Below are 131,300 nucleotides of genomic sequence, written 5' to 3'. Positions count from 1 at the left end.
TCAACACACTGGGGCTGGGTGACCGCCACAGGAATTCATCCATAAACGCAGACAATGGCTGAGGAAGTGCGGGCCTTTCATGTGGCTTGAGGGCCGCATGTGGGGGATCAGAGCCAAGGGGGCCTCCATTCCAGGTCATATTACCACTTGTACCCCTTATGTGTGGCCTCTCATGAGCCCTCTGGTCTCGTTGGCTCTCTCCAAGGGTCCTATGCGGTAGACAAAGCCACAGTTATGATTTCCTCTTAGAGATGCAGAAACTGAAGTGCAGAGAGATTGCAGTGGCTTAAGGGTGCTGCATGAGACTCAGAGCTGACCGGGGGTTAGGGGACTAGGCCAGCTTTGCCCCCAGAGCACGACCTAGCAGTGACTTCACTTCCCAGGGTCTAGCTTCCTCCTTTGCAAAAAGGGGGCTATTGCTTCATTTGAGACACTTCTTGGGTCCAAAGAGGTAGCTTCTTTTTGACAACACTTTGAGAATTATTATGTTTTCTTAAATCACACAGGGACGCCTGGGTGGCTCGGTTGGTTAAGGGTCCGACTCTTGATTTTGGCTCAGGCCATGATCTCACAGTGCATGAGATTGAGCTCCACATCAGGCTCTGCATTGGCCTCTCTGCCTCTCTGTTCCTCCCCACCCACCCCCCAAAATAAATAAATAAGCTTAAAAAAATCATACAGGGGCACCCGAGTGGGTGGCTCAGTTGGTTAAGCTCAGGTCACGGTCTCACGGTTCGTGGGTTTGAGCCCCGCGTGGGGAACCGTAAGATCGTGACCTGAGCTGAAGTCGGACGCTTAACCAACTGAGCCACCCAGGCGCTCCGAAATAAGTATTTTTTAAAAACTGAAAAAAAAAATCATACATAACTTTCTGGCCCCATTATTCAAATGACCTACTGAATCAGTGAATGAATGGAGGCAAAACTAAGGTATATTTGTGGCTGTTCTGAGTGAATGAGCTCCAGCTAACAACAAAATCATTCTCCTAAAATATCCTCTGAGGATCAGAGAGCCATAGAACATTCCACAAGACCAATTATCTGGTTCCTTCTCTTGTGAACCATTTGTGGATTATATTTAAACATTCCCACAACCCTTCTCCATTTGCCAAAGTTGTTAGTAATGTCCATGACGCAGGCCTTGCAGGGTGATGGTGGGGAAAAAGGCCGTCTGCTCAGGTTTCAAGGCAGGTTGGGTTCCTGTTTACGTACAATTTAAACTAAGAGCCAGGCTGTCACTGGGGAAGGTGACAGCACTTCTCTCTTGGGATTTCTATGTTTTGGTTTTTCACTACGAAACTCTCGGGTTGAGAGCATTCGGTTACTAATTTGTATCTAATATCATGGCCGAATGGAGGAGGGAGCATTAGGCCTACGTGTGTGGTAATAGTTGGACGAAAAGAAAACGTGGCATGGCGAGACAAGGCCCAGACGGAAGGAGAGGGCTCAGGGTTTAGTGAACAAGGGCTGCATCCTGTGGCAGATCGGCCCGATTTTCTGGGTTCAAATAAATTAGCTGTATCAGAAGGCCCTTTTGGCTTTCCAAGCTTTTCTCTGTCCGTTTTATTGGAGCTTCGACAAGTCATGTGTCAGCCTACCTGTCTCAAAGTAACCCTGAAGGGAGTGTAAAGGGACTTCGGCGGCCCCGTCAACGCCCCTCTCGGTCGGGCCTGTGTTTACCATTCAAAGGAAATGGCTTTTTCCTGACGACTGTGTGGAGTACAGAGATGTTGCTTCCATTATTTCAGTTTAATTGGGAGCTTCTTAAAACCCTGACAAGCAGAGGACTGAACCCAAGAAATCTGGGAAACTGTGCAAGTTTATATTGTGAATGTTTGTCACCGAAGAAAACTCTGTGTGTGTGTGTGTGTGTGTGTGCGCGTGTGCGTGTGTGTGTGTAATAAATTTAGGGGAGGGGCTCCTGGCTGGCTCCGTGGGTGCAGTGTGTGACTCTTGATCTCCAGGTCATGAGTTCGAGCACTACATAATCCATCATTAGAAAAGGAAATATTTAAAGGGCACCTATGTGGTTCAGTTGGTTGAGCATCCGACTCTTGATTGTGGCTCAGATCATGATCCCGGGGTCGTGGAATCCACGCTCAGCGTGGAGGTGGGTGTGGTGCCTACTTAAAAAAATTAATAAAAATAAATAAATAAAATAAATGTAGGGGAAACTTCAGGCCACTCAAGTGTCTGTCAGCAGAAGCATGGATAAGACAATTGAGGCAAGCCTTACACTAGGACCCTACTGTGTTATAGTGTTCACCAATATAGATGAATCACAGTTACTATCTGCAAAAGAAATGGGACACCTGGAAGAGTACATGCTTCATGTACTTAAAGCATGTACCTTACAATTTCATTTATACGGATTTTTAGGATGGACAGGCTAATCTGTAGTGATAGAAATCAAACTAGTAAGTCATCTCTGTGGTGATGGCGATTATTGAATGTCAAGAGATTCATAGGAATTTTTTGAGACAAAGGTATGGTTTATATGAGTGTATCCAGTTAATCTGTGCATTTCATCGTGTCTGTATTTTATTTAAAATAACTATAAAAATAATAATAAAATACATGAACAAGATTCCTTAAAGATTCAGATATCATATAATATACTTTTTTCTCTTTGCATTTCTATGTTACGTGATAATGAATGCTCAAAAGCCTATTATTAATCATCTACCACAATTCTTTTAATCTTTATGTGTGTTTTAGATCTTCTACTTTGAATGTAGTGAATTGAATGTATTATAAATTCTTACTACTATCAAATACAAAGGAAATTAACGTCGAACTCATCGGAAATGGATGTTAATAAGATGGATAGGTTTTCTCTCTACCTCATGGTTCCTCATCAGTATTATTCCCATTTTTATTTTTATGGATGTAAGCCCTGAAGAGTTTATTTACCTGTGTAAAAGATAGTAATGGAAGAATTTGTTATAGAAAATTATTTAGGGGCGCCTTGGTGGCTCAGTCAGTTAAGTGTCCGATTTTGGCTCAGGTCATGATCTTGTCGTCTGTGCATTCGAGCCCCACATCAGGTTCTGTGCTAACAGCTCAGAGCCTGGAGCTTGCTTCAGATTCTGTGTCTCCTTCTCTCGCTGCCCCTCTGCCACTCAGGTTCTGTCTCTGTCTCTCAAAAATGAATACATGTTAAAAAAACATTCTTTAAAGAAAATTATTTAGATTATTTTCAAGTCATTTGCCAAAAATCACATAGTATCTACTATTAAAGATTATTTGTAATGATCCACCAGCTAACAAACCGGTTGGCCCTCCTTCAATTTTATTGCAAGCAATTAATTAAAACCATTACCATTAAATACATACGTAAATTAGTCAAATAACACGGTGAAGTATTTCTTATCCAATTATTTCCCCACCCTCCTTCTTAATACTCTGTCAGTATTTGAAATCGTTCCTCTGTCCCATGCCCAGAGTATTCTTATACCCCCAGAGTAAGGTGTGATTTTAAGACTTAGAATAGGTGCAAGGCACACCTTTTTTTCCTGTAAAGTATAGGAAATGTAAATGTGGAAGACGTCTCTTTGAAAGACTTGCAATGAATTTTAAAGAGGCCAGTCACCCTGGTATCTTTTTACCGCAACCAGACTAGATTTCTGCTAATTCCATGAATAAGCCTTCCTTTCTCCTGCACGTTTTGTTGTTTCCGGAAGAAACACTCCCTCTTTCACTCTTTAGCTTCTAGTCCTCTTTTCTGGCACGGAGGGCTTCCCTCATCAATATTAGTTATCGTTGCCCTTTGTCACTTTTCCAAAGTACCTGTTTTCGCCTGTTTTGTAACTTCATCACGCGTAGCGTTACTACCGTTTTAGTGATTTGTCTTCACAAGGCTGTGCATCCCATGAGGATGAGAACTGTTTGTTTTGTTCACCATTGTATCCTGGGATCTATACCAGGACCTGGCACTAGTTATGTGCTTAACACGTATTTATGAAATGAATCTAAATGAATGAAGAAGGTAAGGAAAGTACGGTGGAGATCTTTCACCCGTGGTCCACCTTATACTCGGACAATCTCTCTTGGTATCACTACGGCTTTACAATACGGTTTTATACCTGAGGTGGCAATTCTTCCGTCTCAAACACATGCAATTTGGGGGTTTTTATCTTCAGAACTTCTTGCTATGTGTAACTCTTTGTACTTCTAAATACATTTTACAATAAGCTTTTTAGAATCAGCTTGTCTGGTATACACACACACACCCCATGTCACGGAGGGATCTTGACGGCAATTGCTCAAATTTATAGAACTATTGGTGGAAATTTTACATGTTTATCATATCCAGTCAGCCTATAAATGTAATTATTCTTTCCACTTAGCCCTTATTTAACAGAGTTTTAATCAAATTTCATAATTTTGTCCAAGTTCTTGCAAATGTATTTTAGATTTGTTTTCAGATATCTATTATTTCCTTTTATTTTTAAATTTATATATATATATATATATATTTTTTTTTTTTTTTTTTGAGAGAATTGTGTGATGTGAGAACAGCTCTGTCTTTGGTAGCTTTGAAGATGGAGATGGGCCACAAGCCAAAGAATGTCGGTGGCCTCAGATGGAAAAAAAAAAAAAAATTCTCCCCTCACGTCTCCAGAGGGAAGGAATACAGCCTTACTGACACCTGGCTTTTAGCCCAATGAGACCCGGTGACCTCCAGAATAAGATAAAAAATTTATATCATTTATGCCACTGAACTTGTGGTAATTTTATAGATGCAATAAGAAACTGATATAGTATGAATGTAATTTACTTAAAAATATTTTCTAATATTAAACCATCCTTGCATTCCTAGAATAAATCCAACTCGATCATGAATTATTTGATACATTGTTGGATTGGACTTAATAAGAGAATCTATATTCATACATAAAGCAGAAAAGTTTCTGATTGTTCCCTTATTGCCCTCATATCAATGTTATTTTTCTCTGTTAAAGGATGTATAATATTGGGATTATCTGTTTCTTAAAGATTTAAAACTTGTCTGGAGCACCATCTAAGGGTTCCTTGGGCGGGGTTGATTTTAGCTACTTATAAAATTTCTATAACGATTATAGAGCTAGTCAGGATTTCTCTTTAGTCAATGTCTTGATTTGGCTTTCATCCTTAATGGAATGAAATTTCGTAAAACAAAGACTGATCAGCTGGATATGATCAAAGTCAAAGTCTTTTCTCTGTGAAAGACCCTGGTAAGAAGATCAAAAGACAAGCTACACGTTGGGGAAGAAATATTTGCATATCACATATCTAACAAAGAAGTATCTAGAATATATAAAGACCTCCCCAAATCCAAGAGTAAAAACAAAATAAAATAATCCAATTAAAATATGGGCACAAGAGGGGCACCTGGGTGGCTCAGTCGGTTAAGCGTCCGACTTTGGCTCAGGTCATGATCTCACGGTCTGTGAGTTCGAGCCCCGCGTCAGGCTCTGTGCTGACAGCTCAGAGCCTGGAGCCTGTTTCAGATTCTGTCTCCCTCTCTCTCTGCCCCTCCCCTGTTCACGCTCTGTCTCTCTCTGTCTCAAAAATAAATGTTAAAAAAAAATAATAATAAAAATTTAAAATAAAATAAAATAAAATAAAATATGGGCACAAGAGGGGCACCTGGGTGGCTCAGTCGGTTAAGCATCTAACTTTGGCTCAGGTCATGATCTTGCAGTTCGTGGGTTCTAGTCCCTCTGGGCTGACGGCTCAGAGCCTGGGGCCTGCTTCAGATTCTGTGTCTCTCTCTCTCTCTCTGCCCCTCCCCCACTGTGTTCTGTCTCTCTCTGTCTCTCAAAAATGAATAAATGTAAAAAAAAAATTAAAAAGAAAAAGAAGAGTGACCACACCAAATATTACAAGGATGTGGAGAAACTAGACCATTCATTGCTGGTGTGAATGTAAAATGGTACAGCTATGGTAAATAGTTTGGCAGTTTCCAAAAAAAAACCCAAAAAAACAAAAAAAAACAAAACAAAAACAAAAACAAAAACCCCCAAAAAACCAAAAACAACAACAACAAAAAACAACACTCTGTGCAACACTCTGTTCCTCAGCAATTGCACTTTCAGGCATTTATCCCAGAGAAATGAAAGCTTATGTTCACACAACGCCTGCCCATAAAAGTTTATAGCCGTTTTACTCGGTAAATGATAATAAACAGGAAACTACCCAGATGTCCACCAGTGGGTGAAAGGTGAGATAAACTGTGGTACATCCATGTCACGGAATAGAAAGGAACACGTTCCTGATAGAATCAGCAGCCCAAAGTTACATACTGTGCGATTCCATTGATATAACATTCTTGAAACCACAAAGATACAGACATGGAGAAAATATGCGTGGTTATCCGAGGCTAAGGGGAGATGGGAATGGGGGTGGGGGGAAAGGGCCAGGTGGCTGTAAAGAGCCAAATGAGGAACTCTTACAGTGGGTGGAATATTCTGTGTCTTGACTGTATTAATGTCATTACCCTGGCTGTGATATTCTACAGTAGTTTTACAAGATGTTACCATTGAGCAAAATCATACTAAAGTTTCTCAACACTAGTAATAAAGAAAAAATGTAAAAAAAAAAAAAAAGTAGCCCAGTGATAAAAATACATTATACACAAGAGAACCACGAAAAGAATTCCTTTTGACTTCTCATCAGACACAATGAAAGGAAGAGGTCAATGGAATCTTTACAGAACTGAAAGGAAAAAGGAAGTCAACACAGAATTCCATATCTGGCAAAAATAAGTCTTTAATGAAGGCAAAATCAAGACATATTTAGACAAAAGAAAGCAGAGAGAATTTATTGTCAGGCATCTTGCCCTCTAAGAATTGCTCAAGGACATTCTTCAGGCTGGGGAAAAATGAAGGAAAGGTAGAATCATACCAAGAAATTGAAATAGAGAGTGCCGGAAATAGTAAATATGTAGACAGACCTTTTTTCCTCAAGTTTTTACTTGACCGTTTTGAACAGAAATGATAAATGTGTCTTGTGGTGTTGAAAACACATAGAAGATACATGACAAGGGTCCAAATGGCAGGACAGAATGAAATGAAAGCACACCGAGCTTCCTACATGATAAGGGAAATAACGTACTTGTATTTGAAAGTAGACAATATTAAGTGAAAAGTATATATTATAAGCTCTGGAACAACCACTATTTACTTACTAAAAGTAAGTAAGTATAGCTAATGAGCCAAAAGAAAATATAAAATGACAAGATACTAAAAAAAAAAAAAAAAAAACGAGTCCAAAATAAGTCAAAAGAAAAAGATCAAAGAAAAAATGGAATAGAAAACAAAAAGCCAGATGATATAGACTCAAATCCAATCACAGCAATAATTCTATTAAATGGAAGGAGACTAAATGTTCCAATGAAAGGACAGAAATTGCCAGACAAGATAGATAAAAAGTAAGATCCAAATGGACCACAAAATACTCATTTTTTTTAAGCTTATTTAGTTTGAGAGAAAGAGAGTGAGCGAATGGGGGAGGGGCAGAGAGCAAGGGAGAGAGAGCGACCTCAGCCAGCTCCTGACTGTTCAGTGCAGAGCTTGTAACGCGGGGCTCGAACTCACGAACCTTGAGATCATGACCTGAGCTGAAGTCGGACACTTAACTGAGCCACCCAGGCACCCACACAAACTATTTATTTAAGAGACGCATATTCAGTATAAAGACACAGATGGGTTAAAAGGAAAAGGAAGGAAAAAGATAAACCAGGCAAACACTGGTCCTAAGAAAGCTGGCATGGTTAAGCAGTTACTTACTGACAGAGTAGGTAGTATTATTGGAATTACAGAGAAATATTCATAACGATAAAAGGGTCAGTTCATCAAGATGACATAACAATCAAAAATGGTCATGAACTTAATGGCAGAGCTTCAGACAAACTGACAGTTGATAACAGTCAGAGTTTTCAACATCCTTCTTTCAGTAACTACTGGAATCGACAAACAATCAGCAAGGTGGAGAGGACATCTCGAGTTGTCAAGTCACTGGACCTAACTTACATTTAGAGAACATTACCCCCAACACTTGTCGAATCCTCATTCTTTACAGGTACACATAGGACAGTCACCAAGATGGACCGTAGGCTGAACCATAAAATGAGTCTTAAAACATTGAAAGGGACAGACATGAAAAAAATAAGAAGAAGAAAGACCAGAGGAAAGTTTTCACCCCTAGCCTAGAACCCAGGCCAAGACAGAAAAACTCCCTCATTAGTCTTCCTTTGCCAGAAGTTGCATTTTTCTGGTTTATTCTTCTCCTGAGAGTATAGCCCTTCAGGCATCTGTGTGTCTCCCCTGAGACCTTGGTCCCAGATCCTCACCTCATTTAAAAACCTTGTCTTTTGCCTCGTAGGGCAGCAAAATACTAAGCCCCTTGTTACTGAGACTGACAAATGTCCGCCTGTGACCTGGAACTTTTATGCCTTCACATAGTTCTGGTTTCCAACTCTCTTTCCATTCTTGGCCGGCAAGGGTTTCCCTTCCTATTCTGCATGCTCAGCTAGCATTTTGAACATGTTTGTGACATTTTGCTCAGCATTCTATGGGTTTTGTGGCCAGAGGGTTCTCAGATTATCTAGTTTCCATGTTTCTGGAAACTGAAACCGGCCACATAATTCTCTAGTTATTTTATGCACTCAAGTTACCTTGGCCCAATCAAAAGTCCCCTCTTTTAAAGCCAGACAGGCTTGGGTTTGAATTCCAGCCCGGGTACTCGCCGGTTATGTAACTCTTGACCAAGTGATAGAACCTCTCTGCGTGAGTCTAGGGATCTCATAACGCCAGGTTTTCAGGTTTATTGTGAAGATGATCTCTGTTCTCATACAATGCGAGGCGCATGAAATGAAACCTAATGTTATTGTTGTTCATTCACAAAATAGTGTTTGCTCTGTGTAAGGCACACCTGTTAAGGGGTAGGAATAAGAGACAGTAAATATGCAAACAAATAATGTCACAGAAGTTTAAATTCAAGGGCAGCAGGATTCAGAATGCCTGTAGAGGTGGAGTGGGCTATTTTGATGGGCAGTGGCGGATTCCTATTTGATGACCTGATGTTCGATTTACAATCTAAACTCAGGGTGTCTGGATGGCTCAGTCGGTTAAGCATCTGACTTTGGCTCAGGTCATGATCTCACTGTTCTTGAGCTCGAGCCCCGCGTCAGGCTTTGTGCAATAGCTCGGAGCCCGGAGCCTGCTTCCGATTCTGTGTCTCCCTCTCTCTCTGCCCCTCCCCCACTCATGCTCTGTCTCTCTTTCTCTCTCTCTCAAAAATAAACATTAAAAAAATAAATAAAATGTAAATAAACTCAAACATTCTAAAAATTAGATGTGATAGTTGCACAACTCTGAACATTCTAAAAAAAGCACTGAGTTGTACACTTTAAATGGGTAAATTGTATGATGTATGTAAATCATGATCTCAATGAAGCCTTTGTTTCTTTTTTAATCTCAATGAAGAAAAGCGAACCAGGTGAAGAGACAGAAGACGGTTAACGGTTGACGTCTACACCTCCAGGGGGGCCAGACCACGTGGGGCCTTGTGGGCCATGTGGAATAATTGGGATTGTATCCAAACTGCAATGGGGAGCATTAGAAAGAATTTAACTGGAGAAGTGATAATTGGTTTGTGCTTTGTAACAGTCACTGTTCTCTCTGCCCGGCAAGGGAATTTATAGGAGGCCGAAGGTGTAGGCGAGAACAGCAAAGGGTGTGCTCCACAACAGTGCGAATGAAGGTCCTAGATATTCCAGTTGTTAGTGCTCAGTTCCCTACACTCGACCTTGATGATCATATGACATTATTCTGCGAGCAGAGATGTACTGTGTCCCACAGCAGAGGGACCCAGAAGAAGCAGGGGATTTATGCTCCTTCACTACCCACAAAGGAAAAAGATTACTGTAGCGTCCTGAAGTTGACCCTGCCATTGATTGACAGTCCCTTCGATTATTCATATGGGAAGGTTTCTGGATTTTCAGCCTGCCTATCCTGGGCCTCAGTTCACCCATCTTTTCCCATCCCAACCACCTCTGTCTTTCTTCCATTTATGAACTCAGTCAAAATTTGATATCTAGACCCCACAAGTAGGAACACATACGGCAGACATTACTCTATCAATTCTATAAACCAGGCAATGGTGATGCTATATGTAAATAATTAAGAAGCCTGGCCTTTGGAGTCAGACAGAACCCAAAGCGAAAACCCAACTCACATGTTCAGTATGGAAGAACGATCACACGTGTCATCTTAGTGCTATCTGAAGAGACATTAGGTACACCGAAAAATTCACATTTGCAGGAAAATCGAATGACCTTGGAAAATGTCATGTTCCAAGTGAAACAGTAGAGTGTAGAATACCATGCACGCTCTTATCTTGAGAATGTAAGAATATTTGGAAAAAAAAAGTGAAATAAAACATGTCAAAACATTCGTAATTGCAGATTTGGGGTGGTGGAAGCAACCGTGATTTTTCTGTTTATTCTCTTCTCTCTCTTTTTTTGTTTTTATTTTTTCTAATGTACAGAGACTCTTTCAGAGGAATGATAAGAAAAAGATAAGGTCCACGTTAGAAAAACTAGCGAGCTGGTATCCCAGTGTCGGGGAGACAGCTGGTTAGAGCCCCTTACACGCACACTCGACAAGGTGACGGGTGACCTAGACACAAGTGCTACGTTGAAAGGGCTAAAAGGGACATGAGCTCTTCAGGCCATTACCCTGTTTGGTCAGGTTTGTGACGTGTGTATTGGCAACATAGCAAGAACTTCGTGAGGGCCTTCACCTCTGTCAAACCACAAGGAGTGCTGATTTAATACTCTGGTATAACAACAACCACAAAAATTGAAGTCTCTTCAGGAGAACAGGAAAAAGAGGGGAAAGATGGTAAGTAGGTCTGCTTCCCTGCGGAGTGGTTTCTCACTGGTGGCTTCTTACCCACTTTGGTGATTGGTATATACAAACAAACACACAAAGGGTTTTGGGGTAGGGAGCCCACCTGTCCACCTCGCCCGGTGGGCCGATTCCCCATCTTGCATTTGCGGTAGCATGAAGGGGAGGGTCCCCGAGTCTGGGAATCAGATTTCTGTACTGTTTGTGCCTCACGCGGACCGCAGACCGTACGTCTTCTAAAAGGTAGGCGGTCTCTTTGAAATATCCGTGATGGGTACCACTACTAGCAGGCACGGCCAGCCCTCCGAAACTCGAGAAGCAGCGGCAGAGGGGTATGAAATATGCATAATGCCAGCAATTTGGTCTACAAGCATTCAGCACATCATTGTTCTTCAACAGAACTGTTCTGATCGAAACCTTTCGAGTTTTTTGGATTTTTAATTTTTTTTCAGTTGCATTTGTTTATTTATTTTTGGGAGAGGGAGAGAGAGAGTGAGCTAGAGGGCAGAGAGAAAAGGAGAGAGAGAGAGAGAGAGAGAGAGGGAGAGAGAGAGAGAGAGAGAGAGAGAGAGAGAGAGAATCCCAAGCAGGCTCCACCCTGCCAGTGAGGAACCCAATGTGCGACTCAAACTCATGAAACCACGAGACTGTGACCTGAGTTGAAATCAAGAGTTGGATGCTTAACCAACCGACCGAGCCACCCAGGCGCCCCTGTAGTTTTTAGGTCTTAGGATCTAGTATTTCTCCTTTCAAAAAATAACTTTTTTTTTTCAAGCTATTATAGGAAACCACAGTGCATTTAACTGATTTAATGAAATTTAATTCCTTACTTCAAGTTCTAAGAGGAGAAAAGTCTCTTTGAAGGCAATCTTTGCTATGATGGCTTCAAGAAGAACCTAGACTGTAGGGATACTGATGATCATGACTGTGGTTATACACACCCCACTGGCCAAAGTCAACTTCTTTAAGAATGGGAACTATGGCACCTTTAGCTAAAATTTGAGTTTTTCATTAGAGTAAGATCATGCCTGACATTTCATAAAGCTTAAAGGCAAACAAGAATGATTAATCACGTTCATAAATATGCAAACACATTCAAACCATGATATTAAAAAGGTGTATTACCTTTGAGACAAAATGGCAAAACCAGAACTTTTTAATTGCCAAGAATTTACGTAGCAAGTTTATTTATTCAGTAACATAATAAAATAGGGATATTACATTGGCAGAGGTGGACTTAAGGAGCACAAAATATTAGCTTAAAATGGGAAAACAGTGGGATCGTTTTCAGGAGGCTCATAGGAAACTCTCCATTTTTAATGCTACTTTTTCGTAACTAATAGGAGTAATATGCAGCCTTTCTATGATAAACAGCGATCGTGGTACCTGAGTAGTACATGCATTCTATCGCACACTCAGACACTATTCGGGACAGATACTTTTCTAATTACTTAAGTAATGCTTTCCAGCTCATTCAATACTTTGTCTAAGCAGCTTTAAGGCATGTGAAAAAGCAAACGATCATACGTGCTTAAGTATAAAACATTTCGGGAAGCGATGCTCCGAATGTACTCATTCACTTAGAGCACCAACTGCTTCATGTGTAAAACCGGCTTGAAATGATCACCCACCTCTCGTGAGGCTTTCCAACTTCAATAATGGCATTAAAAAATGAGTTCGGGGGTAAATCGCCAATATATTCGGAAACACAGCCCAAACAAAGAGACTGGATTCAAAGACAGAATTCAGAAGTGAGCCAACTATTTTTGTACATTATAGTAACTGGGTCTTCGTTCAAAATTTCAAACACAGGCGATATTAACCATATGTAGGATGCATGACATCCAATCAAAATGGCACTTGAAGGAAGTTGCTGCCTAACCTAAAGGAAAGATGTCACTGCCAGATTCCCGCATGGGGGTTAAATTCTTTACACTAATAAAGTAAGTTTTCAGATTCCCTAACTTTCGATATTTTGGAACCCTTTGTGTTTTCCCTGTAGACATCTCAGACAAGCTGTAAAATTTGTGAGGACACTTACCATCCCACTTGGATTGTAAAATATGTCAATTCTAATACTATATAAGGAAGGCAGATCTGACTCATTTAGTGGGCAAGCCCTACATTCTGAACTATGCAACTCAAACTAGACCCTGTGGCAAATGATTCATTTTCTCAGCAGGTAATTAAGGTTACCTGCAATAAGGCAATTCCCACTTGGCCTTTGGCCGTAGCCTGGGTCTTTAAAACAAGGTTCTAAACTGTAGGTCATGCAAAATGGTATAATTTCCTTAGCAGGCGGTTAAGGAAATCTTCCATAAAGGTGCAAGAGAGAGAATATGGGTTTTAAGAAGGCTCACTGAATTAACGAAGCTCTCCCTCCCTTCCAATCCAGCAAATTCAGTGATCCAAGAAACTGAATTGGAAATAGAAATAATGCATCTGTGAAGTTAAAGGCATAAAATTCCACAATGTTCCTTAGACTTCTCACTCATTTCCAGAACGGGAAGGGATTCGAGATAACAACATTACCTCATTTCTTTAGAGGGAAGTAGGTTTAAAAAGTGTTTACCCTCTTTAAGACTTTTTACAGTGTTGATTAGCACTCATCAGTAAATAAGTGAGACCATTGCATTCATTTGCATATGCAAATTAAGCTGGGAAATCCATAAAAACGTATTTATCACCAGTAAACCAACCAGCACAGCACAACATAAAAGAAAGGGAATATACGTATTCCCTTCATACGTATATTACTTCATATACGTATAAGAACAAAAGCCTTTTAATAAAAAAATCTATCATTTTTATTTCAAAAAAGCTTTCCATTTTAAACATCATCATTACTCAAAAATCACACTGAAAACGCTATCAATAAATGCCTTTACAACTTCAAGTAAATGACTTTCCTTGTGAATATTTGCTTTTAATCATCCTTTTTGTCTGAGGTGCTCTCGTCGTGATTTTCGGGACTGACTTTATTGCTGGCGATCAAGGGAGCTGCCTGGGCTTCTTTTGGTAATGAAAACACATGGCACGTCTGGAGGTCTAAGTAGGTTGTAAATATCTTCGCATATTGTGGATGCTTTAGGGCAAAACTTTTAAATTCCTCTAGAAGAGAGAAAAAAAAAAAAAGCCCCGTAAATAGAGACGCATCTTCTTTTGGCACGATGCCGATTAATATAGGACCTTAATGATAGGATGATCATTGCAAACTCCCGTTACTCGACTCTTAGGAATCATACAGCCACTTTGGAAGACAGTTTTTCCATCATTTAGTAGAGTCGAGGATGTACATAGGCCGTGACCTGTCGATTCTCTTCCGAAGTCTATAACCTAGAGAAATTTGTGCATGGTGTGTTCTGGGAGACATGAATAAGACTGTTCACAGCGACCTTAGTTATGACGGGTGACAGTGCCAACGACCCGAGTCTGTCGGCAGCAGACATGGGGATGCGTAGCATTTTCATGGAACAGAGCAGCTCTACGGCAGAGAAGATAAACAAACAGCTGTGTTGTAGCCATGTGGACGGATCTTAAAGCCATAACGTTGAATGAAAACAGCCAGATACGCAAGAATGCATATTCATATGAGTCCGTTATATGAAGTTCAAAAGCTCGGCCAAAGCTAACACATGATATTTAATGATGGTACTTTGTGGTGAGATGCTAACAAGTAAAGCGAGGTAGAGAGTCCTTTGAACGTCAGGTTAGCTAGACACACGTGGGTGGCTCAGTCCGTTGAGCGTCTCACTCGTGATTTTGGCTCAGGTCATGATCTCATGGTTCGTGAGAACAGACCCCATGTTGGACTTTTAAAGTCAGGTCCGTCATGCCCGCTTTAGGAGAGAGAAAGGGGTTGTCCCTGGGAAGGGGTGCACAAGGGTTTCCTGAAAAGCTCTATTTCTTTTTTTTTTTTTTAAGTTTATTTATTTTGAGAGAGAGAGAGAGAGAGAAGGGAGGAGGGGCAGAGAGACAGGGAGAGAGAGATTCCCCAGCTGACAGCGCAGAGCCCCATGCGGTGCTTGAGCACCTGAACTGTGTGAGATCGTCACCCGAGCCAAAAATAAGAGTCAGACTCTTAGCTGACTGAGTCACCCAGGCTCCCCGAAAAGCTCTATTTCTTGACCTGAACATTGGTAACATAAGTGTTCACTTTACAAAAGCTTGTGATGCTCTATGTTTATGTTTCATTCAATTTTCTCTATTGCTGTTATTTTTTATAATAAAAAAATGCTTAAAAATGCTATTGCTTCTGACTTTTTCTTACTGGCTTTTCAAACGATTTTAACCTTTAATTCTGGTATACAAATTCACAGTCTTGAGAAGCTGAGCCCCGACTTATGATCAATAAAGACAAGTAGAAGGTACAATATATAATCATCCTATCATGAGATCCCTGAGTCATGGGCCTCTTTCTATCTTTGGGGTCTTGGATTTACGAACTGAGGTAGAGGTTTAGAAGGCTAACTAAGTTAACCATCAGAGTTTGCACGTCAAGCCTCCGATAACCTGATGTTTCTGAAGTATAATGCCACCCTCAATTCTGAAGCCCCTCTATCCTCTTCTGTTTGGATGGAGAGAACTTTATTGAGTTTACACAGCAAAAGGAGCCTAGACTTTGAATCAGCTAGCTCTCCAAATAAAAGGATTTTTAACCCCATGTTCTAGTTCTATTTCTTTTTTAAAAATCCTCTGATAACCCAGAGTCTATTTCACAGCACGTTAGACTAACAAACAACTCCTGGAGAAACAAATAGGTCTCAGTGATGAGAAAGCTACCAGACTGAGCCCAAATCATGCTTTGCAACAGCAACATTATTTTGCATTAATAGACCACTTCATGTTTCTGAATCAGGCAAGCTATTAACATGTTCTTTGAATGTTCTTTTTTAACATCCAAAATAAAGGTTCATCTGCAGGAGTCTGTCTCAGTGATGAAGGCACAGGGGACTTAAGTGACTTTTACGGAAAGTAAACAGGAGAGTTGATCTACTGAAACCAAGATCTTTCAAGACTTGTGCTCTATTCAAAAAGTCAAGGTCTCTGTCCTCTTTGGGGATGTCAGTGGCATTAAAAAGTAACTCGTTTCTAGAAGAAGTGCTGTGACCTGGCTAACCCGTGGAATTTGGGCATTAATTTGGCTAATGGAAAACCGAGAAGGAAAATAATTTAAATGGTCACGTTCTGATACATTTCAATAGCTATTCTTTTATAAAATCATACTTAAATGCTTCCAAACATTTTTGCAAAAAAAAGGAAACTGGTATAATATCGGGGAAAGGGAGATACGGTGTGTATTCTAAAAAAGAAAAAGATTAAACACCGAAAAACAAAGCAGATAAAATTATTAAAATTGGCAGGTAAAGTTATGACTACCTAAACAAATCATTTTTGGTATAACTGCCACTGAAATAGTTACTCCAAATAGTTGTTCTGAATTTGGCAGCTCAGTAAGCAGTCTTACTTGTGAAAGGAAAATGGTCAGAGAATGAGTACCCAGGGGGTTTATGACTCATGCATTTTATCTCCGTAGGTACTTCCCATTTTTCCTCCTTCCCTCCCTCCCTCCCTTCCTTCTTTTCTTTCTTCCTTCCTTCCTTCCTTCCTTCCTTCCTTCCTTCCTTCCTTGAACTCAATAGAGTAAGTGCCCTAGGCATTTAATTACCTAACCTAGAATGAAGGGCAGGCAGAATGATAGTAATTAAAAACAGAGAGTAAAAGAAGTTTGTGATCTAATTCCCCCATCCCATGAAAGTTAACAAGCTGAAACTCTCTGCACCATAAGGAAAGAGGCCCTCAAGAGGAATCCCCCTGCAGCCTGCAGGAGAGGCTGGGGGAGGTACGCCAGCCTGACGTGAATGGCACAGCTGAGCCAAGCCAGGGAAGGAGTCACCCGGGCCTCTCCACTCAGCTGTTTCTCAACAACTGTACCGGGAAATAACGCGGAAACCGACGGACCATCCTTCAGCCCTAGGGGACTTGTTTTGATGTGTGGACTCAAGCCATCTGGAGAAAGCTTGGTCACTGATGGATGGACCTGCCATGTGGCCACAGGGTCTTCTTCTGCCGTGAAAGTCCCAGCTTCACAGCGGTGCCATCAACATGTTGGGAGAAAACAAGCCTGCGTGAAAGCTTAGCTAAGCTGCTGACGGTCCTTGTTGGCACCTCAGTCCCCACCGCTCTACTGCGGTTACACCCACTTCAGTTGACTTGCTCAGTTTTGCTCAGCCACGGAGAAGGTGGAAGGGAAAAGACCCTTCCGGGAGGGGCAGCGGATGACAGGTAAGGTAGGGAGGGCAGAGGGCAGGCTCTAAAACCAGACTGTCGTGGCTTTTGAATGCTGGCTCTGACATTCTCTAGCTGATGCCCTTAGGTAACTTAGCTAAATGTTATGCATCTCAATCAAATAATAATTAAGAGTACTGATTAGGGGCGCCTGGGTGGCTCAGTGGGTTGAACGTCTGACTTCGGCTCGGGTCATGATCTCGCGGTCTGTGAGTTCGAGCCCCGAGTCGGGCTCCGTGCTGATGGCTCACAGCCTGGAGCCTGCTTCGGATTCTGTGTCTCCCTCTCTCTCTGCCCCTCCCCTGCTCATGCTCTGTCTCTCTCAATAATAAATAAACATTAAAAAAAATAAAAAAGTAAAAAATAAGAGTACTGATTAAATAGGCCTGCTAATAAATAAAGATTTATTAAAAAATGTTTAGAAGATGTTTAGAAGATGCTTTAGCATCTAAGCCGTCAGTAATTAGCTACTCTTACACCACTACCCCTGTTATTATTACTGTCAACATCATTATTACCGTTATTTCTGTTGTTGATAGAATTAGTGGAGGGACCTCCCGCCCGAGGGTCCATCTGTAGTCAGGGATGGCTCCTGGTAAACTAAAGCAGAAACCAAGCTGCCCACTCACCATACGAAACAGAATCCCCCTGGGCTATTTCCTTGAAGAGACCGGAAACATCCAGGTCGGGCACCCCAAGGGAGGCCTGCAAAATGGTGGAAAACTCTTCCTCTGTGATGAAGCCGTCCTCATCAACATCAAAGAGCTGAAGGAAGAGGAAAATAAAATATAGGAATGAGTGCCGGCAGAACAGAAATGGGATGGAGTAATCCCAGAAAATCTTTAATAATTCAAACCGTTATTGTGCCAGGGGCAAGGGAGATGTACGTGAAGTTAGAATGGTCTCTGCTGCCCGTGTAGCTTGGGCATGGAAAGAGACAGAATTAAAACAGGGGTGACAACAACAGTAAGTACAGAGGACGTGGGAGTCCTGTGGAGAACAAGATGAATCCTACGGGAGAGGTCGGGGGAAGCTTGACCCAGCTGACACGTGAGGTGGGTCTCAGAGCACAAAGGGATATTCCTGGAACATACAAGGATTGGCAGGTGAGTGTCGGGGGCTGGAACCAGGAGACTGACGGACAAGCAGGACTCACGCCATGATGGGTGTGTGACACCTCACCTAACCCTGTGGGATTATGACAGTGGGGGACGCGCTGTGATCATATGTGAATTCAGAACAAGGAGGAAGGATTGGGGTCAGAAGGTTGGAAAGACTAGAGGCGGGAGAGCCAATTAAGTGTGGCGTGGAGGGGGGCCTGGGCGGCTTGGTCAGTCAGTTAAGCCTCGGACCCTCGATTTCGGCTCAGGTCGTGATCTCCCAGTTCGTGAGATGGAGTCTTGCCTCAGGCTCTGCACGGACAGCACAGAGCCTGCTTGGGATTCTCTTTCTCTCCCTCTTTCTCTGCCCCTCCCCTACTTATGCTCGAATGCTCTCTTTCTCTCAAAATAAATAAATAAACTTAAAAAAAAAAAAAGAGTCTGAGGGGGAGGAGTGGGAAGGACAGGAAGGGGCAGGATTTATAAGAAAGCAGGGGCAGGACTGGCATGGCAATCGGGGCCCTCGGGGATGGATGGGAAGGAGTGTGAGTGGGCGGGGGTGTTGTAGCCTGGGCACCTGGGATGAAGTGGGTGCCCTACCAAGAACGGGAGAACAGGGGTCCCCCGAGACCTAGGAGCTGGACCTGGGGGCGTAAAACCTGAGTGGGAGGAGATGAAGCGCCTCAGCTCAGGACCGTGGCGAGGCCTGAGCCGGGAATTCAGCAAAGAGCTGAGACGAGGGGTGTGTCGGAGCTTATCTGCAGGGAACGCACACAGTAAGGCAAAGCCCTGGGACAGCACGAGGGGAAGTACTTTGGAAGAAGCTGCCAGAGAGCTGGAGAACCGGAAATGAAGAGCATGCGACTCAGCCCCAATAGGAGGGAGAACAGCACCAAAGTGAAAAGCGAATGAGCATTTGTTTTTGCAAAGGGTGGCCCGGGGCTCAGCAGTAACTGCCAAGGATCTCGTCACACCCGGCTCCTCACAAGTGCGAGCGCAGCTTCCTTCCCCGGCCTTCCATCCCTAAACAATCCTCAGCGATTCATCTGTCACATTTGGTGCTTTGGTGGCTCTCACTTCTGTGGCAGTTCCCTTCACGTGTCCATACTGGGGGCCTTTACTTCTTCTCCATCTGGCCTCTGTCATCACTACTCCAGACTGCGCCCCTCACTGAAATGTTCAATTTCCCTCAACTACTCATTGCTCCCAGTAGTCTCCCTGCTGCAGAGTAAACCCCACACTCTGGACTCCAGTAGAGAGCTCAGCACCCCGATTTCCTTAGGGAGAGTGGTATCTCCCCACTGCATGGACTACGGTGGGACTCTGAGCCAAAACACCCCGTCTTTCCAGCAAGCACACGCTCTTTACAGCAGGACCAGTTGGACCCTCCCTGGAACGCGACTGAGGACAGAGGACAGAATTGGAGGTGCTCATTCTAACTGGCCTCTGGGGTTGCTGCCTGAGTCCACCCTTGAGCCCCCTCCCCGGCCATATGGTGATTTTTGCAGCCACAGTCCACGCCTGTTTGCTCAGGGCTAGAGAACGCTAGCTAACACTCTATCCCTGAAGGTCGCTGTGATCATGGAATGGGATCAAGGACGGGGAGTTACCTGGGAAGTGCTTCCCAAGTAAAGGATTGGATCCCGTACGTATAAACGGATAGTTCTAAATGAAACATAAAAGTGTGCCAAAATATTTCTTTAAACACCAAACACACCTGGAAAAGGAGGTTGAAAAATAACCACAGGAAAGCATGACCCTTGTCTTACTGGAAAAAGAGTTAATTATAGTTTCAGGTCTTCCTTGCCTGCCTCTGCACCAAACCGAGGTCTAGGCCAGAGAAAAATCTCTCGGCGTCTTTAAAAACAATAATTACTGTGATTGAGGGCCAAATTTTCTACCGGTCTTTCATCGGTGAACCAAAAGTGACCATTTACTCAGCTAAACTTACAATTATGTATGCAGTCCCGAAACAGAAACAGAAATATCTGAATTGGAATCAGTTAGCTACGTGTATAATTTTAGGTTTTATGATGAATAAGTCTGTAAAAGCCAAACGTTTTAAACTTGGAAAAAGTTCTGGCCCTTGCCTTCTGACCATCTGCTAAGCATCAACCACTTGGGTTCTTTATAGGCCTAACAGTTAACTCAGTTTTAACCAATCTGAGATAAAAAGCCGGCTTGGGGACTTTGCCGTTGATGACAGAGCACGTGAACATTCCTGAGGCTTGCCCTGGTGGCCCCTAAAACGTGAGAAAGGACTCTCAGAGGAAGAGAGTCTTTTCTAGACAATAGAGGGGAAAGAAAACCTTGTGGGATGCTCTTCTCAGAAAATCCGGAAGAGAGGGAAGTAGGAGCAGGAACAGGGAAGGTCCTCGGTGGTCGTGGTGGGTGGAAACAGGGAGACCTCCACGAGGCTGAAGGATGAGTCAATACCCACAGCTAGGTACCAAGACAAGCAGGGAGATCAAGTTTTTGTTTTACTTGAGAGCAGACGACACAGCCTTAGAATGGGAAGGGAACATCCTGCATAAATACTCAGCAGATGCAGCACCTTTTATCTCAGAAAAACGAAAAACACTTTGGGAACGTCTTCTTCCAGCTCCTCTTGGGGGCATGCAGGTGATACGTGGGAGTCGGGGTCGTCACAGCTCAAACCTCCACCAGGTTCTGCTGAGCACGGGACCATGTGTGCTGTTTCTCTGCCCCGCCCCCCTTCCCTGATATTGCTGTGAAAGTACACGTGATACCCCAGGAAAACACACAGGGTGGGAACTTGGGACATTTAGCATGACGCTCACCTGACATCCCACAATAAAATAAATTCCATCAGGAAAAGAGCACTTAAAATAGCTCTGACACACAGAAGGAGAAAATGTGAAGATAGAGGAGAACTTTCCGGATGGTGAATTAAGATGACTAGTGGCAGGTGGTGTTTATTTATACACCGCACTTCGGGGCTCCAAAACGGACAGGCTGGAAAGAAAGAATTTTTAAAGCGAATTTGTTAAATTCACCGGCTCTTCAATTTTGATGCTATTAGTTAAGCTTCTCCCAAAGACTTCCTTTTTGCTTAACCGGATGCTTGTGGTTTCTTTAGTCTCAGTGGCAATTGTCTTAATCACATTACCCCCGTGTACACGTCCCAGCAGATCTATAAACTCAGGTAATGGATTCACTGGTTTTCACATAATGCACTTAGAGTCAACACTTGTTCACCAGGCAGACGAAGATGTTTTCAGCGGGGCTGACAGTACCTTAAATGCCATTTGGATGATGTCCTCCGTGTTGGCAGGGTTACACAGGACAGCCAGGCCAATCACATACTCTCGGAAGTCAATGCTGCCATCATGGTTCTGTGAAAGGAGGGGAGAAATCAATTAGGAGAGCCACCAGTTGAATGACCATTAATCACAGGGCAAAGGTGAACTCCAGGTATGTCACACAGCTTGGCATCATCACATGCTGAGCTTACTTGGAAAAAAAGTTCCTACTGAGAGGGAACAGCAGGCCAGTGGCCTGCCCATTCCCAGTTCAGAAGGAAAGAAAATCTATTTCTGCTTAATAAGAAATAGAAACATTTACTCACTGAGGCCATGTAGAGCGGCTCTGGGGCACCTGGCGTGGGTTCTTGAGTGAAGGCCTGATGGAAGCCCCTCTTTGAGGCAGGATCTAGAATCTTGGTGGTGGCCCCGCCATGATGGCCAACACCAACAGGTCACTAGAGAGTGACCAAGGTCACTAAGCAACTCTCTATGTGTAGACAATGGAAAGGAAGGGAAGGGAAGGGAAGGGAAGGGAAGGGAAGGGAAGGGAAGGGAAGGGAAAGGGAAGGGAAAGGGAAGGGAAAGGGAAGGGAAGGGAAAGGGAAGGGAAGGGAAAGGGAAGGGAAGGGAAGGGAAGAGAAAGGGAAGGGAAGGGAAGGGAAAGGGAAGGGAAAGGGAAGGGAAGGGAAAGGGAAGGGAAGGGAAGGGAAAGGGAAGGGAAAGGGAAGGGAAGGGAAAGGGAAGGGAAGGGAAGGGAAGGGAAGGGAAGGGAAGGGAAGGGAAGGAAAGGAAAGGAAAGGAAAGGGCAGACTCAGGCAACAATTGCAGACAGATTCTTTCTTCCTTGCAGGCTTTGTCTGCAATAAGCCAGAAGCAAGTGTGCAAATCTGAGCCACTTCAATGGCCCCATGATGATGTGAGGCCCCAGAAGATCCAGAACTCCGAAGCATCTAGCTACTATGTTACTATCTGTGTACCTCAGGAGGTGTGGCATGGCAATATAAAAGAAGGCATGGATAATTCTAAGCCAGGTTGACTGAGTGCGCTGTTTCTTACACATGAACTACTCGTTTAGACAGGAACGCTGAGGCCGAAGTGGGGAGAAGGAGATTCCGAGAACTGCAAAGAGGCCCCTACGATTATAACCCCAGGGTCTTAGAAGCACTTGGGCGGCACAAAGTCTTCAAGCGATGAATTCCCAGATAAAGCGTGAACTGGTAACAATAGAGCTAGCGTGGTACTTCGCACTTGAACAAATGGTGTTCGGCATCACCAAGAGCGTAAGCTTTACCTGTGACCGAGTATCTACATTTCGACCATGAGGAATTCCTCTAGGGCAAGGATTGCTTTCTCTGTGCGGCACTGTGTTTCCAGTGCTTAGCACACATAGGTAGGCACTAAAAACAGTACTGCTTTTTCTCCTTGACTCTCACCTACTTTAAGTTCACTTTAAAAACTAAAGCGCCTGGTGGCTCAGATGGCGAAGCGTCTGACTCTGGATTTCAGCTCAGGTCACGATCCCACGGTTCATGAGATCAAGCCCCACGTCGGGCTACGTGCTGACAGTGTGGAACCTGCTTGGGATTCTCTCTCTCCCTCTCCCCCTTGCACGCTCTCTCTCTCTCTAAAAAATAAATAAGTAAAAACTTTAAAAACAAATAAATAGAATGAAGTCAGTGCTCTTCACTGGGGTTCCACGGATGAGCTTGGGGAAAGGGGAGGCTGTGAAGCCCCTGAAACGGTGTGCAGTTTGTGTGTGTGCATTTTTCTAGGAAAGAAAATTGCAACTTTTGCCTGCTTCTGGAAGCAACCAGGACTCAAAGGATCAAGAGTCACTTTTAGCATGCTGCTTTATCTTACTGCAGGGTGGGAACTAAAAGGAGAAGCAATTTAACTTCCCTTTCCCATCAGAGAAAATAGAAACAAAGATATTTCAAGACTTCCCTTAAGTAACACGGTTTATTCCGGAGACAAAAACTCAGGTCCTCTGACTTCCATTTTTGTCTGGTTATCTACAAAGGCGATTTCTTCCTTTTCTTGAATCAGTTTGTTTGAAAATAAGTTGACTTAAGAAAATGTATCATTTACATTTGATGAAAAGCACCCGTTTTATTTTTTTTTAATATGAAATTTATTGTCACATGGGTTTCCATACAACACCCAGTGCTCATCCCAACAGGTGCCCTCCTCAATGCCCATCACCCACCCAACCCTCCCTCCCAACCCCCCCCCCCCCCCCCCACCATCAACCCTCAGTTTGTTCTCACTTTTTCAGAGTCTCTTATGGTTTGGCTCCCTCCCTCTCTAACCTTTTTTCTTTTTCTCCTTCCCCTCCTCATGGTCTTCTGTTAAGTTTCTCAGGGTCCACATATGAGTGAAAACATATGGTATCTGTCTTTCTCTGTCTGACTTATTTCACTTAGCATCACACTCTCCAGTTCCATCCACATGGCTACAAAGGGCCAGATTTCATTCTTTCTCATTGCCACATAATATTCCATTGTGTATATAAACCACAATTGCTTTATCCATGCATCAGTTGATGGACATTGAGACTCTGTCTGTCATTTGGCTATTGTTGAAAGTGCTGAAAAGCACCCATTTTAAATGTGCAGTTAAGGTGTTTTGACAAATGCATACACCAGGGTAACCACCACTGCCACAACCAGTATCTATGACATTTTCATCACCCCAGAAATTTTAGAGACGGTAGAGTTTTAAGTGACATCATTTTCTTCTTGGGCCAGCACCAGTTTACTTCCTTATGCACCATGGAGAGCTGCTGTTCATCAGCCTTAGAGGCCGAGCAGAGCAGCTTTCCAAACCGTAGATGCATTATTCAATATAGGCACATTTATTCCGCAGGTGGCTTTCTTGATGAAGCAACACAGGGCCTTGGATAGAAGTTTGGAAAAACGGACAGAAGAATGGTCTGTGGACACTGAAGACGTCATAGATTGTGTGCCTGGGCCTGTGCTTTTAAATTTATGTTGTCTCTCTATTGTGAGGCATCCAATTTTTATCTTTACCACCGAACCCTACGTAAAACACAGGTCAAGTATCAGAACTCATTTTTCGGAGGGACAAAGAGAAATATAAAGGACTCTTCACATTACCACTATTCACAAAACAAGGTAATGTTCTGGACCTCTTCTCCAGGAGTGGTCTTGGCTGACAAAAAGAAGCAGACCCTTGATAAAGGATGTTAAAGCAGACCTTGCTAATCAGACACATGAGAAATTATATGTTAAATTTTCATCGTAGTAGTGTAAGGAGGGGAAAGCAGTGTGGAAATCATTCTTAGGTGTTTTATTATTGGATGAATAAAACGATACATTGTTAAGGTTCCAAATTAAAAAATAATAAGACTTGGAACTGGAAGGAACCTTAGAAATCATCCATTTGACTAATTCAGTTTTACTAATAAAAAAACGAATTCATTTTTACTAATAAAAAAATTGGGAGATTTTGACGTTTAAAAATGTAGATGGCATAATTTCACATGATTTTTAAAAATCACTGAGTATTCTTTTCTCTTTTTAAAAAATATTTATTTATTTATTTATTTATTTATTTATTTATTTATTTATTTTGAGAGAGAAAGAGAGAGAGAGAGAGAGTGCGAGCAGGGGATGGGCAGAGAGAGAATCCCAAGCAGGCTCTGCACCGACGTGGGGCTCTATCCCGCTTCACTTGACATCACAAAACTTGCTATTATCATCAACTACAATTAAAATTTAGGTAACTGGATTCCGAATCATTCAAATTAAAGCAAGTAGTTTAATAAAATAGATTCCAAAAACAAATAATAAAAAAGTGTACGATGAGGGACACTCCTTTCATTTTTTAATTTCAAATCAGTTCCGGGGTAAAGGTTAACCCTCAAATCTGTGGGGTTAATTCTTTAAAAACCTATTGAACTTCTCTGGAAAAATTATACACTTAAAAAAAAAAATCTAGGGTTGAGAATATTTCAGGGCCACATTTCGAAGGAGGAGACCAGCTTTCTGGAAGGAGACCCTAGTCCCTCCGTAATCTGTCCTAATCTGGAGGTCAGGACAGCCCCGAGTAGGAACCACGGATTTGTGCGGATCACTGCAAAAAGAAGGGGTGACCAAGCCTGGACGAAGCTCCAGACGGTGGGCCCCGTCCCTTCCCTGGTGGTCAGCAGGATCAGAAGAGCATGGAAGTGAGGGCTGATGGTCACCGTGACCTCACGGCACCCCAGCGCCCTGCCAGTCCCACCGTCACTCGACACTAGCTTCTAGGACCAGCGGGAAGTTCCAAACCACATGTTCAAACACGGCCCATTTAAAATTGCGGAAGGGACAAATGGTGATTTTCCTGCATCTGATTCTCAGGTATCCGTTCCCTAAAGCTTTTCATAGTTGGATTCGTTCAACACTTTTATTTCTACAGAAGCAGGTATGTTTAACAACATTTGAAGTCCAGCAACATTTAAGGATATGGGTGTCAATACATTTTGAAATGGCAAACCCCCAAGGACAGGACTATATACTCTTTGGTATGTTATCATGGGTACCACCCCTGAAGGTGAGAGATCTTCAATACCATCAAAATAATTTAGAAATGCTTCCATAAAAACAGAACTTACTATGCAGCAGTCAACAGAAAAAGGCCTTGAGTCCTTGAAGATACTCTACAAATCCAAAGGAGTTCTATTATTAAAATACAGTAAATTCTCAGTTTCCCAGAGGATTCTGGGGAGAGGCATTCTGTTGGCTCAAATATTCTTTTTTTTTTTTTTTTTTTTTTATTTTGGGACAGAGAGAGACAGAGCATGAACGGGGGAGGGGCAGAGAGAGAGGGAGACACAGAATCGGAAACAGGCTCCAGGCTCCGAGCCATCAGCCCAGAGCCCGACGCGGGGCTCTAACTCACGGACCGCGAGATCGTGACCTGGCTGAAGTCGGACGCTTAACCGACTGCGCCACTCAGGCGCCCCTTAAATATTCTTATTAAGAGCGTATTTCTACCCACATATGTAATTGTATTACCAATTTTCCAGGAATTAAATTGCTTTAATCCACTTAGCATTAAATGCAGACACTTTTAAGAAGTGATTCTAAAAGCACCTCAAAATCAATAAACATGTTAAATATCAGGACCCTGCAGGTGCATCAGTGAATGTTTTTTAAGGCCCCACTATGGGTTAGTTGCGCAATATTACTGATGGAATTTCTGACTTAAAAAAACAGTTTTTAAAAACACAAGCACTACTACTCAAAAGATATTTTAAGTGACCTTTAAGATGATGTATACATTTTGAACATTCTCAGAGGTTTGCTTTCCTTAGGTACAGAGCGTGTAGTTCTTTTTCCTGCTGCTACAGGTTACAGAATCCAATGATTATATCAAGATAAAGATGTTTTTCAAAATCAAGTGGCAGATTTTGAAATTAAAAAGTGTAGATGGTACAATTTCACTTGCTTTTTTAAAATCGCCAAGTATTCTTTTCTCTTTTTAAAAAACATTTATTGATTTATTTAGTTTGAGAGAGAGAGAGAGAGAGAGAGTGTGAGCAGGGGAGGGGCAGAAAGAGGGAGAGAGAATACTAAGCAGGCTTTGCACTGTCAATGCAAAGCCTGACTCGGGGGTCTGTCCCACAAACCATGAGATCATGACCTGAGCTGGAATCAAGAAATCAGATGTTTAGCCGAGCCACGCAGGCGCCCCACTGGGTATTATTTTCAACTTAAAACATCGATCGTATAGCTTAATGTTAGAAATTGAAAAACAATGGGATGAAATGATATGAATCAAAGACCTCTGTCTTAGGCTATAAGTAGTCTTCCATGTAGAAATGGTAAATTTAAGAAAGTGTATCACATAAATACTCCCTCTTACATTGAAAATGTGCCTTTAGGGGTTCCTGAGTGGCTCAGTAGGTTGAGCACCCGACTTCGGCTCAGGTCATGACCTCACAGTCTGTGAATTCAAGCCCTGTATCGGGCTCTGTGCTGATGGCTCAAAGCCTGGACCCTGCTTCGGATTCTGCGACTCCCTCTCTCTGCCCCTCCCCCCATTCATGCTCTGTCTCTCTCTCTCTCTCTCTCTCTCTCAAAATAAATAAACATTAAGAAAAAAGAACATTTGGGGCACCTGGGTGGCTCAGTCGGTTGAGCGTCCGACTTCAGCTCAGGTCATGATCTCACAGTTCACGAGTTCGAGCCCCGCATCAGGCTCTGTGCTGACAGCTCGGAGCCTGGAGCCTGTTTCAGATTCTGTGTCTCCCTCTCTCTCTGCCCCTTCCCTGCTCATGCTCTTTGTCTCTCTCTCTCTCAAAAATAAATAAACATAAAAAAATTAAAACATCAACTGTTGGATAAAAACTAAGAAATTCAGTTACTTGTGGCTATTGCTTCTGCACAATGCCAAAGTCTGGGGTACTTAAAAAAAATCCAGAGCTTGGATTGGATTTTCCAATGTCTACTCTAGTGACTGGGGTTATCTGTACAAATGTTCTACAAATTCAGAAGAGAAGAGAAGAGAAATGTAAGTAACTGTGGGATGTTCTGCCCTGTGCAGTCGGGAAGAGAATCATAAGGGCAGATAATCCCTTGACCCGTGAGGAGCAAGAAAAATACTTAATACTGCCTCCCACTTGAGGTAACTGTCTTAACTTCCAAAAAATATTTAGAATTAAGTGAGGAAAAAAAAGTGCAGTGCAGTTATGCTGCCCTTTCTACAACCATCACGCAGAAAGGTTAAGTAATAAGCTTAACATTCTGAGACCTTAAAAGGCATCTTGGCGGCTTTCCCCTTTCTTGGTTCTATTCCTACACTCATGCCTAACATCTGAATGGGCGGACTGTAAAATAGGGATCCTGACATTAACGTGGGGTTGCTGGAGGCAGCCTCATTCTGCTATGACCATACCTGGTCTAAGCAGCACACCAGAGCAGGCTTAAGTTACAAAGCTCCCGGCGGAAGGTGGACGTGGCGGTCTCTGTGCTTGGTTCAGGGCAGGATTATACGCCCGTGGCGGTGCATAAATATGATATGATGGTGATGATGGTGAGCAAAGAGGCCAAATGCCGACCTGTCCTAATTTCACCGGGGATTGCTCCCAGGCAGCCGCGGGCTGTTAACAGGGGAGTTACGTCGGGTCTATAGTTAAGCTCTCCTCTAAATGAGTCAACAGAGGAAGGATGAATTTATCTTCAACCTCAGGAGGACCCTCCAAGGTAGCCTTGGAGAGAGGGGGAACGCACGAAAAGCCAGAGAAGCAGGAGGGGTAGAAGCCAATTAAACAGCAGGCGAGGGGACTGAGCGGTTGCCCATGCAGCCCCCGTAGCTGAGTCTACTGGATCCTGCCTGCCCCACCATAATCACCTGAATCAAAATGAAAGAGCCAAACCGAGGGCCACACGCAAGAAAGCACGGCTGCCCTGCCTGACAACCGTGGATGCTTGCTGGAATCATCTGGGGGAGCTTTAAAAGTACTCATCTCTCCAGGGCGCCTGGGTGGCTCAGTCGGTTAAGGGTCCGACTTTAGCTCGGGTCATGGTTCATGGGTTCGAGCCTTGCTACGGGCTCTGTGCTGACAGCTCAGAGCCTGGAGCCTGCTTCGGATGCTGTCTCTCTCTCTCTCTCTTTCTCTGCCCCTTCCCCACTCGTGTTCTGTCTCTCTTTCTCCCTCAAAAATACATAAACATTTAAAAATAATAATAATAATGGTAATAATAATAATATTCATAATAAAAAACCTCATCTCTGGGCCCTACCTCTAGAGATAGATTTTTCTCTAACTCATTTGGAAAGGGAGCCAGATATCAGTATCCGTGAAGAGTTCTCTCTGATTCTGAATTGCAGTCAGGGCTGCGAACCACTATAATAATAATCCTCAGCAATACTTATAAATCTTTACGTATCTCTATATCGCTTTATATTCCAAATAACTGAGGGCAATTTAGGTAAGCTCTACTTCTTGTTTTGTTTTGTTTTTCTTTGCTTACTTCTCTTCCATCTGCAGTTTTCTAAGAGGAGCAAAACAAATATTCCTAGCTCCGAGGCAGGGCAAGACGTGACAAGAGCCAGCCAACATGAACTTGGCATGTCTGATTTTGCATACGTGCGTGTAAGAATGATTAAGAGTGACATTTCGGATTACAGGTCCGCCCTTCATTCTCCAATGCCCTGACCCTCTTTGCAAACACATCAAAACAAGGTTGCCGCATGCTTATTTTACTAGAGAAACAGGAATAAAAGAATTCTGGAATGTTAGAGAGCTACATGTATCTACCCCCCTCCTGTGAAACTGCTTCTTTCCTCATTTCTGAACCTGCTCCTATACAGTTAAATAGGTTTCCAGGAATACATCTTTTTTTTTTTTCTTACATAATGTAAAGAGCAGATGTGAAATGAGAGGAAAACAGATTTTGAACTTTCCTCCTCCTCACCTTTTTAAAGGGAAAACAGATCTCTGGAGGGCTTTTTTGATTTGTTCCGGGAGTTTTTCAAAATTTCACTCTCAATAACAACAAATTTCCTGCTCCTTGGAACTCACTCGCCAAATAAGCGACGGCCTGTTAAAATCTACTCGGCTGGGGCCCTGCCCCGCCCCGCCCCACAGCACACATGCGTATGTCCATATATGTCCGGTACCTCAAAAAGCTGACATACAAACCACTCAGAACATCCTTCACAAAAAAAAAGAAAATCTGTTTTAATGAAGCTGTTTCAAGGGCCGCCCCAGTTCAGAAGCATTCAGGCCGGTGCAAGAGCTCGCAGGAAATGACAGCTGTTGGGCAGGGTATCAGCCTCCGTGCAGGCGGCGCGGCTAGGCTCTTGGCGGTCCGGTCCTCCGGGAGGGCGCTGGCTTCTCGCTGCCCGCTTCAGGAATACATGGTCAGCTGCAGCCATTCTTGGACGGACACCTGAACCAGGCCGCCTGCACCTCTATCCAGAGACTTGAAGGCACGGAACATGGCATCCAGGCGGACCAGGCAGCTGATGAAGTTGTTGAAATCCATGCTTCCATCCTCGTCGGCGTACCGGCGGACGATCATCTGGTAAAGTTGCTCGTTTAGCTGGAAACCTGCTGCCTGGAGAGCCCCTCGCAGCTGAGAACTTCCCAGAGACCCAGAATGGTCCCTGTCATACTGCTTATAAACGCACTGCCATTTCTTGATGTTGTTCCAGAGGTACTTAAATTCTTCGAAGCCCAGCTTGCCGGTCGTGTCACTGTCCATCACAGACACGATGCTCCGGCAGGTGTCAAGACTAAAGCCGTCGGTCTTCAGGTCCTTGTGCTTAGAAAGGACTTTGTTGAGAATATTCATTAGGTCGGTGGCACCCACCTCCATGTCCGGCCCAGCCAGCTGTGCAAACTGTTGCCGAAACCGACGAACTTCCTCACTTTCGTTGGCCTCCACGTTGGTGAAATGCTGCTGAGTGGGAGGGGGTTCTGGGGTGTACTGAGCTGCGGCAGCCTCGCTGATGAAATTCACAATTCCTCCAACTATCCCGCCAATATTTCTTCCTCCTCCGCCTCCTCCTCCTCTTCTCTGACCGCCTCCTCCAAGAAGGCCTCCAAGAGCTTCCCCAAGACCCCGATCAGCCCCTTCCAATAAAGCCTTTGCCAGAAACATGCTTTTGGTTTAACAAGCAAGTGTAAAAGCTGCCGATACCTTGCAGATGGCGTGGAGAGAGCTGAAATGGAGTCTCATTAGCTTATAGGTGGAAGAACTGGCTTTTCTGTACCTGCTAACAGGGCACCACGCCCCATGGTGCTATGTCTCCCCTCCTACTGAATACTTGATTTCCATTAGGTCCTAGCACCTGCCAGTTTTTACAAGCACCTCAGTAAAATATTCGTAAGCTATTGTGTGCATGACGAATTACCAAAAATACTATGTTAAAATGTAATATATTAAAATACATGCGTCTATACATCATTGACTTCTCCACATCTGAAAGATGACCGTGCATTTCCCCAACAGAAGCTAAATGACTCAAAGATGTCAAGCATGTCTTTCCTAAGGAAGATTTGTTGTTAGAGCAGAACGGAATTCTTGATCATCGGGAGGATAGTGCCCTAATCCCTCTCCTTTAGCAAAGATTCCCCAAGTCCAGTGTTCTCAAGAAAAACTTGGAAGAGGGTAGGGGGATTAAGATGCAGGGTCCCTAGGTCCCATCCTCAGAGATTCTGATTCTGTAGCCTGCTGTCGGGCTCATGATGTACATTTTTGGAGTCTTTTCTGAAGTGTAACAGGCATATGTAGCGCTCAGAGAATTTCACACACTGTGCACACCCATATCTTCACAGCCAGATCAAGAGATAGAATATTACCACCCCCGGAGCCTCGTCCCTCCCGAGGGTAACCACTATTCTGATGACGAACACCATCGATCAATCGCTGTACCTTAAATACACGGAGTCAAACAGTACACACCTCTTTGCGCCCCACTATTCTTACTTTTTGTCTCCATGAACTTGACTGTTCTAGGGTACCTCGTGTAAGAGGAATCACATAGGATTTGTCCCTTTGCGACTAGCTTATGTCACCCAGCATGATGCGTTCAAGGTCCATCCGTGTGGTAGCATGTGTCAGAATTTATTTCCTTTTCGAAGCTAAACAATATTCCACTGCATGTACGGAACACATTTTGTTTATCCACTAGTCTGTTGGGAAGCAACCAAAAGGTTGCTTCCACTTTTTGGCTTTTGTGAATAATGTTACGAATGTGGGTGGACACGCATTTCTTCAAGTTCCTGCCTTCAGTTCTTTTGGAATATATACCCAGAAGCAGAACTGTTGGGTCATATGGTAACTCGGTGTCTAATTTTTTGAAGAACCTCCATACTGTTTTCCACAACACTCCTTCCTGCCCTCCCTTCCTTCCAGCCATCCTGACGGGTGGCAGTCGTGATGAGTATGAGGTGCTAACATCTCATTACGGTTTTGATGTGCGTTTCCCTAATGATAATAGACTGTCCTCTCATTTCTGATCTTGGGTCTGGCTTTTGTTGCATTTGGGAGATTTGGTTTGATTTTTTTCAATAAGTATCCAAAGTCAGTCTATGACGAGCAGTCCCGCACAATACTTTGAGAGACCCTATCTTTGATGCTAGCTAGAGAAGGAAGGCACCAGCCCGTCAGAAGTCTCTGGAAGGTCTACCAGTGAACTCTAGGAAAGGTGGCCAGGACATAATAACTAAACCATCACATTGCTTAGCATTTTGGAAATCAATTTCAAATCTGCAAAATGATGGTTAATACCATCTCTCCGCCTATTTCCTAATGACTCAGGGTCGTTTGTTAGGTATCAGGACGTGGGCTCAGTGTTTAGGATCCAGAGGTAAATCCATCAGGACTGCTGTGCTCAAGGATCGAGGACGCCCCCCGAAAACTAGTTGCAATTATAACCTGACATCTATGTTCACATTTCTACTATTAATACTAAACTATTACATCTGCTTATAGTATTCTTTGGTATTTAGGTATCACAGAATTCCTTTGAAAGACAAAATAGTCGCGATGAGTAAAGAAAAATTCAGAGAAGGTAGGCTACTGAGGAAAGGTATGGTGCTGTATTATCAAGCATGGTGGGTGCCCGAAAGGGGTGCGATGAATTCTGCCAAGGAGAGCATTTACCTACACACGAGGTAATGTGCAGGCCTGACGACAGGGCAAGCCAGAGTGCTTCAAACAGACGACGGATGTGAAGGGACAGCGTAGTAAAAATACAGAGGAGCTAACAGGATGCGTGGTCTTTAAGTGACAGACCAACGCGATGACAGTCCCTTGCCCGGCACGACAGGCCATAACGGCAGATCCACAGAACAGACTCAGGCTGGCAAGGGCTTTGAACCGCCAGGTGACAGTCTACCTCTCAGCGGGAACTGCCGAAGCTCGTGTATAAAGTCGAAAGGAGATGAGATGTGAAATTACTTTGTAAGTTTTGCAATTCTAGAATTGAATTATGATTGTTCTAGCCAGTGTCAGGGAGAGAACAGTAGCTGGGGGACACTGCTCTGTTCAGGACATGGGAGCGATGTCTCCTTCTGCCACACCCAGTGGTTTGTGTAAAACACTCCCAACGACTGGTTTTATGACACAGCGACTCCAATAACTGGTCTCATGGGCACAATGAAATGGCCTCTGTGAACACCAAAGGCCGAATGTCTTCCCTAACCACACAGAAGAAAGCACCACAAAAGGACCATCTTCCTTTTAGGGGATCACAGGGCCATCTGGCCTCAGACAGATTTGAATCCATTCACATGAGCTCCTCTCAGAGGAAATTACATGGGCTTTGTTTTTATAATATTGCAAATTAACCTGATAGCAGCCACCGCCACATAAAACACGCCTCCTCAGGCCCGGCTGAAGTGGTTTTCACTGAGGTTTAAATCCAATTCCCCTCCTTTACTTTCCATGAAGATGGAGGGCATTTGGCTACCAGTTTCTCATAAACCATCCTGGAATAAAACACTGCTATTAGATTAACAGGCCTTTTCTTCTCTGGACTATTTAACCCCCCTGAGGCTATTTATTAGAACATTAATAGTAACTTTGGTTGCTGTCTGTGGGAACTCTACCGTCCATATCTGCAGGAAGAAAGAGTAAGGGAAGAAGACACATCTGCTGGCAAATTTAGCCTCCATTTGAGGGGGAAACGCTACCAAACTCAAATCGTAAACAGTAATACGTGAATGCTATTAGCAACATTATTCGTAATGGCCCCAAAGTAGAAACAACCTGAACGTGTACCAACCATTGGTGAATAACCCAAACACAGTATATCCATACACTGGAGGGCTGTTTGGCAACAAAAGAGGACAAATACTGATCCATGCCGTGGCAAGGACGAACTGCGAAAAACATTACGCTAGGTGACAGAAGCGAGACACGTGAGACCATATACTGTATGATTCCAATATATGGAGACGTCCAGAAAGGGCAAATCTGTAGAGACAGAAAGTCTTTCTCCTGGACTAGGTCTAGAATCATACTTTAGGACTCACAACTCAGTAGTGGTTGCCTACGGCTGGGAGACAGCTGGTGACAGGAGCTAACACTTAATGCCACGAGGAGACACAGTGGAAATGTTCCCAAACTGATTTACGGTGATGGGTGCACAACTTGGCAAATTTACTCTAAAAATCACTGAATTGTAGGCTTGAAATGGGTGAATGGTATGATATGCAAAATAATGCCTCAAGAAAGTTATATATACACACACATATATACATATACATATACATATACATATACATATACATATACATATACATATATACATATGTAGGGCCCAACTGTGTCTCAGTAAAACCAGCAAAACAGGCATCAGGCTAGATTTGGTCCATCAGCTGTAGTCTGCTGACCACTGCTCTATTTCCTAAGCTGATGAAAACAAAGCATGTTGGTAAGGTTTAAGGACTGGTTGAGAGACTGTAGTCAGTGCTTAGAGTGCCTACTATTAATTTGTAGGATATCCCACATTTGATTTAAAAAAAATACACACACACACACACACACACACATACATATATGACATACATAAAAAAGTCAACAGCGATGGTTTAAAGTAAAAAGAATACAGACGAGCAGTTCTAGTCTCAGTCCTGCAACTGACCAGCTCTGTAGCCCTGAGCACCATACTTCTTCTTTCTGGCTGGCGGCTTTCTGCGAAATGAGGAAGGTGGGCAGTTTGACAGGAAGGCCCTGCCAGCGCTAGAATTCTAGGAGTCTAGAGTTTCATGTGTCCTGCAGTGGTGACGGTGGTGTCGTTTCTACCTTGCATTTCCTTTCCTTCTCGTGCCCAAGTGTTTTTATGCTACATGTTGACTTCATCTTCCTTTGTCTTGGGTCTGGCTGCACCACTTTTAAGGACATACTTACCCTCACCTCCACTTTGACACACTGTCTGCTTTTCAGAAGTATTCCTGGTGGTGACCCACCAAGCATGGTGCTCCTCCTCCAAAGAGAATGCCGAGATGGGGCTGCTGAACCCAGAAGGACATACAAGCTCCCACTTGCAAGGAATCCTTTCCGTTGGAGGCGGGGCGGGGTGGGGGGTGCTTTCACCTAACTGCACCATGATCTGGACCAGACCTGCCTAATTTATTGATGAAGATGTCATGTTGGATGAAATCAAAAGCCTTTCTAGAGCCCGTATAGATAATATCTATTCCTTCTTCTTTATCATCTTGGACCGTCACTCTGTCATAGGAGGAAATTAAATTGGTCGGACGCAATTTGCTCTTTACAAAGCTCTGTTCTTTACTTCCTGATGCTCACAGAGGAGGCCAGCAATTGCTCGCTTGTGCTAATAAAAAAAAGCTAAGCTTTAACTCATGCAGCCTCCCTTCTGTTTCTTCTGAGCACCTCCTAGGTATACTTGCATTGAGGAGCCAAAAATAAAGTGTATAATTCTCACGCTTGAGTGGATATTCCTAACGGAACAACACTCGGTGAGAGAAAATACTATAATGGATTGAATGGAGCAGCTCAGTCAACCTGAGACGTGAAGAAGGAAATGGCCAGACATACAGGACCACCAAACATTTAGGACAACTTGTATGACTGCACAGGAAGAAGGTTATGGCCTTTTTCTGTTAATTGTGTCATATACGCTATAGGTACATTTCGTATAACAAATCCTGATTAACTGAGATTTAGAATCAACAGGAGTTGTTTAGAATCAACAGGAACTCTGAGAAACTACATTACAAATCAAACCAGAACTGGAAATTTAAAGGATAGAAGACTTCACTGTCGGTGAGTGTTCACCTCTACCACTGTAGAGAGAAAGCAGCCATAGGCAATCCATAGACGGATGGGCATGGCTGTGTCTCAATAAAACTTTATTAAACAAAACAGGCATCAGGCTGGATTTGGTCCATCGGCTGTAGTCTGCTGACTACTGCTCCATTTCCTAAGCTGATGAAAACAAAGCATGTTGGTAAGGTCTAAGGACTGATTGAGAGACTGGAGTCTGTCCTTAGAGTGCCCAATATTAATTTGTAGGATGCCCCACATTTGATTTAAAAGCGATCACTCTGAATCTTTATTCTCATCTCCTCTGTCTGCCTCTTGCTGATACCCTCCCTTGGTGCTACTCGTGTTATTTGTCTTTAGAGATGAGAGAGACTGATTTCGAATTCCTCAGCTATAGATAGTCCAACATGAGCTCATTATCTGTTTTACCAACAACATTGCCTAACAGACCACCACCTGCTAAAATTTAGGTAGGTGGTGATTCTTTCAATTCGGTAAAAAAGTTTTGAAAACCGTCGTGATTTTTCCCCTTTCTGTCCGCCTTCTAACTGGTACTTAGTTCTTCTGGCATTCACTATGTCCTTTGTTGAAATATTGGACAGGAAAAGCGTGTGTGCACTTCAGCTCTTTGACACTCCGGCATTTTTGGCTATTGTAAGCTTCTGTAGATCTTTTATTGCCGTTTCACATTATGTGGAATGAATGCATTCCTTTATCCCGAGTTCTTTCCTGTCTGCCCGGTTCTCGGTATTAGTGCCAGCGTTAAATCACGAGTGCCAACAATAACAAGCATCTCGGCTTGCCCCTTCCTGTCAGACAAGGTGGGGTGCTGCAGCCTGCGGGTTTTCTGCTCACGCTGAGAGTCAGGACCGGGCGCTTGCGCAGCTGACGTGACTGGCCGTAAATAGAGAAACCTTTCTGAGTAGGATGAGGTGAACTTTTCTGTTCCGTTGTACAAGTTGCCCTGAAACTTTGGGACCATATGCCCCGCAAAGCAAAAAGTATTTACCATCTGGCTCTTTACAGGAAAAGTCTGCTGACCCCTGACATACAGCTTCTGCCACCAGTGAGCTTGCATAGTGTTGGAGTGATGGATGCCGACGACATACTAAGCTGAGCGTGTCACGAGATGCGGCGAGGAGACACCGGCCTCGCTACCAGTGAGAGGTAAAGGGCAGATGACATGGCACACTGTCAAGCTAGCAACGAAGGTGAGCTGTGCTGTGGGGGACGTGAGGACTCCGTCTCACAGGTACATCAGAGACTGCTGGTGAGGCGGCGGCACACGGGTCTGCTGGGGATTCCGCGCTGGAGGAAGGCGAAATCGACAACTCCGAGACCCCTTTGTAACTGTAAACACGACGGTGTTCCAATGATTTCTGGTTGAGCCAGTGTGGTTTCCGAATCCCATTAAGTACACTTCAATCCCTTCAAGAGTGCTGGCAAAAAAACCCCTAGTATTGAAAATGGGATTGTGAATATAAAAAATGTTGAGACACCACCATCGTCTCAGCCTTCGACTCTGACTCATCTGGACACCCGACTCATCGGAGGCAGAGTTCAGGGGGCATTCATAAAAATAAAGAAGCTAAATTCGACGCCAAGATGAAAAAGGTCTTTTCTATCTTTCAAAGAGATCAGACCTCTCCGAAGGAAATGATCCTAAACTAGGTAACTCTGGTGCGCTTTGGATCACGAATGCCATGCTTCTGTGGGACCTTACCTGCTGCCACATACATACCTGGGAGTCTGAAGGGACCTGTCAGAGTGTCAACAGGGGGCCGAACCAACAGTGTATTTTTTAGGGACGAAACTGAGACAAAACCATTATTACCAACGATAGCGTTACCAACGATAGCCAAAGTATAGAAAGAGCCCGAATGTCCATTGACTGACAAATGGATAAGGAAGATGTGGTGTATCTATATGCAATGGAATGCTGCTTGGTGAAATCTTGCCATTGGCAACAACACGGATGGAACCACAGTACATTATGCTAAGTGAAATAAGTCAGGCAGAGAAAGACAGATATTGCATGATTTCACTCACATGTGGAATTTAAGAAACACAACAGAATTTAAGAAACACGCAGTAGGGGAAGGGAAGGAAAAACAAAACAAGATAAAAACAGAGAGGGAGGCACACCATAAGAGATTCTTAAATACAGAGAACAAACTGGGGGTTGCTGGAGGGGAGGCGGGTGGGGGGATGGGCTAAGTGGGTAATGGGCATTAAGGAGGACACTTGTTGGGATGAATCACTGGGTTCTACTTCTGAAAGCAATACTACCCTGTATGTTAACGGACTTGAATTTCAATTAAAAACAAAATTACAAAGTTTTTATAGACTAGCCAAGAATGCACATAGAAAGAGTAAGGGAATGTGGGGAGATAGGTCTCTTCCCCCATCCCCCAAATACCAACACAACCACATTAGACTCTGGGAGAGACTGAGAGAGGCTTCGGGCAGCTGTCTGCACTGCAAACATTTCCAGCTGCTGGAAGAGCCACAGGAACACCCCGCCCTTTCTCGTTCCCACCCTTCCTCCCCCTCCCCTCCTCCTCCCCCCCCCCCTGCCCCCCCATGAAACATTGAGTTTAGCAAGATAAGCTACTCTGAGGGAAACAAACTATGGCGTTACTGAACTTCTTGTCTTTCCCCTGGAACATTCCCCAGCTAAATCACTTAGAGAGACTGAGAAAACAAGCCTAGGGTGGGAGTAGCTCACCCGCACAGGGCGTGGCAACAATTGCATAATTCGCCTTCTCAAAACAAAGCAAATCTTCACAGGCACAGACATGCGGATGTGTTAAAGACAAAAAAAAAAAAAAAAAAAAGGAAAGAAAGACAAAGACAGAAAGGGGAGAAAAGAAGGAAAGAGGAAAGGAAGGTCACGGGCGCTAGTCACTAACTCCCCAGACTATTTTGTCTACCTTTGGAAATCAAAAGGAAAGTGCTGGAGAGACCATCTCACTGTCTGCAGCGAAAGCCAAGTCGCACTATACAAAGAAGCGACAAACCCAGTTGTAAGTGATGTGTGAACCCGTGGAAGCGGTCCACGGGGGAATGTGATTGCCCAAACTGGCTGCCAAGACTCACCAGTCTCCTAAGTGCCTGGAGCCCACTGTACCCTCTAGTTCAGAGGGAACCGGCTCACCAGGGGTTATTGTGACCCTTGTGCTGCTCCCTTCCCCACTTCCAACCTGCCCATACTTAACACTGCCAGAGAAACGACGGGGCGGCCTGCAGGGACTATCAGTGATCGACAGCCAGATCCTCATGATCTGTTGTCCTGACGATGGTCAGGTCACTGCTGGCGGTGACAGTTTGACACCTGAAGGGAGGGCCACCTCGACAGATATTGTTTCTAATTTTGATCAAATATCCCGATGAGCACAAGGTCTAAGATGTGCTCGAAACTTCCTCCTTGGTTCCTGCTTCACGGCGCTTCCCATTTCCCCATCTCCTGTCCTCATTTGTACATCCCTGCCATATTCTTTCCTGTCACCATGTTCATATTTATAGAAGCTTCATTTAAAATTACTTGCCTGGTATCTAGAGTCAAAGAGGAGGATGCGACACAAATCCCACAGAAAGACTTGTAACAGTCCAAGCGAGAAGTTCTTCTGTTTTCCCAACTTGCATGGGTGGAGCTGATGACTTACTTCTCCTTTCTCCTAAATCTTCATCATGCTTTCTAGTAGTGCCACTGCAGTGTCAGGGACAGGGAAAGATTACTTGTGTGCCGCAAGCAAGCCAAGGAAAGGGCACTGGGCACTACCCAGAGAAGGTGGCTGAAGTGAGTCACGTTAAAGAATGATGAGTCTTAGAGATCACGGACTAGCTCATTAGGAACGTGCGTGTGCTCTGGGTAAAGGGAAAAAGAAGCCGTGTCCTGGTTGCTGTCATCAGGCTGTCATTTCCTCGTGAAGTATCTTTTCCCAGCGGTCAATAGAGAACGGGGACTTCCGGTGCCAGCCAGGAGGGACTAAGTCCAGTTGAGCCTCCCTCTCCTTCCAATTATAATTAGAAACTCTCATCAAAACACAGAAAGCAACTACCTCTGGACAAGACACCACGGCAGGAGGGTTGGTGAGGAAAGCCACAGCGAAAGAACAAGGAGTGTAAGGAGCAAAGTTGTGGGAGACCGAAGGCAGTATGACGTCATCATTAAATTGTTGAAAGGGAAGAGCTAGCAACTCAGCTCTCTTCACCACGCAAATAGCCTTCAGGAATCCACGTAACATAAAGTCACTCTCAGATAAGGAATAACAAGACCACAGTCCTAGGTATGTACCCAGGTGAAACGAAAGCCTATATTCACCCAAAAACCTATACAGGAATATTCACAGTTTGTATTCTTAATGGCCCCAAATTGGAAACAAACCAAACCCTCCTCAGTTGGGGAACGGATACGCCAAGAATGTTGCGTCCATACAATGGAATACCACTCCGCAAGAAAGGGGAACAAATTACTGATACACACAACAGCACGGCTGAATTTCAGATGCATTATGCCAAAGAAGCCAGACTCAAAAGGATATGTACCCTTCGATTCCATCTATATGGCGTCTAGAAAGGGCAAAGCTGTAGGGTTGGAGTGACTGTTGGGGGTTAAGGGTAGGGCAAGGATTTGACTATAAAAGAATAGCCCCAGGGGATACTTTTTTTGCACCTGTGATATATCTTGAATGGAGTGGTAGTTATATGCCTCGATGCATTTATGAACCCTCGTAAAACTGTAACCAAGAGAGGAAACTTCACTGTCAATTTTATATGTTAAAAAACACATTAAAAATAGAGAACCTGAAACCTTCATACATTTTTCCTAAGGAGACTCCGTGACAATTCAGTTATCTAACTGCGTGTACTGACATATTCATAAGCAGAAAATTGTACCCCCAATACAATGGCTAACAGCCAAGCTTTAATTGAAGCCTTTGTCATAAAATGTTATTTGAAAAGAAAATCTACTTGGTGGTCACACATTTTGGGGGCAGTCCAAAACCTTCAGAACAGAACAGTACCACCCCTGTCATCAATGTATGAATTTTGACATAAATATTTAAGTTCCTGTCAGTTAAAGAGGCCTTGGCAATTTCCATATTACAAACACGGTTTTGTGTGGTCACAATCTTTACTTCTGACTTGGTGTTTAAAATAAATAGATACTATCATAACTGTTGCAACACACACGTGCACGCACACACGCACATCATGATATTACTACTGCTCTCGTTTATTAAGGGGAACAAACAAAATCATGAAATTAAACCACACACTCGGCCTCGCTTCCTCTAACAGCGACCTGCCGAGTTCTTCTAATGCCGTACTGATTTATGCCCCGTGGAGACGGGCAGAGTATGAATGTTAGCAAGTTGAAGATCACGTTTTAACATACCCTGTCAAAGAGTGTGAAGAGTTGTCTCAAGACATCTGAAACAGGCAACTTTAAATACTCTGCAAATTCGTCAATTCCAATTCTTCCTCCTTTGGAACAACAGGCAATGGTTGCGTACTCGTCCAACTGCTTACGAATGCTATCCCAATCTAACCTAAGCAAACAAACAATCAGAGATGCGTGTTGTCAGCCCCTTACAATCCACAAGGACATTTTACGAACATTCGTTTGTCTGAGGGAAAAAATATTGTACATTGTTACATTTGAAAATAAAGATAAAATGGGTATTTTGGGATACTTATGGAACATGTATACAGGTTTCTGAGGGTTTTTTTTTTTTTAATGTTTATTTATTTTTGAGAGAGAGAAAACAAGAGGGGGAAGGGCAGAGAGAGAGAGAGAGAGACAGAGAATCTGAAGCAGGCTCTGGGCTCCAAGCTGTCAGCACAGAGCCTGACACGGGGCTCGAGCCCACAAACCATGGGATCATCATCTGAGCCAAAGTCGGACGCTTAACCGACTAAAGCATCCAGGCGCCCGCTTCTGAGTCTTTTAAAGGATATTGGTAAGACTAATTTCCCCCAAATACCTGTGCGAAAGAAAAGTAACTGAGAAGAGCAATGTGACAGAACAAGAAATGACTCATGAAAAGAAAATAAGAAATCATATTGTAATCCAAATATTACTAATTAAGTCAAAAGTACTTATTGAGTTGTTAAAAAAAAAAATGCCACTGTTAATTTCTAAGGAGCTTCCAGGCTGATAATGAACACACATTTCACAAAATGTTGTGTCAGGGAGATTCATTAGATAGGACACACTTCCTCCGATGTTAGTTATAAAAACACTAAAACACCAGAAAACGTACCGTAGCTTACAGCACATCTGCCTTTGTCTTGTACTATTAAACGGGTGACTTAACACATAACTGCTTTCTTCTGTATCCAATTTCAGTAACTATCTAAACTTTTCAAATTTATACGAATTTTGTAAATATAACATCAAAATGTGTTTGCTATCTAGAAGATATAAATAATACTTGATCTATTATCTTTAAATATTGACCTCTGGGGTGTCTGGGTGGCTCAGTCGGTTAAGTATCCGACTTTGGCTCAGGTCACGATCTTGTGGCTTGTGGGTTTCTGTGCTGACAGCTCAGAGCCTGGAGCCTGCTTCAGATTCTGGGTCTCCCTCTCTGTCTCTCACACTCTGTCCCTCTCTCTCAAAAATAAGTAAGTATCAAAAAAATATTTAAAAAAATAAGTAAATATTGACCTTTAACACAATAACTGGTTCTGCAGCTCCCTCCTACGGAGGATGCCAAGGCCAAGGGAATCAATACATTCTGCAAATCCCTAAAAGGGGTGAAAACAGAGTGAATGGTAGTAAGTGGGAAATGAGGGGTGACAGCTTTCATAGCAGATGGTTCAAATGGGTTGTTCATAAAAGCACAAAGGGGTGTCTTGGCCTTAAAAAAAAAAAGTATGTACCCAGAAGAAAAAGGAGATTGAGGGTAAGTACTTAAAATTCAGTGATGGTCAGAATTGCTTCTCTACAAGTCAATTCATTTTTCACACGAGAAGTTCTGACCGCCGCATGCCAGTCCCATCTAATTACGCCATCCTTGCAAAGGGCAGCGGGGTAGGCTGACTGCTCTGAGACCCTTCTGGGTGGAGGCAGATCTGTGCTGGTCCATATCCACTCTCTCTCAGTCTCCTCTTGTGACCAACATGTCTCTGAGTTAACTGTCCTCGAAAAAACACAACTAGATGAACTAAGCAGGAGAGAAGTTTACAACTCTGCCTTCCTTAATAAACACCATGGAGGTTCGAGAGCCGAGCATTAATGAAACCAGGGAAAATAAGCGTAGAGGAGTTCAGATCTCTTTGGGACACCTTTACCAAAGTGTAGCAATTTAAAGGTATACTTACTTCAATTTCCGGCTAATTTTGGTAAATTCCACCAGCCCAGCTTCCATGGGCAATGTTAGCTGTCCTGCTGAGATCATTAATCTGCAGTCTTCATAAGTGTGGTCTGTTACTGGAATTCCCAAAGCTCTAAACGGCATTTCAAAGCAAACAAATTCAATTTTTTTTTTTTTTTTTTTTTTTAAGAAAGGTAATGATTTTTTCATTAGGCCTGAGCTGGTGAACGAACAACAGTAAACAGGGAAGTATTTACTACTTTTTAAACCAGTAGCTTTGGCTTATTATTGCAAAAGAGACGTATTTCTCTCCTTCTGCACAGACTTCCTGGTTGTTTTGTGTTTTAACTGTGACAGTAGTTGACTTCAGTCTCAGGGAAAGGAATAAGGCTTATGTTCCAGTCCGGTGGAGTCTTTCACCAGCTGTGGACCTTTTGGCTCTTAACCTAAGCCTCGCTCTTGTCATCTGTATATAGGAATAATTACCCTACTTACTCTACAGGGTTATCTATCGTAAAGATGGGCCGAAAATGCCTGTGGGAGTACCATTTGAACAGATACATTTGTCTGTACACAGTGTAAGTGAGTAATCTACCCAAATCGCTAGCCATCTGCGTTTTCCCATCTCTCGAAACTGGAGATGACTTCTTGCTACATAATCTTCTGAAAATACTAAAGAGAACTGATAATAAGCTCAAGATTTCTTCCAAACCTAAACATCCTCCACCCTCGAAGGAGCACATAACCCCTACTAGCTCCCTCCTGCTCAGAGATCTGATAATGAATTAGATTGGAAATATATATATATATATATATATATATATATATATATAATGACTTGAAAAAAAAACTGAGTACTGAGAAGAAAGCCTGGCCAGAACATGAAATAATTTCCTGAAGATTCCTCTTCACAAAACTTTCGTTCACAAATATTCAGTGAGACTCATGAAGTTAGATCTTCAACGGTATTTGGTTTTGTTGAATCACCGTGAAGAACGTGACATTTTCAATGAATGGGATACGAATAAAATATTTTTTCCTATCTACAACTAGGCTATTTTTGATGAGTAAACATTCTGGTATAAGAATACGTAAGCAGGAAAATAAACATTTTAACTATTTCGGGAATGTATAATTTGTCATGCTCCATGGGTACAGCATGCTTGTTAAGAGCTTTTGGGTTTGGGTAGCAAGTGGGGATCTGAGTCCCAGCCCAGACCCTCACTGTCTGCTATGATCTTGGGCAAACGACTTCCCTCTCTGAATCTCAGGTCCCTCACTTGCCTCCTAGAAGTGCTGTGAGGGTCACGTTAGCTACCCAGAGTAACAGCCTGGCACAGTACTCGGTAAGTATTTATCAAGAGTAGTAGCAACCCCACTTTACCACTTTCAAATGCTTCTGTCATACACTTTCCTAGGTGACTCTCAGGATAAGCAAAACCATCAGAGAGGAGAGACAAGTATTCTAACTCCCACTTTACACTGGAGGAAAAGGACCCCTCGAGGGACTTGTCTGTCCATGGTTGTGCAGCTAATGGAGGTCTTTCCTACTCTTTATCCAAGACCCTTAAATCTCCACGGCTCCAAATTCAGAAAAAAACCAAAACGGCTGCCTAATCAAATCCCTGCTCTGTTTTTAGGCAAATTATTGGGAGGTCAAAATACCTGGTATAAATTCCCTCCATTCCCCAAATGTATCTTAGTTCCTAACTTTTGGACATGAGCTCATATGAAAACATAAGGAGAAAGGGAAGAAAACAATATACAAGCAAATTTTGTAGCTAATCTAGAAACTGGGAAAATCAAGTACCTATAGGTACACATAGTAAAATTTTTTTGAACATTTGAAAATTTATTGTTTTGAAAATAAAGTTCTTCTCCTGTGAAATATTAATATATATATAATATATACGTAATAAAAAATATAATCTTGCTTATAATACCAAATTCAGTCATGAAGCTAAATTCAGAGTTCTCATTTGAATGTTTACTGGGGATAAATATCGCCGGCCTATGAGCGTCAACCCTCCTACTGGAATGGCAGAAAGAGGTGGCACCTGGCATGAGGGTGAGCACCCCGTAGGGCTGCCTGGGAGGTCGGACAGTATGACACGCATGCTGTCATTATAGGACGGGAGGAGATTGATCTAATCAGAGTAATGGGCAGCTAAAACTCCCTTAAGCTCAGGACAATACTTGCCTCCCGTTTTGCGATTTACAAATCCTAAACTTATAGCCATTCCGAATGGGGGTGACTCCCCCCCGTTTCTGTGCCTCCATTACGTTCCCTTGCAAACTTCCTCCTTTTTGTTGCTGTATTCATTAATGCCTTTGAAACACCCAGCGTTGGCAGCTCTGTGGAGGCTGGGCCATAGGAAGTGGACCATGAAGGGCTCAGACCGTCACAAGGCTTTGTCAGACAGCCACAGGCCAGCTTAGGAGAATCCACCCCGTGGAAGTCACTGGCTGGTCTCTTCTGGTTATTGAATCCTCCCTGCTCCCTTTCTGGCAAAGACCCATTAGTTTGGGGCTGCATCTGGGGAAAATATTCGTAGATTGTTTTACCACATTCCTGGGCACATTTAAAATTTCTAACCAGAATGAGTTAAGAAATGAGACCCTCGGAATTAAAAAAAACAAAAAACAAACAAACAAAAAAACAAATCCTAAAACTATATAAAAACCATATATTTACCAATCATTTAAAAACTATTTATTGATTATGATGATATATAGAAACTCACTCTGCCATTAGACTCCGGACTCTACAGGCAAAAAGGATGGGATCGCTTTTTTCTTCATCATTTGGTACTTGAACAGGCATAAACTGAAAGACAAACATACCTTTCCATTACAACTGTTAGGCCTAAGCATTAAATGCTACATACATTAATTTATAAGCTGTCTGTCATTATATTAAATCCCCCACCTTCCTGGCGCATGGGTTACATGCTAGACAGGGAACAACATTGTGTGCCACTCAGCGGATCCGTAGTTCAGCCCTGCGTCTTTCTGTGTGTTAACTGGTAGGTCTCTGGAGTTTTCTTCACTGTTGCCTGGACCCTAACAAGAGGGCTGTGATCACCCACTCACTTCAGTGCGATGAGGATGAAAGAAGCCAGTGCCTGGAATATTCTGGAAGTTGTAAAGCTGTAGGTTCTGAGACCTTATTCTCCAAGCTGTACTTCCTACCACTTCCAGCCCTTTGTGTGAAAATGTTAGTACCAGAAGTAACCTGTTTCTTATGATTTATCTTCTCTACCCACGCCTGTGTCAGCCATATTTTTATCATTTGTTCAAATGTCACGCTTTGCATTTCTTCTGCTCTCTTTTTTTTTTTTTTATTTTTTTTTTTCAACGTTTTTTATTTATTTTTGGGACAGAGAGAGACAGAGCATGAACAGGGGAGGGGCAGAGAGAGAGGGAGACACAGAATCGGAAACAGGCTCCAGGCTCCGAGCCATCAGCCCAGAGCCTGACGCGGGGCTCGAACTCACGGACCGCGAGATCGTGACCTGGCTGAAGTCGGACGCTTAACCGACTGCGCCACCCAGGCGCCCCACTTCTGCTCTCTTTTAACCCTTAGCATCGGCTTTCTAGCTTTTGCAGAGTATCATGTGTTATTTTAAATTTTACTTTTTTTCTCTACTTGATATTCTGTAATGTCTCATTTGTACTGTTCTTGTTTTATTTACAGTTTTCTAACATTTAACAAGATTTTGGTGCTATATTGAACTCATTGCATATTTTTTGAGCACCTACTACATACCAGGCAAGATTAACAGGACTCTATTCCTGCTCCAAAAAAGATCTGTATTTTACTAGGATAGACCAACTAACTTAGGTTCAAGTTATAAAGGTCACATGACCAGGACTCAGCCCAAGTCCTATCAGATTCTAAAACCCTTGTTTTCCCCACTCAACCATCCTTCCTGGAGTATGAGAGCAAGGGATAGGAAATGATTAATTTGGCAGGGGGCAGGGAAAGGCAGCCAAAGAAGCTTTACAGAAGAGCTAATACTTGATCTTGGCTTTTTAAGGATAAACATGATCTCGCCAATAGCTACCGTTCATTGAATTATAACTATGAACCAGGCACCGTGCTAGGGGTTTTATATGCATTATTTTCATTCCACCAGTCCTCTTGATTTTAGTCACAGGATTGGGACTCACATTAGAAGACGTGCTTAAGACTTCATGGCCCATTTTCATTCAATAAATATTGCTGAGGCACCTCCTGTATGCCAGGCATTGCACTAAACCCAGAAGACAGGACAGCAAAGCCCCTGCCCTCAAGGAGCTCTCCATGCGGTGGGGTAAAAGTTATGACAGATGAGTGCAGTCTACCAACGAGAGCTCCCATCCATTAAGCACGTACCATAGGCTGGGTACGTGCCGGGTACTGTATATTAGGGGCTTTATAAGATTAACTCTCCACAATTCCTTGAGGTCAGTTCTACCACTTGCACTTGACGGGCGAAGAAAGTAGCTTGAAGAGGTTAAGACCACACACCAGTGGCAGGATCGCGATTTGAAAGAGAAAGAAGACTGTATAAAGAACACCACTTTTGGACTCATGTCGACCTGTTTTCAAATCCTGTTCATCGCGTCAAGAAGCCTTTGGGCAAGGGTGATTCAGAGATGAAGTGTGAGCCAGGGGCGGGCGTGACCAGGTCCAAGCTTTTGAGCAGAAACATCGGTTGGTAGGAGTGGACAAACCAGAGAGGAAAAGGCTAAGAGAGCAGGGACAAGCCCTGGGGGGTCTGGAATCACCCCGTGAGAGAAGGAAAGACCACGAACAGAGGGAGTGAGGGTGCAGAGGCGAGCATGGATGCAAGTGGTACGGGAGGACAAACTGGAAGGAATGGTAGGACCGTGCGCTAGGTGACATTGACCGCCATTGACCGCTAGGTGACACAGCCTCTCCCAGGGGACGGTGGCATGCTGTGCAAAGAACACTGTTTCGGCCGCTTGCCTTCTTGTGTCCGCGGTGAGGTCCCGGGAAAGTCATTCAGCCCTGATGAGACTCACTTCCCCCTCTTGTCAAGCGAGGAAGTTCGACTCGACGTTCTCGAAAGCCCTCTCCAACTGGAATTCGACGGCTAGCTTTCCACTTAGGATCGTTATTCTTTAAGATGGAAAAACAGGCTAAGCCACCAGAGGTCCCCACATCACTTATGTATCCAGAGCAACATCCGATCTTTGCAGATAAATCTTTCTCAAGTGTCCCTCCATCCTGTTCTAGATTTGAATTTCTTATGCGTGCTTAGTAGGAAATCCAAGGAAGCAAACAGGACGTTAAAAATCAATGTTCATAAAACGTCTAGCAAAAGAATACAAAAACGTTTTAAATTGCCATATAATTCTTCACTTTAAAAAAAAAAAAAGCCACACGATCATTTGACACACGCTTAATCTGTAGGTCATAAAAGCACATCCTTGAGAACCCTGAAAAACAAATTACGGCTACACTGTTAACCAAACATAATACGACGAACTGTGGGTTTAATTCCTTTTACTGCAGGTAATATTTTCCGTGAAAGAATTTTTAATAACTCTCATATTGGCATGGCATTTTATTCTCAATGAAGAAAATCCCACTGAGAGTACAAAATAATTAAAAGCCTGTATTTGACCCTCACGGGCCTTGGAGGCCTCCCATGCCTCCTGAGAAGCAATTCAATGGAAATTCTCGTAAGAAGTCACTTCTCCTTGGAGCGGACCTAGCCCTCTTTAACACATTTCCATTTTGCATGTAGACATTCAAGGCTCACAGCATATACGTGTCCTCTATGTGGGTAGGGAGACTGGCTGAAGACAGGAAAACGTGATTGTCATTGTCTGCTACTGTCCCCTAATACACAGCTCAATACTGCAGGGTCTTCAGGACCCCAAATTTTCTTTTCTACCTTCACTTTCTCTCACCATCCCGAGTATCCGCATGGATGGTTCGTCAGACATGTTGATCTCACGGCTCTCCACCTGGTCACAGGTGCTCTCAGCTGTGCCTCAGCCAGGGCGACAAACATAGGACACTAACCTCTGGCAAGTTCTTCCATGAGAATTTCCCTTCGTCGCCTATTAGCTTTTACTTCTCTAACCTGGTCCGGCACAGACTGTAAGAACCTGCTAGTGACCCTCAGGACATGCTCGTCCCTCCCTTCCTGGCAACAGCTGCCTGCCTGTCCCCACTGCCCTTCAGGAGTCAGACACCTCCATGTGGACTTTCTGTCATCCAGACTCTCCCCCTTCTGCCACACCCATGGCGCCAACCACATACCCATGATCGCCTCTCCTGCTCCTGCCTTCCCATCCCTGCTAGAGACCACTGCGGGATGCTAAAGAAAGGTGCACAATCTTACGGGCTGAGGCTCCTCCGATCCATGGGAAGCTCCATAGGGTCCTTACAGCTGCTTGAAAATTATGTGATTTTCCCCAGGTGACCATACCACCTCCAGACTCAGAAATAGTTTTGTTTTGCTGAAGGTCTTCCCTTTTCCTTTTAATCATGCAAGTGTGCCCCCAAATGTGATCTCAATACTGAGTCTGTTTCCTTAGTGTCTGTGTGACAGGTGAGGATCAAGTTACTTAACATGAACCTCACTGCGGCTTGGATATCTGTGCTGCACCTGCTGCCGTCATATCTAAATGTTTCAAACACGGTCTGTGCTTCTCAGGTTGCAGTCCTGCTTTCCATCCCAATGGTACTTCACGCTCAACTTTAGAAGGAAGACAGTGAAAGAGTTAAGGACATGCGACCCCAAAACAAACCACTTTGGTATACTGATTATTTTGAGCTGAAGGCGCTTGGAAAATAGCCAATGTGGGGAGACGTTTTCTCTGAACTTCCCTTACCTCCCTAAAGTCAGCTACTCCGAAAGGAACTCAGTTGTCCCTCATCTGTCCTAAAGTCCCTCCTGGGGAGTTTCATCCAACAGGGAAGATGGACTCTTACCGCAGGCGGCGACACGACTGGAATTTGACATCACACACAGACAAACGTGATCACACGCTATCATAGCTCCCGGTCTATTCTTCCCAGGGCCCACCAGTCTTTCCAGTCTTTCCTAAAAACCACTGACTCTCCCCTGCGTGGCCTACCCCCTCCCTCCCCTTCCTCACTACTTTTTGTGGTATCCACTTTTTATTCCCCATGACGCCTTGCACACATATTAAAAATGAATAGATGTGTGTATCCTTTCCCCTATTAATCTGCCCACCATGAGATTATCTCACAGATCCAGCTATGGAACCTCGGTGGGGAGATGGCAGGCACTGCCTCCCCACAACAGCCCAAGTGAGCTTTCCCAGTTCTTTCCCATTGCTCCCGAGACTGGCTCGGGGCCTCGCTTCAGTGTGCTCTGTTCCTTCCCCTGCAGGCTCGGCACCAACCTGCCCCATCTAAGGGGAGGCTAACCGACATATTTCCCATGCTAACACCTCATTTGTCCTGCTGGTCTGGGAGTGCCCTACCTCCTCCGGGGCCTTAGGCTGCATGCAAGATAAAGTCAGAATTCTTCAGCCCATTTTGAAGGCGATCCGATATCCAGAGCCAACCCTTTACATGGCTACTCAGGCCCAGCAAAACTGCCTTATTCATTGTTTCCTGACCACGCGGGGCACATTCCTTTCTACCAAATGGACCATCGTGAAAAAGAGAAAGACTGATGAGTGACGATACTACAATCAGTCTTTTCTTCTTCCAAGTAACAGGAAAGGACTGTAACGAATCACTCTCAACAAACGTGGAGTTCTGGCTCTTCTCGTGATTCTTCTTTTAAGTCTTCAAGAAAGAGCAAATGCGAATCAAGGAAGGCATTTACGAACTAACATTCGCTGCTTTCTTCCCTGAAGAACAGAGACATTTAGAGGATAAGGAAATACAAGTGAATGCTTATTGAACACCTACCACGTGCTAGTACGTAAGTAACCTTATTAAATGCTAACCACCCTATAAAAGAGGTGCCATTATCCCCATTCTACCACTGAGAACACAGGCTAGGAGAGGCTTAAGTCATTCGCTCGAGCACATACAGGTTGGTAGCAGCAGAATTGGAAGAAAAGCCCAGCTAATATTCTTTATAAAACATTCTATTTCTTTTTTTAAAAAATAATGTTTATTTATTTTTGAGAGAGAGAGAGAGAGAGAGAGAGAGAGAGAGGCAGTGTGTGAGCAGGGGAGGGGCAAAGAGAGAGGGAGACACAGAATCAGAAGCAGGCTCCAGGCTCTGAGCTGTCAGCACAGAGCCCGATGCGGGGCTCAAACTCGCGAACCGTGAGATCATGATCTGAGCCAAAGTCGGACGCTTAACTGACTGTGCCACCTAGGCAACACATACAACATTCTACTTCTCTGCTACTACTTAGAAATTTCAGAATTCTACCGAGTTCCAGAAGAAATTAGCTTTGTTAAAACAAGCACATATATAGGTTTTATGTGTGTGTGTGTATTTGCGTGATAGAGGTTTTCTAAAAGGCTTGTTTGTTTTAGATTCAAAACTACAAGTCATATGAGTGTGTTTGGATAATTAAATAAACTACATAAACATACCTGAACCTTTCCTAAGTAATAAACTCTTTGGAGATTTGAAAGGTTGTATTGGGGCGCCTGGGTGGTTCAGTTGGTTAAGCGTCTGACTTTGGCTCAAGTCATGATCTCTCAGTTCGTGGGTTCGAGCCCCGTGTCGGGCTCTGTGCTGACAGCTCGGAGCCTGGAGCCTGCTATGGATTCTGTGTCTCCTTCTCTCTCTGTTCCTCCCCTGCTCACGTTCTGTCTCTCTCTCTCTCTCTCAAAAATAAATAAAGATTAAAAAAAATTTTTTTTAATAAATAAAAAGTTGTATCTATCTATAGGGATTGGTCATAACACTCACTATTACAATCCTTTCCAAAATCAGAATTGTTTTTTTAATTAAAAAAAAAATGACCTTCTCTTACTTGTGACAATGGACTGCCCACCATAAAGTACTCTAAGTCCAATTTTAACCGCTAGAAGCTTGCTTTAAGCTTTGCAAAAGAATTTACTAAAACAAAATGTTTCTGTCTGCCTACAAATCATTTTTCTGTACCTGTATTATAATGGATAGCTCTGAATACAAATAGAGATGTAACCTATGAAGGAGGAAACAGACTGATGATCACTGTGAATGCCCTGTTTCCATTCATAAAACAGCTGCTGTCCACATAGGGCCCTATAATCTGGCTTTGCTTGGATTCTCTTTCATGAGATTCACTAGCAGGCTGTTGCTTTATGTCACATTTGGGGATGTTTCCTACTAGCTATCTTCTTCCCTATGCCCCTAAGCCAGATGCTTATAAAGACATACGTGTGAGGTAGCTGGCCAATAAAAGTAACCACTCAAAGACAGTTTAAACACATCCACTATGCCACTATGATCCAGAGAATAACTTTCAGGAGAACCTTCTGCGGACACACATGGCATCATTGTTCAAGGATGCCGGAAGACCAACTATAGAGGGTGTGAGGTTTGGACCTGATTGTATTTTTAAGATTCAAGAATCAAGGAAATAATGGCCTTTTCAAAAACAAGTTCTCTGCTTAAGAAAGCAGAGAGGGAGTGAGGGGAGGAGACATTACACTCCCTAGGTGTTAGCTATCCAATGGTTTTGGTAACTACAGAGTTGGAAAATCATCATCAGTGAGGAGTGAGTTGTAAAAGGAAAGAATACAGCCTTCAGCATCCAGAGATGTCCTATGACTCACCAAAAGGTGGGTCTAAAAGGTCTAAAGGATACCAAATGATCCACTCAAGTTCATTTTAAAAACTGCAAAACTTGGGGTGCCTGGTGGCTCAGTCGGTTAAGCTTCTGACTTCAGGTCAGGTCATGATCTCACGGTTCACGAGTTCGAGCCCCACATCGAGCTTGCTGCTGTCACTGTAGAGCCCGCTTTGGGTCTTCTGTCCCCTCCTCTCTCTGCCCTTCCCCTGCTTGTTCTCTCTCTCTCTCTCTCTCAAAAATATATAAACATTAAAAAAATAAAAAAAATAAATAAAAATAAAAACCGCAAAACGTAAGACCACATTCTTGAACAGTACATCTTAATTAAGCTTAACTGGTTACTAGAAGTTCTAAAGTTCTAAAAACATATGTAAAAAATAATAACTAGGATTTCCATCAGTTGTAATGAACATGGACGCTGGGAGGGGGTGCTTCTGAACAACCAACACGACTGTAGTTGGCACAACGAAACACGCCGAGCCTTCTAACTAAGCTACATGTGTGGCAGCTCAAGTCGGGCATCCCCAGATGTGGTGCAGAAGCCGGAGTTTTGACACAGCGCCCAACTCTCCAGGGCCCTGAGCCAGGGTGTGGACACAGAGAGCACCAGACGGGCTGTGGGATACATTTTTCAATTGTGCCCAACCAGGGGGAATTAAAATATTCAAAAGTCATAAAGTGGTGAGAAGTCCCCAAGGTGAAAGGTAGCATCATGAATCTAAAATAAACATAATTAAAATAAGAAGACTACATGTGAAGGCCACAGAGTCCCATCCTCTTGCCCTGCACCACAATTCGAACACATTGAATCTTACCAATTCAGCTATTCTAAACCAGGTGCTAGCCATTTTGTTTGTGAAGTTATCAAAGGATATATTCTTTCTTTGCCAGCAAATATTATTCAAACAGGTCTAAGAACTGGCTGGAGAATGCAAACACTGTAATGGAAAAGAAGGAAGGAGGGAATAAAGGGGGAAGGGAGGGAAGGAAAGAGGGAGAAAGAGAGAAAGAGAGAGGAAAGAAAGAAAGAAAGAAAGAAAGAAAGAAAGAAAGAAAGAAAGAAAGAGGAAGGAGGGAAGGGAAGGAAAGGAAGGGAGAGTGGAAAGGGGAAAGAAAGAAAGAAAGAAAGAAAGAAAGAAAGAAAGAAAGAAAGAAAGAAAGAAAGAAAGAAAAGGAAGGGAAGGAAGGGAGAGTGGAAGGGAGGGAGAGAGAAAGAAAGAAAGAGAAAGAAAGAAAGAAAGAAAGAAAGAAAGAAAGAAAGAAAGAAAGGGAAGGGAAGGAAGGGAGAGTGGAAGGGAGGGAGAGAGAAAGAAAGAAAGAGAAAGAAAGAAAGAAAGAAAGAAAGAAAGAAAGAAAGAAAGAAAGAAAGAAAAAGGAAGGAGGGAAGGGAAGGGAAGGAAGGGAGAGTGGAAGGGAGGGAGAGCAGAAGGGAGAGAGAAAGAAAGAAAGGAAGAAAGGAAGAAAGGAAGAAAGAAAGATAGAAAAGGAAAAAGGCTATGACACAGAAAGGAAATGTGGTAATAATGGTCAGGACAAAAAAATGAGGCCTTTGCATACCTCTGTTGTAATAGTTTGACCACTGAGACATGTGCTAGACAGTTCTAGGTACATTTCCACATCTGTTGCTAGATCTTGTTTTAGCTGGGGAAGGGTAAATTTAGAGGAAGGGGCAGCATATATATTATATAAACAATATCTTCCGATTTTGCAGAGAAGACAGGGTGGGTGTTTTAAGTATAAGTTTCCCTTCCTTCCTCCCTCCCTCTCTCCCTTCCTTCCTTCCTTCCTTCCTTCCTTCCTTCCTTCCTTCCTTCCTTCCTTCCTTTTTTTAGAGAAAGCAAACAGAGCTAGTCTATCTGCACAGCTATGGAAGATGGAAGAACACGCTTGGAGTACTTAGAAATAATATAATATTTCTTCCTGACAGGGCTTCCCAAAATATATCCTATGGAACACCGCTTCCAGGAGGTATCCAGAGAAAAAGGGATATGGTGGTCACACCATCTCAAAGGCACTGACAGGTCTTGAGAAAAAGAAATCTGATTGATTTTATTTACACTGGTATTTCTCAAACTTACTAGAGTACAGATTACTGTTTTTCTCTAGAAACATCTAAGTATATTCTTTTTTTTTTTTTTTTTAAACGTTTTTTATTTATTTTTGGGACAGAGAGAGACAGAGCATGAACGGGGGAGGGGCAGAGAAAGAGGGAGACACAGAAGCGGAAACAGGCTCCAGGCTCTGAGCCATCAGCCCAGAGCCCGACGCGGGGCTCGAACTCACGGACCGCGAGATCGTGACCTGGCTGAAGTCGGACGCTTAACCGACTGCGCCACCCAGGCGCCCCCTAAGTATATTCTAAGAAGTAGTGTTTTTTTGATCACATTGAGAGAGACCGAACTGGTTTTAAAGGTGGGGAAGTGTGGCATACAATTAATAAATAGATCGTTTCCTGGCAAGCAGACAACCTGTAAGTCTCCAGAAAAATTTCACCAAAGTGAAACTCATTTTGAAATGCAATTTGCCCCCTACATCATTTGGTATTTCTGACCTCTGTGTGGCTAAATGACTAAGCTATACAACAACAAAAAACCAGTATTCTTGTGGGGCGCCTGGGTGGCGCAGTCGGTTAAGCGTCCGACCTCAGCCAGGTCACGATCTCGCGGTCCATGAGTTCGAGCCCCGCGTCGGGCTCTGGGCTGATGGCTCGGAGCCTGGAGCCTGTTTCCGATTCTGTGTCTCCCTCTCTCTCTGCCCCTGCCCCGTTCATGCTTTGTCTCTCTCTGTCCCAAAAATAAATAAAAAACGTTGAAAAAAAAATTAAAAAAAACAAAAAAAAAAAAAACCAGTATTCTTGTGACTTAAATTCCATGTCCTGTCACTGGGAGCATGGGCCCCCACTCAGGACTCCGAAGTAACATATGCAAACTTAGAGTTCTCATTGCACAATCTACGGATGCAACTGGAAAATGAAGGCAAGAGCCTGACTCACTCTTCTGACCCTTCTCTCTTCAGAGGCTCCCTGAGGGTATCACTAGAGCCAACCCTACTGACTCTGCATTTATGAGTCCATTCCTCATCATTGCTCGCATCTAAGAACGGTTCTGGAACCTTCGTTCAGAGTCTTAAAAATCTGGGGCCAGGATTTTCAGAACCACCTAATTGCTCCCGCACTCCCTGCCTGTCTCTGCGACTCAAGCCCAAAGACGGCCAAACCAGACCAAAAGAATGCTGACGTGAGCTGCCTCCCAGGGAGGATTTCCGCAGGCTTTCCAGGTGCAGAGTGAGTCCAAAGTGAGGGCTTCTGACGTCTGTGCCTCTCCCCAGAGTCCAAGTAGCACCTCTCCGCTCTGACAGAACGTACTCTTCCAGGAGCCGTGGGGCTCCCTCGGCTGCTGTACGTAGCTCCTTTTGTCAAGATGTGAAGCATACCACACCGTCCAACCGGGCAGAGGTCAGCATTGAAAGGAGGATGATGGAAACCAGTTATGCAAATCTGGTCAGCCAGGGTGGTCGCCTATGAAAGTTCCCAGAAGCCAGAGGTTTTCCCTGATAGGATTCCAAGGGCTGGATCTGACAGCCAGGTGGACAGTTTGTAAAAGACCAGCGCCTATTTTAAAGATGGCGGATTTAACCGCCAACCTTTGTACAGTGGGGCTCTCGAGACTACAAGTGCAAAATAAAAGGAGAGGCCAAATCTCCAGTTCCAAGACTGTTTGTGAATGACTTACCTCAACTTCCACCTTTGTGAAGAGCTGGCAGAAAGTGAGCATACAGAGCTGAATGCTGAGGAGAAAAAAGAACAGGCCATCTTTATACGGTAATACAAGCATCATCTATATTACCCGACGATCCTTTCTTTATAGGCAAACACTGCCACGTCACGCTTCATATATATATTTTGTGCTTATAAATGCCACACGGCAGCTGTAACACTCCTTGGGCGTAAGCAAGTATCCTTGATATTCCAAAGTTAAATCACCAAGTACAACACCAAATACGTACTTGTGAGTCAGAGCTGCAGCTCGGCAGACTAAACCCCAAATGTGAAGTCTCCTTGACAACTCAGGCTCGTAGGCCTACGAGCCTAGAGAAACTACCGAGGCCACATTTTAAGGTACATACATGTGCTTATAGGAAAACTCCTGAAGTGAACATTACATTTCAAAACCCTTCTCTGATATTAAAAAAAAAAACAAACAAAAAACCAGTGGGCCTTTCCCTAAAAGTGGAAACTTTATCATAATTGTCCCAATTAATAATCAATATTTTATTTAAGAAATTTTCCGAAATGTTTCAAATTTCATTGCAAAACCAGATAAAGGCTTTCTTTAAAGTGGTTAAAACCAACCCTCTCAAAGATAATTTCTGAAATAGTTGTTTCTATGTACCTTTCTAATATATATTTAGATTCTCTGGATAGGATTTCTATGGGATTTTTATTTCACCTCATTTAGACAGATGACCCAGAAATCTGGCAGAGTGGATCATACTACATGAAAGAAATCAACCAACCTTTTTTTGTGTTTAAGAAGCTAAAATATGATTTAGCTATAAAAATTATTTAAAGGGGCTTACTTAAGACACGAAATTTAGAAATTTAAACAAGGAACTTAGTTAAAAGAAGGAATTTAAGAAATAGATGTACCAATTCCGTATATAATTATAAGTTGTTAAGTATTGGTTGTCAAACTTCGCATCTGAGAGGAAAAAAATATTTTACTATTAACCCCAAGCAAATAAAATCAATCCACATTGTCTACTATAAAGTAAATTGTCCCTGAGTTATTTAAATTGAACTTTTGAATTTGGTGATTCACACAGACAAATCTGTTCTGAAAATTCTGAATGCTGGAAGGAAGGAAGGAAGAAGGAAGGAAAACGAAACAAACCAGGCATAAGATCTCATTGAACCTGTGTTGTCCAAACAACACTTCTCAGACCCACACAAAATGGCTTTTCCATAGCTGCCCTTTCTCTGAGTGTATTCCCCAAGTTTATTAACTCTCTCCCTTAGGCTGTCTGTCTTGGTATAGAATCTCTTCCTTAGAATCTGAGTCTAGACTAGCCCTGGGAGCAGGAGCAACTGAGAAAACTGACTTAAGAGTAACAGATTCAGTGCTAAATATCGTATGAAGCCCACTGGAAGATTCGGGCAGAAATGAGAGTGACCACAGGCCAAGCACAATGTGGCATTTGGACAAAACAAAGCCGTGCCTTTTAAAGATTTTGTGTTTATCACTCCTAAGAAATCTTTAACTCCTCAAAAAGTGTTTTCCTCTCTTTTCTGAATTCTCTCTCCTATTTTCTTCTTCCCTTTGTCACACTTGTTAGAAGGCTGGTTTAACCAGAACACTCCATTTTCTATCCTGATCCCCCTTCCAAGAAGGCCTTCTCCTACTTGACCTTCATGCCTACCTGGACTGCTGAAAAAGTTTGAAAAAGCCATACTGAGCGCACTGTGCATCTGAAGTCACTATCTCTGCAAGGCACTTAAATTGTCAGGGCCCTAAGGATGACACAACTCAGGAACTATAAAGACACACTATATCCAGTTTGTAGGCACTCCTTTTTCTAAAATACTCTCATACTATTTGTTTCTTCTCACTTGCTCTCGTACAAAAAGCTGAAAACCAGGAACCCGAGATCAACAGTGGCACAAAACACGTATTCTAGCCAAATAAATAAACTGATTTCCTGAAGAGTTAAAGACCACATAATGCCTAGATATTCTTTACAATTTGTGGTCTTTATTTTGAGTGTCGTTTACTTAACTTCAACTATGAAGGACTGAAGCGTAATAGGAACATACATGTTTCACATGTTAATAAACACTAACACATGTGAATGGCCCATCAGTTACCTATTCTGATTTAAATTTATTATTTTGATGCAATTCACACATACGAAATGGAGAAAATTGGTATGCACCATAAAAAAAATCTGACTTTCATACATTGTTTGGATTATCTAAGAGGTATGCAAGGAAGTCACAAGATACTTGAAGGCGAATGAAGACTCCCTTTTAAATAGGTCCAAGTGGTTGTCTGTGCATCGACAACGTTATGTAAACTCTCTATGTAATAGTATCAAAAGGCATTGCTGGGTAAGCCCCAGGCAAAGTCCTCACATCCAGGCATTTTACATGGCTCTCACCAAATATAAACCAGCTCAGACTTATCCAGGGGGAACTCGACAAAAACGTCTTGAGAGAAAGTACGATTGTACATGCTCTGTTCTTTTTAAAGGCCTGTTTCAGTGCAGCTTGCTTAATGGCGAGCTGTATTCCTCTCCTGTCTTAAATGTTTATAGAAACTGCTGATCCCTCTGCTTTTAAAATCCAAGAACGGAACTGAAAGCTTAGCTATTTTCTCAACTCAGATCAGACATATCACAGCTATTTTAGGCCATATGACGCAATGACTCCGGACTGCTTAAACCGATATAGTAAAACAACAATGGAGACACCAGATAACATGCTAACTCTGCAAAGGGAATAAAACTACAAGATTAAAGCTAAGTAGGGTGCAAACTGGGTCACTGGACTGTTTCTTAAGGATTGGTAGCTACACACGTGAGACCCGCAAGAACACGGCAGACAGCTAGAATTCTGCACGTGGCCGGCGCTGGGGGCTAACAGGAAAGACAGTGATGACTTTCTCCTTTACAAGATTCTAGGATTTGATTAGAAATCTTTACTTTCACGAAAACAAGGCTTTAAAAAAAAAAGGAATAAATAATTTTTCTTTTTCTTCCCTGAACAAAATTTATATAAACCAATAATAGAGAGAAGCAACTTACAATGTATATCCCTGCCATGTCCACGTCACGGTATCCTACAATAACAAAGGTGTTTAGACTGTTAGTTCAGAGAAAAAAAAAAAGCTAAATAAAATCAAAATCTTATTTTCATATTGGTACTCATATACGTCCCTGCTGAATTAAAAGCAGTATGTTGAAAAGTAAAACAAGCCTATTAAACAACAGCAAATTGCTCTATGAGTTCTTGGATTATATCTCTACATGGCAAAAATCTGTTTTCTATACGTAGCCACCTATCTTTTCATGAAATTAAGTTGCTTTTAATTCTTAATAGAATTCTGAGCACGGTTAGCTATTTTTTCTCCTAATGTGAACACATCTGGATAATTAATTTGTTTATAAAGCCCAGAATATATCAGTTCTCAAAAAAAAAGAGGGGGGGTACATGCTTGGGAGAAAAGATTAGAGTAGTACATAGTGAAAGGATTTACATAAATGCCAAATAGGCAGGAGTACAATTAAGTAAATCTTGATAGATATTAATTTTTTAACTAGGGGATGTCCAAAGGTGAGAAGACAGCCACTGAAAGGAAGTTGAATTGATCGAGAACTCTTGATCTTAAGTGACATAGATAATGAATCATTACATTCTGCTTGTTCATGGAAAGTCTCTAGTAGAGAAAGTTCCTCTCAAGACAAAACAGATTCCAAAAATTCTTTCTTTAGGAAAACGGTGGCACAATAATATCCAGAAGACAGCAGTGTGCCCAGCTGGAGTGGAAGTCCCTGTTTCCTGAGCCAACCGTGCACCTTCTATAGGATGACAGCTTCTTTTCATGTATCTTCTTATTCACGTTACTTGCCAAGAGTCCCACAGCTAGGAAGTACTGAGCCAGTAATGAAACCCCAAGCCAGTCCCAGATTTATCCTGCGACACCAGCTATCCCTCCAGTAATGACCGCTGAATCAGGAAAAGTCTCTTTGTAGGCTCAGTGCAAATCACAAATCTATGCACGTTTCCTGCTACCCAGGCCAATAAGAGCCTGAATCTGAGACTTCATTGGACCATCACAGTAACAACAGAGGAGAAACTGGGGAAATGCCTTCCTGGAGCTTAGGAATACCAGAGACATCGTGTAATATTGGTGTCCACAAACACATGCCTCTCTTGGCAAACTTCTAGAAATGAAATGTGGCACGGGGAATGGGGTCTACCCATGTGCTTCCAACCTCTGTCTATTCAGAGCTTTCTTCAAATTCTAAAAGGGGTCCCAGAGGATTTGTGCTGTTCAGAATGTCTGAGATGTTTTCCCACGGTCAAACACTATGCTTACCAGCTTGTTCGGGTACCTAAGGAGGATCGGCTGCACGGGAACCCCTGGAATGAAGGCCCCTAAAACCACATTGAGACATTACATCTTCATATATGACATGAGGATTACCATAAAGAGAATTAATAATAAACGGTACACATATACTTTACTGCTTTAAGAATACACACAAACTGTGAAATGTTGGTAGAATCCCCAGTGCTTTACCAAAATGAGAGAGTTCTAAAATTCAGAATTAGGAAACCAAGACATTAAATGTTATGCCCAAGTCACTGAAAAGATTTATGTACATCCCCACGTGTTTTCATTTTCTAAATACTTATTATACAACAGGATTAAAAAATAAAAATAACGGCAAAGTCAAGACAAAGAGAAAATGGGGAGAAGAAAATCTAAATCAAAGCAAATACTTGTAGCAAGAACGAGCCCCACTTGCTAGAAGTGAGTTCTAACTTGGGCTCTGAGCATTCCAGCAGCCAATACAAACACATGTTAAAGTATTATCAGTTACTATGAAATTACGTATGAAATTATACATTGCTATGAAATTTATGACTTTATAATATTAAAAAAAAAAGAGTGAAGTGTAGAAGGCATCTGAAGGCATTACAATGATCACTTGTTTTCTATTAGAAAACACAGGACCTGGGGTGTCTGTGAGGGTAGCCTTGAAGGAAAAGAAGAATCTGCCAGTGGTTTCTGCGTGTGCATGGATATGTGTGTGCATGTGTGTGCGTGTGCATGCACACACACACACGTGTGCACACACACACACACACACACACACACACACAACTATCCAAGGAAGAAGGGGTTGTGATACCAAAAGAGAAAGTAAAGGAGTTCTGCAGATTCACTGTGTTAAAAACTTTTTATCGGAAAAGAAATGCCCAGAACAAACTAACAGATTGTTTTGTGTATTAGTATCAAATCATTTGAGAAATCTTCCACAGTTTGTTACAGTACATAATTTAATTGATCTCACCTGGTTTAAAAGTAATCAAACAGGAACGATTAGTACAAGTACCTTCTGGGAAAACTAGTATCTTGGGAGAAAAGGAATACGTAGATTTAATATTTCAGTCTAATGAATCGGTTACCTCTTTACTCAGTTTCTTACGACTTCACAAATAGCTGCCAGTTCTTAGAAGACGAAAATGAAATAAAAGGCTAACACTTGATTCTACCGAAAACTAGAATCAGATTATTCAGTTTTCCTCTAAAAGAACTATCGTCTGACCATTAAGGTAATTAGAAAACGGATTAAAGCTTTGAATAGAAAATACACTTAGCAAATGTTTCTTAATGATGATGCTAATGATCTGAAATAAACTTAAAAGAAGATATAGACCCTGAGACCTGGTCAAAGAGCACATTAGATTCTTTCCTCTACTGCTATACATCCTTAACCAAATCGTTCCTACTTCCTTGTTTCTGTTTCCCCTGTTAAATGATATTCACTCCTACAACACATAGTTTAAGGATATAAGGAGGAAGCAAAAAGGAGGAAATACTTGCAGTATGCTTTATGCTCCCTTGAATTAGTAGACATATGGAATAGAGTTTAGTATCTTGTTTGAGAAAGTGTTTTTAGCATTTAACATAGGCCTTTGTGTTCTTCAAGTGAAAGACACAGAGCACAGTTAGTTTCCCCATTAACGGAACAGGCTGGATTTGCTAAGGATTTCAGGATCGGGCAACGAGTAAATTGCCAAGCACATAAAATAACAAAAAAGAAAAATCCTGCACCCACAGCAGTTAGTGTGTGTACTTAGTTAGTATTTGTATCGTTGAATAATTAGAAAGGGAAAACTTAATCAGCCTAATGTGCCACAATGACAGGCTATTTATGAAATAAAAATTGTAAGTGTGTGCAATTTCATCCCCCAATTTAAAAACAAACAAAACAGGTTTCCTATTACAACAAGATACACTATCAAACGTGGTTCATTCAACGGAAATTCTACAGCTACTCCATTAACAATGAACGGATACAGAGTAAATCATAAACTCTCAGATCTGGAAGGGGCATTAAAAGCCACAGAGCCTTTCCAGTGCTTGAATTCTTTCTACAACACTCCCCTCCCCCCGCTCAAGTTGTTGCTTAGCCAGTGCCTGAAAATTCTAGAAAAGGATTTCAGATCAGATCATTCTGCCTCTGGACAGAAAGTTCCTTGAGGTGGGTGAAATGAGCTGAAATCTTACCTATTTGTTAACTTTTGCCCACAATCCTAGATATAGTCGTTGGATCCAAAGAGAAGAGTCAAACCCTTATTCCAAGTGTCACTTCTTCCTGGTCACTTTTTAAATCATTCCTCACATCCCTGGGTTTCTGAAACCTCCTGCTGGGTGATACTCCTGTTGGTATTTTAACATCTACGCATCATCATGGATGGCCAGATCACAGGGCCAAGGTAGAGCGATACTTATCAGAATTATCCAGTAACTGCTGCCCCTCCCCTTACCTTCCAAAGGCATTCCAGGGGTTGGAGGTAGTGAGATGGGAGAGTCTGGAAAAGTTCTATAGGTGATTCCTTATATACCCCTTGATCTGAAAAGCTCTGTCTAAATATACTTTGGATAAGACTAAGATCATAATCGCTTTTTTTCCCCCAGTAAACGTATACTGTTTAGTATACTAAACATACTGTTTAAACATACTGTTGAGTATAATTGAGCTTTGATAGGCTGTCTTTAAGATTATAAATAAATTCAGAGAATGTATTTTTTTATGACACAAATTAAAAATTGGTTCAAAGAGTCCGGAGAATAAGAAAGAATGATACATTTAATCCCACGGGATATCTCCTGGGGAAGAGGACTTCTGAATACTCACTCATTTATTCTGCTTCTATTATGCTGAAGACACCTAGCAGAGGTGTCCCCAGATACTGCCATCTGTGGAGCCAAACGATTTCCAAGCACACAAACAAGAAACAAACTCACAGTATTCTACATGAACGTCCCCTGTGTTTTACCTGCGGCCACTGTCCTCCTGATGTTGCTCGCCTTATTATTTCATTTATTGTGTTTTTTCGAGAATCCGGATCTACACGGGACACCAGCACTGGCTGTACAGCTCGTAAAAGTCCTTGAAAACAAACAAAAGGTCACAACTGAGTCTTTTTTTTTTTTTTTTTTTTTGGCTAAAGCTATCACAGCAATGATACTGTATGAATCATAAAACAAGTGTTATGTAAAATTAAAATACAGCAAATCAAAGAGAACTTTTTAAAAAAACCCTCCAATTTAAAGTTTATAAGAATTTAGCTTCCAGAGGCGCCTGGTGGCTCAGTCAGTTAAGCGTCAGACTTCGGCTCAGGTCACGATCTCACAGCTTGTGGGTTTGAGCCCCGCATCAGGCTCTGTGCCGACAGCTCGGAGCCTGGAGCCTGCTTTGGATTCTGTGTCTCCCTCTCTCTCTGCTCCTACCCACTCACACTCTGTCTCTCTGTCTCTCTCTCAAAAATAAATAAACATTAAACAAATTTTGAAAAAAAAAAAGAAAACTGATTATGTGAATTCACAGTACATACGAATAAGGGGCAATTATTAATTTTACTAAAATTTTCAGCACGACAGTCTTCTGAGTAGGTAGCTTCCTCAGGCACACAAAATAAACCTCAATTTGCCAAAACTCCATTGTTAAACAGCTTTCCAGGAAAATGCCATATGATACAAAGCACTGCGGCTACACTGAGGAAAAAAAAAAGAATGAGCGAAGGAAAGAGAGACAGAGAGAATTTTTCTGAGCTGAATGACAAAGCTGAGGACACGACTGTTTCTCCAAAGCGCCAAGGCAACCTCAGGCAACCTCCACACCCACTCTGTCACCACTTGTGGCTTGCAATAACCTTGGGGCAACCGGGACCAGTCACTTAGAGACTCACACCCTAGGGAGAGACCACAGCACCTGGTGGGATAAGCATTTCATTTGCTTCATTATTTTATACGGCAGGAAGTACTTATTGTTCTACATCATAATTTTCAAAGAGTTTCAGGTCCCTCATGGAGATTCTGGGGCAATAATAAGAAAACGGAGTTAAGAGGAAAGACTCTGTGTGAGTGTGAGCCTAATACTCTCAAGAGAAATTCGTGAAATAGCACATAACACAGTGTTTTCACCAGTTCTTTGGTTCAATTCTCCCTCCAGAAAATCAAGCATGTTTGGTACTTGAAACTCGGTCTTTCTAGCAATATAAGAACAAAAGGAAGTGACTGGACCCTGATAAAGATACGAATTTAATAAGAATTATAAGGGTACAGGTAGGGGAGTCTCTAAACTTTATCACAAACTCATTCTGAAAATATAGTTCCTCATTAAAAGTAAGAAAATAGGGGCACCTGGGTGGCTCAGTCGGTTAAGCATCTGGCTTCAGGTCATGATCTCGACGTTCGTGAGTTCGAGCCCCGCATTGGGCTCTCCGCTGTCAGTACAGACCCCACTTCGGATCCTCTGTCTCCCTCTCTTTGTCCCTCCCCTGCTCTATTTCTCTCTCCCTCAAAAATAAATAAACATTTTTTAAAAAGTGAATTAATCACTATGAAGTGTTTCACTATTTTAAAGTTTTTAAAAAGCCTACCGATAAACTATATATGATTTTTTGCAAATGTGAACCCCAAGCATGAAAATATCTATATTGTCTTACAAGTACTTACTGCCAATCAGAGGGACCTGTGCGTTCTCGTTTCGAGACACCATGGAAGGTAACCCGGCTACAACACAGGCAATTCCATCAAAGAATGTTGAATGAGGGGCAGCGACGAATATTGGTGCCTCCGCAGGACCCGCCACCTTTCCTTTCACGGTGACCATGAATCCCATGGATAAGAATATGGCATGACCCAGAAACTTCAAAACCGGTTGAGTAATTTTCCTTTGGAAATAAATATTAAAAAAAAAAAAAAAAAAAAAAAAAGACGCAATGAGCTTTGTTAATCTCAACTAACAGCAGGGCTTTACTCTAAAACACAATACAAAAACCCAAACATGTCAGAACACTTCATTTTAAGATAGTAGCTAAGAAGAATATAGCTAACAGTTACATGGGGTTCTTTTTGCCACGTACTATTCTAAATACCTTACATTTATTAATTTATTTAATCTTCAGCCCAATTGTATGAAATGGATTTTATTTTTTAGCATCCTCATTTTGCAGATCAGAAAACTGAGGCACAGAGAAGTACAATTTCCCAAGGACATATGGCTACTAAGTGGCTCCATGATTCTATGACTACAGAGGGATAAAAATGAATCTTCAACACACGTCCCCCACTGAGAAATCCAAATCAGTATTGTTCTTCACAGGAATGACCTTGGGAATGTACATTTGTGTAACAATGATACTATCTCCCCAGACACTTTTAGAACTCTCATGCTGCATCAGTCCTCAGTTATTTTAGGAATAATTTTTTAAAGCCTTATTACCTATGTCATTATAGCTCTTAGACATCATCAAAAATCTTAAAAGCTAAAGTCACCAGCTCGCTTTCCTGGAAGTAGATGCACTTACACAATTTCAGAAATTTAACTGCTTACTTTTTTAAAAAGAATTTATGTCAGGGGCGCCTGGGTGGCTCAGTCGGATGAGCGTCCGACTTCGGCTCAGGTCATGATCTCACGGTTCGTGGGTTCCAGCCCCGCGTCGGGCTCTGTGCTGACAGCTCAGAGCCTGGAGCCTGCTTCTGCTTCTGTGTCTCCCTCTCTCTCTGCCCCTAACCCACTCGCATTCTGTCTCTGTCTCTCTCAAAAATAAACAAACATTAAAAAAATATGTAAAAATTTTATGCCATTAAAGACTAATTAATTCATCAAACTGTGCCAGGACCTCTGCTGGACACGGAAGACTAAGACTATCCAGTCCCTGTCCTTGATAAGCTCAGTTGAGTTGGGAAACAGAAACACATTCCTGGGGCGCCTGGGTGGCGCAGTCGGTTAAGCGTCCGACTTCAGCCAGGTCACGATCTCGCGGTCCGTGAGTTCGAGCCCCGCGTCAGGCTCTGGGCTGATGGCTCGGAGCCTGGAGCCTGTTTCCGATTCTGTGTCTCCCTCTCTCTCTGCCCCTCCCCCGTTCATGCTCTGTCTCTCTCTGTCCCAAAAATAAATAAAAAACGTTGAAAAAAAAAAAATTAAAAAAAAAAAAAAAAAGAAACACATTCCTAAAAATGCAAACACAGGACGGATATCTGAGTATGTGAAGAGGCATGCAGTTTTCATGAGAAACAAAACCTGTGTCTTTCCTGTAACACATCTAATGAGAGCTTTAAAAAGTAGACTTCCTGTCTAATTCTCTCAGTACAATACAGCGAGGGGCTATTAAGCAACTAGTCACTGAGGAAGTTTCTCTGACTTTTATTCCACAGTAAGGAGAAGTGAGACACAGAAAGCCAATGTACTTTTCCAGAGGGCACAGGGAAATGACCGTCTCTCTCCTTCTTGCTGTTTAGAGTTCAGAGTCTATTTTACAGAAGGATAAAAAGCTCACCCCTTTACCGAATTTCCACACTTATTTTTGATTTAAAGTGGTGTAGATTTTGACAACCGCATTCTAAAATATCCCATATTCAGAGCTGTTAAATACTTTTTTAAAGGATTTTAAAAGGGCTAAAAGTTTGGGGCTGCATAATTAATTTCAATGTTACCTGTTTGAGAGGAAGTAGAAATACTTAATTGGAAAAAATGGAACTTTCTTTTTTTTAATATTTATTTTATTTTTGAGAGAGAGAGAGACAGAGACAGAGAGACAGCATGAGCGGGGGAGGGACAGAGAGAGAGAGAGAGAGAGAGAGAGAGAGAGGATCTAAAGCAGGCTCCAGGCTGAGCTGTCAGCACAGAGCCCGACGTGGGGCTTGAACTCACAAACTGAGACCATAACTGAATCGAAGTTGGTGCTCAACAGACCAAGCCACCCAGGCCCCTGGAACGTTCTTTTCTAACAGTTATTTAATCTGTTTTCTGGATTCTTAGACTACTCCTTCCATCATGATAGGGCTTCATAAGCTGTTAACAACAGAAACCAAAGAGATAATTGAAAGGAATTGGCGAGTCATGAAAAAAAATCTCTCTTAAAGTATTTTTTAGGGACACACGGCCTTGAATCATAAAGCAAAGGATTATGATTTGCAAGGATTGAGGTGGTGTTATTCTCTGGGGACACTGCCAGCCTTGTATTCACTTCCACTGGAAACCAGTCTTGTGCTGAATGTTGACATTATTCACTAGAACATGAGCTGAATAGTAAATTGCATATTTCTTTAAAAGTTTCTAGAACAGGGGCGCCTGGGTGGCGCAGTCGGTTAAGCTTCCGACTTCAGCCAGGTCACGATCTCGCGGTCCGTGAGTTCGAGCCCCGCGTCAGGCTCTGGGCTGATGGCTCGGAGCCTGGAGCCTGTTTCCGATTCTGTGTCTCCCTCTCTCTTTGACCCTCCCCCGTTCATGCTCTGTCTCTCTCTGTCCCAAAAATAAATTAAAAAAAAAAAAAAAAAAAAGTTTCTAGAACAGTGATTTTCAAAATTTTTGGAGGACATTCTCATTTGAGATTTGGAAGAAAGGAATAGACCCTATGTAGCATACAAATTTTAAGCAAGGTGGACAATTTTAGAGAGTTCAATGGTGCCCTGCACCTCACCTCCGGCTTTCTATTCCAAGGAGTCCACCTTACAAGCCTTCACTCTCAGGACATACTTACGGCAACAAGTTGGCTCTGTCCAGTGGGAATGAACTTTTACCAGTAACTATCAATTGGTGATGAGTTTATTCTCAAATACCCTGCTGATTAGATAAATATTCAAAAATACACTATAGCTGATCCACTTACTTGCACCACGGCAGAAAGAATGTAGTTACTACAGAGGGACAAAAGTAAATGTCATGACTGAGGGACAGCAGAGGAAAGACACATAGTTTTCAGCTGTAAAGGTTTCAAGTATACTAGTTGGGTTTCCCAGAATCAGGGACCTCTCACTTTTTGGCAATGACTCGGAAAACAATATTTTAATATTGGGAAATTACAACTTCAACAGAAAATTATCATAAGGCGCTTGGGCAAAAGTTTCTATATGTGATGAATTTAAGAACCGTTTCATCTGAGAAAAAGAAAATAAATGGTTAATAGTGAGTAGGCAACATTAGATAAAACCACTGACTGATGACTAAACCACAGTAATTGCTTCTTTAATCTTGATTTAGCTAACATTTAGACATTACTATTTCTTACCTCCTCCAACCAGTTATTGGATGGGTCAGCTTTTCAGGACAGCATGCTGTTGAAATTGCAGCAAATGGCCATGCCAGTAATATAATTAATGCAACCAGTAAGACACGGATTGGAAGCAGGATAATTCCAAGAAAGAAAATCTGCAAGTCAAAATTGATTAAAAAAAAAAAAAAAAGATGAGTGGACAATATTGTAATGTTCTGGCTATCAGACTGAAACACGTCAGAGGAAAGTTTTGTGTTATTCACGTGTTCACTAAAGGATAAACTGAACATTAACATGCACCAGACATGAAAATCTAAGCACAAGGGAAAAGAAACTACATCTGGCAAAAGCAACAGTGAATAAAACCAGGTACTATAATGACAACTTGATCTATTTATCAAGGAAGGTGATAGAAACAAAGTATCTGACTTAGCAGTCAGGGAAAGCTTCCTGGAGGAGTTGAAGGCTGAATGGTCTCGAAAGACAAGCACAGGGGTGCCCGGGTGGCTCAGTCAGTTAAGCATCCGAGTCTTGACTTCGTTTGGCTCAGGCCATGATCTCACGGTTCACGGGTTTCAGTCCTGCATCGGGCTCGGTGCTGGCAGTGCAAGAGCCTGCTTGGATTCTCCCTCTCTCTCTTTCTCTTCCTGTTTCTCTGCCTTTCCCAGCTCATGGACTCTCTCTCTGTCTCTGTCTCTCTCTCTCTCTCTCTCTCTCACTCTCAAAATAATAAACTTTAAAAAAAGAAAGAAAGACAAGCAGAAGCTAGCAAGGTGAGAGGGGAAATCGCTTTTTGAGAGCTGAGTGGAAGGAAGAGTGTTAATGAAGGTGTTAGAGTGTAAAGGAGTAAATGCATGATTTTTATACCTGCCAGTCCTTTATAATTAATAACAATAAGGAGACGGAGAAGGGAAAAGTACAAATAACAATAAAAAAATAAGGAAGAAGAATGAAAACTAAAAATAACCAACAACACATGAGGGCTTACTAGGAAGCAGGCTATTTGATTCCTATGACCTTAGCTTGTTTTACCTCCAGGAAGGGATGGCAAAGAGGAAGCTAAGTGAAGCTACTTTAAGATCACAGTTACCAAGTAGCAGCACCAGGGTTTGAACCCGGCTTGGTTACAAAGCCCTTGCTCTTCATCCTATACCATCTTGACTTTTAAATACACGGCCCTTATGCATACCAGATCACCTTTCTTCTGTTAGCCAATTACACTACTCACACAGTGCTGTCCTTCTGCCTCTATTGCCCCTTGATGGAAATCTGAGCATCATCAAACAATTTATGAGAGACACCAAAATTGTTCCACTTTTCTATCGAATGATTTAACATACAATTCAATCTCTATCAAGTTATCTGTGTGCCTGTGTGCATGTTTGAAGTCAAAATTACATATGAGGAAAATGCACGGATCTTAAGTACATAATTCAGTGAGGTTTGATAAATATGTACCCTTGCAACACCAATCAAGACACAGAACATGTCTACCATCCGGAGAGTCATCTTGGGCCTCTTCCAGTGAATCCCTACCCTTTTAGGCAACCAATTCTGGATTTCCATCACCCTGGATTAGTTTTGTCTGTTCTTGAACGTCATATAAATGAATCATACATCATGCATTCTTATGCGTCGACCCTCTCCCAGTTAACATAATGTGTTTTGAAATTCAACTATGTGATTTTGCAAATCAGTAATTCATTTTTTTTTATTGCAGAATATAGTTCCAGTGTATTGCCTGCATGACAATCTGTTTATCTATTATTATGTTGATGAATCTTTCGGTCGTTTCCAGTTGTGGGCTCTTATGACTAAAGCCACTATGAACATTCTTCTAGGAGACTTTTTGTGGATGTGGGTTTTCATTTCTCTTAAGTAACTACCTAGGAGTGGAACTGCTGGGTCATAGATAGTTTAACTTTATCAGAAATTGCCAAACCACTCTCCACTGTGGTTGTATCATTTTAAAGTATTACTGGCAATGTATGGGAATTTCAGTCATTTGTACATCCTTACCAACATTTGGTCTTAGTATTCTTTTTAATTTTTTTTAAATGTTTATTTATTTTTGAGACAGAGAGAGACAGAGCATGAACGGGGGACAGTCAGAGAGAGAGGGAGACACAGAATCTGAAACAGGCTCCAGGCTCTGAGCTGTCAGCACAGAGCCCGACGCGGGGCTCGAACTCACAGACCGTGAGATCATGACCTAAGCCGAAGTCAGACGTTTAATCGACTGAGCCACCCAGGTGCCCCGGTGGTATTCTTTTTTAAAAAAAATCAGGGTTCCTGGGTGGCTCAGTTGATTGAGCACCCGACTTTGTTCGGCTCAGGTAATGATCTCACAGTTTGTGAGTTTGAGCCCCACATCAGGTTCACAGCTGTCAGATCCTGCTTCGGATCCTCTGAACCCCTTTCTGCCCCTCATGCTCTCTCTCTCTCTCAAAAACGAATGAACATTTAAAAAAACTTCTGGGGTGCCTGGTGGCTCAGTCAGTTAAGCGTCTAACTCTTGATTTTGGCTCAAGTCATGATCACATGGTTCATGAGATCGAGTCCCACATGGGGCTCTGTGCTGTCAGCCCTGCTTGGGATTTTCTCTCTCCCTCACTCTTTCTCGAAACTAAGATAAATATTAAAAAATCAACTTTATTAAGGCATAATTTACATAAAATAAAATGCACCTATTTTAAGTGTAGAGAGGATGAGTTTTCAAATATATCCTTATGCAAACACCACCACAACCGGGATATAAAACAGTCCAATCACCCAAAAAAGTTCCTTTGTGCCACTCAGCAGTTAGTACACCCTCCCTGGTCCTCGGTAACCACTGACAGGCTCTTTTTCACCCTAGTCTTGTCTGTCCTAGATTGTCACATAGAGATCACACGGTATGCATTCTTTTCTGTCTGGCTTCTTTCCCTTCATATTTTTGAGATTCTTCTAACTGTCGTCATTATGTACTGAAAAGACATAATGTCAATACATAACATGGTAAAGTCTTTTAAATTGCAGAGTATTATTCCACTGTATGAATATATCATGATTCATTTATCCATTCATTTGCTCATGGACATTTGGCCTATTACAAGTTTTTAGCTATTATGAATATAGCTCCCATGGACATTAAAGCTCAAATCTCTGGTGCTCATACATTTTCACTTCACCAGGAGTGAAGCCATTGGGTCAGAATGGATAAATTTATAAGACACTGCCAAACAGTTTCCCAAACGGGTTGTATGATTTTATGTCTCCACTGTATGGAAGTTTCTGTTGCTTCATATCCTCACCAATATTCGGTGCTGTCAGTCTTTGTGGGCATTCAAGAGGGCGTAAAATAATATCTCAATGTGGTTTTAATTCACATTTCCTTGATGAACCATGATGTTGAGCACATTCTTCATGTGCTTACTGGTCATTCCTCTAACTTTTTATGTTAAGTGTCTGTTCAAATCTTTGGCCTATGTTTTTGGGTTGTTAGTCATTCTCTTATCAATTTGTAGGAGTTCTTTATATGTTCCACATACAAGACCTTTGTCATTATATGTATTAAAATATTGAAATATTTTCTTCCATTCTATGGCTTGCTTTTTCATTTTCTTAATGATTATCTTCTGATGAGAAGAATTTTAATTCTGACTCAGACTAATTTATCAAGTTTTAGTTTTAGTTTTCTGTGTCCTTTCTAAGAAATCTTTACTTATCTCAAGGTCATGATGATATTTTACATTCTTTTCTAGAAGCTGTATGGTTTTGATCTATGACCCATCTTAAATTACTTTCTGTGTGTGGTGTGAGGTAGGGATCATGGTTTGTTTTTGTCCACAGCTTTATCTAGTTGTTCCAACACTATTTGTTGAAAAGACCTGATACTCCATAATGACTTTCTTGGCAACTCTGTTAAAAATCAGTTGAACACATATGTGTGGGCTCTCTATTATGGTTCATTTATTGGTTGATATGATTGATTCATCTATTCTGTCAATACCTCATCCTCTCCACTTCTGTCACTCTTTTTAGTAAGTCTTGAAATCAGGTAGTAAATGTTCTGCAGGTTTTTCTTCAAACTTTTTTGGGGTTAATCTAGATCCTTTGCATTTCATCCATACATACATTTCAGAATTAATTTTTCAGTTTCCACACAAACAAAAAAGTCTCTTGAGATTTCAATGAATCTATAGGGTTTATTGAATCTATAGATCGATTTGGAAGGAATTATCACCATAATAATATTGATTCTTCCAATTTATAAACATGATATCTCTCTCTCCACTTATGTTAAGTTTCATTAATTTCTCACAATGGTGTTTTGTTGTTTTCAGTGTACTGGTTTTACATATTTTTGGTTAAATACATTCCTAGTTATTTAACGTTATTTTATTGCTATTATAAATAAAATCATTTAATTTTATTTGGCAATTGTTTGCTACTAGTATATAGACCTATAACTGATTTTAAGTTTTACACTTATACCCTACAACCTAGTCAACTTCACATATTAATTCTGGTTGTTAGTCATTTTGCAGATTCTTTAGGATATTCTACGTATACAAACATGACATCTGTGAATAAGTACAGTTATACCCTTTCTGCTTTTTTTATTTTTAATTTTTAAAACTTTAAAATTCCAATATAATGAACATACAGTGTTACATTAGTTTCAGGTGTGCAATATAGTGGTTGAACAATTCCATACATCACCTGATGCTCATCAAGACAGGTGCCTTAATCCCCATCACCTATCTTATCCACCCTCCCCACTCACTTCCCCTCTGGTAACCATCAGTTTGTTCTCTATGGTTATGAGTCTGTTTCTTGGTTTGTCTCTTTTTCCCCTTTGCTCATTTTGTTTGTTTGTTTCTTAGATTCCACATATAAGTGAAATCATATGGTATTTGCCTTTCTCTGACTGGCTTATTTCTCTTTCCTTTTTAATCTGTATGTCTTTTGTTTCTTTCTCCTCCTATTTTATTGCACTGACTAGGACTCCCACTTCAACATTGAATAGAAGTGTTGAACAATATATTTGTCTTGCTCCCAAACTTTGGGGGAACAGGCTCACTATTTCACCATTATGATGCTAGCTACAGGGGTTTCATAGATACCTATTATTACATTGAGAGAGTTCCCTCTTATTTCTATTTTCCTGAAAATTTATTTAAACATCAGTGGATGTTGAATTTTGTCAAATGAGTTATCAAAATTTCTGCATCCATTGAAATGATCATATGCTTCTTATCATATGTTTGGCTAATAAGATAAATTACATTGAAATATAAATTTTTGTAGGTTAAACCAACCTTGTATTCCTGGGATAAACCAAACATGGACAGGATATATTATCCTTTCCACACATTGCTATATTTGACCTGCTAATAGTTTAAGAGTTCTTATATCAGGATCATGAGGGAAATTGGTGTGTAACTTCCTTTTCTTATAACATTTTTTTCCCCCAGATTTTGGTATTAAGATGATGCTAACCACATATGTTTTTGTATAGTGTCTTCATTTTCATTTATCTCAAAGTATTTACTAATTTTTATGATTTTGTCTCTGAATCATTGATTTTTTAGGAGTAATTTAACTTCCACATATTTGTGAACTTCCCAATTTTTTTCTGTTATTTTTTTCTTTTTTTCTTTTAAAAAAATTTTTTTAATGTTTATTTATTTGTGAGAGAGAAAGACACAGACAGAGAGAGTGTGAGTGGGGGAGGGGCAGAGAGAGAGAGGGAGACACAGAATCTGAAGCAGGCTCCAGGCTCTGAGCTGACAGCACAGAGTCCGATATGGGGCTCAAACCCACAAACTGTGAGATCATGACCTGAGCTGAAGTCGGACACTTAACTGACTGAGCCACCCAGGTGCCCCTCTGTTATTTTTTTCTAATTTAGATACACTGTGGTTGAAGAACATATATATATATATGTATATGTGTATATATATATATATACATATATATATACATATATATATACATATATATATATGTATATATATAGACATGTATATATACATGTATATATCTTAGGGCTAGCTAATGTGTTGTTCAAGTTTTTTCCTTGTTTATACTCTGTTTCACTGTTCTACTATTGAAAGTAGGGACTTGAAGTCTATAACTACCATTGTTGAATTGTCTATTTCTCCCTTCAATCTGTTTTGCTTTGTGTATTTGGGGCTCTGTTGTTAGGTGCATATATGGCTCTAATTGTTATATTTTCTAGATGAATCAACCCTCTTATTATAAAGTGTCCTCCTTTATCTCTAGTAACAATTTCTGTCTTAAAGTCTATTTTATTTAATATTTTTTTTTTTTTTAATTTTTTTTTTTCAACGTTTTTTATTTATTTTTTTTGGGACAGAGAGAGACAGAGCATGAACGGGGGAGGGGCAGAGAGAGAGGGAGACACAGAATCGGAAACAGGCTCCAGGCTCCGAGCCATCAGCCCAGAGCCTGACGCGGGGCTCGAACTCACGGACCGCGAGATCGTGACCTGGCTGAAGTCGGACGCTTAACCGACTGCGCCACCCAGGCGCCCCTATTTTATTTAATATTAATATAGCCCCTCCAATTGTCTCTTGGTTACTGTTTGCATAGTATATCTTTCTCTGTCCTTTTATTTTCAGCCTATTTGGGTCTTTGAATCTGAAGTGTGTCTTTTTAGATAACATAGAGTTGGATTATGTATTTTTAATCCATTCTTCCAGTCTCTGCCTTTTAATTAGTGTGTTTAATCCATTTATACTTAATGTAATTACTGATAAGACTTAATCTGCTCTTTTACTATTTGCTTTCTACATATCTTATGTATTTTCATTTCTATATTTCTCCATAAAGTTATTTTATGTTAAACAGATATTTTTATAGTGTACCATTTTAATTCCCTTGTCACTTCATTTAAAATTATTTTTGGGGCGCCTGGGTGGCTCAGTCGGTTAAGCGTCCGACTTCGGCTCAGGTCACGATCTCGCGGTATGTGAGTTCGAGCCCCGCGTCGGGCTCTGTGCTGACTGCTCAGAGCCTGGAGCCTGTTTCAGATTCTGTGTCTCCCTCTCTCTCTGACCCTCCCCCGTTCGTGCTCTGTCTCTCTCTGTCTCAAAAATAAATAAACGTTAAAAAAAAAAATTAAAATTTTTTTTAGTGGTTGCTGTAAGTGTTCCCATCTTCACTAACCTAGTTTGGATTAATACTAACTTAATTGTAATAGTATACAAAAATTGTGCTTCTATATCTCTATCTCCTCCTTCCTCCTGTTTGCTTATATTGTCATACAAATTACATCTTTATACACTATATGTTTATCAACACATATTTCTAATTGCTTTATGTAGTTGTCTTTTAAATCACATAGAAGACAAAAGGATTTACAAGTAAAAATTATTTTTATATTGTCTTTTATATTTATACATGTAGTTATCTTTACCAGTATTTTTTTTATTTCTTCATTTGGATTGGAGTTGCTCTCTAGTATTATTTCAACCAAAGTTCTCCCTGTAGTATCTCTTTCAGGGAATGTGTGCTCGGGACAAATTCTCTCAGTTTTTGTTTAATTTCCCTTTTACTTTTGAAGGAGAGTTTTTCTGACTCTATAATTCTTGGTTGACAACCTTCTACTTTCAACACTTTGAGTATATCATCCTAGTGCCTTCTGGCCTCCATGGTTCCTGATGAACAATCAGACATTAATCTTATTCAAGATCTCTTTGTATATGATGAGTCTGCTTTCAAGATTCTCTCTTCTTCTTTGGCTTTTAACAGTTTGATTATGATGTGTCTGGGTATAGTTTATCTTTGAGTTTATTATGCTTGTAAGTCATTAAACTTCTTGGATGTGTAAATTAATGTTTTTTTCACTGAATCTGGAAAGTTTCCAGCCATATTTTCTTCAATTATTCTTTGCCTCCTTCTGTGGCTCCCATTATGCTTATGTTGATACACGTGATGGTGTCCTATGGGTCTCTTTTCTGTATCTTTTTTCTGCTCACTTTTCTGTATCCTTTTTTCTTTATATTCCTCATACTAGTTAATCTCAATTGCTCTATCTTTAACTTTGCTGATTCTTCTGTTTGTTCAAGTCTGCTGTTGAGTCCCTCTAGTGAATTTTTCATGTCACCTACTGTACTTTTTAATTCCACAATTTCTATTTGGTTCTTTAAAAAAAATTTTTTTAATGTTTATTTATTTTTGAGAGAGAGAGAGAGAAAGAGAGAGAGAGAGCTAGTGGGGGAGGTGCAGAGAGAGAAGGAGACACAGAATCCAAAGCATGCTCCAGGTTCTGATCTGTCAGCACAGAGCCCAATGTGGGGCTCGACTCATAGATTGCGAGATCATGACCTGAGCCGAAGCTGGATGGTTAACTAACTGAGTCACCCAGGTGTCCCTTGGTTCTTTTTTATAATTTCTATCTCTATCTCTATTTGGTGATACATTGTCTCATATTTTCCTTTAGTTCTTTAGACATGGTTTCCTTTAGTTATCTGAACATATTTAAAGTATCTAATTTAAAGTTCTTGGATAGTAGGTCCAATATCTGGGCTTCCTCAAGGATAGTTTGTATTGACTCCTATTTTTCCTATTTATGGGACATACTTTATTGTTCTTTGCATATCTTGCAATTGTTTTTGTTAAAAACCATTTTAAGTAATATGACAACTCTGAAAATCATATTCTCTTCCATCACCAGGGTTTATTGTTGTTGCTGTTTGTTGTTGTTGTTATTTGTTTGTTCAGTGACTTTTATGAACTAATTCTATAAAACCTGTATTTTTTGTCATGTGTCATGTGTGGCTACTGAAGTCTCTGACCAGTTAGCTTAGTAGTCAGCTAATGATTAAATAAGATTTCCTTACATGCCTAGAACCAATAAGTTTCCCAGTGTTCGCAAAGAGTCTCTTGTGTGTATGTTGGAGCATATCTTCAACACACAGCCAAGAAGAAGTTCACAGCTCTGCCTTAGCTTTTACTTCCTGTTTGTACAAAGCCTAAAGATTAGCTAGAGGTGAGAGCTTAGGGTATTCTGTTGTTTTGTTTTGTTTTGTTTTCAGGTCACATGTACAGCCTTGGGTATACACACAGACCGATATAAGTGGATGCCCTTCTAGATTCCTATGAATATGTCAAATCTTTTTAAAGTCCCCTAAGGACATCTCATTCCCTAGCTTTTTCTTGTAAGGTTTTTGGTTAAGCCTATTGTTCGTTCCAATCTTTATTCACTGCCTCAGGCAGCTGTCATGTTAAGCAACTGCCTCTGATTGTTTTTGACAAACACCACTGGAGAAAAGACTGTTTGCACTGGGTGACCTCCAAGGCAGGTCAAATAAGCCTTGCAAACAGTCTTGCAAATGACCTAGAAATAACCTTTACTGCAAGAAAGTACCATAGCATAGACCCTGAACAGACAGTTAGAATGAAGTTATAGTATATTCATACAATTTACTCACATTCACAATTAGTAGCTAATACAAAATTTAATTAAGTTGTCAAACATTGGGCAACTTTTTTATGTGCCATTTCCAGGTTTGCAACAAATAATGGTATTTAACAGTAAATAAACCATTTCTGAGGAACCTTTTGACAAATTAAAAGGATTCTCCACCATATTTCCATTTGGTACATCATCTCTGGAGGGAGGCCTTCTTTCAACACTCTCAGGGTTATCTCCTCTGGATTTTCTTCATAGGACTACTAAAACATGGAATTTCATATTTTTTGTATTTGTTTAACTTTTTCAGTGAAACATAAGCTTTAGATAGGCAGGGTCCTTATTTCTCTTGTCCACTGTTGCATCTCCAGAAATTAGAGTTGTGCCTGGTACATAATAGACATTCAAAAAATATTGTTGGTATGGTAAGTACCCCACAGTTATTACCAAACACTCATTTAAATTCCATATTCTGTTGAGGAAATGAAAGCCAGGCAACTTATTTCCATGCCACTAAGCGGCAGACCCTTCAATTGTCAGAAAGAGAAGAGGAAGGGCAAAGCTAAGTCTTACAGTGAGATACACAAGTGACAACAGTCCTTAAGCGAGATATTGATCATTATTCAAGGTTAAGTTGAGTCTGAATTGATCATAGTAAGTCATACTTAAATGAAAGTATATCCACCTTTTAAACTTGGTAATATAGATAACATTGTTTTTCAACCAAGTCTAGTTAAATCTTCCCTTTGCCCAGACTGTTCAAGACATTGAAACCTCTCTGGTATCTCTGGTCTATATTTTTAATTTAAAAAGCAAAAGCAAAACAAAACAAAAAACCTAGACTATATTCAACTCCGTTCAATACAAGTAGTAAATTTTAAGTAGAGTATAAAATTTGTAGACAACAAATAGCATAGCTATCAATATTAAGATCAGCAAACAGTCCAGATTCTTTCACACATTATTCCACTTAATTTTAACCCTCCTTTGATGTAAGACTATCCCAATTTAATCAATGAGGAAAGTGAAGTTCAGAGAGGTTAAGTAACTTGGCCAAAGTCATACAACTAATAAATGGCAGGGCCTGAGCAGGTTTTCTAAGACTAGTGATCTTTCCATTATACTACAGCTCTTATAGAGTTATTTGAAAGTGCTCTCCAAACAATAACAGGTCATGTATAAAAAAGAAAAACAAACAAAACAATTTACTCTAGATGTAATATAAATATAAATAAATATAAATATATACCACTTTGACCCTCTCTCCAAAATATAAAGCCAAATAGACATACTTTCATTGAAGAATGACTGATTTGACCAAATCAGACTAAAATTAATCCTGTATGATAGTCAATGTATTTAGAAGTATTTCAGAAATTTTAAGATACAAAGGGAATATCTGTCCATTTAAAGACACTAGGGTCAAATTTTTAAACATTTAGCTTCTTTACAAAGAGGTATTACTACATTATCTTCCTCTTCCTCTCTCGCACCCTTCTTCAACAGATGCCCATTACTCTAACCTGCCTCCACTGTGGAGGACAATGGTCTCAGCACATGTAAGAGGGCAATGCAAATATTGCACGATTTCAAAGTTGAAGTAAAGAAACGTGTGAGACGGACAGGAAAACATGAGCCCCCCCCCCTTTTTTTTTCATGCAGAACACACAGGACAAATGTAGCTTGCACATTCTATCTTGTTCTTTGATCGCTAACTTTACCAAAGAGGAAGTCCAAAGAGGGAGTTGTAACTGCTAATGGTAAAAGCAGCGCTTTACAAGAAAAAGGAAAGAAAAGGAAACTTCCTTTTTGTATTCAGCAATTCTCAACAGTGGAAAAAAGTTTCAAGAAGCGTTGACTCTAGCAGGGATTGAGTGAAGAATGATCCAGGGTGATGACTTTTGAAACACGTTAAGCTGACCCACGTTATCCCTTTTCCTAGATTCGGATTTCCTCCCCTTGATGCCCCTGTTCAGCTAGATCATTCCAGCCTTACTTCTTTCCTTGTTCTAATTCCAGACCCGGGTTCTCTGCGTTCTCCCTCACTCTTCACATCCCAGACTTCCTCCTCTCCTTCCCTAAGGCAAAAAAAAAAAGACTTCCCCAAGCCCACTCTCCTATAGATTGCCCACCCCCACCCCCCCACTCCACACTAACAAACTCGAGTTGAAGTTCTTGTCACAGATTCATCTCCCTTCTCAGCACGGAATGTTTCCTGTGCCACTGGCCTGCTCAGTGTTCTCTTGTTTAGGACTCACCTCTCAGACCCACATGTTCTTTGCATTTGCTCTTCTCACACACCTTCAGACCATCCTCCACTTGTCCTCAATTCTCACACCTACACCTCCGCCCCTTCCAGACTCGTGGTCCCTTCAAAAGCCCTCACTTCCTAGATCCCACATCTCGTTCTTCCTCAGAGCCTTTGCTTCTCAGACTCGCAACCCTCCACCCCTGCCACACCCACACTCCCTTCCAACAACTGCCCCTGTCATATCAAGGGCCCTTCCCTGAATCTGTCTCCCCTCTCAGACCCACATCCCTCTCCTAGACCTGCCTCCTCTCTGTGGCCCACATCCCTCCCCTGGATCTGCCTCCCCTCTCAGACCCACACCCCTCCCCTGGATCTGCCTCCCCTCTCACACCCACATCCCTCCCCTGGATCTGCCTCCCCTCTCAGACCCACACCCCTCCCCTGGATCTGCCTCCCCTCTCAGACCCACACCCCTCCCCTGGATCTGCCTCCTCTCTCAGACCCATATCCCTCTCCTAGACCTGCCTCCTCTCTCTGACCCACATTTCTCCCCTGGATCTGCCTCCTCTCACAGACCCACATCCTTCCACTGGATCTGCCTCCCTCTCACACCCACATCCCTCCCCTGGATCTGCCTCCTCTCTCAGACCCACATCCCTCTCCTAGACCTGCCTGCTCTCTCTGACCCACATCCCTCCCCTGGATCTGCCTCCCCTCTCAGATCCACACACCTCCCCTGGATCTGCCTCCTGTCTCAGACCCACATCCCTCACCTCTCTCACCTGGCTCCTCCTCCTTTGTCAGATCTCCACCCTTCCCCTGGATCTGCCTCCCCTCTCACACCCACATCCCTCCCCTGGATCTGCCTCCCCTCTCAGACCCACACCCCTCCCCTGGATCTGCCTCCTCTCTCAGACCCACAACCCTCACCTCTCTCCTGGCTCCGCCTCCCCTGTCAGATCCACGCCCCTCCCCGGATCTGCTTCCTCTCGGCCTCAAGCCCCTCACCTACCTCTGCCTTCACCGTCAGACCCACGCCTCTCCCCTTGTTCCTCCTCCTCGCCCCTTGTTCCGCCGGCTCCCTCACCTGGAGGCGACTCGCCGCGCCCATCCGTGTTTGCTGCACGAACGGGTTGGGCACCGGCGGCGGGAAGAAGGACGCCTGGCGGGGCACCATGGACGGACGCAGCCCGGCTTTCCCCATGCCCGCGCCCGGCACCGTGGCCGCCACCGCCGCCGCCTCCGCGCACTTGCTCATGGCTCAGCAGGGCGTCGGACCGGACCCAGCGACCGTCGCGAAACGCCGGAGCGAGCACCCGTCGAGACCTCCTAGGGGGAGCTTCACAGGAGTCCCAGCCCGCGGCGCTGTTGCGGGGCCACCGCGCAGGCGCGAGTCACCTAGAGGCCGTCCGGCCTCGCCTCTGGCTCTGAACGCCCCAGCTCTGGCTCCGCCCCCTGAGCGCTAGCCCCACCCCTTTAGGTATCTGGCTCTTCCTCTTTGGTCATATAACTCCCCCCACCCCCGCCCCCCGCCCCGAAAGTTTCTCCTTCAGAGCAGGGCACCCCAATGAGAGACAGTTTAGGCAGGGTTCTCTGCTTGAGGGTCACGCCCACCTGGAGTACCAATCTCTTTTACGGGGCCTGTTGGCCAAATCGCTGGCTCCAGGAGCCTCAGTTGGCCCCTTCTGTAAAATGGGATAAACAGAACTCAGATAAACAGAACCCAAATCCAGCCATCCCTAGGATGTACCATTTAAGTGAGTTAGTATATCCAGGGTGGGTTTTGTTTTATGTGTTTAATTTCTGGTATATGTTTCGGTTTTGCTTAAACCAGTTTGAGGTGGATGTTTGCCAGTTACAGCTGAAAGAGTCATGACAACAGAGATATTGGTACCTGGAGTGGAATCTTCCCCTCAAAACATGGACCAACAGTGGAAGATGGTTCTCCAAAAGAAAATCGAGCTTTCCCAATGCTGTTAATAGAAAAAGACAATGATTGCCAACTATTGCCTTCCACGCTTGATGAGGAACCTGGCCCCCAAAAGGGAAATCACTTGGGCCATGGCTCTGTTTTACCCTGAGGAAGTTCAAGGGCCTATCTGGAACTATATGAGTAGTGGTGGGGCTGGGGAAGATAGACAGTTTCCCAGGACCTGAGGCCAGGTGGTCAAGCCTTGGGTGCAGACAAGCAAATACTGGAGATGGTAACTTATAATTACTGGTCAACGACTCACTCCAGGCTGGAGGGCCTGGTGAGAATCCGAATCAGGACCCTGGGACAGCTGGTGCTTCACACTTAGCTACTGCATAATCTCAGAATCTTCCAACCCTACCGGATAGATGTGTGGCCTTCAGCTCCTCACTTAACCTCTGAGCTTGTACCCTCATCTAAGAATGGGAAAAAATTAATTTCTACCCCATAAAGTTGTAGTAACAATTAAAACATAAAACATGCAGTGTTCATAGGAAAGCAGTCAAGAAATGGCCCCTTTTAGGTATTACATTGTGGAGCAGTGGAATGTTCTCAGTGTAACAGAGCATGTTAATAATAGTGTATTATAGTCATGATGTAAGCTTCCTTAGCCTCGGGGGTCTTCAAGTAGGGGCTGGCAGTCCCTTGTGTCTTTTTAGCCAGGAACTTGCACAAAAGGCTATCTCTTCAGGACCCTCAAGGACCTGAGCCATTGGGCAGGCCATAGGAGAAAAGATGACTCCACAAAGGTCACCTCTAGAGAGTCCTGTCCAATCACCAGCCTCACCATGAGAGGCCTGAAGCAACCAGTCTGTCAGAGCCAGAAAGGGCCTCCGAAATAATCCCAGGCTTTCAATTCGTTTCCCAGCAACTCCAAGCTTCCTATATAGAAGGGGATTAGGGGTGGGCAACTTGGTGGGAAGGAGAGATAAAGAGCTTAAACATTAATAGAAGCTGTGTTTTGAAGGCCCACTTTATTTCTCCCTTAGTTATGTTTACTTAGGGTGGCTTTGGGGGCAGTAGAGGGTAATGCTGCTGACGGAGATTCTGGGCTGGGGCTAGAGCTCTTTCTCTAGGTCATCTTTGGCCTTGACTTGGGTTGTTACCTGATAGCTATGGTACCCTGGGCAAGTTGCTTTTCTCTGGGCCTGTTTCCTCATCAGTAAAAATTGAGCTAATCATAGCCTCCCCCTCTTTACGCTGTTGTAAAGGTTAAATGAAATGCTGCATGTCAAGTGCCTGGCACATAGTAAGCACTCTATTAATGGAGGGGCGTTTTTGGGGTTCAGTAGTAGTAAACTGAGCCTCAAAAAGGAAGGGGACCTTGAATGAGACCCTGCCAGCACAGTGACAGAACCAGTGTTATTTCAAAGGCTCTTCCTTCAGGACAGAGAGACTCCAGCTCACCCACTTGGAGGGTCTCCTGCTCTTTATTTTGGCAGCTCTGACCTTTGCCGCAAATGTCTCCCGGGCCCTGTAGGGAGCAGAGATTTATAGACTTTTTAAGTTTCTTCTTCTGCCGGGGGCTGTAGCCCCCCTCTAGGCTCTGCAGATTAAACAAAAAACAAACAAACAAAAAAAACCCCTGCAAACACTACCACTCCATTGGTGTCTTTATTCATACTTGTTGACATTTCCCACGGGGAACTGTTGAAGGAAGGTGGGGTAGGGCTGAGCGGGAGCCATGGCTTGGTTTTCCTCCAGCCAGTGGAGGAAGTGATGGGGTCAGGGACGTACTAAACAGAGTGAACAAGAGAACCATCACTATGTGGGCTGAGATGCATCATGGAGTGACTTCAGACAACCTGAAGTCCTTCTGTCAAGAAATTCAAAGTGGAACAATCAAGTCGATCGAGAGAAAAGAACAAAGTGCATACAGAGCAAACTGCTAACGTAGAAGAGGTCCTAAGGCGTCCAGCAATGAGAAGCCGGGTGTGCAGGGTGGCCACGTGACCATGCCCCTGTCCCACTGCCCCATGCCAGGCTGGGCTGTCGGGCCACCAGTGCCCTCTTGAGACAGTCTCTCTCGTTGGCTCCGAGGGTGCTGTAAGCCACAGAAAGTTGTGGAGGGAGAAAGAGCCCGAAGCGTGGCAGCACCAGGGCAGCCCAAGGCAGGGCTGCATTGGGAATATCAAAGCATCTCTTTGGGGGTGGCTCTGGAGGGCTGGTAGGGTATGGAAGGGGGATGAGGGCACCTGGCAGGGGTACAAGAAGCACCGTTCCTGGGGCACAGGGCAGAGCCACCCTTCAGAATCTTAAATTACCAGGTAGGGGTGAGAACGCTGATTAACTACAGAGCTGAAGGCTGCCAGGCCCATCCGGGTCCTTCCCTGGCGCTCAGGGCCTGGTTTTGCAGAAGACATGGACGCGCGGGGCCTGGAGGAGCCAGAGACGGCTCAGCAGCCCAGCCAGTCGGATTTGATGCTTCCAAATTTCACGCTCTTCAGACTCTGGTTCTCCAACTTCAGGTAATACGCGCCCTTGAAGAAGTAGCTGTGACCTGGGACGAGACAAAGGGAGGTGGTGACCACCCCATCCTTGGACATTATAGCACATGAAAGGGTCCCGGGAGCCTCCCGTAGGGAAGAAGCCTTTAAACCAGAGAAGACCCACCCCCACCCCGCCCCAACCTCTGAGGCCGGAGGAAGGGGAATGGCTGGGGAACTAAGCTCTCTTGAGTCCCTGTTTCTTCATCTGTAAAATGGGGGTGAGGATACGGACCTCTTAGACCTCTGGGCGAGGATTAAATCGGCTAATACATGCTATTACTAATATAAATAACCCCGCTCCACTGAGCACAGGCACAAACTAAGCACTTCCCAGAGGGGGCAAATGAGGAGGCTCCCAGGCTTTTCAGGCCGACAGCTGGCTGTTTGGCTTACACAGATTCTGTGTTTTGTTTTGTTCTGAATGAGTTGCCAGCGTACAAACATCTGGAAACTTCACATGAAAATACACATTTCTTGCTCCCTTTTAAAACAGCTAGACTATCTGAACGATACTGGGCCCCCATTCTTGCAGCAGCCATCAGAAGAAGGTGGTTGTAAATCAGCCAAGTGCCTTCTGGTTCACCACAGACCTCACCCTTCCCCACTGTCTGCCTTGCCTGCTTCATTCATTCATGCTATTGGCCTGGCCCCTACGGGCTGTAAAATGTGCGATTCCTGACGTACGTGATCTCATTTCCTTCTTTCAAAAGGCCGGCACACAGTAGGTGTTCAATAGATGTTTACTCTCGAAGACAATCCTTAACCTAATCCTTAGATTATGTGCTGCTCTTTCTTGGACATGTGAGATCTTTCACCACCGGAGCTTAGGGCCATGTGCTTAGCATATGATAGGGGCTCCAAAGAAATCTTTGTGGAGTTTAATTGAAACCTCCTGTAAAAAGCCAACTGGACTCATTTCCAGGACCCTGCAGACCTCACAGAAGCCTCCTCAGAATATGGTTTTCAAACTCCAAATTCTATCCCTTGCTGATACGGGGTTGTATTTTATTCAGCAAGGGACCGGGGGCAGATTGAGTTGAGTGGGAGAACTTTGCCACATCAGCAAGAGGGCAGGACAAAAGTCTGTCCTGTCTCCAATGGAGCCATCCTTCTGCTAATGGGAGGCAGTCACAAGGCCTCCTGTGGAACCTGAAAGGGCCTGGACCAAACCCCGGAATGAATCCAGGGCACAGAGCCCATGTTTCTTGTTCCAGCAGGCCTCCTGCCCTCCCCTTCCTTGGCTCCAGGCCCTGCAGCTGTGAGGGGCCTTTCTGGGTCTTACTGCCTGGAGCCAGCTGAGTGAGCAGAGGTCAGGGGTCTGGATGCCTTCCCAGCCCTGGGCTGAAGGGGCTGGTTTGTTTTCCCCGGGCTCCGCTTGCTGCTCTGCACAATGAGGGAGTGTGTGCTTGTGAGGAGCTGGGCCCCGGGGCTGGGGGCGGGGAGGCAGGTCCTAGAAAGCGGACAGGGGGCTGGGCCGCTCACCACCGCCCTGCAGGTCGACCACGGCGTCCAAGTTATCGGGGATGGCGTTCCAGGCATCCGCGATGAGCTTGGGGAACCCAGGGTCCATCTTCTTCTTTACTTCATTGTACCTGCAAGCAAACAGCAGATGAGGAACCGGGGGCGTCCCTTAAGGCCAACCCCCCCCCCCCCCAAACCTGGATGGGAGGGCCCAGCGGCTGGCTCCTGGCTGAGCCTGGAAAACCAGACCTAGCCCTGCAGGGAGGCGGCCGGCTGGAGTCAAAGGCCAGGGAGCCAGACTGGGTCTGGATCCCAACCCCACTGCTCATTAGTTATGTGACCTCTAAAAGTCCCATAAAAGCAATCTTGTGATTACTGCTAATGTGTAAGCAGTGCCTTAACCACTTTCCATATATTTCCTGTCAATCTTTGTGAGAATCCCAGGACACGGTTATTACCGGAATACTCATTTTACAGACCAGAGGCTTAGAAAGTGCACCCAGCTCCCAAGTGGTAATCCAACCCAGGCCTGCCTGGCCCCCCAGCGGCAAGGTGCTCTCTGAACCTCCGCTTTACCAACTATAAAATGGGGTTGTATTGAGCATCTTAATTAACGTATGTAGGAAATGAAATAACATATGCAAAATGCCTATCTCCCTGTCTGCTGTTTGGTATTTGGGAAATGTTAGTTCCTTTACACACTCTGATCCCTGCTGCAGTGTGGGGAGCACTGGACTGAGAGTCCAGGGATGGGGTCCCGCCTCCACATTCTTTCACTGAGAGGCTTTGACAAACCACTGCTTCTCCAGGTGGAGGTGACCGTCCGCATCCTGGGAGATGATCTCATTTGGGACAGCCAGGTTACACGAGTGGCATGCGAATCCAAGCCCTGTTAGTCACAGGGCGGGCCTCCCGCCCCCTCCGTCCCTGATGTAGCTTACAGGGCACATAGTTATCCTGGGCCGTGCGTTTTATCCAGATAAATACTTTGAGAATTAGTTGGCATAGTCTTCTTCCTGGCTAGCGATACCTCCATCGTTTTCCTTTTTTGGGGATTTTTTTTTAAATGCCGGGGCCACTGGGGCACCTGGGTGGCGCAGTCGGTTAAGCGTCCGACTTCAGCCAGGTCACGATCTCGCGGTCCATGAGTTCGAGCCCCGCGTCGGGCTCTGGGCTGATGGCTCGGAGCCTGGAGCCTGTTTCCGATTCTGTGTCTCCCTCTCTCTCTGCCCCTCCCCCGTTCATGCTCTGTCTCTCTCTGTCCCAAAAAATAAATTAAAAAAAAACGTTGAAAAAAAAAATTTAAAAAAAAAAATAAAAAAAAAATAAATGCCGGGGCCACTTTGATTCCTTTGGTTTTCTACTTACACTCAACCTACTCATTATTCTCTAAATATTTAATGACCTCCTACTCTGCCTGCCTGTGGATACTGCAGCAATCAAGATAAAAGTCTTGCCCTTGTGGAGCTGATTTTCTAGACAGATCTGTGCTCAAATGCCATTTTGGGGACAGCCGAGCTTTCCTCTGTGGTGCCTCAGAGCAGACCCTCTTCCCCGAGGCCAGCCCGACCAGCCGATCCTAGACACCAACAATAGCTTTCCCTGTGGGTTTCCCTTTCCATCCCTCACCCCAACCACCATTTCCACTTCCCCCTCTGCCCACCACCCTGGGAACCGTCGGGAAAGCCCTTCTTAACCCCAGCTGCATCATAAGACTTCCTGCAAAACCTAATATGCTTCCTCGTGACCTGGTCTACCAAAACCAAGTCTTCAGCCCAAAGTCCCAGCACCTCATCCACACCACCCCCTCTGACGCCCCCAACACTACATTCTCCCAGAGTGGTAACGGCTCCGACTCTGGGTCCTATGCTTGAACTCGCCCTCATTTCTCTCTCAGTCTACCCACAGAGGGTAGGCAGGGCAGGAAGCAAGCCCATTTTATAGATGTGGAAACCGAGGCTCGGAGAAGTGAACCAATTTGCTTCCAAGTTCTTTTCGGCCAGGAAGAACAAGGCATCAGGGCATCAGAAGGTGCTGGCTCTGAAGGGGCCCGAAGCTCTTCGTCTTCCTCTCTGTCTGCAGGTTCCTACACTGCCTGAAAAGGTTTTTTTCTCTGTGACAGTCCATGCCTCCCCACCGCTGTGGAAACTGGCAGTGCAGAGCAGGTGTTAAGAACACAGACATTTCTGTCCCAGCTTTTCCATGGGGGTACCCTTGAGGTACTTCAGCCTCAGTTTCCACATCTGGAGAACGGGGCTAAAATAGGATCTACCTTTAAAAAGAAATAAAGGTGAGGGGCACTGGGTGGCTCAGTTAGTTAAGTGTCCGACTACGGCTTAGGTCAGGATCTCATGGTTTGTGAGTTCGAGCCCCGCATCGGGCTCTCTACTGTCAATGGAGAGACCACTTTGGATCCTCTGTCTCTCCCCTGGTCTCTCCCTCTCTTTCTCTCAAAAATAAGTGAACATTCAAAAAGATAAATAAACGTGAAATGCACAGCCTCAGGCCTGGGATAAGCCTGTCACGGAAGCCATCGTTGTTTTTATCTAGAAGCTGTTTGCCTGTGTCAGGGAGGAAGTTTTTATCTAGTTCCCTCATTCGACCGTAAGCTCCACAAGGAAAAGCGTGACTATTTCTTGACCACTGTCTTCCAGCACCCAGCTAAGTGCCTGGCACATAGGAGATACTGAGTATACATTTGTGCACTTGGTGGAAGCTTCCAGAAGCAGGGGCTGAGAACGCCCTGGCACAGATGAGGGCATGCCAGGCTGGAGGCAGATGCCTGTCCTCTGTCATCTGGGGCTCTCCTTCCTTCTCCAGCAGGGAGGCCCCTGAGGCCTCTTAAGCCTCGGCTCCAGAAACAACGTCTCAAGCTCATTGACTATGTCTTCTGGAAACCCAGTCCAGAGCTTCCAGAAAGGCCTTTAGCTCTGCTGCTTTTAAGTCAGTTTCACTGACCTTCTAGAGCAGCCTGTGCATTCTGGACCCCAGCTTCGGAAGGTGGGCTCGTTGCAGAAAGGGACTGGGAAGCAGATAACTCTGCCCGAATCCCAGCCAGGTGCCGCCACAGCCCGCGTGTCCGTGTGTGTGCGTACGCATGCACGCTTGGGCACACTCGCGTTCACACGTGGCTACATCTGTCCTATATGTTCACATACACAGGGGGCCCTGGAGGCGGAGCACAAAAGTCCTTCCAACACCATGGTTTGTAGACGCAAGTGCTGCTTTATGGTTCGAAGATTCACGTTTCTGCGTGTCTGTGCTGCTCACTGTCCGCATTCTAAGATTTAGAGATTCAGGGCGCCTACCGCGCTGAGATGCTATTTGTAGTACGTGCTTGTGCAGAGGAGTGTTTGGGAGCCTACGGGCAGAAAGCCCGCTCCGAGGTTTCCTGGCTGACTGTGTTCTTTCTTGAGGCTTGAGATATCCATCAGCTTAAGTCGCTAAGTATCTTAGCAATATGTCTGGACTTCCTCCCTGACACAGGCAAACAGCTTCTGAATGCAGGGCAGCTGGGGGCAGGGCGGGTGGGAAGGGTAGGGAAGGGGGAGAAGAGGGAGGCCTGGGAGGGAAGCAGGACTGTTTCAGGGATGGCCGGCAAAGGGCCCGGATGCGGGAGCAGCCACAGGAGGAAGGTGCCAACCACCCCTCGCCCCAACCACCCCTTCCACTGACTGAATGACACGGAGGGTAGAGTGGAGGGGCTTGGGGTTTGGGGCCAGGAGAAGCAGTTACAATCCTGGTTCTGTGGCCAACGCACTTGCATTTAAATAACGTAGACAAGGTATTTAATTTCTTTGGACCACAGCTTCCCTGTCTGGGAAATGTGAAGCTTTCCAATCAAATTCCGGAAGTCTGGGTGGCCTTTCACTGACCATTCACGGATACTGGGCTCCCTGACCCATGGCCCGGACCATGGCCTCTTGGAATTGAACCCTTTCCTTTTGATGACCCAGAGCGGTGAGTAACCTCCTTCTGAACTGGCCCACTGCCAGCCTGCACCCACAGACACTGGCCCCGTGGCAGACATTTCACAGGGTGCCTGCTGCTTCCCGTGGGGCCTGATCTGGATGCTTCTGCGGGCAACTGGTGGACCTATGTCTGTCTTCATCATATTTTGCCCTCTGCCACCCCCACCTTCACCACCCCCATTTCTGAGGACCCCACTATCCCAGGTACTATAGAGAATAGGGAAGAATAAATAGCATGGTCTCTAGGAGCCAGAATTCCCAGGTTCGAATCCCCACCTGCCACGACATGGCTGTGTGACTTTAAACCAGATACTTAACCTCTCCGGACCCCCGGTTCCTTATCTGTAAAATGGGAATAATAACAATGCTTATCTCATAAAGCCCCTTGGAATAATGTCTGGCATCCAGTGTCATTAGTAGCAGCTGCTGCCTTTATTTTTATTACCCTCTTCTTCAGTGAGTCACTCCCAAATCGGAGGCCCCACACCAGACAGACACGGGCCCAATCGAAAGACTTCTGAGGAGGAAAGGAGGTTCTGACCAGACCCCTAGCAGCAATGTGCACAAGGATGCTTCGTCCTTCAGGGACTTCTCGCAGGGCCTGCAGCTCTGGGAGAGGAGAGGTGAGGGAGGGGGCACCCGTGGCCCCAAACCTCCGACTCTGACCCAGGAAACAGGAAACCACAGAGTGTCTTCTCTTCGTCCACACAGATGGCTGTGCTGTTCTCCTTTCTACTCTGCCCCACCCCCCTTACCTCCAGAACTTGTCTCCAGCAAAGATGTAGGTCTTCCTGTTCTTGCTCCAGTTAAACGCAGCATCTACCCGTTGGACATCAGGGGGCAGCCCCAGGCTGGTCAGCGGCTTGGGGTACCCTCGCTCCAGGGTGCTGGCTGAATAGACCCAGTATTCATTCCCTGCGGTGGAAGCAAAGCGTGCGTTGGTGACTGGTGCTGAAATCCCTCAGGCTGGCCTGTCCCTCCCGTCCTCTGTCTGCCAGGGACCCCACCGTGCCCATTTTCATCAGGGACACAGGTCCTGCTCACTTCGGGCTCAGTGCCCAGAATCAAGACTCACATATACGGTTTCACAAATTGCTTATAGAAGTTGCCTGGCCGAGGAGGAGAGTGGAGGGGGGGGGGGGGGGGGGGTGGTGCATGCCTTGCTCCCTCACCAGGCCACGCACGCTAAGTGCCACATTTACCATGAAGACCTTTTCCTAATATTGCATCACAGCCCACGAGCACTCTGGGACGGAGGAGGCAGGGAGCTGGCTGGCGGAATCTGTACCTTTGTGCTGCTAAGACTTCAGCTCCTCCGGGAGGCAGTCCCTGTGCCCACCCCTCGGACCAGGGCAGTTTCCTATCAGTCCTCCCTCCCTATGATCATAGCCTTACTGCATTTCCTCCTGACAGCCCGCTTTTCTCTCCCCGCACCCCCCGCCACCCCGTTAGCTTGTGAGCTCCGTGAGGGCCGGGCTGGATCCCTGGCACGCTGTAGGTTCAAATGAATGTCGAAGGAGCAGGGTTTCCCCGATGTCAGCCGTGTGACGCTCCCTTGATGATTCTTAACCACTTACAGAGACTTTTTCTACTATTGTTTGCTTAGTATTTGGCTTTCAGGGAATTCATCCTGAAATCCATAGAAAATACATGTATTTTCTTGAACTAAGTTTTGAATGTTAAAAATGAAATCACCTTTTAAAAAATTCTAACTCAAAACAGTCAAAGGCTCTAGCTTTAGGAAAGCGTTGGAGTCACCAGCACTGAACTGTAATTTTCCTTCTAGAAAACAGATCAGAAGGATTGAAAATTAAAAGGTAATGAAATGTTCACACGTGGGCTAATGCTATTTGATGCTGGGTGTCTGAGCCAATCTCCCAGATGAATCCCATGCTTTTGGAAGTCATGGTTGAGAGAACGGATCCATAAAAGAGAGGGAGCACCCACAGGTGCACAGGAACCACGGTGCAGACCCCCGTGGCGCCGAGGGCGAGGCAGGCCCCTTCCCACACACCTGCAAAGAACACTGCCTTCTCCTCCTGTGGGGCCTCGTATACAGCATCAATCTTTTCCGGGAGCTCAGGCCAGAATGTGGCCACCAGCAGGGGCCCCATGGGCTTGCTACGTGGTGTCACTGTTCGCCAAATGAACCTGGAATTGGGGCAGGGGACACAGAAAACCACACCTTGGGTCACTCTGCAGCTATTACCACAGGTCATATTAGCTCCCCAAGCCCACTCAAAAACTTCCCAGAGATGACGCCCTTGGAGGAGCCAAGATCAAAAGGAAGGTTGGAAAGACTGGAGAATGGGCAGAGCCCCCTCTGCAAGATGCCAGGGCAGAGAAGCCACTTTTTTGCTCCCTGTCTTGCTTCCTCCTCCAGGAAGCCCTCCCTAACTATCTCTGTCCATACCATATTCTTGTCCCTCTGAGTCTCTCAAAATCATCAACACTGGGTGCCTGGAATAGTAGTTTGTTGTTGTTGTTGTTGTTGTTGTTGTTTTTAAATATCTTTTATTTAAATATCTTTTATTTAAAAACATCTTCAAATATCTTTTATTAGATCAGAAGCCAGTTGAGGCAGGGGCTTATGGTATTCACAGAATGTCTTGAATTGAAAGGCAATGGACTCGTGCACCTTGGCAAGAGTGACTATTATTTCTGGAGGGCCTACTAAGTGCCAGGCACGTTGTGTGCCTTATAAAACGAAACCTTCATAATGTCACAAGATTGCAGGCACTCTTGGTGGTGTACCAGCACCCATTACCCACTTCTTCCCCTACCACCCTTCCTCACACAACTCCGGTATTCATGATCCAAGTTTGCCCACCGGTGGACCCAAACCCCATTCCGATTAGCTTAAGCCACCGGTCTCAAAGTGTGCTCCCCAGACCAACAGCATGAGCATGATCTGGGGACTGGGAAACACAAATTATTGGGTCCCACTCGAGACCTATGGGCCAGATTCCCTGGGCTTGGGGCCCGGCAATCTGTTCTAACAAGCCTTCCAGATGATCCTGATATGTGCCAACCTTTGAGAACCACTGGTCTAAGCTTATCAGAGCTTAGCATTTCCTGGCAATTATTATTGGTTCAGTAGTTGCTATATGATTCATGTGAGCCTGACAAGATTGGATAGACTTGTATTTCCTATCTGGGGACTTCTCTCTCTCTCTCTCTCTCTCTCTCTCTCTCCTGCCGGATGTGGGCAAGGAAGCCTGTTGCCACTGGCAGCCATTGTGTGACCATGAGGGACCCAGCCTTGAGATGAAATCAACGCGGAGGATGGCTGTGGACAAAGATATCATTGAGTCCTGCCCCTGGAGGCAGCCCTACGTCTGGACTTCATACCACATATACATAATTAAATTGCCTATAATCATGCAACCGTTAGGAGCAGGTCCAAGATTCCAACCCAGGGAATCTGGCTCCAAAGCTCATTCTGTCACCTACTACATTCTATGGATGGATGGATGCATGGATGGGTCGACAGACTGTTGAATGGATGGATGATGGATGGATGATGACTGACTGGTAATAGGTAAAGGATGATGGATAGATGATGGACAGATAGATGAATGATGGATGGGTGTATGTAAATGTGTATGTACAGATGGACGATGCAAATATTTTTTAATGCAGTCCTAGATACTGTCTGCCATTCTCCAGGAGGGCTAGGGCAGCTGGGTGAATCTCAGCTCTTGATCGATTGAGCGGAGGCCTTTATCTACAGCATAAAGGATACCACCTCTCCCCTGCGGTTACTTGATCCCCATAGAAAGAATGATTTGGCTATTTGAGGTCAAGGCGATTCCAGGAGAAAGCCTGTGGGAGCCTGGATTACTGTTTCCAATTCTTCCCTCCACCCCTATTTCAGAATTACACATCCATGTGCATTTGCCATGTGACCTCTCAGTACCACCGTCTATAGTGGGTGTTGGGCCTGGCCATGTGATTTGCTTCAGTCAATGGAACATTCTCAGACATGACGTGAGTGGAGGCTTTAAATGCGTTTGTGTGGTTTGATTTGGCCTCTTGTGTTTGTCATCTGCCACGAGCAGCTGCTAATCCCAGGAGAGTGAGTGATACGCAGAAGATCCCCGAACCCAAACCGCAGCCCAAAGCCAAGACACCTAGACAAGACCCATAGACTAGGAAAGAGTAATAGAAATGCCCATTGCGGTAAGCCACTGACATCTGGAGGCTGTCCAATACATAGGACAAGCTGTCTGTACGGGCCATTCTGTGAAGCAAAGGTTGGGGGCACAGGGGTAACGGGAAATGGGCAGAGGGCAAGGACGAGAAGCAAGCTCCTGTACTCACCTGTCCTTGAAGAAGAAGATCTCCCCCCGGATCTGAGAGATGCCATCAAAAACAATGTCCTGTTTGCAGATCTCAGGAGTGACGGGGCCGAGAGTTGGGGTGGGGCCGGTGCCAGTGTCAATGTCAGGGGAGGCCCCTGGAGGAGGACGTGCCCTCAGACTCTCGCCAGCTCCAGGGGCTCTCCCCACCAGGCTGAGCTCCCAAAGCTGCCCACCCAACCTGCTAAGGGTCAGAAGAAATAGTATTCTGGCCTTGGAGTGAGGCCAGGCAAGACACAGAGATGATGTCTGGACGTGGCAGATCAGTGAAGAGAGACCAGGGTCCCAACCAGCTGGTTGGTACTTAACAAATGCTATTCACTGACATCGCCCGAACCAGTCTTCACCATGGCCCTTGCAAGGAGGCACCGTTATTACTGCCATTTTACAGATGGGGAAACTGAGGCCCAGAAAGGTGGAGCGACCTTCCCAAGGATTCAAACCCAGAGCTCAGGTTCTTAAGCCCAAAAGAGAGTCAAGGCCAACAGCGGCCACCAGTGTGTCCAGCATCGGGGGTGTGGAACCTTCTCAAGCATTCATCCCTTTGTTCCTCGTGGCAACCCGTCACAGTTTAGAGAAGAGAAAAGTGAGTCCAAGGAGGTAAAGACCTGCTCCATCTCTTGCTGTTGGTGAGGGGCAGAAGCACTTGAACTTGTTATCTCTCCCTTTGACTTGGTCCGGGCACCGGGACCATTTGATACCTTTTTTTTTTTTTTCTTACTGGACCTACTCTAGCCTCATCATAAGATTAATAAATAAATCACTGTTTTCAAGCTCTGGTTGAATTACGCCTATTACACATCAAGATAAAAGAATTGGGTATGAAAACCAGACACCTTGGGTCCCCTCCCGGTCTCATCAGGATCTTCCATACGCTGGCACATTCGGCTCTGTATGTAGCTCCTTCTCCTGGATTCTAAACCTAACTGGGTTGCTTTCCTGATGACCCTGGGCCAAAAGGGTTACCTTCCTCAGGCCTCAGTTTACTCACCTAGAAAATGGAGAGCCAGTTTCTCCCCTGCCGACCTCACAGAGTGGCTCTGGGGAGCCAAGAGGGGCATGAATACTGGTGCTATTTGGAAAGGAAAGGGACTATCCAGGGGTCCCCTTGGAGGGCTGCTCTGATACCCCCAGAACTGATCAGCGCTCCTGTCTCCTGCCTTTGGTCTCCTGCGGTCCTGGAGAGACGGGACCTTGCTGGTCCCCAAGCCCTGGCCTCCATCCTGGGCTGCGTGACCTCCCCAGACCCCCATCCCGAAGCCCCACACGGAGGGTTACCATAGAGCTCTTGAATGCCCTTGATGTCGTCGTGGGACAGGCGGAAGTTCTTGGTGTAGGTATAAATGGGTGCCATCAGGGCCCCAGGGTCCTGAGAGTGCTCCAGCCCCATTGCATGGCCAAACTCATGGGCTGCAACCAGGAACAAGCTGTACCCTAAGGGCCGCAGGAGGGGAGGGAGGCAGAGAGACAAGGGGAGAGAGACAAGGGAGGATGAGGGTTCTGAGGACATCCCCATGGTAGGGCCAAGAGCCTTGCAAATGGCACATATTGATTTTTCCTTCTCCCGAATGCTCTGGGACTGGGATACTATGCCCATTGCTTCCAAGTCGGGTCAGCCAAAGTCCCTTTGTCCCTTCCCATGGTGGGCGGCTACTGTGTGCTATAAAGAACAAATAGCAGCTGCAAATCCTCTACTTGGGGTCCCATTTGATAAAAAAAAAAAAAAAACTTGCACTATAGGGTCTCTGAAGAGGAAAGAGAGTGGGCTCACCCTTCCTGCCCCAGGGGAAGTAATGACAACCATTCCCACTTGGAATGATTGCCCAGGCTTAGCCACAGACAGAGGGCAGGCTGTAGGATGAGGGGGGTCTCCCCAAAGGATAGGTTCAGTTCCTAAGACTGAGCTCCCGTGACTGTGTGTGACCTTATATGGAAATAGCATCTTTGCAGATAAATTAAGATGTAAGTTAAAAGGAGGTCACACTGGAGCAGGATGGGCCCTTAATCCAGTGTGACCCGTGTCCTTATAAGAGGAGAAGATACATAGAAGGCCACGTAAAAACAGAGGCAGAGACTGGGGCCATGCAGCCTTCAGAGGGAAGGTGGCCGTACCAATGCCTTGATTTTAGACTTGTAGAGAACACATTTCTGTTGTTTTAGGACACCCAGTTTGTGGCACTTTGTTATGACAGTCTTAGGGAACGCAAGTGTGCCACAACAGCTCTGGGGTCTTAAGCCATTCCAGCAGATGGAGAATCCCACCTTTACGTAGAAGCTGGAGCAGGGCAGGTAGTATCAGGATATGTCCTAGAGTGGCATTGGCAGGGGTTAAGAAAACGTCTTTCGGCCGGTCTCTGTCGGTTAGCCGTTACCCAAATACCACCCCATTGTGAGTAAAAAAGAAGAAAAGTAACATAAAAAGAGGCTGATCTAATTCTGGCCAGCCCCGGACCAGACCTCTCACCTGGCCATCTGGCACCATCAGGGAGCTTTAAGCCCAATCCACTGGGCCCTGCAGACTAGAGTGGGCATAGTGCCCCCAAACACCTTGCTCACTGCACTGACCACATAGTAAGGTCATGGCCTATCTCCTGGTCATGCTCTTGCCCCAGCCTGTGAGCCCTGGGGGGCAGCACTGTCAAGGTCCCCCCACCCATTCACAACTTGGCAAAAGAGGGTGCCAATGGGACACGGGGGGCTCTGGGGACTCTCTTGTGCTACCTGGAGGGTGGTGTTGGAGAAAGGATGACGCTCCTCCTGTTTTTCCTCTCTTTTCCTGCCCACCCAGCTCCTTGCAGGCAGCTCCCCACTGGAGGGGAATGCCTTGCAGGGGAATCATTCTCTGGAACGGGGTACCCTGCGCTCGGCACTGGGATGTTTCGCATAGTCACAGCCCCGCCTGTGGCGCGGTCAAGGCGGAGGAGAAGAGCGCCATCTCCAACGATGGGCGGGGCCTCAGCCAAAACAGTGTGTCTGCCAAGCACAGGTGGGTGTCTGGGGGTGATGTCTATGCCAGAGGTGGGTGGGGGCCCAGGAAGGTTTCCAGTGCAGGGGCGGGGCAGCATCTGGTGTTTCTGCCCAACGGGCGGAGTGCTGTACCTTGGTCAGGGCAGAAGCCCCACTTGCGGTCATCGTCATAGTTGGCTGTGGTCGCACACCACATCTTCCCATCGCTGCGGCCCGCGCTCGTACAGCTCTCATGCTTGTTGCCCAAGAAGGTGAAGGGGAAGACACAGGGGGCACCTTCTGAGTTCCCGCCAACAGTGGACATGGCTGTGGAGCGAGGGACATGGGTGAGGGGGCAGTAAGGCATCTGAAGCCACCACCAGGGAACCACACGATGTGGACATTAACAAATCACGCTTACGGAGCACCCGCTTCAGCCCTGGGCACCGGAGCAAGCACGTCTCTATAACCCTGTGCAGTAGGGACTGTAAGTCACCCCCATTTCGTGGATGGGAAACTGGAGCTCAGAGAAATTAAGAAACTTGCCTGAGCAGACGCAGCCAGATTCCAGAGCTTTATTAGCCTCCCGTGGATGGGGCTGGAGGGGACCAGAGGCAAAGGGTGCTGGGCATAGCCAACGGGGCCAGCATACTTAGACAGTGAGCTCCATCATGCGGGCCCCTGTGGAAGACCTACCTGTGTCTCCTGCAGAAGGCAGGTGCTCAGTAAAAATCAGGAAGGAAGGGAAGGAGGAAGAGAGGGAGGGAGGGAGGGAGGAAGGGAGTCCTTACTGAAAAACAGAAGCCAAAAGACAGAGACACAGACTAGAGCAAAGAAAGGCAGGGAAGACATACTTCAAGATGAGACAGAGAGAGAGAGAGAGAGAGAGAGGGAGAGAGAGAAACGATTACAAGGAAGCTGAGAGTGGGTGGGCCATTCACAGAGGGTCCTGAGCTGGCATGACATTAGGGATCACCATTTCGGCTGAACTGGCTATTGTTCTGATCAGCATCTGTTCGGATTTTGGTGCTCATGCTGTACCAGCTGCTAAGGACTCTGATGAGTTGCCCCGGACTGGGGGAGGGGGCTCTGGTAGCTTTTCTACCAGAGGACAGACTTTTCCATCAGAGGTGGAGACACCCACCGGTCTCGGGGCAGAAGCCATACTTCTTGTCTCGGTCATAGTCTTCCGTGGTCCCGCACCAGCGGTAGCCGTCGGTGCGGCCCTCAGTGGTGCAGCTGTCGTAGGATGTTCCCTGGAAGCGGAATGGGAACTTGCAGGGCTGTCCGTCAGCATTGCCACCCATGGTGAACAGGGCTGGGGGTGAGGGAGAGACGGAGAGAGCATGAATGTGAGAGGCCACCCACCGCCCAACCGGGAATGAGCTCAGCACCTGCGTGGGCGCAGGGCTGGCTGGGGGCCAACCTGCCAATTCACACCAGTGAAGATATAGCATTGTTAAGATGTTAAAACCCGTCTATGCTGGTAGCTGAACTGCTGCTCCTCTGGTCCCCTGGAGGGTACTCCTGCCTCCCCAGCCACCTCGATCCCTCTCCTGGGACCTTATGGGCCACCCCTCCTCCCACCAATGAAATGGTTAAAACCTGGCACACAGCATGGGGCCGCCAGAGCCCTGCCCCTGACCCAACCCCAAGGTGACTGTCCACTCTGCCTGGTCTGTGCCCAAGCCATGCAGATTGCTAAAAATATCATCCATGGTGGTCAGCAGGACCACAAATCTTTGCATTCGAGAGAAAGGAAAACTGAGGTTCTGAGAAGGCTGGTTCTGGAACTGCTCACGGTCATCTCTCTCTTGCTCACACCCTTTGCCACACACACACACACACACACACACACACACAGAGAAAGCTTCACCTCCCTTTCAACCCCAGGCGCTTTCCTGGACGGCCCTCCTGTGGTCTCTGTAGGAGAGAGAGGAGGAAAGGAGGGGGAGAATGGAAGAGAGGTGGCGTCTCCAGACACCTTCTAATATGCACTCCGAGCTCCCACTCTGACCTCCCCAAGACAGAGGTTATGCCTGGAGAATTTGGGGAGAGTGGGAGTCAGAGTCTGGGCTTGTCTGTCTTGGGTTTTCCCCCTGCTCCCCCATGCCTTCATCCACCCCCAAAGCTACAAAATAGTGTATCTCTGGAATTGCCAACTAGCAAAACCACAAGTTCGTAACAAGGACCATCTGTGCACAACGGTGCCAGAGGTGACCTCATCAGCCCTCATTAACTCCACCATGGCCAAAATGGGGGCCAGGGACCACAGGATCAGGGTCCCATATCCTCACTACTCCCCTCTCCCCAACCAAGAGAACTTCCCCCCGCAATACCAGAAACAAGGAGACCAGGGGAAGAGCCAAAACTGAAGCCAGACGCCTTGGTGGCCTCAGAGAGGGAAAGGCAACGTGTTAACCTTGAGGGAGGCCAGCCTCTGTCTCTGGTCTCCCAACAGCTGCATTTCTACCACCCAGGAAGCCCCCATCCCCTTTCAGATCCTGCCCCCAACAAGGATGAAGAAAAGCAATCATTGACTCAGCAGTCAGGAGGGGCTGAGTAACCAGAACCTCTATCCCAAGACCGAACACGTGCGTGTTGTATGTACTTGAATCTGGCTAAACACCAAGTAAATGGCTAATGTCCGATGCAGGGAAAAACCAAACTTATGAATTACAGCTGTTTCCACTTCCATGATCAAGGCATTCTCTTCTAATCACAGGGACTGACACATGGCAAGGTTATCTCTGCTCGAATCCCTACTGGGAAATGCAAGAGACATAAAATATCTTTGTTTAAAAATTTGACTTATTAATGGTCAATGACTTGAACTCTTACTTAATACAAACTATCGCGTGCTTTGGTATTAAAAGTGTAAACAGGAACGCCATTAACTAGTTCTTGGTTTCTTTCCCTCTGTTAAGATGGCTGGTGTTCAGTTGCAATGGGGTCGGAGAAATCACAAACATGTAAAATTACAGCCAAAAAGACAGAGGCATATATATATAGATCAAAGAGCCTTCAAGGGATGAGGAAGAAACAAGTAATAAAAAAAGTAAGTTCTGCATTTTCTCCCAAGTATTAAAAAAAGTAAGTTTTGCATTTTCTCCCATTTCCCTTCCAGTTTTCTGGGTTTTTGATCTCCAGATCACTAAGATGATATGATCTAGAATTAAGATGTATACACACTCTCTTTGTGATTTCTGGTTATGAAGTGTGTGTCATCGTGAAGGATCTACTAAAAAAGGGTTGGGTGTGTTATGTCAATACTCTTACCCCTTAAGGAAACTCCTTGCTCTATATGGCTTCAAAATATCTAAACATTTTGTCACAAGCATCAGCAAAAACACGAAGATACTGAGTCAAGCCTAATGCCTTTGCCGAGACACAGAGATGCAGACACAAGAAAGGGAAGACAGAGACCCCGAGAGGCACATGGAACAGTCCCACACCCAGACGTGTGCACGCAGCTGTGCGCACGCACACACACACACACACACACACACACACACTGGAAGAGTCAGCATCAGAACTGGAAACGATGGCTGAAATTCCCAGGGCTGGTGTCCCCAAGCCAGATTGGGTACCGGCCTCGGTGTCTGAGTCCCGCCTCTGAATCCCACTGCTAGGCTTCCGATCCACCCCCCACCCCCACCCCAGCCTCTCCTCGTGTCCCTGAATCCCCAGTTCTGGCCGGAGGACCACTGGGCATCTTAGTAATTCTAAATTCATTCTCATGCACATTAGAAAAAAAAAACAAAAAACTAGCACGTCAAACCTGTGATTTCACAAGTATTTCTGCTAAGGGCAAAACAAAACAACTGATTTCCTGCAAGGATTACGTACGTAATCGTGCCGATGAGAAGGACACAGCAAAGGCTCAGACGAGGCTGAACGAACGAATGAAGTGGGGCACACTGGCCGCGTCCGGCCTGGCGGGGGGGGGGGGGGGGGCGGAGCGCAGGGGGTAGTGGGGAGCCTGGGAAGGTGGAGGCTGCGGTGGAAACCCCGGGGCCAGGTGGACGCTCACCTTCGTGGGGGCAGAAGCCGTATTTGCCATCCTTTTCAAAGTTGTAGGTGGTGGAGCACCAGAGGAAGCCGTCGCTGCGGCCCGTGTCTGTGCAGCTGGTGTATTCCTTGCCGTTGAACAGGAAGGGGAACTTGCAGTACTCCCCGTCGGCGTTCCCGTACTTCACGCGGACCACTGAGGGCAGCAGGGGGTGGATGGAGTGTGAGCCTCTCCGGGCCCTTCTTTGGAGACCGGGACTCTGACTCACCGGGCTACGTGACCTCCCTCCCCCTGCCGTCTCTCCGGTCCCATCGGAGCAGATGGAGGTGCGCACGGGGGCCCAGGAAGCCACGGCCCTGGTTGCTAGGGACGGCGAGGCTCGCGGAGGACTGGGGAGGAGACCCGGGCGTGCGGATGTTCACTTTCTCACCTTGCCCTTCTCCCAGGGTCCACAGCTCATCGTCGTCAAAGTGGGAGTCTCCCCCGACGCCAGGGCCCGGGGCAAAGGCGTGAGCCAGGAGCCCGTCCTTGCCATCAAAGGGGTATCCATCTCCGTGCTCTGCAACACAGTGGGTCTCAGCTTCTAGCTGCCCCGGCCACACCCAGCCACGCCCAGACCACGGTCCTATAGCTGCCCTAACGTCTGTCCCCTTCCCTGTCCCGGTACGGTCATCCGGCACCGGGAACACGGCATCTCCGCAGAGGGCTCCTAACTTGATCGTCACCATCCCACGGTCTTCAGTACCCCTCAAGTCTATGTGGCCCCCAGTATCTCTACCACCGACCTTCACTAATGACGTTACACCTACACACAGACTAACATGCCACACGGGCGTCCTCCCCACTCACTCACTGTCCCCACCTCTACACCATTGTCTATATCACCTACCGCACGTTCCCTGCCATTTTGGCCCTAGCGCTTACCCTCAGGTCACACCATCACCAATATCCACAACAGTAGCCCCCATGCCTACTTTGCCGCCCAGGTCCGCACCATCCACCCACACGTCAACACTGCTGCCTGCGCCGGTGCCTTCACCCACGTCACAACGCCGCTCACAATGTCCACGCTCCCTCCCTGCACGTCTACACTACCGCCAGTGTTCACAAGGCCAACCCACATGGTATCCTTGATCCCGGGTTCTATTCCGCTGACTCTGGCGTCTACACTGCTCCGCTGTTTCCGAGCCACCCTCACATCCAGAGTTGCTCAGTGTCCCCCCAGCATTAGCCAATGGAACTTTCTGTGATGATGGGGATATTCTTTGTGCTGTTCAATTCAGTAGCCACTAATGTCCTGTGGCCACTAAGCACCTGAAATGTTGCCAGTGTGGCCGAGAAGCTGAATTTTAAGTTTTATTTACATTTAAACAGCCCTATGTACCCAGTGGCCACCATGTTGGGCAATGCAGGTAGACCACTTGCTTTCAGGGCACACCCCCCTGTCATGTCACCTGCCCCCACATCAGCGTGGCTCTCCAGTGTCTACATCTTCTACTCTCCTGTCTAAGCTATGCTCAGGACTCCGGTGCCCCTGTAATGGCCAGACTGCCCCCCCGGTCTCCACCCTGGCCCCCCGCTGACCCCTCTTCTGCCTACCCCAGCGGCCAAAGTTGATCATGATGTCCGCCTCTCCATCGTGGATACGAGAAAACCTTAGCGGGGTTACATCACTCCAGACTTGGAAGGCACGAGCAAAGGCATCATCCACTGTCTCGGGGTCCAGATCAGGCGTGTAGCCAATGATCCTGGAGGAGATAGAAACACGTGTGAGTGTGCCTGTGTGTACCAAGGAATGTCAGTGTGCATATGCACACGAGCATGGACATATAGGTGCAAGTGTGTATATGCAATTGTGTGAGTGACCATGCCTGAACGTGTGTGGATGTGCACGCATGAGTACAGGTGTGCGAGTGTGTGCTTAAGCAGGTGAGGGGTGCACAGACTTCTGCACGCACATACGAGCGTGTATGAGCCTGGATGCACGGGCAGGTATATGTGTGTGCGTGTTGAGCAGAGCCTGCTGGGAGAACAGCCCACCCAGAATGCCTTGGGGTTCTGTGGAGCCCTAGCCCAGCCCATGCCTCCATGCCCTGGCTCAGAAGTCTCATTCCTCACCTCTGGCTGGCGGGCGAGGAGGCATGAATAACGCGTTAAGGGGCACAAGGCAGAGATCTCCCCCTTGGAATCCAGCACGAGCCAGACAGAGCAGCGCTCGCAGCCCAGTTCACAATCAGTTATAACAATTCTTTAATATCATATAAAACTCAATTAGCAACCAATCATCAAATTCCCTCCACCTGCTCCAACGACCCCACTTAATAATAATAGCGTATTATTGTATTAACAGTGTATACGATGTGACGAACGACTAGCATTCACTACGCTCTTACCATATGCTGGACGTTGTGAAATCCCCTTTACTTATGACCAAGCTTAGTTCCCAACAACCTACTAGGAAGGTTGTGTTTTAGCCCCATTTTGGAGACTGGAAAGCCAAGGCTCAGAGCACTAGAAACTAAGTTGGCTGATGCCCCAAGGCTATTATTGTGAGATTCAAGCTGTGGTCCATCTGACTCCATTTCGTAAGAATTCCAGGCCCCTCGCTGGATACCCCCTGGGTCCCCAAGAAGGGAGAAGCAAGGCCCGGAGACCCACTGTCCCCACGGCCCAGGGGCCCTGCCTTGGCACCTGTATGTGATCTGGTTCTTGTCCCACTTGGGCTTGCGGGGGAAGAAGTTGTAGTTGGCCACATCAGGGTTGCCACAGCGAGGCTTCCGCATGGTCTCAATTGTGCTCTGGTCAAGGTCACCCGTCTGGGGCAGCCCAAAGAACTTCTGCATCTTCTTTAGTGTGTCCTTGAGCACGAACAGGTTACAGCTCTCCTTGGGGCAGCCGTAGAAGGTGTTCAGATATTGCTGGAAGACAGGAACACCCGGAGACAAGCAGCCACGTTAGGGTGGCACAATACTGACCAAAGTAGTCAGGGAATCCAACAGCACTGGGTAGAATCCTGGGTTCCCCAGCCAGCTGTGTGACCCACTGGTTGAGTCACATCATAAAGCATGGCTTGCAGCACGTGTTGAGTGCTTACTATTATGCCCTATATGGTTATTGTTACTATCCCCATCATCCAGATGAAGAAACTAAAGCTCAGAGAGGTTAAGAAACGTGCCTAAGATCCCACAGCTCATGAACGGAGGAGCTAGATTCGGATCCAAGCAATCCGGCTCCTGGGTCCACACTCGGAACTCTAACTCTCTGCCCCTCTTCTTCTCCTCTGTCATCTCTTTTAATTCACCTAACGGCTGATGACATAGAAATTGTTCTTTCGCCTTTCTTATAAGGAGTTTCATGGCTTATGTGCACGGATTCCAGTCGCAGACAGACCTGGGTACAAATCCTAGATCTGTCATTTCCAAAAGAGAAAATCGTCTTGTCCTTCCGGATCTGAGCAGCCAGCTCTGCCCTAACCGAGGCCTAAACCAAACAGACCCCTGGGGAGTCTCAGGGACTGACCAGCTCATTTGTCTCCTCACCAAATGTTTTTTTGACGGCTGCCATGGGCCCAGCCCTGTGCCAGTATTATTGGGGATAAACTGGTGAACACGACGTTTGTTTCTAGTCTCCAGGGTTCAGATCCCAGTGTGGGGAGGCTGATAGATCATAGTGGGTGCAATATTAAATATGTGATCTGTGTTGTAAAGACAGCCAGGAGACCTTATTACGGGGGCCCTAACCTTGTTTGGGGAGCAGTTAGGAACGGGAAATAGAGGATATAATAATAGTGATAATGAGAATGATAACAAAGGTTATCCCTTATTGAATGTTTACCGCGTGCCAGGTACCCTTCAAGGTGTCTAGGATGACTTCCCCCTTAGCCCTGAGACAGGCATCACTATTATCTTGTCTGTGGAAGCAGGTGAGATTGAGAACTTAAGTCATTTGCCCAAGCAGGTCAGTTGTTAGAGTCTCTCTGATGTGAACCTAACCAGTCTAAGTCTAGAGGAGGTTTCTCAGGCCTCCCACTGCATTGCCTCTGGGCAACACGGACTTCCTTCCAGGTGCTGCAGGAGGTGTGGGGACCCAGGTAGCTTTGTCAGTGCTACAAAGCTCACCTTCACCCCCAACCAACAGCCACATCAACATGCCGGCCAGCTCCAGACCCTTGTCAAAAAAAAGTAGCCCCTAAAAATATAAGGCCTCCCAACCCACTTACCCAGCTGGGACAGAGGCCTATATGTAGGAAATGGGAGTGGTGTTATCACATCCTGAGAAGGGACACCTAGGGTGACCAGAGGGGACCAAAGTCCTGTCCTGGGCAGGATGGGGACCAGGATGAAGGAGAATGAGATTTCTGGGGTAGGTGAAACAATAAAGGAACAGATGTCTGGAAAGCGGGAAGGAACATCCAGAGGGGTCCTCAGCCCCAGGGGCTCTCAAGGTGAGAAGAGGTGCCCCTCGGGGGCCCCCAGCCCCCTTGTGTAACGTGTAACGCTGCCGCGGTCGGTCAGGGAGCCCTTCCAGCCAGGCAAGCGAGTGAGTGAGCGCGCTGGCAAAACAACGTCTGAGCCACAGCTCGGAGCCCCGCCAGGAGGGAGGGCTGCCTGGCGGCTCTCCGGCCGGCCCGGGGCTCCTGGCGCTCAAGGCTCAGTCCGCCCCCGCCCCACGCGCCCGGGCCCTCCCGCACCACCCCTCCCTGCGCCGGGCGGCCAGATCTTTCCTCGGGTCCTCAACCCTCTCTGGAGAAGTTCGAGGAAACTTTCCGAGGTGCAACCCTTGACCTTCCTGACCAACTTGTCCATTGAGCCAGGTGAAAACGATGCGCTCTCTGCTTCCCTCCTGCCCCAAATATCTGCCAAAAGATCCCCTCCAAGGCCTCTCTCCAGATGTATGCCAAAGGTTCCTCGACGTTGGCCAAGCTCTGCTTTACCCTGAATTCCTCTCCACATGTGTGCAAAAGTTAACCCAAATTGTGTGCCAATGGACCCTATTCCCGAAGTCCTACAGAGGTTTCGAAAGATCCTCCATTTTCAGAAGAGACCCCTTTTAGGCCTTTGGCCAAAGGTCTCCGACTCTTGCCAGGGGCCTGTTAGCCAACCCCCCAGATGTGTCCAAAAGTTGTTTACAAAGCTGCCCCCTTGCCAAATCCCCCAGATACTACACAATGGCCCTGCTACTTACAAAAGGGGTCCCTTCCAGCTGTTTGCCAAAGCATTCCCTGCCCTACCCCCGCTGGTTTCTCGCGCCCCCCCCCCCCTGCTGTGTCCTAAAAGTTGCCAAGTTGTTTATCAAAGGCCTTCTCCAATTACCGAGGATCCCACCACGGTTTGCAAAAGAGATTCCCTCCTTCGGCTTGCCAAAGACCCCCAAGTTGTTTCCTGAAGCTCCTCCCCAAGCCGTGTACCCACCGCGGGGGTGGCTTTTCCGGAGACCCGGAGACCACCCCCCCCCCCCCAAATCCTCGGCCTCCGAAGTTTCTCTGAACTTGACTCCTGGAGACCAGCGCAGCGACTCACCACGGCCAGCTCTTTGTCCGTTTTGGGGGCCACATCTCCAGGGAACTTGATGATGGGCGACGGCGCGGCGGCGGCGCGGCCCAACAGGCAGCCCAGGACGCAGAGCGCCCGCAGCGGGCCGGCGAGTGCGCCCCGGGCCCCTCGCGCCTCGGTCATCGCGCTCCCGGGCCCCGCGCGTCGCCCGGGGGTCGCTGGCTCGGTGCGGGTGGCCGCGTCGCCGCCTGGCTGGCGCCTGCTCCGCCGCGCGGCGCTGCGCTCCGAGGGGCCGCTCGACTCGGTGGCCTGGGCTTCGCCCGGCTCAGCGGCGCATGGTCCGGCCCCCGCGCCCCAGCCCCGCGCCGCCGCCCGTTCCCGCCGGCCCCGGCAGTCCCTTTGTATGTTTAAAGCCCCAGATGCGCAGCCTCCAGCCACCGCCGGAGGAAGTCTGGATGCAGCGGAAACAAGGGAGGGGGCAGCCGCCAGATGTGGCCTGCTGGGCTGGGAGGGCGCTGGCTGTGCTGGGAGGGGGGCGCGCTCAGGCCCGGCCCTCTCCGCCCCACCCCACCCTACCCCCCACCCCCCCCCCCCACCCCCGCTGGCCCTCCTCCTCTTTTCTCCTCTCTCCGCCTCCTCGCCCCGCCGCCAGCCGCTCCCGGCCTTGGCGGGCACCGGCAGTGCGCGACCTCTCCACCCCTACCCCCATCCGGGCGGGCGCCAAGACTAAGGACCCCCTGCGGGGGGACATCTGGCGCGACCACTCTAGACTCGTGACGTCCAGAGGTTGGAGAGCAGCGGTTCTTGGAGGGACGCCCGGGGTGGGGGCGAGGGCAAAGCTGCCTTCCGTCCAAGATGGGGAGGAAAACCCCGAAACATCTTCAGATTGAGAGATTGTCAGAGGAAGAGATTTTAGAACTTTAGAGGTGAGGACAGAGAGCAGTGAGAGAGCCGGACAGAAAAGAAAAGAGACAGAGGGATGGAAACAGAAGTGGAGGGTCCCTCCTCTCCTTCCTTCCTTCCTCCCTCCCTCCCTTTCCTTCCTTTCTTTCTACGGCAAATATTTAAGCATTTGCCTGGCCTCAGGCATGATGCTGGGTGCTAGAAGTATATACACTTGGAAACACAGCAGTTGTGGTCCCTGTCCCCGAGGAAGGTCACCTCCCTCTCTCAGGAAAGAGAATTGGGTGCGAAGGAGAACTCCAGCAGACTGTGGGAACACCTGCCCTCAGCCCCTAAACTAGTGGAGGTGGTCAAGGAGGGCTTCCTGGGTGAAGGGGCTTCTGAGCTGAGACCTGAAGAGCTACCTACAGGAGTGTTAGGTGGGGGGGCTGGAGTGGGAGGGCTGGTTCAGGCACAGTCTAGGGAATGACACACGCAAAGGTCCAAAGATGGAAGAGAGCAAGGCGTCCTGGAGAAGAAAGCCGGCGCTGTCTAAAAAAAGGTGGGGGGCAGGGTGAAGAGATGGGACTAGGGGTCAGTCAGTAGGGACCAACGTAAAGAACAAAGTCACGGGCTGAAAGGGCCAGGAACAGTCTGCCAGTGAGGGCCTTCGGAGGCCACGGTGACAAGTCTGGACTTTCTCTTGAGAACCGGAAAAGCCCCCGCAGCTTGGGTCTCAGTGGGCTCCAGGCATGTTCAGGCTTGCCTGGCAGGCCTGTGCTGCTGGTCTGCCAGCACTCGGTCTGAAGGGGGTCCCTTGAGAGGGGCTTTGTCCCGAAGGAGGGAGCCGGACCCAGGGAGAGGCCCTGGCTATTTGGGGGAGGGTGAATCCCAGGGCAGTGGGGGAGGGGGATTGTTCCTGGCTCTGCCCCATCTGACACACGTCCATGTCCCGCGGACGGCCAGGGAGTCAAGCGGAGAGCTGGCAAGACGGAAAAAGTTGTCTCACTAAAGCAGGGCTTGCAAACCCGTGGCCTGTGGGCTGAATCCAGCCTCAGCAGCATTTTGAAACGGGGGAAACTTCACGTAAAAAAAATGTGACTTTCTGGTGTTTCTTTTAAAAATTCCCGAAGATCTGGCAACCCTGGGTGCCGGTTTTCACATGGCGCTAAATAGCAGCCGCCTGGTTGAGATGAGGCACGCGCTTCGGTTTGCCACAGTCCCCACCGTTCTCTGCTGCCTCGCACGTGACTCGGCTCAGTTCTGCTCATTTACGTCGCTCGCCCCATTCAAGGTTTAACTTTTTCCCCCGCAAGGCTCTGGGAGACGCTGGGGCCTAAACAGCAGAGCTTTGGGGCTCCTCCGGCAGAGGGAAGCTTTCGCGGTGCCTCTTCATGACCTGTGTGGCTCTGGCATTCCAAGGGCGCTGGGGTCCAGCCTAGGTGCTCGATGTTTCTGCTGCTTGGCAGAAGCCGCTGCCCGTGAGAGACAAGTGGCCTGCAGAGACCAGAGCGCAGGGCGCCAGGAGAACGCAGGCCGCCTCTAGCGGTCATGGACTTGGGGGCGAACACATGAAATCCCTGTGTACCCCTTTCACTCTCTCCCGCAAGAACCCGTTGTGGTTATCCTGGTAGCCCCAGGCTGGTGTGGTAGAACCACGAAAGGAAAGCAGCCAGACCTACTTTTGCGTGACGTCCTCCAAGAGTTGGAGCTACGTCACCACGGCGTCTTCTAGCCAACCCTAATGCAGGTCGGTGTAGAGGGGCTGTGTCGTGGGTAGGACGGTGTCCCCCCAAAAGGGTAGGTTCCAATCGTAACTTCCAGTGCCTGTACGTGTGTCCCCCTTTGGAAATACGGTGGACCCTTGAACAGCATGGGTTTGAACCCATGTGGGTCCACTTCTAGGCAGATACAGGACCGTACTGTAAATGTATTTTCTCTTCTCTGCAATTCTCTTCACAACATTTTCTTTTCTCTAGCTTCCCTTATGTAAGAACATAGAATGTAATACATATAACACCAACACGGTGTTAATCTGTTTATCTGGTTGGTAAACTTTCGGGTCAACGATAGGTTATTAGTAGCTGAGTTTATTGGGGGGGGTGGTGGTGGTGGTTAAAAGTTATACTGATGTTTTTTCAACCGCATGGCGGGGGGGTGGGGTGACCCTGGCTGCCCCCTGAGCTGTTCAAGGGTCAACGGTAGTCTTTGCGGATATAATCAAGGTAAGAGGTCAGAATCATGCGGTTGCATGCCAAGGGTTGTCTGGAGCCACCAGACCCTGGACGAGGCGAGGAAGGATCCTTCCTAGAGCCTTCCGAGGGAGCCTGGCCCTTGCCAACACTTTGATTTTCAACCTCTGAGCCTCCAGAACTGCGAGAGATTAAATTTTGGAGGTTTTTAGCTGCCCAGTGTGTGCTACTTTGTTACGGCAGCCCTAGAAAATCGATCCGGGCTGCAGTTAGGAGACCCCAGGAGACGGCATCAATCTCTGTCATTCATTCAACCATTTGGGAAAACTTTAATGAGCTCGGTTGCAGGTGCTGGGGCATAATGGCGTCAAGATAAAGGTTGCATTGATGAAGATCAAAAACAACAGTGTGAAATACGAAGCATTAGGTGATACCGGGGGAGGTGGCGGCCCTCTGTGGTTTATACCTTCCAAATGCCCTGTCCTCTCTTATTTTTGGAAGCTGCCCCTTCATTTTCCTTTGGGGAGCCTCTTCTCCCCAGCTCTTGGTCTACGAGGTCCGGGGGACGTGACCTACCTTCTGGTCCCCGGGTCCTCGTGATCCAGGCCCAGCTAAAAAGCGGATCCAATACCACTGGCCGGGTGGTGGTTCAGAGATGGGCTTGTGAGTCCACTAGAGCCGATGAAAATGGATTCTGGAACTTTTGCTGGAGATATTTGAGATGCGGCCTACACTTTAAGCTGTAAATGAAGTTGGTGTCATTCAGAGGGGGAGGTGCCCTTAAGGACAGAGGCTTTTTAAAATTTTTTTTTTTAAAGTTTATTTATTTTGAGAGAGGGAAACAGAGAGAGAGAGAGAGAGCAGGGGAGGGACAGAGAGAGAAGGAGAGAGAGAATCCCCCAAGCAGGCTCCACACTGCCAGCGTGGAGCCCGATGTGGGCTCAAACCCATGAACCGTGAGGTCACTGAGCCGGCCAGGCGCCCCAACCCCGAGCTATTGCCGTCAGCTCCTGGATCCAGCCTTGCCTGCGGCCAGGGCGTCCTTAGCTTTTTTGTGAGAGCCAATGCATCCTCTCTTCCTAACTTTGTGTTTTGTTTTGTTTTTCTTCGGCTGTTTGTCTTGAGTTTCTGTCGCTTGCCACCCGAGAGTCCTGACTTGACATGGGGAAGACTTAGCTGAGAATCCAGGTAGGACTCATCAAACCCTCTGCCTGAGATCATGGGCTGCCCTCATTTTGTACAGACTCTTGGTCCCAGGAACATCTGAGAAGCACCCTTGGGGGCACACGGGGGCTGCCAGCACATACAGCCCTGCAGGAGCAGAGGCAGGGACTTTCTGGGGCCAGGAAATCCCGGTCCCTTTGGGTTTCCTGCTGGGACCCCAACCCCAGACCCAGGCCTATGGATTCCAGGCTCAGAAGCTCAGAAGGTTTGGCTACTCTCTGCTTCAAATCCTTTAATGACTTCCACACACTCCTGGGAAAAACCCCACTTCCTCGCTGCAGCCTGCGGAACCCTACATGACCTGCCGTGGCCTCTCCTCGGCAGTCAGGGACCCAGGAGGGAGCAGATGGCACCCCTGGACCAGGATAATTCGAAGAAAGCTTAATGACAAAAGGGATTAAATCCAAAACATGTGTGTGGAGCGCTGGGCGAGCCAGCCAGCCTGTGGTGCAGTAACCTGGGCCAGAAGCTCTGGGACTGTGACTTGCAGGCCCAGAGGGTTGACAGGAGAGGGGTTATAGGAACCAGAAAGTAGAAAGAATTGCACAGAGCAGGGGCCTTGAACAAAGCAGACAGTCCAAAAGACCCTCTGGTGGTGGGGGAGGGGGGAGGGGGGGTCCGGGAATGAATTCCCCCATCTCTTCCTTCCAATCCTTTACTGGGCTCCCCCGGCCCAAAGCCAGGGGCGCAGAGCTGGGCCATGCATTCTGGAGGGGACAGAGTGGGAGGTGGGGGCACTGTCTGCAGGAGCACACAGAACTCCCAACTCCATCCTAGAACGTACTTCCCGGAAGGCGCAACTGACACCCTGTCCACCCCCCGGGTCTGCAAGCTTCTTTTCTGTTAGGTCTCAGCTGAAATACAGCCTCCTCTGTGAAGCCCTCCTTGATTGACCATCCCCTGACAGGATACTTCCCTCCTCCACCCCGCATTATTTTTTTCCTGTCAGCTACAATTGTCTTGGACAAACGTTGTTACTTTAATTTCTTATTTGTTCCTTGCCGCCTGCACTAGAATGTCAGCCGCAGTCCCAGTACCTGGAATAGGGCTTTTCACCAAGCAGGTACTCAGTGAAGATTTGTCAAATAGATCGTTGAATTAATTAATGCTTCTTCCCTAGATGTGGGGAGATGGAAGGGCTCAGTAATCAGGGGAGGGAAGGGTGGGGTGGTCCCCAGAGAAAAAGGGAAGGCCAGAATGAGCACCTGGGGGCCCTGACTTGGGCTATGGAGAAGTCATGTTGGCTGACTCAAAAACTCTGGGGCTTCTCTTGTCTTATAAAGGCCAGGACTCCGTCCTAGTTTTCCCCGTCCTGCCATGTGGATGGAGTCAGATGAGGGTAGACCGCTTTAGACTTTGGGGAGTCTGAGGGCAGAACTGTTCATTTGTGACCAACAGCAGGAGATACTTAGGGTAGACTTCAGGCAGGACTTCCCAACCGTGGAAAAATGGAATGAGGCCTTAAAGCGTCCATGAGGTAGGCTGAAACGATTGCTTCCCTAAGAGGCAGACACAAAGGGCCAGCCAAACCACGTTTGACCTTTCTTGAACTAGATGGATGGGCACAAAAACCTTCAGACAGCTTAAAGATCCCGTCTGGGCTGGGAAAGACAAGTGGGCCGTTGGCTTCCTTTCTTGCCGCCCCCACCTTGCCCGTTGGCCCTTCATTCTCCGCCCCCCCCCCCCGCCCCCCGCCACGCCAACATGAGTTCTCTGAGTCCTGAGTCACTGCCTCCCCCAGGGCGCTGCCCCTGCCCAGCTCCCCTGTGTCTCCGCCTGAGCGTTTAGCCACAGCCTCTGCCTTTGTTTTGGTCCAGATGTGTGGTCTCTGGCTGGGATGGTCAGGACAGAACGTGGCGCTCTTTGGGGCTGCCCAGCCCATTGTCTCTTGTGTTCACAGCTCACCTCCTTCCGTGGGGCCCAGGCCGGGCTGGCTGGAGCACTGAGCCCCTGGGAGCACAGAAGCCACTAGGCAGTTTCTATCTGAGGGGGCAATGCCGGCCTCAGGCCTCAGGGCGGAGCCGGGAAACAGAAGACACAGACTTGGGGACCCTTTGTGAGACCCCAGATCTAGCCTCACTAGGAACCAATCTCGTCTTGGATTTTTCCATTTGATGAGTCCTTTTAGACTTCATGCAGTTTGAGTCGCCTTTCTGTTGTTTGTACCTAAAAGCGCCCGGAGGAATGGATGTGATATCTGAGAATGGTCCGCCCCTGAGCTGCTTCTGCGGGCGGGGTGCAGCTGGAGGGGTGCAGTCCTCCGTGGGTCCCAGGACATCAGCGAGGAAGGGACCACATTCCCGCCGCTGCTTGAGCAGGCGAGGAGAAGCACACGCTACCATAGGTAGTGAGCTCCCCGTACTTGGATGTGTTCGAGGAGGCTGGGGCTCCCTGCAGAGAGGACTCCTGAAAACTGTCCTCAGCAGTGGGAGTGCGGATGTACCACCGGGCTCGCATCCACCTTGGCCCAGAGGACCCGTTCCCCCAGCTGCAGGCCAGCGGTCAACCCTCTGGGAGCTGTCTTGGCAGAAGTGCATGGACCCCCCTCCCCACCCGGGCCCCCCAAGGCCACGCCCTCTTCCTGGAGCAGCATTTACCATTGGCTGGTGCAGGGATATACAGCCTCCATCCCTGTGCCCCATTGGATGGCTCCTAAGGCGTCCTAGTCTCTGGGACCATGAGGCATGGGTTCCTTTGGGTTAAGGCACTGTCCCCTGGGTGGGATGGGGCTGGGGACGATGTTCTTCCAGAGGAAAGGAGTGTTTGGGGAGCCCATGTATCCGTTGCATTGTATATGCTGTATGGCCGGCTGGCCTTCCTGGAGCAGGGAAGGCCGCATGTGGTCTGGGGAGGGGGACGCCCAGATGAGGGGCATAGCCAGAAGTTCTGGAACTTGCTCACGTACTTGGGGCACTGATCGTGAATACCTATGACAGGCGGGTATAAGGAAGGAGAGAAAAAGAACTTGCTAAGTAAAAACTAACTAGCGTGTCAGATCTGGACGGATCCTAGAGACGGTCTGATGATACCTCTCTGTTTTTTGGGAGGTCACCGCTGGAGAACAGTCTGTGCACGGATAGCATGCCAGGTGCCGCGCTGGGTGTCTTAGAGACGTGGAATTTCCGGAGATTCCTTTGAAGCAGGAGGTGTGGTTAGTGCCCCCATTTTATAGTGGAGAAAACTGAGGGGCAGAGAGTATCCTCTCTGCTCAGGAGAGAGTGGCTCTCCCCTACTTTAGAGCCTGCTCAGGACTCACCCCCAGGAAGCCCTCCTTGGTTCAGAGCCCTTGCTCTGCAACCACACTCCTGGTGCTGCCTCTGGCTTCCTGACCATGACCATGACCATGTGATTAACTGCAGGAAGCCTCACTCCCCTTATCTGTCCAATACTCCTAATAACTATCTCTCAGGGCTGTGGGAAGGATCTGTGAGTGTAGATTGAATACTTAACACAGTGCCCGGCATGCATGCAGTAGGCACTTAATAATTAAATGATCACTATCTTTATGATAATTGTTTTCCACAGGACTCACCAAGTCAGCTTGTATGGATGCGTGTGTATCTGTTCAAGTGAGCAAAAGTCTTTGTTGAGCGCCTACTGAGGCCAGAGTCTTTACACTAGGCGCGGGTGCTAAGACCAGGGGCAGATGGGGTTCTGATTGGGACAGGGGGTTGAATTCCCATCACCGTGAAATAGAACCGGGCCTCCCCTGGCCTCAAGGCTCCTTCTTGCGTCTCCCTTAGCAGGGAAGGATGTGTGTGCAGCCCTCAGACCACCTATTCCGTAAGGCGGGGCGGTCCCCTTCCCTGCTCCGGCGGAGGTGTGGCTTCTTCTGAAGACAGACTACGCCATCTGGTGGCCGCTCCTGGCGAAGCGGCCTCAGGGCTCCGAGCGGCCGGGGTCAGACCCTTTCTCTGGGCTCATGGCTCCATCTAGTGGCATTAATGCGCAATCACAGTGTGAACCTCAAAAGGAGGGGAAGCTGCTCTTTGAACATTCCAGATTCCACTTTAGAGCTATTGAATCAGAATTTGGGTGGAGGGGGGATGCTTTCTTACAGCCTCCATTTAAAAATTTTTTTTTTTTAACATTTATTTATTTTTGAGACAGAGAGAGACAGAGCATGAACGGGGGAGGGTCAGAGAGAGGGGGAGACACAGAATCAGAAGCAGGCTCCAGGCTCTGAGCTGTCAGCACAGAGCCCGACGCGGGGCTCGAACCCACAGACTGTGAGATCATGACCTGAGCCGAAGTCAGCCGCCCAACCGACTGAGCTACCCAGGTGCCCCACAGCCTCCATTTTAGACAACATTCGCAGGTTATTAAGCTCTGGGAAAGGTTAAGTTTGAGAAGCGTGACTTTAAAGGGACTTCTGCAGGTGTGTTTGTAGCCGCTCCCCACCTGTTGAGTAATGAAATAGCCGTCCGCTTCACATCTGGGATTCTCACCTCCAGGAGGAGGAAACTGAGGCACAGTTAGTGGGCGCCGACCCAGGCTATCTGCTCTGGATCCCACGCTCCTAGTGAGCTGACTTCCAGTGCCCCAGGGCAGGCGAGGCTTGGCTTCTGACCCTGAATGCCATCATGGTCTCCTCTCTGGGCACCCTTGGCCAGGCCACCCACTCCCCCTGTCTGGGTCTTCTTGTTCCGAGTTGCTTATTTACCTAGTAAATGCGTATTAAGCCCTGTGCCGGGCACTGGATCTACAGCTGGTTAATCATAGTCATTGTTTTCATGGTGCTTACATTCCAGTGGAAGGAGACAGGCAACAAAAGCAGACACATTAATAGAGGAGGTAATTTTGGATGGTTGGAAGGCCTGTGAAGGGTGGCATCGAGATGATCTGATGAGGAAAACTTGGGAATGACTGGTGACGGTGGGGGGGGGGCTTTGAGGGGGATTCATTATAGATCTGATGAGTCCTGATGAAAGGAAAGGAAAGGAAAGGAAAGGAAAGGAAAGGAAAGTCCTGATGAAAGGAAAGGAACCAGACATGTGCAGAACCAGGGGAAGAGTGTTCTAGATAGAGAGAATGGCATATGCAAAGGCCCTGTGGTGAGAGCAAGCTTATCATATTTGAGGAACAAAAGAAGGGCAAATGAGTGCCGCAAAACGAGTGAAGGGCACAATGGACATTTGTGGGTTTGGCCGCCAAACATCTTTCCCCTCTTCCTTTGGGGAGTCCCGTCCCTTCCCACTGAGGACAGTGTTGCTGGGAAGGTAAAATGGGGCACTTGCCTTCCCTCTTCAGAGGCCAAGTGAGTCTTTGAAGCCTTCTTGGCCAGGCCTTTCCTCTCGCTACCCTACAGGTGGGCTTGCGACCTAGGCTCAGCCAAGGGGATGCCCAGGAAATCTTCAGTAACACAAACATCAATGGCGCTGCCGGCTGTGGGGCCCCACGGACTGGTGTTTCCATCTTGGCATGTGCCCCAGTTGGGAGGTTCTTGCCCCTACCTCTGTGATCACCCCAAGAACCCCCATTGCCCTTAAGTTAGAGTGTATTTCTATTGCTTGCACCCAAACAACCCTAGGGGTTTAGGGTGGCGATAAAGGAAGATGAATCTGGGGTGTCAGTGGGGCCAGATCATGCTGTCTGGCTGAGCTAAGGAGTTGGATTGTGTCCCGAGGGCAATGGGAAGCCGCGGGTGCCTCTGACACTGCCCTTCTGCGGTCCCACGGCGGCGTGCCGGTGGCTTCTTCCTTGCAGGGGTGCCCTCATTCCACCAGCCCCCGTCCAGAATGCCCCCCTCCCCCACGGAAGCCCAGGCCTGTGCCCATTCTACAACTAACAAGCACCTGCCTTCAGCAAGCGCCCAGCCAAAGGACAAGGAATGGCTTTGAGATGGTTTGTCTGCCTGTGGTCTCTCACGGCTCAGGTAAATGCCTCTGAGACTTTATCCCCACCACACACCCCAGCAAATGAAGAGCGAAGTGAGAAGGAAGGAAAAGGGACAATCAGAACATCCTGCATGTTGTGGGTCCCAGGTGGGGGCTGGGGAGAGGGCTGGGGAGCCCGAGGTTGACCCAGGGTCCCGAAGTGCCTCCTGCCCTTGAATTCCAAAGCATCAGGAACCAGTCATCATATCAAACAGACAGCTGGTGACCCCAATCCTTCTGCCCCAGCTACAAGCCCTGCCTATTGTTTTTCTAAGAATCCAGAAAATCCCTTTCCTGTAAGTACCACCCGCCCTCCCCCAGTCGGCCACAGATGCGGCTTGCCTCCCCTCTGCCGCCCAAGGCTACAGCTCCCTCCTTCCCTGTAGCTCAGCTTCAGTCCACTGTCCTCCCTGCCTCAGCCCAGAGACCCCCAGAGCCCGCCCTGGTTCCTGGAACCCCGACTCTGATGCCCAAATTAGTCTCCACATCTGGAACTTTCTCTGTGTCCTGTTCCCACTCATCAAACTTGCCTAGTCCTTGCTTCCCCCCTCGGTGACCAGCTCTAACAGGTTGACACCTCCCCTTCTTTACTTGATGGAGGCTCATTGAATAAATGCCTCTGTGCAGAATCCAGGAGGGGTTTGCGGTGGGATTGCAGATGGGCAGCTAGAAAGGGGGCCTGGGATCGGGGGGGGGGGGGGGTCCACAGTGCACCTTGTGGGCAATGCCCTGTCTTCCTAGGGAAGAATCACCAGGCACGTCCCCCCAACAGGGCAAAGCGGGAGTGAGGGAACCCAGCCTCCTGCAAGGTCTTTAGGCTCCCCTTAATTCAGATTCCCAGGGGACCCCCTCCCCACCTCGCGGCCAGGGACTGTCATGGGCCCCTGTGTGGGGGGCAATAAGTGTGATGAGAAAGGGGAGGGATAGTTTTAACATCTTACTTCACAAGTACCACCTTTCCCTCTTAGCTCCTGCCACACAGCCTCTGGGCGCTCACAGGGCTGACAGGTGAATACCCTTCCTTGCTTACGTGGTAGGGAGGGGGTGGTGACCAACAGGTGCCAAGGGACCCCCAGGTCAAAGCAGAGGCTGAAGAAGGGGGGATCCCAAGGGCTTCAAGAGTTGCAGAAAGAACAATCTCAGTCAAGGGAGGGGATCAGGGAGGACTTCCCAGAGGAGGCATCACTGGAGTGGAGCCTTGAAGGCTGACGAGGGGGAAGAACTTTCCAAACTGGGAGACAGGGGTCGAGAAAGTCTGGGCTGATTCAAGTTCTGATGTTGGTCACGTTTAGCCTTGAACCAAGGGCCCTGGCTGGGGTGTCGAGTGGGGTTTACGTCCAGCTAAGACAAGACCTGACATGCGTGTCTGCCCGTGGCTGCTGGAGGGGCGTCTGCCTGGAGGGGGCTGTTTCTAATTCACACAACAGCAAGGCCTTGGTGACAGGGAAAGATCTAGCTGTAGGATCCAGCTCGAGAGGATCCCGCCTCGACCTCTGGGCATCTCTGCCCTCTGAGCCAGGGATGCAGGCTCTGGAGTAAGAGCTTTGTAGACACGGGGGGGTGGGGGTGGCTGGAGGACCGGACGCAGCCTGCCCAAGTGTTCAGAGTGTTCGGACCATGTTGTATCCGAGGAGGGAGAGATTTCAGTTTAAGATCTTGGGGCTCAGAGCTCTTGGGTGTCACAGCCCCAGATATATGGAGCCTGGGGTCGGGGCTGAGGGAGAGATGGCTGGATGGGGCCTGCTGAGTGCACAGGTGGTCCCGGTGGCTGTGCATGAGTGGGGGTCACTGAGGCCACCGTGGCCCCTGCAGTCAGCATGACCTCCCGCGGGAAGGACAGAGCAGGTGGCAAGGTGTGAAGCGTTCAGAGGCTTCCTCCCCTCTCCCTGACCCCAGCAACTTTGAACTGATGATGCTTGATGCTTTGTTGAGCCAGAAATGTTTCCTGAGTCTCTGGTCCCTTTATTTTTTGGGGGAGGAGGAGAAGGATGTCAGCATAGAGTTGCTGTTTAAAACATGAATTAATTATTGTATCGGTTAGCTATCACCACGTAACAAATGACTCCAAAACTCAGGGGTGTGAAACAACAATTTATTTATCTTTTTAAAGTTTAGTTATTTACCTTGAAAGAGAGCCGGGGGAGAGGGGGTGGGGGCCGTGAGATCATGACCTGAGCCGAAGTCAGGAGTCGGACCCTTAACTCACTGAGTCACCCAGGCGTCTGTAACAAACATTTATTATTTGTCATTAGTCTATAGGCTGGCTGGCTGAGTCGTGGCTCTTTCCTGTTGGAGTGGGCTGGTCTAGGTGGGCCAGGCTGGGATGGCCACATGGTCCATTCCGCGTGGTCTCCGACCTTCCAGCAGGCAGGCCTGGGCCTGTCCTCACAGTGGAGACAGACTCCCACAAGGGCGACGGGTTCAGGCAAGGCCGCCTGAAGCCAAGGCTCTGAACAGACGTCCTTTCATTTCCGTTACAGTCAAGGAGATGTCAAGGAGCAGACTCAGTGGTGGGAAAGTAGACCCCGGCACATGATGGGAGAAGCTATGAAGTCGCATGTAAAGGGCCTGGATCCAGAAAGATGTGGGGCTATTTCCACAATCGATCTACCAAGATTCTAGCTTCTCGTATCCAGCTGGGATATCTGGACTCTCCGTGCACAGTGGACTGGAGCCACGTAGTGGCATCTCTTTCGATAGGGGGTGCTTTCTTCGGCTTCTCTCCAGGCCTGTGTTACCCAAGTGTAGGCAAAAGAGTTGCCTACCTCAGTCCCCAGTGCCACCAACTCATGGTCATGGACCATCTCTGGTTCCCTCTTATCAACAGGGGAAGGTCTACGCACCTTAGCTTGGCATTGAAGGCTCTGCATCGTGACTAGGCCGGGCTTACCTCTTGCCTCTGCCCCAGAGCCTCACGTCCCCCCTCCCCTGTTTCCCTTTACACCATAAGCCCTCATTACACATCTGCAAACACAAGAAACTTCCTTCGCACACTTCGGAATTTGTCTACTTCACAGGCTGTTCCTTCCGCTGGAAATGTTCTTCCTCTGCCTGGAGAAACCTACTCATCCTGCAGGGCTGGGCTCAGGGTCATGTCTACAGAGTCCTGTGTGATCCTTTTGGGCCCCCCTGGATGTCACCCTCCCCATCCTGACCTAGCACAATGAATCCCTCCTTCCCTTCCCCCCCCCCCCCCACCGTCTCCAGAGTGCTATAAACACAGCCCTCTCGCCTCACTTCCTGCCATTGCCCGCCACTCTCTTCCCCTGCAGTGAGCCTGTGAGCCCCACATGGGCCAGGAATGAGGAGCTATGGTGACAACATAGCCAGTGCTGGCTGCAGTACTCACGAACCCAGTTACCTTGGGCAAGTTGTTTGATGATCTCTCGGAACCTCAGTTTTTCCCCACCTGTAAAATAAATTCACAATATATCCACCTTGAGGGGCTGTTCTGGGAGGCCTCATTGAGGCAACACCCAGAATATACTCAGTATGATGCCTGGAACGTAGTAGATGCTCAGTAAATATTTGTTGTGTGGACAACCTGTGGTTCCGTCCCAGGTGCCTGGAAGCCCCTGCCGCCCCCACGCCCTTCCCACCAACACCCACGAAACCCTCCTCATTTCCTCGGTGACGACAGCATTTCTGTTCTCTGATCCATGTCAATTTCTTAATCACTTTGCAAGGATGGAGTGAAGGATGCAAAACATGTCCACAAAGCACTTGAAATCATTGCCAGGCGGGGATCAGAAGACAAAGGTTACATGCCTGTTTCTGTCTCACAAACAAATTAATGGAGTGGCAGCTTTTGGCGCAAAATACGATTCTTGTCGAAAGGATTAGACACACTAAGTCCAACTAGAATATGCCGTGATCTTGTGTGTGTATTTTTTTTTTAAGCAAAGCTGCCATAATCGTAAATTTACGACTAATAAATTGGGTCCTGTAATTCCTCTGCAATAAGCCTTTGAAATATAATCTGTCATTTCAGACTTACAGAACATGACTTTTCATAATTATAATTCCCCAGCACACATTACTACTTATAATTAAATTCACTTTTAAGAAATCCAAAACGTTTTTTTTGGTAGATTATCTGTTCGTACGATGTCATGATGGTAAAATTAATGTGTAATCTGTTGAATAAATTTGGTTAGTTCTTATATAAGAAACACACACTCTGCTACCGATCGAAAGCTGGAAAGACAGATAAGGTGAACAGAATACACACTATTTCTTAGCAGCAGGCTCATACAGAGGCAGGGCAAACCCAAGCCTCTCTCCCCATCCCTGCCTCTCAAAATGGGCAGCGAGCCCCATGAAAGGAGTGTTTGAAATAGTTGAAAGAAGGCAAATGTTAAATCACGGCCAAATTATCTGTCGAAGAGCGTGCAGACCCACATGTTTGGAAAAAGAGTTGAATAAAGACCCCAGGCTGGATGACCAGAAAACAGACCCTCGAAGGTCCCAAACCAGTGCAAAAGAAAATGTAGACCCACCACCTATGACACAAAAGAAAAGACAAGCAGATAAAGCAAATAGGAATCTCGAACTCAGAGCAACAAACACAGAGAAAGCAGGCGTGCGTGTGCATCCTGAGCTCTCGATACAGAATGGCCTAGAAGCCGTGTTGCATTTTTGCAACCCCGGGCATATTTGAGCCAATGCTTTACTAGTCAGCCTGAGGTCAAGGCCGTGTTCACCCACGACTGGGTGTGTGTGCTCCCTCCTTGTGCCTCGAGAGAAGTAAATGCTTCCTCGAAGATGGGACGTCAGGAATGGCAGCATTTTTCTTCTCCATCAGTGTAAATGTCTTTCCAGGTTTATTCCTTGCTAAACATGTGACAGTTTTTCCTGAGGGGCGGCTTGACTGACAGTCAAGCACCAACTGGGTTCCTTGGAGAGGGGTGTGAGGGAAACGGCATCTCCTGCCACCTGGGACCGTGAGCTTGTGTGGGAAACCTACGAGCATTGCCGCAAGAGTGGCCTCTGGGAGCTGAAGATAGGGGTACATGAGTCCACGTATCCGTGTTCACTGTCTGTGCAAGCATGAGGGTCTGTACGTGTGTATCCGTATCTGAGAGGGCGTGTGTGTGCGTGCATGTGTGTGTGAAGATGGTAAGAGGCAGAAGAAAGGAACAGGCTTCCGGCAAATCCCTTCTCTCCTCTGATCCTTAATCCCCCGTCAGCAAAACGGCGTTTCCCCCCCCCCCCCCCCCCCCGTGGGCCAGTTAATCTCAAATGTCACACCTACTACGTGCCGTCTCTGTGCTGGGCGCTGGGGACATAGACGTGACAAGTCAAAGTCCCTGCCCTCACAAGGGGTCAGTGGCGTCAGGGAGGGGGACACCAGGGCTCACATCTTCCCGAGGCCCTCACCGCAACAATGAGGAAGGCCACCACCTACAGAGCAGGGCCCGCCTTGCACAAGCGATTAAAAGACCCCGCGCCCCCCTCCTCGCCTTCCCAACAGATGGGTGAGCAAAATCTCTTCTGAGTGCACTCCAGGAAGTCACTTATCTTTGAGACGATGGATGCCACTTTCCTATGTTCTCCTTTGGCGAAAAGCATATAGTGCCAACAATTCAGCAATTATGGAGGCGTTTCCTGTGGTTATGGTCCAGGCAGGACACAGGGAGGAAGTCTTGACACATTCAGGCGGGTGAGCCTCTTAAGGCCAGCTCACCAGAGGTGATGTCGTTAGCGTCGGCCTGGGGCCTGACATGAGGTGATGAACCAGACCAGGAATGGTCGCTGCGACAATTTAGTCTCATAAGAGAATCTTCAGCTTGTGCCACGAGAAAGAGGGTAAGGCAGTAACCCAAGGTCCTATGCAACTTAGAAGCCAAAACAGGTCTATCAAAAAACGTCGCCTTTTAATTCCTGGTCTGTGCTGAAAACACACACAATATTATTTAAATACTATATTTGGCTGCCTCCCGCTCTCTGAAGCCGGGATAGGACCAGGATGGGACTGGAGATAAGACTGAACTTGGGGTTAGACTCATTTCTGTTTCTTTCATATTTGCTGGTACCTGGAAGCATTGGTGAATATTCAGTGGATGATGACACATGGATGGATGGATGGATGGATATAGAGATTAAGGAACGGACAAGCCTGGGGCCCAACAGTCCCCTCCCAGACTGAAGTTCATCCACACATGTTTTATTTTGGTCATACGTTGACCCATGCAAAGGTTTTGAATATTTAATAAGTACTCAATGCAAAATGAGGAGATTTCACATTTAAGAAATGCAGATTTCGAGATTCTCTTGAAAAAAAAAATCAGAAGGCAGAGCGATGGCAGGTTTGCACTCCCACATGGAAACAACCTCAAAACTGCCTAGCAACTGCCCCTTCTGAGGGGACGATGATTTCTAGCGCTAGGCAGTCCCCACCACACCCTCCTACCCGGCACCTTCCCCACATCCTCAATTCCATTACTGGTCTAGCCCCATAGGTATCCGCATTTTGGATTCCTGAGTTAAAAAAAAAAAAAAAAAAAACTCCTATGTCTCTCTTTTTCCCTCAGTTCACTGATGCTACACCCAGCTGGTCTGAGGCTGGTGTTCTCTCTTATTTCCCCCCACCTTTCCACCCCACCTCCTTGTTCTGCAGTTCGGGGCCGGGCACCCAGATACTCCTAATCCATGCCTCCAACTCAGGCAGTTCAAGAGACAGAGAAGCCCCAAGCAGGAACCTGCAGCCCACCTGCCTCCGGTCTCCCATGGGGATGCTAAGCGTCCAGACAAGGGCTCCCCAACAGCAGAGTAGAACGGTGGGTCGGGTACCCAGCGGCCAAGCCAGCCAAGCGAAGGAACAGCCAGCCAGCCGGAAGTTAAAAGGGAATGATTTCTGAGAACGTCCCCTATGCACTTTTGTATTTCATTGACATTTTAATTAAGGCTGGAGCACTCTTTGGGGAGCTCTGCTCTGAAGTTGAAATCACTTTAATATGCTGCCCTAGCATAAAGCTAGATGAATGGAGGCCTGGGGTTCTCATACGTTTCCTGGCACTCAGTGATTCCTCTTCACAATGCATTATGATGTTAAGACGGTTTATGAGTTTCTATTGGCTAAGTGCAGCCATAGCAAATCATAATTTTACTCAGTCGATTTTGCTCGAAGAAGATTAAAGGACACCCAGGCCTTACCCCGTGGGAAGGAGGTCCCAGGAGTTAACATTGTTGCTGGTGAGGTGACCTCCAGTTGAGAAGGCAGTTACGGGGTTAACATAACAGAAGGTCCCAGAAGCTGTCCTAGCTGGGGGTGAATCCACGTGTGCTAGGAATTGAATCCCACACGAGAACCTCCTCAACCCTCACGTCGTGTGAGTTTTTGTTCACAGAGCTATGCACTTTTGTATCTTGCTCTAGTATTCAGATTTTTCCACTTCATGGCTAACACCCGAACACAGAGGTTCGCAATGTGGAAGTGGTCCCACGGCGTTTTTATTGACGACATCGGTCTGCGGTAGCTTTCTGGTTGGCATATGCTCACGGCCCTTGTTCTTTATCAAAAGTGTTGTGGCTGCATCACCTACACTGTGTGGAGGATGGCTCCCACAAGCATTGTGAGTGATATTGTCATTGCGAAATAATTATGTAGCCTCCAAACAACGAAATACATGTGGAATACCGAAGCTGCTACCAAGGTTTGGGAGCCTTGAAGAGGTAGGGCAAAGCTGGCTTATTTCATAGATGTCTTTGGAAGGACTGCGTCGTCATCGAGAAAAAATGTACAGTTGGACCCCTACGTCACAACTTGTATCCAAATAAATTCCAGATGAGTGCGAGGTTTTATACATTCAATAATATGAAAATGAATTGGAAGCAGATAAGGGGGAACTTTCAAATAATCTCAGGATGGGTAAGAGTTTTCACCATACGACTGAAACACCAGAAGCTATAAAATATTGACCAATTGGGCTGTATTTTTAAGGATGCGTAACAAAAAACAAAGATTAAAAGCAATCTAGATATGGAAAAATATTTGTGTCTCCTATCATACAGAGACGAATTTACTGAATATACAAAGAGCTCCTATAAATCAATAAGAAAAAGTCATAGACTGAACAGAAATGTATTTTAAGACTGTGGACAGGCAAGTCAAGAAAAATCAAATACTGTTTTTCATTGGTCAGAGTGGCAAATACCGCAAAATTTGATGAAACCTTGATCCGGGGGGTTCTGGAGGAATAAGTAGTCTCTTGGTACATTCGTCACCTTTTCTGGATGGACTCGTGAGAAACTAAGGTCACCGTCTCTGAGGAGAGAAACTGGGTAGCTGGCTAGTGTATGTGAAAGATATCTTTCGTGATTAGGAAGTGTTTTTTGCTGCTGTCGTTGTTTTCATTTTTGCCTTACATATGTATAACCTACTAAAACAGAAGATCTGGGTCTACATATAGACCGGCACCCACATCTGCAACCACAGGACTTCCGGCTGGATGCTGGAACTTCTTTCGAGAATGGTTGATAATATAGGCTCTAGCTCAAGAAAAAACGTGTCGGAACCAATTCTATATTAATTAACAGCACTATTCTCTCTTTGCTTTCCTTTTTCATGGCTGAATAATATTCCTGTGTGTGTGTGTGTGTGTGTGTGTGTGTATTGCATTTGCTTTATCCATTTATGTGTCAATGGATGCAGGTTGTTTCCTTGTCTTGGCTATTGTAAATAATGCTGCAGTAAATGTGAGGGTGCATGTATCTTCTTGAGATAGTGATTTTGTTTCCTTCAGAAAAACACCCAGCAGAGCCATTGCTGGATCATATGGTTGTTCTATTTTTAATTTTTTGAGGAACCTCCATACTGTTTTCCATACAGGCTGCATAAACTCTTTGAGTCTCTGTTTGCTTGTCAGTATAATGGAGATAATAAGAACTACCTCTTTATTTTTAAGTTTTTAAATTTATTTTGAGAGAGAGAGAGAGAGAGAGAGAGAGAGAGGCTGAGAGCAGGGGAGGAGCAGAGAGAGAAAATCCCAAGCAGGCTTCACACTGTCAGTGCAGAGCCCCACACGGGGCTCAAACCCACGAAGTGTGAGATCCTGACCTGAACTGACACTAACAGTCAGATACCTAACCAACTGAGGCACCCAGGTCCCCAGTACGACCTACCTCTTAGGCACCTGGGTGGCTCAGTCAGTTAAACATCCAACTTCAGCTCAGGTCATGATCCCATGGTTCTCGAGTTCCAGCCCCGCATCGGGCTCCACGCTGGCAGTGCAGAGCCTGCTTGGGATCTTGCTCTCTCCTCTGTCCCTGTCCCTCCCCCCACGTGCACTTCCTGTCTGTCTGTCTCTCTCTCAAAATAAACAAATGAATTTAAAAAAAAAAGAATTACCTCTTAAACATGATCAGCAAATGCTAACTAAATTGAATAGAGTTCTTATCAGCAAAAGGTCACAATTGAGATTTTAAGGGTGGGAGGCAGGTAGGGGGTTGGTGCGGTGGTCTGGGGGGGGTGACAGAAGACAAGCTGGAAGCAGAAATGTTGGGGTAGGTGGGAAATGGGGTTTATACAGGGCTTACAGACCTTCAGCCCAGGCAGCTTTTGATACTTTTATGCTAAGTTGAGTCAAGACATCAGAAATGTAAGGCGCTATGAGTGTTTGTTATTTTGCAGGCTTTTAGATCCTTCTGTTTATGTGGATCTCTGTGTGTCTGTATTCCCAACAGCGTGCACTTGTGTGGACGCCTGTGCGTTCATGCATACACATGCATAGTTAGCAGGAAAGCACTGGAACCAGGTCTCAGGTTCTAGTCCCGTTCCGCTATCTCATACCTGGAAAATCTTTGAGGGTTGGGGCCGGTTTCTTCATTTGTAAATAGAGAAAGATTTCCCTCCTGACCTCACTTTACAGAGTGTTTTTATCTTTCTGTTTAAGAATCTAGGGGCGTCTGGGTGGCTCAGTCAGTTAAGCGTCCGACTTCAGCTCAAGTCGTGATCTCACAGCTTCTGAGTTCGAGCCGTGTGTTGGGCTCTGTGCTGACAGCCGGGAGCCCGGAGCCTGCTTCGGATTCTGTGTCTCCTTCTCTCTCTGCCCCTCCCCCACTCACCCTCTGTCTCTTAAATAAATAAATAAACAAATAAATAAACATTAAACTAGACATACATCAAAAAATAAAATAAACAAACATTAAAAAATTTTTGTTTAAAGAATCTAATGAGATGATGGATGAGGAAGCACTCTGCGCCTTGGAAAGACCTACGCAATTATAATTAGCGGGGCTTTCCTGCCTTTTGCTCAATTTCAGGCTTTGGCTCCTGTTAAAAACACCAACTCTCTGGTCCTCCTGCCCTGCCTTTCGTATTTCCCCCTGCTCTTAATTATGTGTGCCTCGGGGCAAATAAATAGGTTTGGCCAAGGAGAGTGCAGGGAAGAGTAAGTAATAGAACTAGAAATAATAATAATAATAATAATAATAATAATAATTGCAACAGCAACATAATTGCAGTAGTGATGTGTGTTGAGTGCTAACTCCGTACCAGAGTCAGGGGAGGCTGGTCCTGAGTGTGGGAGGTCCAAGAGGGGAAGAGAAGGTAAATTATGGCTACTTCAGAGCAAACTTGCTGCAGGAGGGCTCTGACCCTCATTACGGTGTGTGTGTGTGTGCGTGTGTGTGTGTGTGTGTGCGCGCGTGCTTGTTAGAGTGTTGGCTTCTTCCCATTTCTTCCCCACAGCCAGAGGGGTGAGAAGACACAGTGGGAAGAAGGCTTTGGAGCAGGCTCTGGTGAGCAGCCCTGGGGCGGTTGGGGGCCTGACAGTTCAGCCCTGGTGGTGTAGCCGTGAGATTCCAAGACTGAGATATCCGGGTCAGAGTCCCTGTTTAGCCCGTGCCTTGCTGGGTGTTTGGCCAGGTCTCTCCTCCCTCAGTTTTCTTATCCCCTCTGCTGACCTGAGCAGGTTGCTAATCCCTTCGGTGAGACGTGTAGGTCACCATGGTAACAGGCATCTGTGGTTTTGCCCCCAGCCCTAGCCTCCATTCAGAATCCCCCACTCTCAAGTCCAGGCAGGTTGGGCAGAGAAGAATCCACCCCCAGGTCCAGGTGGACTTGCAACCTTGGGCACTGGGATCGGCTCCACAATGGGCAAGTGACTCCATCAGAGCCGGAGAGATGCCCAATGGCTGTTGAGATTTCTGGACAGAAGTAATCAGTAATCAGAGCACCCAACCTCAGAAACATGAGTGACTGGAGCTTCTGGCAGCCATTTTGTCACCATGAGGAAGACATCCATTTGATTGGACTCAACACAATCAAAAGTGAAGCAGAGAGATAAGAGAAACTGCGTCCTAGGGACCTTGTCAGATCACCTGGATCCACCTCTGTACTCATAAGTCACGTGAGCTAGTGAGCCTGATTGCTACCGCCATTATTTGCCGAAGCTTATTTGACTCCGCTTTCCATCGCTTAGAGCCCAGTGACTTAGTCTTGAATTATGCAGTCATCATCATGTGCCTTTCAGCTCAGGAATCCGAAAGCTTAGTGGCTCGTGTGAGTCCCCCGAAGGGAGCGGGGCTGGCTCTAAGGAAACTGGGTCACAAGACTTCAACCACGCTTGCCCCGCTCTGCCAGAAGACATTCCTGACCTGCCTGGGTGGGGAGGGCTTCCCTGCCCTGGGGCCCCTTGGGGGGAAGGAAGTGGTGACCAGTCCTGTGATGCAGAAGTATTAATGAGTTTGTGTCACTTTGGTCCACAGCCCACTTGGGGATATCATATAATACATGGCAGTCGTGTCGTATAATCTTTTCTGAATCAAGTTTATTTTATGTATTTTGAGAGAGAGTCAACGGGAGGAGCAGAGAAGGGGGTGGGGGAGAGAGAGAACCCCAAGCAGGCTCCGCACTGCCAGCACAGAGACCGATGAAGGGCTCGAACCCACGAACCACGAGATGGTGACCTGAGCCAAAACCAAGGGTCGGTTGCTTAACCGACTGAGCCACCCAGACACCCCTTGTTGTGTAATCTTTTTAAAACCTGAAAACTTCTGAGTACTGAAATACGTCTGGTCCCGACAGATTCAGATAAAGGCTGGTGGCCTTGTAGTGACCTCTACTCGAAACACGGAAGCTTGCACATAAAAGCGTTCCCACATTTCTGGCTTCCTCGAAGGGGTAGAAGGTCTGGCCTTGCCCCACAGCGCCATCGGTATGCACCCCTGGGGTGACAGTGGCCTCTGCTCCCTTGCACGGAGCCTGCCCTTTGCTGTGGGTTCACAATCCGATACCACCCAAGAGTAGAGACAGTTTGGACAATCCTCTTTTCATAGGAGGTGGTGAGGGCTGTGGCGGCCTGCGGGGAGGCTCCTCGAGTCGTTCCCGGCTACCTCCGTCCCCCCGAGCTGTGAGCTACCAACCATAGCTTGGACAGAGGGCCGAACACATCGTGCGTCTTGCCCAAGCCCACACACCCTTAGGCACTGCTGGGGCAAGTCACATCCCTTTTGAGCTCTGGACCATCGTCGGATGGTCAATCAGCAGAGACCGCTGGACTGGGGGACCCCCCCCCCCAACCTGGGAGGGAAGGAAGAAAAGAGAACAAGGACCGACCAGCAAAAAGCCAACAATCAGAGTAGACGGAGCATGTGAAAGTGAAGGGCTTTCGGATTATTTGGCTTAAAGTTCTCGTTTTCTCTGTGGGGAAAGTGGAGAAGGTCCCAGGTTCCAGGCCTCACGGTTCTTTGGAATAGAGAAAAAGGCCATCATCACAGGGCTTTACAGGGAACAGATTCTGGAACCTAATAGTTAACTCTGGGCTTTGCCATTTGACACCTTCCACCCCCTGCAAACCTCATTACCCTGCTTTGCAGAGAGAGGGTGGGGGTCTCAGCCCTCTCACTTCCGCCCCCTTGCCCCTTGGCCTTTTCCCCTTGGGGGATCTTTCCATCACACCGCCCTCTTTGGACTTTGGGAAGTGAAAACCCAGCCCCCACTGGTGCGCAGCCACACTGGAGCCCCGAGGAGTGTTTAAATTCAGCTGGAGAGGCACGTAGTCCTCCAGAAGCCCAGATAAAGGAAAAGGATCTCAGGCAAAAGAGGAAAAAATAAAATAAAGAGGCAAGACTTAAAATGTCCTGTGA

General features: G+C 46.0%; 3 protein-coding genes and 1 long non-coding RNA gene across 5 annotated transcripts; all 4 read right to left on the bottom strand.

The window, feature by feature from the left end:
- Positions 1-12,064: 12,064 nt before the first annotated feature.
- LPCAT2 (lysophosphatidylcholine acyltransferase 2) lies at positions 12,065-82,727 on the bottom strand. 2 transcript variants are annotated; one of them, XM_058706774.1, is made up of 14 exons: positions 82,421-82,727; positions 69,674-69,813; positions 66,117-66,334; positions 64,436-64,548; positions 62,443-62,503; positions 61,461-61,519; positions 60,166-60,200; positions 57,096-57,150; positions 46,368-46,450; positions 43,631-43,756; positions 41,700-41,853; positions 21,540-21,638; positions 17,812-17,947; positions 12,065-14,005 (listed from the first exon to the last, which is right to left on the bottom strand). In XM_058706774.1, the coding sequence occupies exons 1-14, from the start codon at positions 82,589-82,591 to the stop codon at positions 13,821-13,823; spliced, it is 1,635 nt and encodes a 544-aa protein (XP_058562757.1). In that variant the 5' UTR covers positions 82,592-82,727; the 3' UTR covers positions 12,065-13,820. The 2 variants fall into 2 exon arrangements, with proteins under 2 accessions (XP_058562757.1, XP_058562758.1); XM_058706775.1 differs by lacking the exons at positions 61,461-61,519; positions 62,443-62,503.
- CAPNS2 (calpain small subunit 2) lies at positions 26,801-31,979 on the bottom strand. Its single transcript, XM_058706776.1, has one exon. It carries the CDS (start codon positions 31,160-31,162, stop codon positions 30,407-30,409), a length of 756 nt encoding a protein of 251 aa, XP_058562759.1. The 5' UTR covers positions 31,163-31,979; the 3' UTR covers positions 26,801-30,406.
- Positions 80,215-81,782, bottom strand: LOC131499069 (uncharacterized). Its single transcript, XR_009255712.1, has 2 exons — positions 81,341-81,782; positions 80,215-80,942 (listed from the first exon to the last, which is right to left on the bottom strand). It is a non-coding gene; the product is annotated as an uncharacterized LOC131499069 (long non-coding RNA).
- A 2,175-nt stretch (positions 82,728-84,902) lies between the features above and the next one.
- Positions 84,903-108,562, bottom strand: MMP2 (matrix metallopeptidase 2). Its single transcript, XM_058706770.1, has 13 exons — positions 108,065-108,562; positions 105,237-105,463; positions 104,145-104,293; positions 102,976-103,104; positions 102,567-102,740; positions 99,678-99,851; positions 98,687-98,860; positions 96,866-97,021; positions 95,550-95,685; positions 93,241-93,377; positions 91,982-92,141; positions 87,277-87,386; positions 84,903-85,805 (listed from the first exon to the last, which is right to left on the bottom strand). Exons 1-13 carry the CDS (start codon positions 108,218-108,220, stop codon positions 85,702-85,704), a joined length of 1,986 nt encoding a protein of 661 aa, XP_058562753.1. The 5' UTR covers positions 108,221-108,562; the 3' UTR covers positions 84,903-85,701.
- Between the last annotated feature and the right edge of the window lie 22,738 nt (positions 108,563-131,300).

The sequence above is a fragment of the Neofelis nebulosa genome, chromosome 17 (genome assembly GCF_028018385.1).
Source record: "Neofelis nebulosa isolate mNeoNeb1 chromosome 17, mNeoNeb1.pri, whole genome shotgun sequence".
In the NCBI taxonomy this organism is placed as follows: domain Eukaryota; kingdom Metazoa; phylum Chordata; class Mammalia; order Carnivora; family Felidae; genus Neofelis; species Neofelis nebulosa.
Note: the sequence above shows the minus strand (reverse complement) of the source record. Positions and strands in the feature narration are given on the sequence as shown.

What these genes read in the sequence shown, in the direction of transcription:
- CAPNS2 (XM_058706776.1), bottom strand. Translation starts at nt 31,162, where the DNA reads ATGTTTCTGGCAAAGGCTTTATTGGAAGGGGCTGATCGGGGTCTTGGG.
- LPCAT2 (XM_058706774.1), bottom strand. Translation starts at nt 82,591, where the DNA reads ATGAGCAAGTGCGCGGAGGCGGCGGCGGTGGCGGCCACGGTGCCGGGC. An exon ending in ACAGGTCCCTCTGATTGGCA is followed by an intron (nt 64,549 to 66,116) that starts GTAAGTACTTGT and finishes TTTGTTTTCAAG; the next exon opens with GACTTTTACGAGCTGTACAG. An exon ending in TCATCCAAATGGCATTTAAG is followed by an intron (nt 17,948 to 21,539) that starts GTACTGTCAGCC and finishes CTCTTCCTTCAG; the next exon opens with CTCTTTGATGTTGATGAGGA.
- MMP2 (XM_058706770.1), bottom strand. Translation starts at nt 108,220, where the DNA reads ATGACCGAGGCGCGAGGGGCCCGGGGCGCACTCGCCGGCCCGCTGCGG. An exon ending in GCTGGAGACAAGTTCTGGAG is followed by an intron (nt 87,387 to 91,981) that starts GTAAGGGGGGTG and finishes GTTTGCTTGCAG; the next exon opens with GTACAATGAAGTAAAGAAGA. An exon ending in GGTCGACCTGCAGGGCGGTG is followed by an intron (nt 85,806 to 87,276) that starts GTGAGCGGCCCA and finishes GTCTCGTCCCAG; the next exon opens with GTCACAGCTACTTCTTCAAG.